Source organism: Pararge aegeria, chromosome 9 (assembly GCF_905163445.1).
Source record: "Pararge aegeria chromosome 9, ilParAegt1.1, whole genome shotgun sequence".
Lineage (NCBI taxonomy): Eukaryota > Metazoa > Arthropoda > Insecta > Lepidoptera > Nymphalidae > Pararge > Pararge aegeria.
Genome location: NC_053188.1, coordinates 12,332,864 through 12,454,759, shown reverse-complemented (window position 1 = coordinate 12,454,759; position 121,896 = coordinate 12,332,864). Strand labels below are relative to the sequence as shown.

Sequence of the window (121,896 nt, the reverse complement as noted above, 5' to 3'; positions counted from 1 at the left end):
GACTACCTGAGCAATATATACACGTGGCCTTTTCTTTGATGACATCACATGATTCTCCAGTGTGCGGCTGTGCACACCTGTAACACCTAGGTTTAGATCTGCACTGGGCTTTGATATGGCCGAAACGGCAGCAGTTCAGACACTGGATTGTTGGGTATTTGTATGGTTCTACTGGGAGAGAGGTGTAAAATGAGAAAATTTTAGATGGAAGCATCTGACCCCTAAAAGTGACTACCACCGACTGGGTGGGAAGCCATTCTATTGTTCCTTCATTTGACGATTTTCTGTTCAAACGGCGGGCTTTCAGAACTGCACCACAACCAGCAGGTAGTTCTAACGACTCCACAAACTCCTCCATAGACCAGTCTACAGGGACACCTCGCACTAGACCCATCCTTGTTATATTGTAGGTTGGGATTTTAGCCTGATATTTCGTAAGGGGCAGAATTGGGCTAATTATAAATGTGTTAGCAGCTTGAGCAGAAGAAAATTCGACGCTAATCTTGTTACGGCCAACGTTTTTAACACCATCACTTACAATATTGGTGAACTTGTTTTTATGCATAAATTGACCGAATTTAAGTGCTCTGATAGACGTACCCGCAGATGGATCTGAGATTTCCCTTGAGACATGGACTATGAAGGGGCCTTTGTCATCCTTATCGTAACTTTCGGGGCCTTCTGCAAAGGAAGGATGCGTAAAAACAGTTTGGATCGACGGAACCGATTGTGATGACTCTGTTACAGTTTTTTTCTTGAATGTTACGCTAGCGGACTTTTCAGTGTCCACTGGGCGTTTTCTTGATGTTTGGCTAGACGCGCGAGGTGCATCCTCATTCGTGAAGATTCGAGACCCGTCAGGGTCTGGAGGCTCCGGAGGAGTATCTAGCTCCATCCCTATTAATATAAACACTCACCACCACCAAAACGGTTGTTAAAAAAAAAAAACACAAAAATCGGCTACTTTTCACTAAAAACAACACCGAAAATCACTACACGTGTGTCGACCAAGGCCAACGCTGCGAAGTCAATTCAATTCTTGTTTATGGCTTTTGAATCAAAGTCAGCTGAAATTTACATTTGACATTGACGTTACTAGCTTGGTTTTTTCCTTAACGGGCTTTACGGCTTGGGGCTCTAGTCTTTTCAATCTTAGCATATTAAAATTATTATTTTTATTAGAATTCTCAAATTCTGATTAACGAAAATTAGTGAAATCACTGTATGCACACTGTAATACCTGACCGGAAAATAGAACACCTTGCCATATTGGGGATAAAAATTGAACATTTTTTATTCCTATACTCTGTCAAATGTATTGCCATGCAAATATGAACAGGTTTCTTATTTTGCTGGTCAAGCTTTAAACAAAACCGCCGTAGATATTATGTGATCGAGTTCTCAAATAATATCAATTTCATTTTAATACTCGATAATAATCTAGGAACAATTGAGGATTTTATTGATAAACTTGATAGAAACCTATTTCATTACCATAGTGGTAAGAATATTCGATTGCGGGTTGTCCTATACTGGGTTGTTTCCTGGATTTTTCGTAAATAATCTCTCATAGAAGATGGGGATATAAAATTTAAACCCTTCCAATGCGGGTTTACGGACTGGAAATTAAATTTCAAATAAAAAAACCCCTATGGTTGAATAGGGGATGAAAATTTATTTGCAAAATCGTTGTGGAAGGTATAACCTCAAGGAATAGAACGCGAAAGAAGCAAAACGGTCGGTACGGGTAGGTATATCGTGTAGATTAAAGTGACTTACAGAAATTTAGGGAAGGAGTCACGGATAACTGTTAGTTACACATTATAATGTTATGAAACTTTATTGTGACAGAGTTCTCTTTAACCAGGTGTGTGCAGTTTATACATGAATTATAAACCTACTGCCTATCCACCCTAAAGAATTACATAACCCGTAATGGTGAATGGTTGTCAATTTTGTACAATCCTGTGCACACTACTGACATCAACTTTGTAGGTCACGCCTACTAGAGACGATTGAATACAGTGCGAAGTAGCTACGTACCTATCGGTAAATTGAGATGGAAAGAATAAGGTATATAGGTAGCTAGATAGGTGTGTGTAAACATATCCTTGTAGTGCGGTTTCTCGAGTATTGTTTGGTTTCAAAATGCAGTCCAGGCGATGAGCTCTGCGGTATTTTTCTGAATTCAGACACCTGTATTAGTGAACGAAACCATTGACGTCATAGGGTGTAGACGCATGCGCTATCGCCATTTTCTACATCGCATTTAGAAAGGGGGTGAGACAACGCGGTTCGCTCTATTACACTGTGGACGTTCGCTGCAAGACCAGAACTTTCAGCATAGTGAACGCGGGAAAAGGTAAGTTGATACAATTAACAACATTTTTATTTATTAAACCTTTTTACTTGCCGACGTTCGAAATATATCTATTTTACATACAGAATCCTGTCTTGAATCGGTGACGTAGGTAGGTACATTACATTGAATAGAACGCAGAATTATTAAGTCCATATTGTAGTTATGCCGGGAGTTAAATTAAATTAGCAGTCACTTTCGCGAAAGCGAATTTATTGTGCCAACTTAACAGAAGATTTTTTTAACGTAATTTAATAAATTTGATAACACAAAATCATCAACACATAGTTATCGGTTAATTTAATTAATATTCAAGCTCAAGAATGTGACTAATCTTAAATGAAGTTTGGGATAACTTAGAAGTAGGTTTTTACCTATTACAACTATTGAGGTCGTTTTCTCGGGGTTTGGGCAGCAGCGTATTCTGAGTACTACTTACTACCATCTACTGCGATCACCAAACCGTCTTCTCAGCGTGGTGATTAAGGGCAAATTCTCCCGCCCGGAGAGGCCTTTAGTCTAGCAGTGGACTTTTGTTAGGGTAGTTTAAAAGGTATCTACGAATATACCTACCTGGAAACTGTATCTTTTGTCTTAATCTCTCCTTAATGAAGCTCAAGCCAAATATTAACTTGAAGTAAGTAGATGAAAGATACGGATAAAATTGATAGCAGGAATCGTCAACCAAATAAATAATACGAGTTATCGGGTGACTTAATTTTATTTTGGCTCAAGAATGTGCCCAATCTAAAATTAAGTTCTGACTATTTAGTAGAAGGTATCTACATAAGCAATTAGTCCCATATACCTACCGTAAAACAGTCAAGGTATATTGTAGTTCAAGCCAAGTACCAACTTAAGTGAATAACATAGGCTAGATCTCACCTTAACTCTTCTATTTAGAGATTTGGGTTTTACGGCACGGATTTGCTAGAAAATAACGTCATGAAACTGCTTGCTTTGCTTTACTACTTCCTTTGGCGTCTACATTTTCTACTACCAACTTTGAGCCCATGCGTTCTAAAATCGTCTGATATTAAGTTATTCCTTTTATTCCAACATAAGACGGTATCTAATAGCTCACTTTTACATTTCAAAACTGGCTTCAAAACCCGGGGCAACATATGGGCTACTTTTTATCCCGATAAATAATAAGCTTCTCCCGGAAAATTTGAGATGAAAATTTTTATCAATTTTACTTCATAGCTCCGTTAAATTTGAACCGATTTTAATAATTCTTTTAATGAAAGTGTATACTATCAATCATGTATTGTATAATTTTAATGAAGATTTGATAAATATTGTCGGAGATAAGGACATAATTCTTCACAGATAACAGCGAGTCGCAAGGCATATGGGACAACGATCGAATGCATGCGTACCATCCTACTAATATTATAAATGCAAAAGTTTGTGAGAATGGGTGTGTGTGTATATTTTACTATGGTTTTCTGTAAATTGGTTGAAATATAACGATGTTTTCTAAATATGTCATACCGACTTAGAGTTTTACTGGCGTACGCAGCGAAAATGATTGATGATACATAAAAAAAATGGTCTACATCTTTAAAGTAATCGTGATTATCTACAAAAGAATCCACGAGGCTATATGTCTAACTGTTATGGTTAAGTCACAATAACGGCTTTTTTATAATTTTTCTTCCTAAACACGGGTATAATCGTAAGATTTTGACATTCCTATCATGATATTAATCCTTATCCAAATAAATAGTTTAAAAAATATAATTTTTGATTATATACCTGCAAATTCCTTTTTAAGTTATTCAAATTGAACCTATCGCTTAGAAGTTGCGACGGGTATAGAAACGCAAAAAGCACGAAAAATGCAGCGGACCGCCCGGCCGCGAATAACATAGTTTGGAAATAAAACTGGACCTGGTAAATAGCGTGCAAATCGGTTCTAGGTTAACGACGATAAAGTCAAACATAGGTAACATATACCTACTACAAAATGTTATTTTGAGACAGCCAAATAAATGCTTTTATCGTCTGTAGGTACTGCTACAGACTGCGATATACGTGGCCGAAGCTAGTTCAGTACCGTATAGTGATATTTCATTTTCCAAAAATTTGCGTGTTTAAATTAAGATTACTAAACTGCGGGAGAAAACACCTCATTACTTTACCACGGATGGTAAAGTACTTCAACAAGAGAAGCCGGAATAGCTTCTCATCTCATACTTTACTATTTTTTTGTGTTGGTGTTTTCGTTGTGTCTTTTTTTTGTTTTTTATTTATTTCACGGCCATGGATTCAATTCCTTTAAGGCCTTTCAAAAATATTACATTTTAGCGTAAATTAATTTCGTCTCCTGCACGGAAGACAAAGATCATTGACCTGACCATTGATACAGCCTATTCAGTCGTATCTTTTTTTATAGACAATCTACGTGGGCCGATGATGTAGGCACATAAACTAACTTTTCAGTTTAATTTATTTTTTAATTAAAATTTAAAATAATTATTGGTTACCGGAATAATAAAAATAGCTAGGAAAAGAAGAGTAGAAATTAATTTCTATAGTTCGTTTAGGACAATTATTGGAAAATATTTCCAAATCACATAAAGAAAAGTTATGCATCATATTCCTTTACAATACTACGCAAAGGAAGTTTAAGTTATTTTGTAGTAGGTATATGTTACCTATGTTTACCCGGGATGAAAAGTAATATCCTGTCTGTGTTCGGGATGCGAGCTATGCCCGTGTCAAATTTGATGCAGCATTTGAGCCGAATATATGTAACAAACAAATAAACTAACCAAATAAAACACACACACATCTTTAAAACCCGGTTTTAGACCGATTATATTAAAGGCTATTAAATAAGTAGGTATGTACAATTCAAAATATTACATACTTGTTTTTTCTAAAACGTGGGGACTAACTTCGGTGAACCAAAAGTTATTAAAATTTAATTAACATTTCCGTATGAAATTACTTTGTTTACCTACGTAATATAAATTTAACGCGTGGGAATCGTTCAATTTATATATAGGAAAGCCAATTAATAAAATTAATTAGTTGTTTTACAACGTGCCTCGATCGAGGCAACAATATTTGTGTTCAGTAATTATAATTTACCTCTCTGAGATGAAACAGAGTGGACAGGATAAAGACGCTGTGCACTGGGCCCTAAAATTAATTAATTCTAACCAAATACATTTTGACAGGGGGTGAATTAAGGGACTGAAAGGGTTTAAGATTTAAGTCGTATATAAATATAAAAGGTTAACTAAAGCGTTACAGTAATGTTATGGTATTCGAATTTTTCATTAAGAACGTGACTTCACTGGATCGATTTGCCGCTTTGCCGATTGAAAATGCCCTCCGCGTACTTTTCCATTTCTACATCTTTATTCAAATTCAAATTTCAAATTCACATTCAAAATTTTTCAAAATTTATTTATTTCAAGTAGGCCTAATTAATAAGCACTTATGAAACGTCAAGACTGTTTGTAGTGACTCTACCACCGGTTCGGAAGGCAGATTCCACTGAGAAGAGCCGGCAAGAAACTCAGCGGATGCTCTTTTCCAACATCATTTTAAAGTTTAACAATCTTTAGAATTTTTCTGTTTTGTGAGAGATGGGAGCGGAGTGGCCTGCTTCCAAGCAGCCTTGTCGTTTAGGAATTCATCAATCATGTAGTAACCACGATTTATTAAATGTGTTTTAATATATTGCTTAAACTTAGGTAAAGGTAGATCTAATATTACCTTCGGTATCATGTTATAAAAGCATATACCCATCCCCACAAAGGATTTCTGTACTTTTGCAGACGATATGCAGATATCGCTAATTTATGTCCGTTTCTAGTTAGTCGACTGTTTATATCGACTTTTTGTTTATAATTACTCATGTTTTGTTTAATAAAGATAATATTATTATAAATATATTGCGAGGCTACTGTAAGTATACCTATTTCTTTAAATTTGGTACGAAGGGATTCGCGTGATCTAAGTTTATATATCGATCGCACAGCTCTTTTCTGTATTATAAATATAGTTTCTATATCAGCAGCTCTGCCCCATAACAAGATCCCATACGACATTACACTATGAAAGTACGCAAAATAAACAAGCCTAGCAGTTTCAACATCTGTTAACTGTCTAATTTTCTGAAGGCATAAGCAGCTGAGCTGAGCTTACCCGCTAGTGTCTCGATATGGGCACCCCACTGTAGCTTACAATCCAAGGTAACTCCTAGGAAAACTGTGTCTGTTAATATCATAACTGTTTAATATCTACAATCTACATATGTTAGTAGTTAGTGATAATTTTATTATTATTTTCTATCGACAAAATTTTACTTAATCGTGTGCAACACAACCATTTTGCTAGATATATGGTAAAGCTCATTATAATCTAATAATGTGCATTAGGTAATCATTATGAAAATTAAGTTTAATTTGCTATTGCTTAATTGTTAAGAACTTAATAATTTCCGCGTTCTTTGACCGCGTCTATGACGGTCTTTTACAAATCCCCTGGGAACCGATAGTTTTCCTGGAAAAAAAGAGCATATGTTACTCTCCGTCTTTTAGAAAACAAAGGAAAATAGAATAGAAAATATTTATTAAAAAAACTCAATACGATAAATCTTTGGAATCCTAACCCCCGTATCTTAGAGGCCAGTGCATTCTCAAACATTCATCAATTCATCATTCATCAATCATTGAGATAATATCTAGTGCACTTTAACAATAGCATGACTAAAATCCGTGCGTGTATGTGTATGTGTCTTTGAACACTCTATGCCAAAAATCAAGGTGATTGGGCGGAATAATCTAGTTAGGGTGTGAAGCAAGGACAAACAAACACCGTTTCGTGTTTAGAATATTAATACCGCTATCTATTAGACACTTACACAATGCAAACTAACCATGATGTTATGATGGTTACACTTTCTACCTTTTTATCGCAACGCTCTTCGCACGCTCAGGTTGCCTTTAAAAGATCACTGTTAGTGATAAGGCCGCCTTTGCACCCTAGCACTAAATACTATTGCTGTTTTCCTTGTGTTTTTCCTATTGTGTTGTGTTGCAATAATGTTTCTCTATTCTATTCTATAATATATATGACTCTGACTGTTAGATAATATACAAATAAACCGCAATAAAATAATATTGCAATTATAAATTGAGATATCAACTATCTATCTTTTGAGTTTGAACAAAACACACGTTTAAAAAAAGTTAAAATCGGTTCAGTAGTTTGTCAAGATGTCCGGTTGTAGGAATGGAGTTCATACCGGACAAACCTACAACCGGACATCTTGACAAACTACTGAACCGATTTTAACTTTTTTTAAACGTGTGTTAAAATCGGTTCAGTAGTTTGTCAAGATGTCCGGTTGTAGGTTTGTCCGGTATGAACTCCATTCCTACAACCGGACATCTTGACAAACTACTGAACCGATTTTAACTTTTTTTAAACGTGTGTTTTGTTCAAACTCAAAAGATAGATAGTTGATATCTCAATTTATAATTGCAATATTATTTTATTGCGGTTTATTTGTTTATTATCTATCTTGACACTGGAATTAATATTTGATAGATGTTTATTTTCTCTACTGGTATGTTGTGTATATAAGGCCATAACCCTGACTCTATCCTACTGAGATTAGGAGCAAATCTGTTTCTATTCCTAAGGGGTTAATATTCGATTAATGTGAAGGTAAACAAGAAACATCTTAACTCAGCATTATATAAACTAATCTTGCTAGGTTATTACAGCCAAGTCTGTAATTAGAACTGACAAAATAAATAACATCCTTTCTCTGTTGACGATTGGCTCGACGCGGTAAAATATATTACGAGTAACTTAACAAGTTTTAATAACAAGTTTCGTTCGGTAGGAAAATCTCTCGGGTCGCATTAAAAAATAATTTAAAATTAAAAACTGATTAGTTGTGAATCTTTTAATAATTGTGTCACAGTTAGTTATTGTTTACTCCTTCTCTTCATTTTCCGCATGGAAGCATCCATGCTGGTTGTACACGTGTTCGCCTACTACAGCCATATAAGCTCGTTCCAGTAGCTTAGCAGGCCGCACAGGTTCCAGGAATGATGGTGGGATCCAAAGTAGACCTAGGTTCCAGGAATAATGCTAGGGATCCCAAGTAGATTTCTTCTGGACATTACAGCAACCTGAGCTTTAGTTTTCAATCTACTTCAATGCAGGCTCTACACACTTAGGTTACCTCAGTAGATTGTTACTTAGTGTCTGGTTCAGATTACGGAATATTTCCTTAGGCAGTGATAGATTAGTGGTTAGGACATTGGCTTCACTTTCGGGGGGCTGAGTTCGAATCCCAACACGCACCTCTAACTTTTAATCTGCAAGATATGTGCATTTTAATCTTTTAAATATCACTTGCTGTAACGGTGAAGGAAAACGTCGTGATGCATAAACGTCCTGCATGCCTGAGAGTTCTTCAGAATGTTCTTAAAGGCGTGTGAAGTCCTCCAATTCGCATTGGCCAGCTTGGTGGACTACGGCCTAGACCCTTCTCATTTTCAGAGGAGACCCGTGCCCTGTAATGTGCCGTTAATGGGTTGATATAATGGTGATTCCTAATATAAAAAAAGAATAACAATGTTATATAAAAATAGTAGTATCAAAGCTAAATGAAAATAAACGGCAAGTTCCCATTGGCGCTAACTTTAACATCGGAAGAGCTTCCAACGTTTTCTTTTGCTTCAATGTTGTTATTTTATCTATCTAGTCTAAAGTAGGTTACGGTTAACGTCGCTAATGCGGTCTTTTAAAGAAACTTTCAAACAAAGTAAACTCAATACGTTTAACGTTCTAATATCAATATCGGTACTTCGATATTCGTATTTTCATATTATTTTTTTAAAGTTATTTAACTATGGTAACAACTATAAAAATCTGTGAGGTCCACTAGCGGCTTTGCAACTCCTTGAGTTATATAACTTTGCCTCTTCTATCGATCCCCTCTCTCATAGAATACTGTGAAAATACGTGCAAGCTTCTCAAACTCTTAATTTTTAAATACTTACACAGTTATTAAACGTATTGTTTGATAAATAAATAATTAATATCTGATTTTCACCGCTCGCACCGCTCCTTCTAACAGAGTACACACTCTGAGCTTTTTGATAAGAGGTTAGCGATCACGTTTCTGAACAAAAAATAACTGAGAAACGCACTGCTCAAAAATTCTGGTCTTTTAGAACGCTGACTATCCGAGGTTTCGGTGAACAGTGCCGTGCACAGGGTTTTTGACCAGGGTATGCATATGGTATATGCAGGTACATGGCATAAAATGGAAAAATTCCCCTCCAATACGACTTATATCAAATGATTTGGGTTTGCAGTGCTTTTGTGCATGTATGAAGTGCACGCCGCTGTTGGCGACTTACTTCTTTCTTGAAATTAGACCTACGTTACTGTTGAATCTATTATATTGGTTAAGCGCTTTTATCTGTAGTGTAGTACCGACTTTATTATGATTATATGTCTCTGAAACGAACATGTTTCAGAACAATCTCCGAGTGCACAGAGATTGAAATTTCCTTTCTGTAGCAAGGAAATCGAAGAGATGAATGACATTGGAACATTCTTGCTACAAGGCACCGGTTGTCGGCCGGAGATTGCCTGCTGCTTAATAGAGATTGAAGTTGTACATTAATCTTATTTTATAGTCCACGTTGTATTTAAGCGGACTCGAACTAGCTAGCGCAGAATATATAGATTCACCCTTTTACCGAGGGCTATAAATAATTGCGATTTCGACTTTGTATTTCGGTTATTTTGCATTTAACTTCGAGAGTTTATTTATGGATATAAAGCAACATTCTATATTAAGAGTATATATCTTTATACAATGTTAGAAAATTGAGAGCATTTTTACGGAGAGTCGGCAGTAAAAAAAACCAAAATCAAAACAAAGCAGACAGAATTTTCGTGTTGATTGTTTTGTTCATGTTTGACGAAGAAATATTATGCCAATCTTACTAAAATTGTGGAATTGAAAATTAATATTGTGGAATAAGGGCAGAAAAATAAATGAAAAATGTAGAGCAAGATTCGAAGATCGAATATTGCCGCAGAACGCGTCAGTTTGAGTTTGTTTTACGTGGTAAATACTATTATATTTAATATGCTGGCGATTGCGAAAAAATTTGGATGACATCATCAGAACGTGATACGCATTTTAGTACGGTTAGACCAGTTCTGACCGGTCTAAAATGAGTTTAAAAATTAAACTCGTTCAAGTATTCTGTTCTATCTTATGTTCGAGACACAATTATAGCCCAGTGTTAATTATTAATACACAACTTTTTCAACTGTCAATTATAAACAAACAACAATTTATTATCAAAGATATAAACTGACTTTGGCTTCTAGCCTTTTTAATTGAAACTACTTTACCAATGAGACGATCTAAAACTACCAGATCATTTCTCATTTGACATATTCTAAGCAAGTACATACATCCATGACCGCAAGGCACGTGTGATACGAGAAACGCTTTTCGTTGGTCTTGTTATGCGATGCGCTTATTCGCTTTTTCAATTAGCTTCTATAAGCCGATTGAAAAAGTAGAATAACGTAGGAACGTACTTTGTCTTGGATTAAAGTCCACTAATCTCCTTGACGCTCGGAATGAACAAGCTTTTTAAAAACAAATCTGCCTGAGACTAAGTGGCTTATAAGATTACTGTACAGGTACTCTCATTAATATCACTAATTTTAGTAGACTACTTAAATGTCATATTTTTTATCGACGTAAAAAAAAAGGTACTTAATTTGATTGTAGGTTTTTTGGTATATTTGTTACTTGATTACTCCGCCGATTTGGTGAAGATATTTAGGAGGGATCTTGGGGAAATCTAGGAAGCTCTTCAAATATTAATATAGGCAAACCGGTACGCAGACAGACACGTTTTAAAAACTTAGGCAAGCACTGAGACTAACTTGTATAACTAACTGACTGACTGATAGACCATTTACAGCCCAAACGGCTGAAAGTAGAAATTTGAAATGAGTTAATATTTTTTGAGTCCTCTAGAAGAGTACTACGTGTATTTTAAAGTCTTCGGCTAGAAGAATTGTATGAGAGTCTGTAATTTTAAACGTTATATAGTTATTTGAGCTTTTGGTTGAAAAAAAATATATATGTTAATAGGCTTTATTGACCACAACTGTTATTGGCGCAACAATTATAAAAAGAAGAGAAAAAAATAAAACAAACAATTAAAATAATCGTTATCATCACCGAAGTTCTATGTTGCAGCACCATGACAGTAGGTACCTGCCAAAGAATACTAAAATGCTGATTAAGCTGAAATAAGAAACACTTTTTTCACTGTAGTATTTCAATACTACCAAATCAGGTTAAATAGAGACGAAGTTGAAAGTTTGTGTAAGAGTCCTTCAATAGTCAAAGTTATTTAAACAGATTTTATAAAATTCAACCCCGAAGAGTGAAAAAGGGGATAAAAGTTTGTAGAAAATTATTTAAACACAATATCTAATTTCTATCTATAAATAAGATATTATGACTTTTGTATGTACAGCGGGAGAATTTCTTATCCTAACGGGATACCAGAAATTTTACTTATACGGAGTGGCTGACATTCTTTAGTCTGAAATATAGTAAATACAAGTAGCTCCTTCGCTCGCCGGTATCTAGATTTTTCATTCTGGAAAAGGGCTCTAGAGGGCGGCGTGCATAAACAGGAATGCTTTACATAATTTTATTCGCGCATGGTATAGGGTATCTTATCTCTTTTAGGCGAAACCTAATGCAAGCTTATACATCGACACATACCCTGTATTTTAGTGTTTAAACTTGCTACTAACTACCAACTTATTTTAAAAATTGTTGTTTTGTAAATCCAGTGTATTCAACTAACTTACTGACTAGGTACAATCTTTTATTTATTGACATGACTGAACTAAAATAAATATGACCGGATTTATCGTATCAAATTTTGGCGTAAGTAATATGGTACGAGTTTGGATGCTTTTGACGACCTAATACCCATAAATCGTCGCCTTTTTATGGATTCTTTTTATCTTTATATATGTAAGCTCATTATTATTGGCCCAGATACACCTATTTCAAAGTTGATGCCATGCTGAGTTAATTAATCATGGCTTCACTTGTTAAATCTTTGACACAAATTTGAACGCGTAGAGAAAATTTTGGTATGGTGATCACGCACAGGACAATGCAGCATCAATGACTCTAAGCGATATTAAACTCGTCGCAGGGAGAGGTACTCTTATGAGTACAGAAAGCATATGACGGGAAAATTTACACTATCTTCAAAAACGTACTATGTCCACGGTACACCTGTGAGCGTTAAGACGATGATGTATTTTTGACATGACATTATTTACATGATGATGAGAGGTATTAGACTACGACTAGGATTACTCCATAGATCATCATCGTCGTCATCATCCACCCATTACGACCAATTACAGGGTATGGGTCGTGCTCTCAGAATGAGAAGGGTTTAGGCCGTAATCCACCACGCTGGCCTAGTGCGGATTGGTAGACTTAACACACCCTTGAAAATATTACTAGATACTGAGATATGTATCCTGGCAAAACATATAAAAGTCCCGAGAAACACTACTAACTCAATGAATTTTGCTACGCACACGTACACTACCAAGGTGACAGCCGTAACAAGGACCTAGACGCTATGATTCAAAATGTATGTCTGCTCTACATTATTCAAAGAATGTTTTTGCCCGAAAGTCAAGCTTTTTACAAATAAAAGTAGAAGAGACGATCGCAAAGAACCGACTTAATAATTCACTGGGGCAATGTTAAATATGAATCTAAAACCAAGCCTTTCTATGACAAAAGAAATCAAGAAAGTAAATGCAACTACCTAACCTTAACCAAGTAAATAATACCTTCATAATCCATTTCACTACGTTATTCATAGAAAAGGCTAGGCTCTAGTTTTAGACCAGTCACCAGCAAAATGAGATTAATTAGGAGATATTTGTCCCAACAGAATTACACTTTTTTTTTTTAGTTTTAATATGCAGGCTTGTATTTTAGCCATATACGATAAAAAATTGATTTTCTTAAAATAGATAACTCGTTAAAGAATGTTTAAAAATATTTTAAACTAAATATAGAAGTTTCGAGAATAGAGAAAAAAATTGCATTGCTGGCCATCAACTAGTAAGAGCTCTTCATCTCTACTTTAAGCAAGGCTGTAAGAGTAGCGATCTATTCTTCCCTCGTCCGCTATGTGGTTATTGTCATAATAAAACGTAAAGTTTCCACTTAGCAATCTGAAGTGGAACGAAACGAGCGCTGGAAATTATAACAATGAGAATGGGAAAATAAAAAATAAAACTACATAGAAAACTTTTTTCACTGTGGCCTAAAAATACGAGGTTACATAATGAAATGTTGTAGGCAACATATTAAAAATATATGTACTTTTTGACATAGTCATAGTTCATACGATTTGTAAACTTCTAATTTTGTTTACCGTAGACACTGTAAAAAGGTCAGATGTTTTAAGGATATCATTCTGAAAGTCTAGCCCTTGACTGCAATCTTATCTGATAGTAAGTTATGATGCAGTCTAAGATGGTGGCGGGCTTACCTGTTAGGTAGTAGGTATGCCAGTTATATTTAAACCATGCCCCTTATTGGTTTCTACGCAAAATCGTACCGGAACGCTAAATCGCATAGTGGCACGTCTTTGTCGATAGTTATAACTAGCCACGACCGAAGCCTCAGTTATATGTGAGGACCAGAGTTTAATCAAAAAAATTAGATAGGCGCTTGTGTAAATAATTTCCTATGCCAACATTGTTTTCACAAAGAGAGAGCTACAGGTTCCTAAGACAGTTTTCCTGTATGGTATAACCTAATAAAATGTCCGTACTGTCCCAGTTCATAAAAACACTGCATAACGGTTAACCTACTATTATGATACCCTCATCAATGTCATTTGATAAAAGAAGGTCATTATTCAGGTTCCGAAGTGTTAGTCTCACGTTTTTATTTAAGTATGTAATCATAATAAACTAATAATACATTATCTTTATTAGGAATAAATCTAATATAAATATCAGGGTTTCTTATAATTCTGAAGAAAGATATATGAAGCTTTTGCGCTTTTATTTTCTCCTTGCATGTACCCGTAGCTTTAGGTGAATGCGAAGACCTATTAAGGGTCGGTTCTCATTTAGCCTTAAGTCCGTTTAATTTGCTTGATCCTCTCTCTGTATTTGTTTTAATAAAAATAGCTACACAATTATGTGTGAGAGATTTGCCAGTTCAAGACGCAAGTTGAAAATGATAGAGCGTAAGTGTACACGTCTGTAAAATCAAAATATTACTAAGCCATATGTAGTTAACTTATAACTAACTTAAAAATTTAAACATGTAATTCAATTTCGCCAAGAAACTTTCTGTTTTTTACGCACTCAAATGCCAGGTTGATCTTGATTCCTGGAGCAAATAATAAATAGGCCACCTGTCGCCAGATGAGGCTATTCAATGCACAGCGTTACTGACTGTAACGTATTTAAAAACCTAAATAATATAGATATGATAAAACAAAAGATATGTGCAGCTGAGAATTGTTTGTGAATATTTCACTATGCAAGGATTGTCACGCAATAATTGCGTACAAGCAGAAACCATTGCAAAAGTATACCGGGACACGGAACAGAGGTGTTTTACCCGGCGAGGGTGGGGTGAACTGGGTCACCAGAGCGCCAGCATTGGATGTTACCGCAGAATCTAGAGCAAATTATACAAGCTATTAGGTGCACGCCAACTTGTTGATATGTTGATATTTATAACTTTAAATGTATTTCAATATTTACTGAAAGAAGAATGAATGATTTATTTATTTCTCCACATTACCTATAAGTATAAGTACAATATAATGTTGCTTACGGGCTATTTTGTTACACAGTTATTATGCTTGAACTAGTTAAAACCTGTGTCTCAAGCCACCAGGCCCTTTTCCCAGGGTAAAATATACAAGGATTAATATAATATAGTTTAAGTAATGTTATAATTAAAGTTATTCGATAATATTTAAATTTAAGTAAGAATAACTTTATGTTCAATATATTAAATAATAATAAAAAAAGGTAACTTACAATTTTTTGAATTCGTTTATTTTCGTGCGTGTACTTAACCAATTATAGATACTTTTCTTTTAAAATTTTCCACACTGAAGAATGAATATAAATAATAATATAAATTAGTTTTTAAAATAACCTTACGGTAGTCCTGTGTGTGAAATGAATCGTGACAATGACAAATGAAAAAAGACTCATGCTACATGACGCTCCGCTTTAATCTTGTACACAATAAAATACTTAAATAATTGTTAGTTTGTAAACGTTCACTTGACAAGTGAACGTTTACAAACTAACAATTATAGCTGATATTTAGGGCTGTGGCTTTTTCAGTTTTAACTGTTAACTACTGGCCCACCAACTCGCATTGGGGCAGCGTGGTGGGCTTATGCTACAATCTCCTATGAGACAGGAGGCCTGTGCCCAGCAAAGGGGAGTTATAATGTTTATGACTGTCTTCTTTTTGGTAGCTTGGTAACGTAGTCAATTACATGGATAGCCTTTATATTTCAAAAGAGTCTTTAAATTATTTAAAAAATGTTTGTAATCGGATATTTGTAGACAAAATATTTTATTTTGTGTTGCTTACACGTGTTAACAAATTATTTTGCTTACGGTCTATCAAATAGTCATTTATTTTATTACTGGAGCGATCGTTGGCATAAATTTCCCATCCGCTGTACGTGAAATGAATTTTCATACAATTTATTTTCATTTTGCCTCTCAATTTTTTTATTTAAATTAAGATTTGCTGTCTAGATAGGAAACATGGTCGACTGACTATTTCCAATTACATTTCAATCTTCTGGAGATTTCCATTATATTTGTGGTGCAATTTAAACAGATATCCGCAAAAGAAATTGTTCATTTTTTTTTTTTTTTTTACAAACCCTTCACGAAATCTCACCCGGTGGTAAGTGATGGTGTATAGCAGTATGAAGTATGGCAGTTATATTTAACCCATACCTCTAATCGGTTTCTAGGCGACATCGGCACTTCTTTGTCGGAAGGGTGGTACTGGCCACGGCCGAAGCGAAAATACAGAAATTATAAATTCCCATGTAGAAAATCGAACCACCTCCTCACTCACCGATACGCCATGAAGTTCGTCCAAATTGTAGAGTCAATCGGCCGCTTCATTTTCATCGTGCCCATAGTTTACACGACCACATTAATACAATAAAAAACTTTATTGCTTTACTCAATTGTTAGTTCTAGGAAGCTTCACCAGATATGTTTAGAGCAAGTTTATCGCAAATGGCTACAAAGGCAGCGTTATGACTTGCTCTAATGACAAAGCTCAGTGCTGATTTTAGTTTGCTCCATTTTAAGTAATGGTATATAACTTTTTAATTTACAGTGTGTAGTGCTATTTGTCTAATCAAAAATTTAACACGGTTTGCTTGTTTCAGATGGTGATAGCTACTAAAATGGCTTCAAAGCTGCTATTAACTTTGTTACTTGCCTGTGCAGCTAACGTGCTCTCAGCGCCATTCGCTCAGAATACGGGTAAGTGTTTCGATTTGTATTTTATCTTTCGATAAGAAAAGGATTCTCTCAAATCTGAAATCTATCTCAAGGGGTGAAATGAGGTTTCAAAAGTGTTATCGAAGCAACAGGCTAAAATTGCTGGATGGCTTAAGGCTAAGATTTAATAAAATCTGCATCACGCTTCCTCCTGTTTCCAACTTTAGTTAATAACCATCCAAGATTGGTTCCACAAAAGAACAACATCATCGAGTTGCCGCTTTGACATCAAAAAATTATATTTTCGTTTGGTTTGCTCGACCTTGATGATGGCAATAATCTATTGCGTTTCATATTGCACGGGGATACGAAACACATCAAGTAAGCCGATTTTTATACTAGCGCTAGCAGCGAAGATAATAAATAATAGTATATTACTGCGACAAAACATATATCAAGTTGATGATATTTTTATGAAAAATATAGTCAAATATTTATAAAATGCAGATAAACGGCCATAAACTGATAAATATTCATGTGTTAAACATGAATATTTTTCAGTTTATGGCCATTTACAAACATTTTACAAACATTTTCCAGTAGTGGGAATCGAACCCACAGCCTTGGGCTCAGAAAACAGGGTCGCGGCCCACTGCGCTGATTTCCGCAGCGAGCAGAACAAAAATTTTTTTGGAAAAAATTTAAAGAAATATTGTATTTTGTGGAAATACCAATTTATATAACTACCAAAAAGTTTTTAAGTAAAAAATACACCCAATTGAGAACCCCCACCTTTTCATAAATCGGTTAAAAGTACCATATTATAGCCGGAGTTAATTGATAATATATACCCGGATATATTGCAAGAAATGTACAGGATTTATCGAAAATAATCTCTATTCGTAGCACGTAGCATGCGGACGTCTACGACGTAGACTACGTTATTTATTTTTATTATATGAAAATGCAATTTAGAGTCTGCTGGAACAAAGTATGGCTGTTTCTTTGGCATAGTGGTTAGGATGCATGACTATGGATCACGATCGTTTGATTCCCGTACCAGGTAAAAAGGTTTTTTGCGTTAAGAAGCTATCAGTATCTGCCTTGAGTCACGGAATTTTGCTTTGCCTATCTACGCTCGTCTCGAAGATCATTTTAAAACCTTCTGGTTAATATCATTATCATGTAATAATAATTGCTAAAATCCGCATTACAGCTTTGTGAGTCTATGTGCGATATACTCTCTCCTAAGAGATATAAAAAAAACTAATAATATCAGACTGTGCCATAGAGAAGGATGTTCGGGTGTGTTTAGTTAAAAGCGGGCTAATGGGGGTTGGCGGGCTAGTTTTATACTATTTATAGTAAATTATATTGCTAAACCATCCGTCGCTCGACGCCGTAACAATTTGTAGGTACATGCCGCAAAAATGTTGATTAATCTCGGTGTTAAAGTAGGTCACCGGAACCGGTTTTTTTCATTTTGTGTCGCTGAACTAGCATTTTACGCCGCAAAATTGAAACTGTTGAACTTAATAGATTCTACGTAAAAACTCATAATGTGGTTTGTTATTTGTATAAACTCAATTGCTTTCCGTTTTTCGACGCACGTATGCAGTCCAGATATTTTTAATAGCAATATTATTCCTTAGTAGCGTATTTAATTAATGAAATCTTAATTAGTTACCGTCATAACCATAGATTTACTAACTACCATCCGATTGACGTGCACTGCTGGACATAGGTATTTTGTAGGGAGTTCCAAAATCCTCGGTCCTGAGCCGCCCGTTTCCAGCGACCCCCTGCAACTCGCTTGATGTCATCCGTCCACCTCGTTGTAGGTTTACCAACGCTGCGTTTACCGGTGCGTGCTCGCCATTACAGCAACTTGGTGCCCGAACGTCCATCGGTTCTTAAGCAATGTGCCCGCCCTTTGCCACTTTAGCTTCGTGACTCTTTGAACTATGTCACTAATCTGGTTTTTCTACGAATCTCCTCAGCTTTAATTTGATCACGGAGCTCTCTCCGTCGCCCGCTGAGAGACCGTAAAATTTCTCATGAGATATATATAGTTAGCGATACATAGTTAGCGACTAAAACTCGCTGGCTACAAATTGGTCACATCATGCCTAATTGATAGTTTTATTTTGGCATATTTTATTGGTAGAACAAGTTAAATAAGTGCTAACGTGGTGCTAACACAGCTTAAATTGAAATTTCAGTTAGCTCCGTTGATGTAGCGCGATCTTTTTCCCCACCTTATCAATACCAACCCTATAGCTATGAATTTTCAATCGGACTCTTGGATCTCCAAATCCAGGACCTCTTGTTCCATATGCCAACATGTGAACCATTAGACTAACGAGGCAGTCAGAGTCATTACTTTGTACTCATATATTTCATTTTTATTGATATCACACGCCAATAAAATAGTTTACATTATTACTCCGTCGTTATTATAAGTAATAGTAGTTGTTTTCTAAACCATTATTAAAAAAGGCGTTACTTAACATGTCCAGAAAAAGATGATTAAAACTAATTCTCTCATTTTTATTCAAACGCCGTACTTGGAAAAGACTTTCTGAAATAAACGAAAGATCTATTTAAAAATGTTTGAGAACAAACTGCAAAGTTTAGAGTAGGTACAGTCCACCAACCCGATAACTTTGAGAGTGATGGCCAATAAGAAGTCCAGCAGTACAACATTCTTAAATCCAGATCTAATTTTTTCACGGCATTAAGGCGATGTAATACTAGCTTCATGTACGAATACATTGACTTGCCAGTGATAGGTTCAATTCTGATCAATTCCACCATTCACAAGTGCAGCACGCCAGAGGCATTGCACAGCAGCGTGTAGGTCCCGTTATCCAAAAGAGATCACAATACCATTGATGCTGAAGGACTTCAGACCCATCTCGCTGCTGAGCCAACCAAGAACGAAGTTGTTCTCAAGAGTCATTACGCATCATCTCGCTAATTCTAAGGTTCGACAACTTTCAGCCTTCCGAACAAGAAGGTTTCAGATAAGGTTTTAGTACCATATACATACGTAAGGTTATACAGAAGTTCAAAAAGTATAACCGGCCGCTTTGCTTAGAGTTTATGGGTGAGAAAATCACTGGCTTGCCTATTTGTACATTCATGGGCACTCGGGTGGGCAGCGTTCGGGAAACTGGGTTCATCTTTTCGTCCAAAATCCCTCAGTGCAGTCTTCGAACAGTCCGTGTTGGTGTTTCTGGGCTATGAAGTCTCAGTTTAGAAAAGAGCAACTGCTGAGTTTCTTGCCGGTTTCTCTTCGGTAGAATCTGCCTTCTGAACCGGTGGTAGAGTCACTACAAACAGACATACTTGACGTTTCAGTGCTTATGTTAGACCTACTTGAAATAAATGAATTTTGATTTTTTTTTTTTAGTTTTCATGTCCGGGATGCAAGCTACCTCTTTGCCAAATTCTGTAAATTTCAATTCTTTGCTAAGCGGCACCTAGGTTAAAATAGTAGGTTGTCCTTAATTATTTTTACGGGCGTCGGGATAGACCCTAAGTAAAGAGTGACTTTAGATTAAATTCCGGGCGATCTTAAATGTTGCGAGGGGGTTAGGGACAAGAACAAGTTTAAGACAGAATTATCACTACGTTTAAAACTCTACTTTTAAAGATTTACTTTACATTTCTTCTTTTGTCTTGAGACAATAATAATAAATCGTTTAGCATAGTTTGATAATTTTATGTTAATAATTTCCAGTGGAGATATTTTTATTTAAAATGCAACAATTACTCCAAATTTCAAACTCAACCGTTAATTAATTCAACTTCAATTTCAGCTTTATCAATTTATTATATATAAATTTCCAAATACAAGAAATACAAATACATAATACAGTTGGCTTAGTTTTTTAAAACTTTCCGAAATCTGTTGGGTAGATTATGTAACTTTAATAACGGTATATTCCATTCCGTCCTACCCAATTTCCACAACTCCCGCCCACACCATTTTTATGGAAATAACTCGCGTTGTGTAACGACCGACGCTGTTTTATTTTAAGGCCATTACGTTGTGCTCTTGACATTGAGGAGCTTTGCACTTTGCCATTTTATTCTATGTAAGCAGAAATTTGTTTACATGGCTACATGTATACCATTTGTACATTTCGCTAAAAACAACAATGAATTATAATTAGGTACTGTTTTTTTCTTGTTTGTATTATAAATATTATTAAGCAAGCAGGTAGGTAGTAGTAAAGCTTGTGATAGAGCACACCCGGGGACATTGATTTAAGATGTTACTTATAAGCTCACCCTCATTAGTCATTATTTTTTTGCTTCTGAGTCATTTTTCTTTTTGTTGTAGGCTTACGTACTTTGTATGATATAATAATATTTGGTAACTGCTTCTTGTGTACAACCTAACCCTAAAGTTTAAGTATTATTTTTTCCCTTTCCTTTGTTGGGCTGCCTGGCAGAGATAGGCAGAGCATGTACATAGGCAGCCTTATCGCTCTTTAGCGATAGCCCATTGTACCTATATTTTATTAGGTGTAGTTTTTGTTTATAATTTCATTTCTGTTAGGTGTACAATAAAGTGTATTTTCATTTTTTTTTCATTTCATAAGCTCACTGCCCGGGGACTTACTACTGCCATGCTTGTTTCTGCTGGCACGAAGCATTGCTGTGTTACGATTTGAAGTGCGTGGTTGATGCTGCTTTTTCCGCAGCTCCAGTGTCTTGGTACCTAATGTACCCTTATGTACTACGAGCTATGTGTCCTGCCTGTTACCAAATTCTTTACTTTGTATTTAATACCAAAGTATTCCAGTATTATTCCATAAATACTTTTTACAAATGTAACTCACAATTCTTTATTCGATTACTTGGTTTATTCTCCTTTTCTTGACGATTTGAAGATGAAAAAGAACTCACTGAGTTAACAATACCAAGCAGATGGTAAGAGGAAAACTATCGTCTATAAACAGGGCAACATTGAGTAGTGCATGCAAGGAATACGTCCTGCAACGTGCCTTTAAGTGTCCATCAAACCGAGGCGTAGCTTAGATGTTAAGTTATGTGCCTGTAATTACACAAACGTGTCATATTAATGAGGGTGTGGCCGCTAGCACATTAAAACAATATTTACTTACCCTATTGCATACGAGTCAAACATATTTTAGTACAATTCACTAATATTTGGTGCTGGTACTAGGTCGCACTTTATCGGATTATTTGAAGTATTCTATGATAGAGAATGAAAAGGATAAAACGTGAGGTAAAACTGTAGTATAAGTCTCAGAGGCGGTCATTTGCTTGAAATTATCAAATGATTGAACGTTTAAATTGATGGGGAATTATAACTTCCTTAGGTATATTATTTTCTCAGTCGATTATAAAATGCATTGCTATCTTTAATATTTATCATTAATATTATTAAACTTAACGGATTGTTTGTAAATCTGGTACTAACAGTCAGATTGAATAAATATTTCCTTCTTCCTTAATGTGGTTACCGAAGCCGCATTTATTGAGGAGGGTAGGGTTGCGCTGCAACCAATCGTAAGTACGGGTTAAACCGCAGGGCACAGCTTATTTCTAAATATAATTTGAATCTAGGGATTCAACAAGATAATTTATTATAATTATAAATAAATAAATAAATATACTACGACAATACACACATCGCCATCTAGCCCCAAAGTAAGCGTAGCTTGTGTTATGTGTACTAAGTTAGCTAATGAATATTTTTTAATGAATACACATAAATACTTATAATATACAGATAAACACCCAGACACTGAAAAACATTCATGTTCATCACACAAACATTTTTAAGTTGTGGAAATCGAACCCACGACCTTAGACTCAGAAAGCAGGGCAGCTGCCCACTGCGTCACTCGGCCGTCAAATTCGTTTGTTGATATTGGAAGATTAAAATCCCCTTATCTATTTTATGACAGGAATCGTAGCCGTACGCTTTATCATATTCATTCACATAAAAAAAATTAATCGTACCAATTCAAGTTACGCTTTGAGTTTATTCTATTAGGTGCACTAAAGCATGTAATAAGTCCAATTTAGAGGTTTAAACCTTTGAAAGCGTATTCTCGATTATGGGATGAAGGTGTAACGTTATTATGCATAGAAATCAAAATAAAATTGTACTTTAGTGTGAATAAGACGGACGCCGTAGATTGTTCGTGATTTTTTGTATAGTTTTTTATGTATTAGTATTTATTGAAATGTTTTTTTGTATAAATAACAAATCTGGAAGTATAATACCAAAGGAGGCTTTATCGTTTAGTAGCTATCCCTGCCAGGAAACCTCAGGATTAGGACAACATGAGCGAGAACGAACATGTGGTGTAAAATTATTATAATCCTACATTCAAGTAGTTAAAGACTAGTACATAAAAAAAATGCACAAATAAGAATAATGTAATAAATAAATTTAAAATTTTAAACTCTTATACGGCCATACGGCATTTTGACGCCCGATTGGCGCAGTGGGCAGCGACCCTGCTTTCTGAGTCCAAGGCCGTGGCTTCGATTCCCGCTGCTGGAAAATGTTTGTGTGATGAGCAGAATTGTTTTTCAGTGTCTGGGTGTTTATATGTATTTTCTAAGTATTTATGTATATATAATTCATAAAAATATTCACTTAATTTGGGGCTAGGTGGCGACGTGTGTATTGTCGTAGTATATTTATTATTATATATACTCAATCAACCCATAATTACTTCAGAACTTATTATCTTTTATAAATTAACTTTTTAGGGGGATAATCATTATAATCTCAAACACAAAAAGCACTGGTGGACATAGCTCTAGGTTAATAGACTTTACAGGTACAGTAAACATAAAATAACTTTAATAATTCATTATTTAACATCACTACAAGCTATTCTGATAATTCAGTTTTTATTACTACAATATACTTCGGGTAGTAAGAAATGCCGTATAAAAATTCTCAAGAGTTTAGTTACAGCCAATTTCAATTACTTTGATTGCAGTTTATTTTATAGGAGAAGTCATGATAGCCAAGTGCGTAAGAATTGGCTTCCCATTCGGGAGTACAAAGTGCCAGTCTCTAATTTTTTGGATTTATGTGCGTTTTAAAAAATTTAATACCACTAGCTTTTACAGTGGAAAAATAACATTCCGAGGTTGGAGGTTTCTTCACAATGCTTTCTATTTTCTTGCCTGAGAGTTCTACATAGTGTTCTCAAAGGCATGTGAATTCGACCACCTCACTTGGCTAGCGTATTGGAAGGCGGCCTCAATCTTCTTATTCTAAAAGGAAATCTATGCATTGTAGTGTGCCGGTAAAGGTTTGATAATAATGATGATTATGGTGAATTTAATGAAATAAACTGGTTGGAGACTCTTCAATTATTATACTAAGTTATTAACGTTAAACTATCAGTAGTGTACAAAGTAGATTCTATCATGACGTCCTTCTGTTTATTCTCATAATTTACTTAGTGGAACACCTCGATGTATAATTTAAACCACGGCTTAAACCGAGTGCAAGTTTGTGTTTACTTTGTTTGTGCGTGATATGCTTGTTATAATATTACATAGGTATCTATGTACGAGCTCGTACTTTTACTAGGTCGCTGTGCAGTGCAATTTCCACACTCTCTGCGGTAAATATAGAAGTACCTATATATTACCTAAATTTATTTGTTACTCATAAGAAGACTTTGTCTCTTTGCTTTTATGAACGCGTTAATCGATGGAGCTACCTGTCAGTGAAAAAAAAAAAACTTGCATTTGAAAATCTAATTCTTGGGGAAGGAAAACCCAGCTAATATTCTATGCAGATGAAAAACTTATAAATCCGAATATTGATACATAATAGAAGTCTTTTTTTGTCTTCAACTTTGAAGTTGCAAAAAATCTTCAAAAACCTGACAAAGATCGTGTTTTGTTTTCCATTTATTGTGTGAATAACCTTTTTTTTTAATGCTATGACAACACCCAATGCCATATTAAATAGGTAAGTTCATATCATTTGTGCGGCTGACCACACTTGTGTAAGCAAAATGTATTTAGGTACTATGTAGCAGACTCGAAAGGGTCAATTTAGTTAATCTCCAAAAGCTCGTAATTGTTGACTACAACATTAGTTTCTAAACATTCGCTGTTTGGTAAGGTTTTCGCTTCTGTTGGTAATGGACACCGCAATGAAAATAAAGATGAATTGTTTGAGTTCTATGTACAAAATATTTCGGGCTTTGTTACCACGCCCTAAGCTACAACAAAGCTTTTCAAAGTTTTGTTTGTTTTCACCTACCTCTGTATACAACGTGTAACCACGTTACGAAATAATGTTCAAGTATACTTTATAAGGAATCACCCAGCAAAAATATTAAATCAAAAGAAGCATTAAAACCAATTCAAGCATTCTAAGTGTTTACTTCTGACAACTCTATTGGAGATACAAGACCGACACGTGCATAGTACCTACGCTACTTGACGCGTACTTTGTAAAGTGACACGGCAAGTTGCATTTGATTTCTTTCATTAAAAACTATGGCGTTAGAATATATCGTTTACTTAAAAACTAGCTTTTGAGTAACGTTTACTCAGTAACGGAACTTCTGTTTCACAGATAAGTCTCAGAGACAATAATGTACCTCTAAAGCCTGTGAAGTATTTTTTCGGTTTTCATTTACTTCTTTTATATTTTTGTTTGTTTTCACCTCTCTAGGGTATATTTACATATATATTTATATATATAGTATATGACGGCCGAGTGGCGCAGTGGGCAGCGACCCTGCTTTCTGAGTCCAAGGCCGTGGGTTCGATTCCCACAACTGGAGAGTGTTTGTGTGATTAACATGAATATTTTTCAGTGTCTGGATGTTTATCTGTATATTATAAGTATTTATGTGTATTATATTCATAAAAAAAATATTCATCACCTATCTCAGTACCCATAACACAAGCTACGCTTACTTTGGGGCTAGATGGCGATGTGTATATTGTCGTAGTATATTTATTTATTTATTTAATAGTGTACGTAGGCATATATATATTTAATAAAGGGACCCCTGCCATTGCCAGACGGGTGATCAGTCCTCTGTAAGGACCATTCCACCCTATTCTCCATGTTTGAGACACAGGTTTCATCCCCCCTAAAACTTACTCTTTGAAATTAGCTATTAAATATACGTTACCGAATCTTAAACAAGCGAACACCGATCGATGGTAAGCTTTAATGGGCTCACATACATATAATTGTTCGAACAGCCTCGGCTTTGAACCATATGCAGTTAAAAAGATACGTCATATTGACGTAGAAACAGACACAGATGTAGAAACTTTCAGGCTTGTAAATTTTAGTTACTTATTCAATTTAATTTGAGCATTTTATTATGAGGTAATGCTGCTGATATTGATTTTGTTTGCGTACCGCAGAAGAGGGCTGTTATTGTAAATATATAACTCATATAATAGTGTTTAATTACTAATATAAAAGTTTTTAATTACTAAAAGATATAACTATACTAATAGGTCATTGGACAATTACTTTTTATCACATACGAGATCTCGTAAAAACGTCAAGATTATAAAATGAAAATAAAACAGCCTGTCGTAAAGTGGATAAGGGAATTCTGTAGTCCAATGTGATTATACGGTGGAAGGGACAAAAAGGTTATGCGTAAGGCCTCGACATTTAGAAGGTACGATATTATCAAACGGGTGGGGCAAAACTTGACAACAAAAGACCAAAAGGAATACTGATGCATAAAGGCTGAATTTAAGGTTGGAAAATATTTAACTACAATCATTCCTGATGGAAAGCTATGTTAAGTCATAGGGACACTGTTCTTTTGCCTAGGTATTCGGAAATAAGAATTGCTTTATAGTAAGAGTAATTCTTATTTTATTTCAAGCGTCTCATAAGCTCGTTTTGCAATAAAAAATACTCAGTTAGCAATACAATTTACTTTCTATGTTTTTACTAAAAACTAAACAAACATATTTGACTTAATTACCTTCTTTTACCTAGCCTGCCTCAACGCACCCGTATTAAAGCAAAATCTTAACCCATTACATAACCCAATACCTACTGATCACAGCCTACCCTATTTGTAAGGAATATCCATGACACATGCTCACCGCCGCATCAAATACCTGAAACATTAAAATACCTTTCATAACCCCGTTGGGTCCAGTGGTAAAAACAATAAAAGTTTTACACAATAAGAAATTTAAAAAATATCAAGCAATTTTTGAATAAAAAACTTTTTGTTACTGCGACGTTTATCGGTGGGTTACCTTACGTCAGTATGAAAGTCGTCCAACAAGTGAGGAAATAATCGAAACTTTTGTAATAACCTTTTTGTGATAAAAACTTTGGTCTTGCCCAAGAATTGTTATTTTACAAAGAGAAATGTTCAAAAGACTTTTTAAATTATCCGAAATAAGCCACGAGTCAAGGAAGCCTTTTAATATGTTTCCTCCAAATTATTTTAAAAGTCATGTAAAGCTGAACGTCATTAATTAGTTAGTTATCATACTTGTCGGAGAAATACATTTCTGAAAATTAGGTTTTTCGAATACGAATTGAGAGATGAGTCTCGTTTTATGAGTTGCATTTGAAAGTTAAAATGTTCAAACACTCCGTGTTAATCACTTAACTAACAAGACGTCAGTTTACTAACGATCAGCGTGGCTAATGAATTTAGATTAATGAAATTAATCTTGGCGCTATCGAATATCATCAGATAGATATATTTAATAACCCTCATTCATTGCGTTGCCATGACGATGCGTATACTGTGTATACTCCTTCAATATTTGATCTACCCACCTGCACTCTGTTGCCTTAGTACAAGATTCACTCGCTCGCAATGGAAGAATCGTTTTCGAGTATGAAAATATTTGAACATCGGAGTAAAATGGTTCTAATTGGCATTGTGTTAAAGGTCAAATAATAAATAAAAAATAATAAATAAATATACTACGACAATACAAACATCGACATCTAGCCTCAAAGTAAGCGTAGCTTGTGTTATAGGTACTAAGATAACTGATGAATATTTTTATGAATAACATACATAAATACATAAAATATACATATAAACACCGAAAAATGTTCATGCTCATCACAACGACATTTTCCAGTAGTGGCAATCGAACCCACGGCCTTGGGCTCAGAAAGCAGGATCGCTGCTAACTGCGCCAATCGGCAGTCGAAATGTTTGTACAATCCTTTAGCTCGGGCTTTCGACAAAACGTTTGTAAAACAAAAATCAGCAGTACGCGATGTGCTCTAAATCGGGTGAAATTAGATTCATTTTACCTTGAAGATACAGAATTAATATTCTAAAACGAGTCCTCGATTGCGAGCGATCTTGTGCTTAGGCTACTGATCAAAGGCTTAACGATTCACTGAGTAACCACACTTCATCGCACCGATAAGATAGTCACTTTTTAGGTACATTCTTTTTAATACATTCTTATGGAGGCATTCTGCGATGTTTATTTTGAATACACTATTGTTTTCGTAATTAAAAAGCGAAATTATTTTAATAACATTTAAAATAATTTCTCATAAATATTTTTAATAATAAATAAATAAATATATTGCGACAGTACACACTTCGCGATCTAGCCCCAAAGTAACCGTAACGTACGTTATGCTACGAAGATAACTGGTGAACGTTTTATGAACAATAAACACTTATAATATACAGATAAATACCCAGACACTGAAAAACATTCATCTTCATAACACAACCTTTTCCAGTTGTGAGAATCGAACCCACAGCCTCGGTTGTTGTAAATGTAATATGTAAATGTATCTTTGTATCTTTGTAATTCATGGTTTTCATATCTATACTTAATTTTTTTGTTGGTTTGTTTGTTTGAACGCGGTATACTTTGAAACTAAGGATCTGTTAAATCTTTTTTGCATTCGATAGGAAGAAGAAGAATTCTTAGTTACTTAGGATGGTTACAAGCTATTTATTATGACGTTCCTTACAAGCCGACCAAACGAAGTAATAGCGCGACCGAGTTTTGCCTCTATTCTAGGTATAATGAGATCGCTAACTAGGGTAACATACCTACTGTATATTCTTTTCCTACAATATCTATAGCAACTGAAGCTAAATATTTTCGCGTGGGTAGGTGAAACTTATTTGTTCTACATATTTACATGTTACAAATAAATGAATGAATATCGATGAAATTTGAATTCTAATGAAATTGCAGCTATTCATTTTTGTGTTTAAAGGTTAGAATTACTATCCTGAAATGATATAAGGTGGCAATGGTAAGCGACGGTACCGTCAAAGATCGAAGTAAGTAAGAAGTAAGGAAGTATAGAAGTTATATTAACACCCATGGGCGTACCCAGCTTCTGGTCTAGGGGGGGCAAGTGACATTTTTTTTGATCAGATCGTCCACGGCTGTTTTGTATAAAGTTTTTAGAGGGCCCTCTATAATCTATACTGAAGCCGAAACTTAATTTATTTTCATTTTTGTCTGTCTGTCGGTATCTTGGCCGCCATACACTTTTAAAGAGAGTTAATTTTTTGAGAGATTTCCAAGAGCAGGGGCGGGCAGCCGCCCTGGGTACGCCCATGTTGATACCCATACTCCTAATCAGTATCTACGCGCATCGTACCGAAAAGCTAAATCACTTGGCTGCATGTCTTTGTCAGTAGGTAACTGGCCACGGCCACGGCAAAGGACAGACCAAAAAGAGAAATTTCAGAAATTAAAAATTCCCCAATGGAACCAGGGCAGTCCCACTTTTTGGACTTCCCACCTACCAAAGCAGCAAGCGCTGACCACTGCGGCAGGGAGGTCATCATCGTAGGGCAAAGCATATGGCCCAACCAATGGCAAGTGATCGACAAGCCTCAAGCGCACACATATAGTGTGTATCCTGGAGATAGAGGTAGGATACTTTTTATACCAACGGTCCCCGTTGGATTTAAAAAATAGGAAAAAAATATGGACAAAATAGTGGGCAACAGCTACAATGATATAATGTGCAACAAAATAGTTATCCATGAAAAGCACGAAACTATCAGTAGTAACTAGAACCAACCGTCTATTTTTAAATTAACTATACAAAAAAAAAATATAGAAATTGTTCCGTAACTAACCATACTAAACTTCCAAGTTCCTCGTTATTTTATATTTATTGAATCTACTCGCTTGTACTCGTTTATTTAATTTGAACTCACTTCGACTTGACATTTAGAAATAACGAACTTGCCCTCAGTGTACTTGAATTCTTACAGAACCTTCCTAGCTATAAACGACTACTAAGTAATATTATTAATATAAAACTATTAAATTATAACATTAATAGGAAAGAAGAAATACAGTATCAGCGAACAGTGTACACAGGCAATTCCGCGAGTAGACCGTATAGCAGATAAGAAAAAAAAAACTTTGTGTTTGGTTAAGATTTTTGATTCTTGAAGAGCAAAATCGTGGTTTGAACGTGTAAATATTTAAAGCTGCTAAACAAGCTTGACAATATTAAGAAAAGTTGTTTGTCATTTTCGCAGTAATCTTTTCATAAAACTTCGTGGTAATAATCCCTTTGTAAATTTGCCTTATGTTGAAGACCACTTAAGGTTTTAATATAAATGAATTCTGATTATCCGCGATAGTATTTCAAAATTAAAATTCTTTTATAACAAGTCCAACTTTTATGTAGCTTTGAAACGACAAGTGTGACAGACAACAGTCTGACAGACAACAGTCTGACAGACAAAAGTCTGACAGACAACAGTCTGTTGTTATAATTATACTACTGGTTTACAAGATAGATACATTTTAGCCGGTTCGGACGGATATCATTATCACATATTTTAGTAAGTGGATGGGTGATGATATACGCAGTCAGGATACGCCGTTCTAATACGATAAATAAATAAATATACAACGACAATTCACACATAACCATCTAGCTCCAAAGTAAGCGTATCTTGTATAATGAGTTCTTAGATGACTGATGAATATTTTAATACTTATAATAAACATATAAACACCGAGACACTGGTAAAAAATCATGTTTATCACACCAACATATTCCAGTTGTGGGAATCGAACCCACGGCCTTGGAGTCAGAGAGCAGGGTCGCTGCCCGCTGCGCCGATCTGCCGTCACATACCTACGCGATATGGCGTGTTTAATGTCCACGCTTACACAGAGTATGATTGAATATTATATAAATTATTACCCAAAACACCTCCTTTCAATATAGATTACATTATTTCTTTTGATACCTATCCGTATTGAATTGGGGAAAAAATTTGCCATTTTGTGATGTCAGCCATCTTGGATTTGAAATTTGTTATAGTGTATAGTATTTTATTAGTCAAACCCTATTTGATAACAATTTAAGGGAGTTTTTAGACCTATTTTCATCAAACATAGATAAGAAAACTCCTAATTCACCTTTCGAACAAAAAACAGAATCAAAATCGGTTTAACCGTTCTTGAGCTACGATGCCACAGACAGACACACACACACACATTCACACGTTTTTAAACTGTCGTTTTTGCGTCGGGGATTGAAAAATTTGATAAGCGACAAATTAAACATATCTGCACATGGCTATAATAGCAGTTTGAGTATATGCGGAGTATTGCTGGTAAAAATAATAAATAAAAATATTTACTTAGTATGTATATAATTATTTTAAGCATAACACGTTTCTGCTACTAAATTTGACGTGTCTAGAATTACGCGCTACTGCAGGGTTCTTTGAAAAAACGGCGTAATGTTAATGACTTATGAATATTCAGTGAATTATAATTGCGGGAGGTCCCGAAAGACGGACGATTATAAAATTATTAAGTCATAACAGATAGGTGCTAGAGAAGATATAACCTTTGCCACCATTTTGTCATTAATACAGACTTTTGTCACTTCGTATCATCGTATAAAGCCAGTCTAAGAACAATGAACAATACATATTCATAGTTCTTAGTAGCTAGTTCGCCGCCTTTGTCTGTGTGAAACATTGATTTAACACTACGGTACACGCGCATCTAAAACGTTCACGAGTGCTCGCGTGGGCTTCTTAAATAAACTTAAATTTAAATATACTAAAAGATAATCGTTTATTTTTTAAATAAAACACTTTTTTTTTAATAAAAATGACATTTCATAAGTAAACTGAAATGAAACAAAATACCTTCTCTTTCTTAAACTTAAAATGATTCACAAAACTTCAGACCTCTCAAAATCGCACAATTTTTATACTTATTTGAGATCAATCAAGTTTTGTTTATAAGTAAAAAGTTTATTAAACGTAAGCTTATAGAAAATACCTATTTTAGTAAAAGCACTTGTTAACGATAAAAAAGCTTGGGTATGAATGTTGGATCTAACCATGATGCTTCTTAAATAGTTTTTAATGACAATGTGAGATGGTCATAACAAAAATACAAGGCTAACTTTGTTGTGGGCTTTTTCTTAGACGCGCCCTGCGTTTGGGATTTGGAGCCCTCGTATTCTTGGTTTAAGTTTACGAATGTAGTTATCGCCATCATCTCAATTCTACATTTACATAATTTCTATGTGCCTCTTTAAATAATAAAAAAAAACATTTCACCTATTAAGTATTAATGCCTTAACATAAATTATAAACCCCTTAGTTTATGTTACCAAGTTTACAATCGTAACGCCGAAATTAGGTTTATCCTCTTTGTATAGAGTTGTCAAGATCAACGAACAAACGTAAAGGACGTTTGAATGTCGTATTAAATGATAAATTCATGCTATCCGCCGCAATCATATTATATTACTTATAAAAATCTACGTGTGGCTTTGTTATTTTTTGAATCAAAACACACTTTAGACACTTCAATTTAATTTTATTTGATACTGATTCAAATTAAATAATTCGACACAAATGTGTGACCAAAAAGATGATTTTTCTTTCTTTTCTTACTTTCTTTAAAAATAGATTTAGGTAAAGCAACTTTGATAAACTACATTTTAAAGGAGCTGCTTATAAGTTTTCTTTTAACTGTATTTAAAAATACAAAATATATATCCTGTTTCGGGAGGGTAAGTGACATCGGTCTTTGTGGCTATCAGGTGATTACACTCTGTGTAAAATAGGGATGGTTTTGTTGGAACATGGAAGGGTTGCGAGGTGGCTTTGTTAATTATGTAGCGACCCTTTTGCGTTTGGATGGCTACGTACCGTAAATGATGTCGGTGCCGTGTAATGCTTCATGCACTATTGTGCAGTGGCGGAACTACCCGAGGGCAACGCAGTGCCCCTAAGTTAAAGAGTCTTTAATTTCGAAAAACAACGTTCGAAAAAGGTATAGCATAATGCAAGTTGAATAAACTATTTTTGACTTTAAACTGTTGGCTCCCTGACCATAGAACCTCGGAGGCTTTGACCTTGGCTGTTTACCACCCTGCCGACAAAGTAGAGCCGCCGTGATTTAGCTTTCCGGTACCATGTGGCAAAGAAACTCCTTCCAGGTTAACGCGCCCTCATCTTAGTCTGCAACATCACTTAACACCAGTAGGCTTAGTACAAGATTTGCTCGTTTGCAGTCGAGGAGTCGCTTTCGAGTATCAAACTCTGTATCGTCAAAGTAAAATGTACGTAGTGTTGCTTGTTTTAGCGTTGCAAATCCAGTACTTTTGTTTTTTGTTTAATAAACTGTTTTTTGTCTTGTCAAAAGTCGTGCTAAAGAACTGTATGCAAATTTGAGCTTTAGCGTAATGCTAATAAGATCTTTTTTATTTCGATGTTCGAGTATTTCCATACTCGAAAGCGACGCTCGAGTGCGAGCGAGCAAATCTCGTACTAAGGCTACAGGTGAGATTGCAGTCAACTTTCCCCCCCGATGTCGTTCCCCCCCGATGTCGTCGAGCCCTGGGGCTCTTCTCATGGCGAGCTTTCGCGCTCGCCCCACTCCCCCGGTGACGCCGTAGCAACTCCTCAGGTGGTTATCGGCAAGTGTGCTTCCGAAAAATTAAAATGAAATGCAGTCAACTTCTAGTGGAATACAAAAAATAGTTATAGGACGAGCCGATGGAAGGATAGGGGGACAGCCAAGTTTATTAATAATCATATCAACCGATAGACGTCCACTGCTGGGCATACGACTTTTGTAGGGAGTTCCAAATTCCACGGTTCTGTGCCGCTTGGATCCAGAGGCCTTGGGGGTCGACCAACGCTGCGCTTACCAGTTCGGGGCTGCCATTCCAGCACCTTGGGACCCCAAAGTCCATCCTTTCTCCGAACTATGTGCCCGGCCCATTGTCACGTCATCTTCGCGACTCGTTGAGCTATGTCGGTAACTCTGTTTCCTCTACGAATCTCCACATTACTGATCGCGTAGAGATACTCAGAGCATGAGTATCTCCATCGCCCGCTGAGTTTATTAATAGAGTTCGCAAACTACGATCGCGGAATCCTTAAAAGTTTAAGATTAAAAGTAAGTTAGTAATGTAGAGACACTGTGTAAAAACGATTTCGTAGTTATTTTATAAATCCATATTTCGGATCAACGACCAAGGTCAAAGTCGAAACAAATTGTGACACGTAAATAATGGTCTCCCAGGAATAACCAATAAGCCACGCTGCCTTTTCCGATTTATTAAATTTATCCATACTACTTGTAATATTATAAATGCGAAAGTTTTGATGGAGTGAAGTTCGTAACTCAATCACACTGAAAAGGCTGGACCGATCTGGGTAAAATATAGCACAGAGATAGACGTCTGGAATAACACAAAGGTTACTTTTTATACCAGCAAAATCTACGGTTCCCGTGGGATAATTTATTTTATACCTACATATAAGCTAGCCATCAATATCAACTATTTACAATATAAATAATTGTTAAAATGTAAATAGTTGATGTTGGAAACGAGCGACTTCTGAGGTTCTTGCCAGCTTCTTCTCGGTAGAATCTGCCTTCCGAACCGTCGGTAGAGTCACTACAAACAGACAGACTTGACGTTTCAAAGACGTAGAAAAGTGCTTATGTATAGTTGAAAAGGAAGGGTTCCTTGCAATATTTGGCTTTGCTTCAATCCCCATGCCTAGGAGTGTCGGTTAAGCCCGGTTGTTTTCACTCATGCGTTATCAACCCGCCTACGGCCAACAGTATTATTAGGCTAAGGCTTATCCCGATTATTATCAATAACTTGTGATAACAATCTAAAGAGCCCACCAAGCCGCATAGGAGTAGCATAGTGGATCTATGCTCTAAAACTGTTTCCTCTATGAGAGAGTATGCCTGTGTCCACTGGGACGCTGATAGCCTACGGATCTTGATGATGATGAAGAAAAGAACAAAGATTTTTATTATTACACAAAAAACATTAGATACAGGAAATAGTTTAGAAACTCATTATTTAACTAATAGCTAAGTATGGAATTTAGAGAGAACATGTGTTTGGACCCTTGTCTTCTGAATTTGTGTGATCTGTATCTCGGTGAATAGAAACCGGTATATTTTAAAGCTTTTATAAAAACATGCTGGAGTACGAAAGTTATTTTACGTAATATTCACTTCAAATTTCGCTAATGTACAAAGGCAACGCCCACTCTATGAAGGTATGGTATGTTGGACATTCTCACCGTTCGTCAGTTAATTCCAGCCAAAATACTAAAGCGCGCTAGCTCGTCTACACAAGCATTCCAACAACATACATAAGTTTGGATTTTATCTGTGTACTTACGAAACATTTAAGGATGACAAATTAAAACCTACTCTTTCAAAGTACTATGGAAAATGTAATTTTATTTTGTTTGTAACGAAGGTGGTTGCCGCGACTTTATCTGCCCATTTTTCGACTCTTTTCATAGATCTCAAACTACTTACTTCAATTTTCAACTTTAGTATATGTTATATATTATGTTGATACTTTTAAATATGGGTACGAAACACATATTTAAAATTTTCGTAATTAGTTAGATGTACGGTTGCTGTAAATTTTTATGTTTCGTATGGCTTATTAGTTAATTGGTGTATCTGTTATTTTCGTTGTATCGATTTCAAGTACCTAATAAATCAACTGTTTGGGCCTTAATAAATAAAATAAATAAAGTTTCACTAACCTGAAGCTTGTTTTCTGGAAAGAAAAAAATGCGCCCGGAAAAGTTCTTATTGTCATGTGAATATGGATAAGAAATTCTACGCAGACGAAGTTGCTTATAACTAGTCATAAATAATCTACAGTTTAGATAGTTTCGACATCCCAATTGCAATATTCAAACGCCAATTATAGAAAATGGCATATGCTAAATACCATGCGTATCTAGTCTATTCTACGAATATCTCAACTGAATCCTTTTCTTGTCGGCATATCAACGAAAGGAAACACGGTAGGTAAAAATGTTGTGTAATATAGAACTCGAGGAGGTAATTCAGCAGGATTTCCTCTTTCAAGTCGCGGAGTATCCCCGTATTACTTGAGTTTTATCATCCATGTACAACTTTTATTTAAGAGTATGTAAGATACGGTCTGCTTTTTTTTAAATAGTACTTTTTCGGAAGTGATATCTATTTAGATAAACATGGAAAAACCGAACTTAATGTTGAAATTACCAGAAAGAAAACTTTGGAACCAAAAACTGTGTATGTTTTTGCGATTCCACCGCCATACACAGCATTAATCTTTTTAGGCCGTTTCTGAACTAGTGGTGCCACGATGGAACTCATACTCGTAATTAACGCGATATTCCAAGTGTCCCATTTCGTAAACTGAGTGACGCAAAGTAAAAACCATAAGAGGAAAAATAAATGAATTAGAGGTTACAGAAGTAGTAGCTGTAATAATTTGAAATTGGAATTCCAAACAAAAAAAGGAGATATTTGAGATCAAAGTGCCGGCACCACAAAAAGCCAATTTCATATGTGAGGACCTAATATAAAACTTGGTGCAAATCGTTAAGCCGTTTCCGAGATACACGAAATTTGTCAATTTGAAAAAAATCTTTATAATTTTAGAGGGCAAATAGTTTTGATCGATTTTTGTGTAAAAACTAAAGAACATAGGTTGCCGATACAAAAAAACTGAAATATTCCAAAAATTGCGTTTACTGTAGTTAAAAATATCAAAAGGGTTGTTTATTTTAAAAGGACTTCAATTTTTTTTTATTTTGCTAAAGTCATTAGCATTGATTGGTCAATATTTACCGTTCAAATTTATGTAAGAGATAGGCAATAAATATATCACTCTCATATCTGCGATACCATATTCAAATAAATATCGGGTTGTGAGTGAAACCGCATGACACAGCTAGTGATGTTGCATATTCTGAAAAGACAGAAGAATGCACGGATTAACGGATAAATGGAAGGATGGAACCTTGAATAATAAATACAACCAGCTTATTAGGTTTACCGCCTCGAAAGTTTTTAACCCTGTATCCTTTTCATATTGTGTAGAGCTGAAGTTTTTAGTCTGCAAAGCAGGATTTCCTCCCATCCGCTTTGAGTGCCTTTGTTTGCAGCGGTCGATACTGAAGTATGATCTTCCGTGTGTACTTGGGCGTACTACTTTAACAAGAATTAAATGTAAACATAAACTCATTCTTTATATTATTAGTTTCCAAAGTTTACTACCTAATACCACAGCGTAAAGAAGAAAGAGGTTCAACAGTTCGACGCCATTGATCTCGTAATAAATGCCAACATCAACTTCCTCACAGCGTTGCAACAGTAGATACATAGAGACTATGTAGGTCCCTAACTACTGAAGCCAGAAAGGGTTTTTCCTCGCTCCGAACTTACCGCGTGATTACACTGTCTGTACGGTTATTGCCGGACCTTTGTATGAATATCATTATGCTAGTTCCACATATAAGCGCGTTCAAACAAACAAACATCATCAGCTTTATTATTAGTATCTAAACATAGATTATCGTAGAATGTTGTTGAGAAAATTATTGTTGCGTAAACGGTGGACTTCTACACTGCTATAATTGTGGCCGTTTAAATTTAACGAGAGTTTAGAGAGTTGCATGGATGGCCACCGACTACGTCTATTTTTATAGGTCTTAGTTTTTGGTCTTAGTCAGGTCACGTCGGGTTTTAGTTTTGAACTTTTAGGCATAAAACCTAACTGTAACTAAGAAACGTTTAACACGTTTTACAAACTGAATTTTCATAACAATCAGGCGACAATGCCTCTCAAACAACAGGTCTAATATTGCACAACCACTCGCCAAGTTTTAATTAAATAGCGAAAACTTCATGTTCAATAACAAACATTTGCTGCTTTACTCAAACTTCTATTGAATCTGTCTGAGAAAGCGTTTGTGCTCTAAATTGGTGGAAACGTGTCCGTGTTGTTATTGACCTTTTTTATATGTGCAAGTATTGAGGTACAAAAGAGTGAGAGTGCAGTAATATGGGATTGTTTACGGGGAAAATAAAATTGGGCTATCCAATTAAAAATTCCGCTTGTGTTCAGTTAATAAAGTCTATTAATCAATGAGAATGAAATTTGTTTATCGTCTATTCATTGTTGATCAATACTAGGTACTTGTCAAACACAAAGAGGTAACGTAAATGAATTAATTGGCTTTCTATTAATACCTTGTAGTGAATTTTCTATATTGAATTTGAGATAACGTCATTGAGCCTAAACCAGCGTGACAAAGAAGAAACGATTGCCATCCATTTTATAAAAATCGGCGACAAGAATGAAAAGTTAGTCAGACCCCTTTGGAATCCGTTACTAGTGTTTGCATTCTCATTGGCTGTTAATATAAAAACTGTTATTATTTTTACAAAACTTCCAAGAGTAATAACATTTAATGAAAAACAAGCTGAATACTCGAACGCTCTGTGTAAAAAGCTCATAAAAAGTCATAATATTTTAACGACACGTGACACGATGTAAAACGTGTTTGGAATATTGTTGGAATTTGACCGTAGGCATTTATAATATTTGGCGACAAGAAACGTGACTCACAAAGCCAGACTCGTAGCATGTTTTTTCACGCGAAAAATACCAAGTTTTTTTTTTTAGGTGTTATTATAATACAATATAAATTTATACCAAAACTCTAAGAAATCTTCTCTATAATGTGGAAAGATCAGATTATCTCGGTGGCTAAAAAACTAGTAAGTACTCACAATCATCTACTCCTACTCCATCCCTTTTTATGGCGCTGAGACTCACTATACATTCTATTATTCTCGTCGTAGCAATTCGACGACTTATCAGAATTTGGTTTTAAATTCAATGTGTTGATTCGGCTTTACATAAATATTTAATTTGAAAAAGGCAGGTTTCCTTCTTTCCTTTTCAAACAAACTTAGTTGTAGTAGAAAATAAAATATTATAGGACATATAAATCACATAAAACGTGACCCAGGAACAAACATAATAACACAAGACTATTAATGGCGCGTTTGGAACTTTCATAGCTTTAATTTTAAGTTAACGAATGTTGTTATTGCCATCATTGTACAAATTGAAGTAGATATATTTCTAACAATATACACAATATCAAAATCTCTTGTCCATAGAATATTAACTGCGTTATGTTAAAGATCCTCCTCGTAGTTAGATGGTATTAAGGTGAGATGGAGAATATTGTTCCTGGGCGTACCCACTCCTCGAAATATATCTTGTAGAAAATCCTGCATCGTGCCTGAACCATCATTTGATTATTAACGTATTATGGACGTTAGTAGTTATGGCGATTGCTCTCGTATTTTGTTGACATTAAGCAAACATCGGTTGTTTACTGATATTGTATGTGAAAGTGCCATAAAAGTTCGGCTCTTGGAAGATTGGGATGTGCACAAACACGATCGTCTATGTAAACACACTCAGCCGTCGTTGTTGTTGCGCACTTATGTAAAGAACGTGGGTGACCCAAATTAAAAACTTGGGTTAGTTGGTGATATTCATCATAGTCCAGCCTACGCCAAGAGTTTCATAAATAATAAATATACTACGACAATACACACATCGCCATCTAGCCCCAAAGTAAGCGTAGCTTGTGTTATGGGTACTACGATGACTGATGAATATTTTTATAAATAATATACATAAAATACTTATAATATACAGATAAACACCCAGACACTGAAAAACATTCATGTTCATCACACAAACATATTCCAGTCGTGGGAATCGAACCCACGGCCTTTGACTCAGAAAGCAGGGTCGCTGCAAACTGCGCCAATGGGCCGAATATAATATTAATTATACAATACAGGCTAATTATGCCTTTTAATGCGTTACTGTTGAAAAGTCCTCCTTTTTCACAGAAGATATGCATTTCTAGTTTATACCAACTACATTGCCCCAGTTATGACCGAGGGCTAAACGTGCTCTCCGACGCACGGCGATTGACAACCCCAATTACTTAACTCAATACTGGTAGCTTCTGCAGATATCTCAAAAACACCAAAAACCAGCAACTAACTTTTCTTTGTCCTTTATTGTAAGTATAGACGAAAAATCAACCGAGTAAAATCCACTTCTCGTAGAAGAGACAGATTGTACTGATGACGTCCTTCATTATGATGACATTAATCACGGTCATATTTACCAGTGCATTGGGCTTTAAATTACTACTTTTCTAGATCAATAGAGCTACGTAGTAGTAGTTAGAATTCTGTATGGTAGTTTAAATTACACTAGGTTACCTTATAAAGACTACGAAAATAAGATTTCCTTCCAACTTTACTTTGAAAGGATATTTTTTCTTAAATAAAATGTGAATATATTTGACAAATTATTTTCGACGTTTCATAACTATCAGGCGTTCACAAATTAATTTAATTTTGTACTAAGTAACAAGAAATTTAAAGGTCTTCTTCGTTAAAGCATTCCAAGGTTTGTAACCTGACCATGGCACACTTATTTTTTGTGTGGGTGTTAGTATAAATCCTATACGCATTGCTACCGTACCGTAACATGTAAAATATAGCCTGTCATGTACCTACGTCCTCTTCTATAATATACTCTGCGCTGGTTTTGTACACACTGTTTAGCCTTGCAAAATAATATTACCTAAATAAATAGAAGCTATTCCTGTTGGAAAACAAACTAGAAATATAAAATCACAGCACGTACTGTGTGATTATTCGATGAAGACACCACTCACAATTTTTAAAATTATATTTGTCTTTGTTTCAGGTCGAGAGGGGGGCGACAATAAGCCTGTGAGTATAATATAGATATAGGCTTGGTATAAAATAACCAAATTATTTTTTTTTCTACCACAATACACACATCGCCATCTAGCCCCAAAGTAAGCGTAGCTTGAGTTATGGGTACTAAGATCACTGAAGAATATTTAATGAATAATATATACATCAATACTTATAATATACATACAAACAGCCAGACACTGAAAAACAGTAATGTTCATCACACAAACATTTTCCAGTTGTGGGAATCGGACCCACAACCTTGGACTCAGAAAGTAGGGTCGCTGCCCACTGCGCCAATCAGCCGTCATAATATATCATATTCCTCAGAAGTTTATTCGAGTAGAAGTAGAACTTTTTGGTCCAGAACTTTTCCGCGGAAGACTAACGCCATGCTTATTTATTCAATTCATCACTGAGTTCCGGCATAGTTGCAGGTGTAATTACAGCAACCATTTAATTTACGTTTTGTCTAATTTTTGTTAAATGGTATTTATAACTTACTTTGAAGTGACGTGCCATCCATTATAAATTTAAAGATTATGCTATAGACACTATGTATACGACTAAATTATTAATGATTGGTATTACCAGAAACATTGAACTCAAATATCTGGTAAAGAAATAAATTTTCACGGTGGTATCAGTCCACTGCTGGACTAATGGTTTCTCCCAACGAGAGGGTTTGCCCGTAATCACCTCGCTGGGCAGACGAATGATTATAGAAGATGACAGTATTATAATATTAAGGATTACTTAAACAATAAAAAACCTTAGTTGTGAATTGCTCTAAGCTTTACAGCTTAATATAAATTTACTGTAAAATGGTAATAAAAAAAAAATTACCCGGCTAAGTTTGTTGTGGGCTCTTCTTAGACCAGGGACCAGGCGTTTGGAACCCTCGTAGCTTAAGGTTTAAGTTGGCAAACAAAGTTATCACCATCCCCTTACAATTATGTAAACAAATATGTATGAACGCCGAACTGCCTGTGATAGGCCTACATGAATAAAGAAATTTTGAATTTGAATTTTAATTATACAGGTATTAGGTCATAATAATTATCGCCTACAATTTTTAACCACCTCTAGGTGTTTTTGATTGATGACTTCATTCCTTGAAATTGCAGAAAGTAGGTCAATTTCATCTTTCAACACTGTTAAAAGTGCTGAAAAGCATTTCTTGGAAAAGGGGTTAATCGAATCAGCATATTTTATTTGCGTTATTATGTTTTATTTATTTTCTTCACTGGATGTCGCAAGGTACTTTTCCTCATTTTACATATACATTATTTTATAGTTAGCGTGCTCATTATTTATATGTTTGGCCAATTTTAGTTTATAATATAGTAAATAAGATAATTGTTATTGTTGTAGCTATGGATTTTTATCTGAATTAAACTTTATTATTATTATTATTATTATTAAAATCACGTTAGACTTAATACAACTGAATTTTATTATTTGTTTTAGGATGTTCCGGTCGAGGAACTGGAAAATCTAAAAATGGGTAAGTGAGAACCAAAAACGAAATACTAAGGTGCAATTATATTCTGAAATACTATTTTAACTACAACACATAACGTTCGCAAAAAAGAGGTTGAAAAGATCCTTCATAGAAAATTGTAAGATATGTGAACCGTGATAGCCCTTATGTGAAGTTTATCGATAAAGTGAACTTTCGATAAATCCGAAATTTGAAATTCATTTATTTTAAGTAGGTGTACAAGCACTTTTGAAACGTCTGGTAAGTATGTTTGTAGTTAAAAATAAATTAAAAAAACATAACGACCCAAAGTGTTTCGTGAAACCATCGATATATTATCCAATAAGTAACTATTTAACTTAAATATTACAATAACTTTTGGGCTGTCTAACAAATGGAAAATTGCTGAAAGAAATGTGTCAATGCTAATAAGTAAGCACTAAACTAATTTCGTATAACGTGATCTGGAATTTCAAGAGAAACAGAATTCTTACGATCCTTTATTAGAATTCTGTGAACTCGCAAGTAATTTAATTAGATAAATCAAATTACTTACGAGTTTCTATTACTTACGAATTATTGTGAAGTGGTACCTTAACAATTTCGTACTTATTTAACAGCGAATTCGAAAATTTAATTATTGTATTGATAATACCGCGACTTCGTCCGCATCTGTTTTTGATTTTAAAGCTACATTAAAATCAAAAACAGATGCGGTTTAAGTTTTAAGTTGAGTATTCTTGTATTGTAATAAAAATCGGGTGTAGTTTTCAAAAAATTTTTTCTTGTTGAGTTTGGTTTAGGTATACATAGTCCTTAATTTTTTTTAGGCTCGCGATAACTTTTACATTATATGTCCGGTTGGAAAAAATTAAAAAGTATTTGACTGCTATATAAATACCCTTGATGATAAAACTATTTATTTAAATAAGAATTTTACTGCGATACTAATATACCTCTTTTATTTCTACCGACGATCTAATAAATAAATAAATAAATAAATATACTACGACAATACACACATCGCCATCTATCCCCAAAATAAGCGTACAAATATACATTATACATAAATACTTATAATGTACAGATAAATACCCAGATACTGAAAAACATTCATGTTCATCACATAAACATTTTCCAGTTGTGGGAATCCACGGCCTCGGACTCAGAAAGCAGGATCGCTGCCCACTGCGCCAGTCGGCCGTCAGTAATAAAATTTAAGAACACAAAACCTGCTATTGCGACTTAACTTCGATATTTTATAGTTATTTCCTCGCGAACTTTTTTGGGGATACTTATGAGTTCTTTAATTATGTAATAAATATTTCTTATGTGCCATAAATAGTTTTCTAAGCGCACACCAAATAATGATATTTATAGGAAGAATTGTGCTACTTTGGGTTAAATTATTACAATCATCTTCTTCATAAAATAGTAGCTTAATCTAAATTATAGTTTATGTTACTTCGTTATAGTTTAGCTTTCTTTTAGCGAAGAAATGGTTAAAATCGTCGGTCCAGTAGGTACTTTCGAAGCATTCTAGTAACAAACAAACAAAAAAATCTATCCTCTTTATTAGTATTAACCACAGTTGTTACATTATAGTTATTAGTAGTAATTTGGCTATAATTCAAAATGTATTAATGATAATGTAATAATAAAGAATAACTAAAAATATAATGCATAATTTGAATTGTATATTTTCTATTAGCGGAGAGCTACACGGTTGCAGGCATTAGTGAATAGATAAAAATACCTGATGAGAATGGAGTCCAATACCTGTCATCTAAGTGCGATTACATGGAGATTCTTTCCATACAATATGATTCGAAATTAACTTTCACGCGATCGAATACGTAATCTTTGGTAAAAATCCCACCTAGTCACCCTGGTTATTGGCGGTTGTATTATATCGTGTTGATCAAATAGTAAAATAAGTCCAATCTGAAGTCGCAACATGGCGTTTTACGCACTAAAAGACAAAGTTAACTTTTGGACGAATTCCCTGGCGCAGTGGTGAATACTGTGGTCTTAACCACAAAAGTGTGAAGTCCCAGGCAATTAAGCGTGTTAGTACGATTCTGCGAAGAAACTGATTATGGGCATAGGTTTAGTTTAGTCCGCTACCATCTTAGATTGCATCATCACTTTCAACCCTATGAGATTGCAGTCAAGGCCGTAAGCAGATGTATTCAGTTCATCGGAGTACATCCACATTTTCCATAAAAAGTTAGTTATTTATTTTTTTAATTTTTATCTCAATAGATAGTTGTAGCGCACAGTATTCAAGCTAAAATTATTAAAAAAAAATATTTACTTTTATGTTGGCATAACATTAATTTAAGAAGTCTTTTTTGTTTAAATCTGTCTTGTTTTTTACAAGTAACCCGTTTCGAATGTACAGGCATGATGTTATGTTGTATGTTTTCGTAAACAATATATTTATGCGATAATTGCGGTTGATTTGTTGTCATTTTTTGAAGATTACCGTTGTCTGTCCGAAACTCTTCATCAGATCTTTAAGATATTTACCATTTCAGAAATAAACAAAAAGAACTACGACCAAAAAAAAAATATTTTGGAAACCGTCTTTAAATTATGGATTTTTAGAAACAAGGTCCCGCTAGCTAATGTCAGTTTTAGTACATGGTGCACTTCTGCAACAATACACCTGGTGATCATTGGACAAGTTGTTGTTTTGAGATTGCAGTCCCTTCAAGTATGTCGCAATTAAGAAATAGAAACTCAGCGCGCTACGCTGAAGTGTACTAAACCCAATAAAACCACAGGAGAGTAGTAGTATCTAAGCTACACAAGGCACTCCATTTATACCGAAAAAGGAGTCGAGGGAGGTCGTACGCTACAAAGGCACATTAACAGGCTGTTACTGTAACACTTAAAAAGCTCTTGAAAGCACTAAAGCTCATTGCTCTACATCTATGCGTTTAGAAACTAGGAGTCTTCTATATTTAAATACGTCATAAAAATAGTTTTATGATAATACCTACTAATTTAGAAGAACAGTAAAAATAACAACCTTCCATTAAATTTCAAAATTTGAAAATATTGTTTTTGACAGGATATTAAAGCAGTAATGCTTTAATTAGAGTGTAGCTTATATAAAATGTACATCTTTATATATATATATATATTTCTTGTGTGCGTGTGTATGTCACTGAACTCCTCCTAGGCGGCCGGATTTGAATGAATTTTTTGGTATACGCTTGGGTGCCACCCTGGATGGTTTAGATTCACAAATTAGCCCAACACATGGCGCTGGGGTCCGCTTGTCTTATATATATATTTATTTGTGCACCAAGTATAATGCTATACTTAACACTTGATGGTTGTCTAGAAGAGATCACTAGTAATAACGCTACTATTACAGCCATTAAGTTTAAGTATGAGTTGTTTCTTTTGTTGTGTAATATAGAATTTTATTATATGCTTTTATTACACTACACACTATTTAAAATTTATAAAACAATCCAGTACCCAAGCAACTGGCAGTCGGGGCTCAAGAGTAAGGACACGTCACAATACGCGCCGTTTCAAGGTCTACTTTTTAAACACTTAATAGTGGCAATTTTGTTCTAAACACATTTCTAAACTAAATTTACAGGTTTATTAACCTGTAAATTTAGTTTAGAAATGTGTTAGTTAGTTTAGAAATAACCGTTAAGTTTGGAATGTTGTGATCAACTGAATTGGCACTATATGATAATTTTAATTTCCCGGTATTTTTCTAAATCTTACCTTAGGCTAGGCAATTTTACTAAATTTGTTAATTTAAAAACGATGTTTTCAAAATAGTTTCTGATCGGGTTAGTAAGTGGACATAGATATTTGACATTATAATTCCAGACCATATGCTTTCGAGACGAGCATAATTTATGCTTTGAGTAAGGCATGCGCTTGATTTGTGGGCCATCAAAGCTTACCTTACTATTGAGTGAGATTATTAGTTTTCTAGTTTCAATAGTAGGCAATCCTGCCCCGTAGGGCTAATTTGCCCTTCAGAAAGTAATCTTACTTGTTTATAGAGAAGAGTCTTTTGATCTCGTCTCCTACTTATCTCTCGAGATTGGTAGGTAACTAATAACAAACGCCGCTTACTTTGCGGAAACTATTGTCTTAGGAAACAATTTAGTAATAACACAACATTATAATTACAATACTCGTCGCATCCAAATGCATAGTGTATGTTCCACAAACTAGATTTGTAATGATAACACATCATCTTTTTCTAATAAAACTTTATATCACCATTGGGTGATTTTTTTATTACAACACTCGTCGCATCCAAATGCATAGTGTATGTTCCACAAACTAGATTTGTAATGATAACACATCATCTTTTTCCAATAAAACTTTATATCACCATTGGGTGATTTTTTTATTCAAGTTATCACAAACTTTAAAGATTACCATAGCAGACCAATGGTCATCATCATCATCATCATTATATCAACCCATTACAGAGCACGGGTTTCCTCTCACAATGAGAACGGGTTAAGGCCGTACAATGGTCCAGTGTAGATCGATGGAAGGTTATACATATCGCTAAAGTTATCTCAGCTATGTCAACCCGCAAAGTATATCTAATTATTGCTCGGGCATATTAGTTAGCCTAGCCTCAGAGCATTATTAGTTTTACTGTTCCTACAGTATGAACTGTTCTAAAAGTGTGGAAATTATTTGCGAAATTAGGAATATTACATCGTATATTTCGCGACAAATATTTTAGTAAATCACAAGGACGTATTTTATGAATCACTTATTAAACGAAAATATGATTTTTAGTTAAAATAGAATAGTCTTGTTTAAATTTGTAATGTAGGGGATTTTACAAAACTCAAGAAGACTTTCTATCTGGAATTTTAACAGCAGCAATGTTATGTTTAAAGCTAAGGATGCTATAAATATTAATGAGTGATTCTAGTAGAGTCAAGAGTGCCTGGCAATCCTGTTTTCATTATTATGCACTTCATGATATAAAATATCGGTATTTTCTTCTACTACGAAACGACGACATACTCGCATTATTATTAATGCCAAGGTTGCTTGGAAGCATCCGGCTCCACTTTCATCTCTCACAAGATAGAAAAATAAATTTTAAAATGTAAAATGTAAATTGTTGATATTGGAAAAGAGCAACTGCTGAGTTTCTTGCCGGCTTTTTCTCGGTAGAATCTGCCTTCCAAACCGGTGGTAGAGTCACTACACACAGACTGACATTTCAAAAGTCCTTGTATTAGGCCTACTTGAAATAAAAAAATTTAGAATTTTGATTTTTTTCAATTAGGATTTTTTTTTTGTAAAGGATTTACTTAGTAGTATATAGTAGGTATAAGGCTTTAAAAGTACCCAAAATGTTTGCCCAAACATTATATATATTTAATATAGGCTCGATTTGGTAATGCTAAAAAAACCAGACCCGAACGAACATTGGAACTAAATGGTGCCCAATCATAATCTAAGCTCTTTAGGTATATCTGAGACCTGAGCCCAGAACTATGTATGACATTAGGCTAATAATGATGACGACATCAATTACAATAAAGAGTAAGTAAATAACAATCTAAAAGTGACGTACATTTAAAAGCAACTTCATTTATATTACAATATGGCAATATGACCATATAACAAATAAAATACAAAAAACGCCTAAGCTATTTAAACCTAAGTTTGTTTTCTAGTGTAGTATTTTTTAATATGTGTTACTTTACATCAGGTGATTCACTTATTCGTTGACCCGCTATTCATATATTAAAAAAAAATAGATAACCTATATCAAAATCGAATCAGACAATCTAAATTCACCATTTTGGTTGTGTATTTTTCTTTATTACTTCTATTTTTTGTTTAACAGAAGAAGCAAGTAAAGAGACGGTTCCTGGTATGGAAACTGAGCACATGGAATACCACAGACTTGGTAAGTGAAGTCAAAAACTGTATATAGGTATGATATTTTATATAATTGATTCACCCACCTGCATTTATAGTCAAGTAATTCCTTTTACGCCTTTGTTGCCGTACTACAACTACTATTGTATTTATATTTCAGTAATTTATTTTATCTGTGGTGTAAAATAAAAGTGTACCTTTTATTAATTCATTTATTCAAAACTGTCTTTGTAAAATTATTGAAACGATGAAAGCGACACAGGAAAATAGACTTAAAATTCTACCCCTTAAAGTCCTGCATTTTGCACTACTATATTTTTACCATCGTTCTACGTACTTTTAGAGCTATATATAAAAATGTAGACAAAGACAGCTTTATTTTTATGTAAATAAGTCCCTATTTATTCTGATGATACAGCGTTTCTATTAACGCGATCATCATATGAACCCGTGCCCTGTAGAGGGCCGATAGGTCTCCTCCCACAGTGAGAAGGGTTTAGGCCGGAGTCCACCACGCGTTTCTATACTATAAGCAAACTCTCAAATCGCATACTAATAAGGGTACGGTTTGTGATTCGATGTTCAGATCTCATCAAATAATACACGATCCTGGCGCTGGTCCCTGGTCCTGGTGAATCTTAATTGGCTCGCACAAAGCTCGCTGTACAAAGCTGTACCTATCGCTTAGAGATTTAGCGTTTAGTACGATGCAGCTACGTAAATTCGTTAGTGACTAGGGCTAAATTAATTGCCTTTCAAGTTAGCAGTTAGCATGCGTTAACTAACTTGCAATATCAAGTAATGTCGAGCTTACTTGCAAACTAACTTGCAACTAAATTGTCACTTAATAAGAGAAAACTCTTTTTATTTCGATAAGTATCAACAATGCTTACTAATCTGTACCAATATTATAGATCCGAAAGTTTGTAAGGATAAATGGATGAATGTACGTTACTCTTTCACGCAAAAACTTCTGGATTTGGAGTTTGGTTAAACTTTACAGTAATAAATGAATGAACGAATACATTTTTATTGTACACCACATAAGATAAAAACTTTACACAATGCATACAATTTTGCAAAACAAGTAATATAGGTTGGAGATCAGAATAAAACGTAAGTTGGACAAAATATGACAATATTTTGTCCAACTTGCATAAATGGGTGGCAGGGCAGTGTTCGACGTGAGAAATCCAACGTAGGCAAAGTTGCGGGCATCCACTAGTTCTATATATGCGAAAGATTTGTTTTTCAATCAAGCCGGAACTGAACGGATATGGGTAAAATTTCGCACAGAGATAGACTAAAGCCTGAAATTGTAAATAGGCAAAATTTTCCTCGGAAAAATGTACGGAAGTCTTTTAACATACAGGCACATCCATATTTCGTATAACTGATGTGTAGGACGTAAGTAGGACGGAAGCTGTACTTCCGTAGTAGCACACTTTCGAATAAAGTGGGTCGTAACATGTTCAGATGGTATTCAGGTTATTTCATATCTTTTGTTGTTGTAGTCTGAAAAAAATACTTTTACTTGAAATGGCTAAGAACTTAATAAAATTAGGCGTTAATAAACCCGATTCATCATTATAATTGGCTACCCACTAGCTGTTGTCCGCGTTTATTTGTTTTTTTTACATTTGATACAGATTGACACTTTTGATAGTAAAATAACGTGCAGAGATATGCGGTTTAATGATACGGGCACTTATGTTCTATATTTCTGACCAACAAATAAAAAAACTATTACAAACAAATAACAACGTTGTTGGCTCAGAATAAAGTTTCCCTTAAGATAGCTGGCATCGATAAAACAGTCCCATCCAATTAAATAAATGATAAGCTAATGAAACTTATAAAATTGACGCATGGTTGCCGGTCATACTACCCGTAGCAAGCGCGTAGCACGTAGCTCCAAGTGTAGCATTTCTAACTGAAACGAATAACTTATTATTGCTATCAGACTTGTTAGTTTTACCTCCACAAAAATCTGACTACCAGAAAATAGTTATTAATTTTCCGTAATAATCAAAAATCTCGTCTATCAAAAATGGTCTAAACATAAAAAGGGAATAGAATAGAATAGAAAAATTTTATTGCAACACAACACAATAGGAAAAATACAAGGAAAGGGAGTTTATCTTCGACTTGGCTTGTGTCGGAAAATTATTTTCAATAAACAGCTTTATTCAAAAGGCGCATTGGCTTTTTTGAAATAAATTGTTGGTATATTTTGCATTTAGGTACAGTTTGTACAATAAGTTCATTCCATAATACATAAAATCTGAGTTGGAGTTTTCAAAATACGTGCTTAAACTATTTTATTTTTACATTGGCTTAACAGACATATTATTGAAAACATGTTTTATTTAAGAAGCATTGTACAAACCGCAACGTAGTCATTATGTTCTCCAGTGATGGTCACTGGAGAACGTAATGACTACGTAAATGTGCCGAAATTTTAGGAAATCTAGTCTGTGATCTAAAATTCTGTTACGTACTTTAAGGTTTTGAACGGTAACTTTAACAGACTTCAAAAAAAGGAGGAAGTTTTACAACAGTCTATACCCCTGCAAATAACGTATCCTGGTATTTATTGGCATCTGTATTTTTTATTTCTATTTCGACTGTGAATTCAACAATAATAACGACAAAAAAATATATTATGCGTCTATAACAGCTATTCAGTTCCAAATTAATAAAGATTTAAATCATTATCACAGATTCTGTAAAATCAAATGGCGACATGGTATCTCGGCTGGAACAGCACGCTTCAGCAGATGCAAATGGAGACGAGAAGCCCCGTGTTCACGCTAAGACGCAGATCGACGTACCTGCAGAAGGTGTGCATAAGGTGCTAGTGCAAGAAGACGGACACGTAAGCGTGCTAGATGCCACCGTACCCACTACGCCAGCCCCTGAAGAGCAAACTACTAAAGTAAGTTTTACTAAGGAAGGAGGTTTTTTTTTCGCGAAGTCTTTTAACTATTGTTTTTTTCCAGCTTCTTTGCTTCAGTAGTTAGAATAAGCTGTCAGTCCAGAGCCCGATCTCTTTCAGGTCTTTCACCCATTTTCGACCTGAAGAAGAATTTTCGAAACAAGGGGGTCGAAAATGGTTGAACTGAAAATAGGATAAACCTAAAATCATGAATTTTCAGTAAATAAAATTATATTAATTTCAATTTAATATAATTAGAACTATAAGTTTAAGCATCATAACGAATCATAAATATAATATAATCTTAATTTTGTCACTCACTCACTGACTGACTGACCAATCGTCAAAACTCTAAGGCACTTCTAGCTAACATAGAGGCTTCAAATCGCATTAAATAATTTAATTTAATATGCTAGTTTATTATGTATTTTGAGATGATTTGAAATGATGATTTGAATCTATTTTATTTGGAACAGGTGAGATTTTAATACTGATATGGTCACAATAAGATGTTGTTAGATTAGCTAATTACTTAAAAACTTGAGAGAGAAGTTAAGTAGAGGCTGAATAAAGCAACCAACTTGGTATTACATGGATCTCACACTCTTTTAAGGTGGGAGAACGAGAGTTGCGACTTGGTGGACGAGACTTGGTAATTTTTTACAAGTATTGTTTTGATAGCATACTTTTTATCTATAACTTACCACGGAAACACGATATTCTACGAGACGAGTTCAGCTAGTTTTTCATAAAAATAAACTTCAACTTTTTATTTTTCTTTTAGATTTTCCATGGCGCAGCGCGTTTAGTACAACCCGGTTTGGGAACGAGCAATCCACAAAATGGACATACTGCTGTACGCAGAGCTTTCAATGCAGATATCTCCAAAGAAATGAAACATAACGTAAATATGAATACATCATTATGTATATTTTAAACTTAAAAAACTGTTACCTGAATGACTGAATAAACGCAGAAACATACTTAATACATGAATGGCTGTATAAACGCAGAAACATACTAAATATTTCTTATTGCTTGCATTCATTGCACATTATTTATCATCATAAAGCAGTTATAGACAAGTAGCATAGTGGAGCAAGAGTGATAAGTTATAGGTCTTGCCTTTCTAACGTTACAAAATCAAACTTTTCGTTCAAGTATGCAGGTGTTTTAGGATTAAATAACAGTACAGTAGAGAAAGGACATGCATATCTCGGCGACGGCGAATAGGGAGCCACTTGAGCTTTTGTCGAAATTCAGATACGTGGTCATACTTGCGTAGGCCAAATATGAACCGAATAGCAAGATTTTGGAGACGCTCAAGTTTGTTCAGCTGTATACTAAGTTGTATACGAATTATTCCCAATACCAACAGTCTTCAACCATCAGCCGGGAAATCCGATTGAAATTGTATTGCATCTATGAACTCAATTAGAATTCGACAACCTTTTGTAAGTCAGCTATTAAATATGTTTCCTTATATGTACAATCGCTCCTCGATTTGAGGTGGCTTCGTAGAAATATTCGAGCTCACACGACTTATTGTTTTGTACACTCGTTAATGTTACGTATGATGCACGTGTTGACACCATTTTCATGAGACAGATGTCAACGCTTTTATACTCTCGACAAAAATAATTTTCTCTTCTTATTAAGAACAGTAGTCCGCATTTTTTTTTACAATCCATGATCTATTCATCAACCTATTACCGGCCCACTACAGGGCATAGGCTCTCAGAATGAGAAGGTTTTAAGACGTAGTCCACCACGTTGGCTAAGAGCAAATTGGTGAACTTCACATATCTTTGAGAACATTATGGATTACTTTCAGGCATGCAGTTTTTTCTTAATTCGATGCTTTCTTCAACATTAAAGCAAGTGATATTTAATTCTTAAAACGCACTGCTTACATAAGTTAGCTGTGCGTGCCGGGCTTCGAACTCGGGCTTCGGAAGTAAAGCTGAAGTCCTACCCACAAGGCTATCACCGCTTCGCGATCCTTGTTACCTAGTACAAAATATTTTCTCTATTATGTAGCATCGTCGCAAGACTGACCACCCGAACATTGGAAGGACCACACCTAACCACACCAAATTACATTCGTGTCATTGTTTATTGCGTTGTGAATTAGTATTTTCATACATTCGCACCGTGCGATGTTATGTACGCCTTTACTGTTATGAAACTGTGTAAACACTGCACGAACCTAACTAAACGATTTATTCACTTTCAATTTTATTTCCTCACTATTATGAATTCAACCGATTGTCCATTGTTACACATAGGTCGTTTGTATAGAGTTTCAAAATTCAAAAGGGTCGCTTGTTTCCAGCGGCTCCTCGCGACTCTTCCGGATATTCTTTACTCGCCGCTACCATAACAGCTGCCAGAGGTAGGAATAGCGTGGTTGCCGGGAACTAGGGGCTGTGGCTTTCTTTTCTCTATACATACAATTATTTGCGCGATAATGACCACGCAGGGTTGGTCATCGCAGACTGATCTCACCGGCGTCACTTCTGCCCGACACCAGTATGTGCCATTTGCATAAACTACCAGATTCAAAGTGGTTACACCGCCACTTGTCGGTTGCCAGAGCCTTGTCGGTTATAAAGGGCGCACCTCGACGCAGGTGAGGATGGCAATTTGGAGGCTAACTGGTTCTAGCCTCCCACTAACACAATATTTTATTTTAAAATTCACAAAATGCCAGCATTCCCAGTTAGGTAATGAAGGTAATCTCAGTTTTATCTTCGATTTCGCTAAAAATAGAACTACGTAATAGAACTAAAGTGAATGTTGTCGTTAACTGGCTTTATGAGTGTTCCAGACTGAGTTAAGTCATAAAACGCAAAGCTCATCTCTCACAAAAGGTATGAGGGAACATTTTGTGAGGGACCGTAAAATTTCCTTCACGTGCACAGGACCGTGTCCAGAATTGATATGAAAAAAATGTCCTCTATATACGTTCAATCGCTAGCGAAAATTATTTTCACAAACATTTTTATTTATAAGTCAATATTACGTAACACTCATACAACAAATCTTACATTCTATTTGGTCTCTTTGCTCCCAGGTGAGTAGGGTTTATTGCGGTGCAGCCGTACGTTGGTATTTATAATGCTCTAATGTCCTCTTGCGTACGAGAGACTAAGCCTGTTTCAAACATGGGACATTTAATGTCCCATTGCTGGAAACTGAGGAAGGCTGAGAAATGGAATGACGAAACCAAGATTAGCGTTCGATGCTTCCACTGACATTCGAGATCATATTATTTCGAGGGAGATTTTATTTACGCCCAGTTCGCAATTTTAAGGAGTTGTTTGATCAAAGCTGAATATTTTTAAAGTGGTTCTTCGCTTTACGGTGGGTTCACATTTTTTCTAGTCGCAAAGCGCATATCCCTCCGCAAAGACGTTCGAAATCACGTCGACCTCTCCTTACCGACGATACATGATCAATTTTTGTATCTAGCCGTTTAAACCGGACACTATTTACAGAAATAAATTTAATTTAATGTAATGTTATTAAGTGAATAACCTTAAAACTTACAAACCCTATTTACTGTCTGACATGCTTGTGCGAGTTTGAATGTGAAAATATTAACTAAATATAAAGGTGCATAAATTGTGCAAAGTATGCAATAAGAAATTAAGCAATAATAATATTCTCAGATGGATCATTACGCTGCATACGCTGGTGTGCAGTATTCTCCACTCGACATGGCAGAGTACGTATTTTGGACCGGAGACGAACGTGGAGTAACTACTGCTATTGAAGATTTCCTCCAAGAGGGAATGGTAATATTACTAACTCATCAAACATTTACATTTTAGGCTTAGATAATTCGTTAATGTATTAATTTTAACTTTTTAGATGTCTAAAGAAGAGGCCATTGCGTTCCTTCAAGAGATCAAGTTTAATATTGATTATCTCCGCGCCCATTATTCACAAAATTTGAAAACAGCCGAGGAATACGCGCAACAGGAAAAACTGAGGAACTTCATTATGGAACAAAATTCTAAGGTAGGTTTTACTTAATACCGAAAAGCTTGAAGTTACTTTTGTTTATTTCTTGATATATTGCTGTACTTCATCACTTATAGCCTAGGTTTGTTTATTCCTTGATATATTGCTGTACATCATCACTTTTAGCCTAGGATTGTTTATTTGTTGATATATTTCTGTATCTGATCACTTTTAGCCAAGTTTTTTTTATTCCTTGATATATTGCTGTACATCATCACTTTTAGCCTAGGTTTGTTTATTTCTTGATTTATTGCTGTGCCTCATCACTTTTAGCCTGGGTTTGTTTATTCCTTGATATATTGCTGTACATCATCACATTGAGGTCCCCATTTTCTAACGACGTGGGTCTTATCAACGGTCACGGGGGCGTTCGGACTAAACTTTAGTCCGAAACTTGTCCAAACGTTGACCTAAGCTCAGCTAAGGTTCCAGCCCTTACAGGAGGCGCCCTTGGGTAGACGTCTTCCTGTCCTCCCCGATGTGGTTGATCCCTGGGACTCAACTCCTGGCTAGCTTTTGCGCTCATCCCCATTCCCTGGTGACGCAGTTAGAACCCTCCAGGGCATAACACATGGCATTAGTTTTTTTTTCATGGATCGTAAACCCATATGTTAGGATTTACGATCCATAAAAAAAAACTAATAATAATTGTCTTTCTTAGCGCCTTGAGCGCTTTTTGGGTGAACAAAAATCATGGAACTCGCGTCACCGAACGCTTTCCATGAGTGATCCTGTATGTATCTGTGCAAAGATTTAGTTTACACTTCTATCGTTTTTTAATATTCCCAAAAATGCCCCGCATGGTTTTGTATTTACTTATATTATGTACCTACGTACTGTGGAGAATAATTCCTTTAATGTAACATTAATTCGTTGCACAGCCATTATTTACGGCAAAGCTAAAATGAAGTATAGGAACAGAGTAGGTGTCGTGATAAATCAAATGTATTATAATTTTGCTCGGCCGCTCAGCGACCCGAAGTAATGCGTACCTAGTGCGATGCTCGAAGTTGACGAGACGTTAATAACTTGTGAGTTATAGTTACATGGAAGCCTTGTTAAATAGACACTACCAGTAGAAAACAAATGTATGGTTTTGGTATAAAGAATATAACATTGTATTGAAAAATTGGAGTAAATATAATACAATTTTTTGAAGCTTTTATGAATACATAATGACCTACTGTTGCAATAGAAGTTTTTGTAATATTTTTGAGAGTTAAAGTTAGGTGTGACTGTATAAATACCCCACTTCCACTTACAAATTGGATTTAAAACCAAAATTCTCCTTTAACTAAAAAGAGGAAAACCGCAAGTCAATACGTTTTCTTAAATTTTAGTTAGCGTTCCATTACTCGGGCTTGGAACTTTTTAAAATATGAAACAATGCACTATGGCAATTTTGAGTTTGATATTTTTGTTCGATGCTAAATAATCTTCAATCCGTTTTTTTACCTTAATTTTTTTTTATTTACAGGAATACCAGTACCGCCCGGTTAACTTGCAATCGTTCCCATTCGGAGGCAATCCGGATATAATTCGTTCGATCACCGGCAAGAGTTGGGACATGAGCAACAACCTTGCAGCCATGCCGACGCTACCCGTCTCCAATGACCTTCGACCTGAACCCGTCAAGCGCACTTATGACCCTATGCTCCAGACTAACATTATTAGTAAGTTATTAAAAGACTCAAGAGACAGTTTACATCTAGATGCCATAATCTAAGATTTCTAGTGCCTATTTAACTATCATAGGAAATATTAACACGCTTTTCAATAAATGATAAAAATACTTGTCTAATGATTTCACAGTGATTAATGTCCCAAACTTAGTTTTACTGAAAAACATTCTAAAGCCTACTGCTAGCTACTATTTCTGTTTTGAGAATTCATTTAATTTACTCTAATAAAATGCTTAAATATCAGCCATATAACCTTATCGTAAAAGAATATCGATAAATAATCACAAAACCGTATCGCTAGTTTAACACGATATTTTGTACTGAATAGAACATAAATTCAATAAAAAGTTTATATTAAAAAATAGTATGTACTTTAAGGAATCCATTTCTATAGTTTAAATGATAATGCCCTTATTTAATGAAACCAAAAAATAATAATTAACATCACGCTAAATTACAATATATATTCAAAGCGCATCGAGGCCCCGGGCTCGGTAGAGTGTGCGCGCTCGACAGGGTAAGATCTGTATCAAATTTGGACCCGCACCAGATAAACGTAAATATAAACATAAATAAATGTGTTTTGATCGTATTACTTTTAAATAAGTGAGTAATTATCTAAATTAATAAAATAAAAGTTTGGAGGAAGAGCGATGTCTTGATGTGTTGTCGATGAAGATGAAGATCTGAAACCAGCGCGATAATCGGAACTGAATATTTATTAACTTATAATTTGAAAAGCCGCCGCAGCTCATTCTTAAAAGCGGGCTTCGGCTACTTCAAAGAATCGGCACGACTCATACGTTAAGTTGCGAAGATGACTTATTATTTTGTTTTCCATTTTTTTCATTACTGTAAAAAAGAATGAGGTCAGACCAGAATGTGCAGCAAATATGTTTTAAATAGCATTATATTTATTATTATCTTTTCTATTTAAAGGTACCTCGGATTACGACCGGGATGGCCCGATTATCAGCGAAGAGGAGTATGAAGAGATGATGGAGAAACTTCGTGCGGCTGACACTTTGTATACGGAGTACACTTTAGAGGAGATCATTTATCAGCTCGCTAAGGTAAGCTTAGCATCACACGCTTTGAACAAGTTAGTTGTTGAATGGAATGTATTGGGGGTGAAATTTGGATTGGTAAAATTTACCTATCATTGTGTGAAGTTGTGCGTTGAGGAATTCGCTGGGAACCTCTAGTGTGCTAGACCACTTTGATAATTAGACGGGTTTAGGCCGTAGTCCACCACGCTGGCCAAGTTCGGATTGGTAGACTTCACACACCTTTGAGAACATTATGGAGAACTCTCAGGCATGCAGGTTTCCTCGTTTTCTTTCACCCTTTAGGCAAGTGATATAGTTTTATTTATTTATTTATTTATATTCTTATTCTAACACTGTTTATATACTTATTCTAAACCTAATGCGATAGATTAGCTTTTTTTTTAAAAATAATCTTAACATTATAATATTTAATTACCTATTCCTGTAACAAATAACCCACATTGCGATCCTTGTGAATTCACTCAGAGCGCAACAATACAAATCACATTGCTCTGATATGACATTGAGGATGCGGAGGGAGCGCGTCATTGGTGCCTCTTTTAATAAATTTGTCCGCCCAATCGGTACTTCCAGCAGTGACGGACGTCGCCTCCGCCTCACATACCCCTCGGGGACACACAACCTTACTTGTATTAGCACGTCCGGATTGTGTGTCCTACCTCGCATTACCTCTACAATATAAGCCACGAGTGTAAATTCCCTCCGTTTTCCCTCGTGCAAATATAGTGTAATAATTTAGGACGTACACAACTCCGAAAAGTTAAAGGTGCCGGAGATCGGTCTCGGTCCTCTCGAAATCGAAGCCGAAGCCTTACCCATTAGGCCAGGGGTTCTCAACCTTCTGTACTGTTTGATCGTTTTTGTACAACGGCGTCACGGCTTGTGCCACACTTTGAAAAATTGTGTGAACCACCAAACTCAGCCAGCCGGGGTACTTTAATTTCTTTGTTAGAATTTAATATTTAATATGGTTTTATATTCAATATTTTTTGCACCTATCTGCCTAACTAACAAGTACTTAATATGGTTGGGAACCCCGGCATTGGGCTATCACAGCCTAATAGACTTGATGTTTAAATATATTTTTTTCTAAACACACACGTCACTTACAATTGTATTAAGTACAATATATGAGTGTCGATCACGAGTTCAAAAAAGTTGTTGTTTACTCATTTTATGTATTTAAATTTAAGGAGGGTAGTTTTGACTTATAATCCTCAACAAATACTTTCGTTTAGATGATGTTTTCTCAATCTCTGGCCCGTGAACCGACATCGGCGCGCGCTGCCACTCAGCGATTCATGTCGTTCCTGGAACTAGAGGCCGAACGCGGACAGCTGTCAAGGACCATACAGAAGAAAGTACTCGGTAAGTTCTTCATCGTCGAACACTGTCAGAATTGCGTGACGTCATCGCGTCAAAGCTGAAAGTAAACTTTCATCCTCAGATAAATAAGCATCGATCACTTGATCGATATATTTAACGATAGAATAAGTTACGAAGTCAAATAAAGTTATCCTTATTAGTCCTTACTGGTATTACTAAGTTTGTTTGTTTGAGCAACCAGTCAACTTTTGGCTTCCAAGGAAAAAAACGGTTCCCACTGGATTTGTACGAAACCGTATAATATACGCGGGCAACATTATTCATTACTTCGCTTGTAGACGCTTGGGAAGCGAATTGCGGTATTAGTCTAGCGCGGCCTTAAATCAATTATCTTTTTAGACGTGATGATGGCAGCTCTCACTGACACCATAAGCGACCACCCGGAATTGTTGCAGACAAGAGATGGCATCGCTCTCAATCCATCCAACAGGTAATTTAACTCTGATTATCAATTAGGTTTAGCATAAGCAAGCACAGCCATTTACGCCAAAGACATTTGGCAACCTTCCTGGCGCATTGTTGAACGCAGTGGTTTCCATTGGTTGCGTATTTCCTTCGACACCCTTTGCTCCCTCGTTTCTAATACGCACCGCAAATATCGAATGCCCTTCCGGCTTTAGCTTTCCCGGCTGCTATATGGCCTAGAAGCGCGTAGGTCTTGCTCTCCTACATGAATAAAGGAAAACCTACTAACGTAAACCGTGGAATTTCGGGTTAAATTTTATCATCATTATAATCCGCTGGGCAGAGGACCCCTATCCAATAGGGGATAAAATCGCCAGTGCGAGTCTTAAATACTTAAGGCTTTTATTAACTCTTACATTGTCTATTCTCAAGTATTTTATAACTCGGACAGGACATTTTCTTCATTTTATATCATCTGCATACCCTGTGCATACCCTCTATGCACGCCACTGCACATAGGACAGACTCTTTTAGAGCATAGACCCACCACGCCTCTCCAATGCAGGTTAAATATTCTAATATTGATATACCTATTCCATTGTATGGTCACATATCACATGATTATAATAAAAATAACTCTTCTTAGACCAGTGCGCGTTTGGAACCCTCCTAGCTTTAGTTTTAAGTTCACGAATGCAGTTTTCACCATCACTAACATTAGTGTAACATGTTAAATGTATGAACGCTTCATAAGTTCCTGTAATAAGGTCTAGGTACATGATTTTTTTTTCATTTATCGAACACGCAATTAAAGAATTAAATAACTAAACTCGTCACGAGATAACAAGATTTGACATCAATTATTGCTCTAACTTCATATAGCTTAATATAAATTTACTGTGCGATGTGATAACAAATAAAATTACCCGGCTAAGTTTGTTGTGGGCTCTTCTTAGACCAGGGCGCGTTTGGAACCCTTGTAGCTTTAGGTTTAAGTTGGCGAAGAAGTTATCACCATCCCCTTACAATTATGTAAACATATATGTATGAACGCTTCATAATTGCCTGTGATAGGCCTACATGAACAAAGAAATTTCGAATTTGAATTAGTTAAGTCTTTTACATAAATCAAGATACACACACATGCACATGCATTAAAACCCACGAAGTCACAAACACATACTCACTTATTCATGGACACATACTGTTATCGTAACTGATTGTTTTGTAGATATCGAAATTCAACCTATTACTTAATCGTGACAGTTAAGTTCTGTAATCCAGAGTTGGCCTTATTTTAGTATTAAGTTAAACACATAGCCAAAATAATTTGTTAAGCTTTTGGACAGAGAATTAAGAACATACAGAAACCGTGTACACGACTAATATTGAAGCATCCAAAACCACCCCTCTTTAGTAGTGTTTCTCGAACTGGCGGTTAGTTACTTCACTCCATTTAGCAATAAACAGTAATAATTTTTTAGTGTGTCAATATACGTTTTATTATTATTGTTTTATTGTAATTTCGATTTCTCGTCTCTCATGTATACGTATTCCTATCTAGAAGAGATATCCTGGAAGAGATCACTTTTAGTGATAAAGACGCCTTTAGCCTCTATTTTTTTATGTATGTGTTTATTTTAGCTACGCAATAAAGATGTTTAAATAAATCAAAAAAATAATTTTACCTCTAATGTTCTATATATACCCTTTGCTATAAAATACGGAATATGGGAAACCAATGTGAATACCCCCCGCGCACGTCTCACTGTTTCTGGACACAATGCACTGTATGTAATAAAGACTGAATGAGGGTTCTGGACGTTCTTAATTCTGTGCTGTTGGATTACTAATAAACATATAAATAAATTACAGAATGATGCGCCAGTACATGGATACAAGTGCACTAGAACCCAGCGTGTCACGAGCCATTCTCGCCGCCTACAAGGACGAACTCCTGAAAGGTCCACCTCTGCACAAATTCTCCTACGAAAGAAACTAAATATTTACCGGCGACACATGATATTTACTCTCCTGCCATTTCATTTCGATATGCGCGTTAATTTCCGCTGATTCCTTAAAATAAATACATAAAATTAGGAAATGCCAAAACGTAGTACATAAGATTGATTTGAGGTTTGGAAGGAATTTGTAAACTATAGTTTTTCAGAAATTGCTTTTACAACGCGATACGGAATAGCGAAATACTGTTGACGGGTGCATAAGTATATTTCATAAGGAGTCACTCTGTAAAAATATTAAATCAAACGAAGCATATTTTTCCATTCAAACTAATTCCAAACATTTTAAGTGTTTACTTATGGCAACTATTGAAGATAAAAGACCGACAAGTGCATAGTACCTACGCTACGCGACGCGTACCTAATAAAGTGACAGAAGTCACTTGAATATACTTTTGCATGTGATATTAGGACTGTATCTGATTTCTTTCAGTAAAAACTATGGCAATGGTCTACTCAAAAACTATTAGCGTTTCGTTTTCACAGCAAAGACTCAGAGACAGTACATAATATACATCTAAAGCCATACATGTGATGTATTATTTCGGTTTTAATTTACACGTTGTATACTTAACTAATGTATAACCTAGTCATGAAAGTTTTCTATTTTATTAACTCATTTATATATTAATTATCTAGCGATACTTAATGTTGTGTAAACACATCAGTAGCCTTAGTACAAGATTTGCTCGTTCGCAATGGAGTAGTCGTCCGAGTATGGGAATACTTTCGCATCGGAGTAAATGAATCTTATTTGCAAAAAGCTCAAATTTGCCTACAATTCTTTAGCTCGGGCTTTTGACAGAACATTTGAATCAGAATTAGAGGATTTGAGACTCCTTAACATGTGTAATTAGGTCCCTTTTACTTTGACGATAAATAGTTTAATATGCGAAAACGACTCCGAGCTAATCTTTTCTGCAGCCTTAGTACCTACAGGCTATAGAAACAAAGTGAGGACTTTAGTAAACAGCGACCACCCCAAAAAGCTTAATAAAATTTACAAAATGACTGGTCTTTCAAATGCGTTATGTAAAAGGTAATTTCTAAAAAACAGTATAGATTAATAGGGTAGTTAAATGGGTTTAAATATTAAGTAAAATTTTAATAAAAAAGTTATGTTACTTTAATTAAAATCCGACGGTAGACTCCACGAAAAGCGCCTATGCAAAATGGCAGAAAAGGGATGACGCAAGACATGACGTCAAAGCTTATGGTGTAGTTGATAACGATGAAAAGAGTTGTTGAAGTTGATTGTTGTAAAGGCAGAGACATTTACTCATCGCTATGTTTACTGATTGGCTTATTATTACAACTTTTGCAATCTCTCAAAAGCGAGTCACATATTAAATATCAACTGTTATTTAAATTAAAATTTAGGTTAACTAGATTTGATTGCTATTTTCCCAGAAAGTTTTATTTTTGTTGTAGATACCCATTTTGGATTTGCGTATAAAATTTTGTACAAAATTAGATGTGGTGATGGGACTACCCTATTAAGATGAATCTAGTTAGAATATGGCAATGATAAGAATATATCGCCGAATATAGTTTGGTATTAATATTCATCTAATATTTACCTGCATATCTTATATGTTGCTTGTAGTAGAGGTGTATAAGTAGGTACTTTTAGATTTTAGTGACGAAACATACGAAGATTATCTGGCGCGGCACGGTTTGTACGCAGTACGCAAACACATTGCGCGTGTGAATTTTTTTACCCACATTTACTTATTCGATAGTTTGAAATAAACTACGATTTGTATGAAATCGTAAGAGCGCCATCTAGCGACAATACTAGGAAACAGTATTGTCACTAGATGGCGGCTTATAAGCAACCTCACCGCACGTAAAATATTTCGAGAAATAATAATTACCGTAAGTAATAAACATCATTACGCCGAGCGTAATAATGATATAACGCCGGGCTTAGATATCTATGTATGTCTCGCACGTATGTATATTTCCCATACGTAAAGCCGGTTTTATATTCTAATAGTTTTCGCTTTCCAAATCAAATTTTTGCTACCCTCTGAAATATTTATGGGGAATCAATTGGTTTCTTTAAAAAAAAAGTAGAGGAAAAATATACGTAGATACCCTACCTAGATAGAAAAATTCAAAAACATATTAACTTGTAGTTTTAATATGGTACGATAATTTTTGGAGCTTTGTGTAGTGCATTTATTTATTTTTACTATTTAAATATCCATTACATTTTAAATAAAGGTAAGTCTTTTGTGGTACACATATATTTTCTTTGTAACTAAACTTATGTAAAACATTTTATACCTTTCTGAATATACCTACCTTAGCTGAGTAAATGTTTACAGTATATACCTAAGTAAATTTATATTAACAACAACAAAAATATAGTTTTGTCTATCCGTGTAGGTACACCTTTTAGATGCTCATCTGTAAGTATCTTTAGTTTATAAGTAATAAGTTTAAGCTATTAATACTAGCTAGCTAGTATATACTAAATTATAAAACAATATTATAAATTATTCCGTTATAATGTCTAGTCACACTTAAAACATATTTTTCTACATAATCTTCAAATACTGTGATGTACTTAAAACAGTCGGGAAAATGTTTATTTTCCAGCCATATAAAAAATTCGATTACTTTTTCATTTTTATTAAAAAACCATTATAATAAAAATGAAAAAGTAATCGATGAAAAGTGCATATCAAAAATAATAAAAAAAACATATCACAATATTTCGGTAGTAATTTGCTATAAACTTGACAAAGTAAACCTTAGTGATACACCGCACAGCATAAATCGATGGGTCTAAATCAATATCTAGTTTTTTGTAAACTGTCTAAAGTATATAATAACCATCTAAAATATATAAAAACGCACAATAAAAAGAGATATCCTTTGTGAATGTACGTTTCTATATATTATGAAATACTTGTCATTTGTTCAAGAGTTTCTTTTATAACGAACAATACGAAAAATTACCATACCTGCTGAGAGTGAAAAGGGGTTGAAGGGGTGACGAAAAGAGGGTAAACGCTTGTTTATATGTCGCTGTGGATATTAAAGTGCATGTAGCGCTTGTACACTTTGGTAGCATTCGCTAAGATAACCTACGTAAGAATGGACAGCCAAAACAGAAAACGGACACTGTAGTGTCTTTGATGAGGACTCAGTTTTAAATACATGCCAAACAGTTAGGAAACGAAAACGTTTTCCCAACCTTAAATATAACCATGGAGGTAACAGAGTGGGTATTTCATTTTACACAGGAGTGTTATAAGAATGGGGTGAATACGAAGTTAAAGATCCTGAAGGGTTAGAGTATTCGAAGCACATTTTTAAATTGAGTCCCTGTTTGCAGTAGAACATCAGATTATTTCATTTAGCGTGATAGCTAAAAGTACATCACAGTATATAAATTTCAATCTTTATAAAAAAAAAACATCTATCGATATCTAATATAACTTGAATAAGACTTAGATAAATCTATTAGAAACTAAAAATATATCTGCAAGACTAAAATATGCGTCTTTGTTAGAATTGATGCTAAGGAAGCTGCGTAAATTTATTATATTTATATTATTCTTTGAAACATATTATAAATTTTAAATAAAAAAGTATTAATGTGATCAGTGTTTTATTTACATCGTATTTTAATACCCACATCTATAAAGATAAATAAATAAATATAAATATTTTATAATAATTATATTATATAACAAGAATAGTTAAATAATAGAAATATTGTTAATTTTACATGTTTATTTATAAAAAGCTAATTTAAAGACTAGAAAGTGGTGGAAATGCATTTTGTTTGCTTACAACTACTTTTTTATGTTGATATGAAATATATCCTTTGATTTTCCCCTGAAATATCAAATTTGCAACAATACACTGTGTTTCGTCTGAATCAACATCTTCTTGCCCCATCATTTGTAAAGCTGCTTGAAAGCTCGCTATATCAATTTGATGATTGTTTTCCACAAGATATACTTTTCTAAATAAATTTCTATATGCTATAATTTTTAATTTCTCAACAATCAAGTAAATTCCAGCACTGATGAAAAATGATTCATGCTCCTCCATGATCCTATCGATTCCTCTTAAATCCCCATTTTTAACCACCGATATTAAGTCCAAGAACTGCAACAGGTCATACTTCTCCAACAAATCTTCTGTTGGCATATATCCCAGTAACATTTTAACTGGTATTAAATATGTCAAAATAAGTCTTTTATTTTTGTGACTTCTTCTATGGCATTTCAGAAATGCGAATGACAAAAAGTCATCTGCTGCACTGTATTCAGAATCAAACATTGCTTTCCGACCAACAAAATATCTGTATGTTATTTGCTGGGCCAATGGGAATTGATGCCAGAGAGGTGAGGAGTCAATAGCTCTAATCAGTGGTTTGCACAAATGTAATTTGTTGATTCGAAAATAGACCTTAAGAAGTTGGTTCACAAGGTATAACATACCCAGTCTTTTTGTATCTTCATCGGATGTTCGATTGTCAGCAGCACAAACTCTGAAGCACGAGAGTAGACTCTCAGCAGCCTTTTCAAGAATTTTGCCATCGCTTTGTGCTGAAAAAATAAATGTGGGCTAGTAAATATTCAAACCCATTACATCTCATTCGTAGGAGAGTATAGTATAGATTTTCTGTGATAAGAAAGATTTAGAGATGCATATAGGTATGCACTGTAGTCATTTAAAGAGTGCTAGTTGTATTGCACTCAAAGGGTTCAGTACCTAAGTGATATATGAAACACTACATAAATACTATTAAGATTGAGTAAAAGAACTAATAAAAAACTTGCATGCTCCGTGTTACTCTTTTTTCCAATTATTATGGAGGTGGGACATCTGCTTTGTACTTCATTTATTAGTACTAGCTGACCCAACACCCAATCGGTTATTACCAGAAAACACAAATAAAATGACATTTTCTAAAAATGAATCCTAGCTAGATTGATTTATCACTCCCAAAACCCCCCTGTATACTAAATTTCATGAATGAAAATCGTTGGAGCTGATTTCGAGATTCCAATTATATATATACAAGAATTGCTTGTTTAAGATATAAGATAAAAAAGTGTCATTGTAAAAATAATATAAACCTTGAAGTTTCTGACAAAGGACAGTTTAGTATCAGTGTCTCTTTCACACAAATAATGACAGGTTCTGTTTCCATGTTTCTTGAAGCATCCTACTTCCTTGGACCACCACCATGTTATTTTATAGATGGGCAGTGGTTCTACATTTTTCTTTTAATACAAGTTATGAGGAAAAATCAGGGTGATAAATATTTTTTATTTGTTTTTTTGTTTCCAACAGGCTATGAAACTACTGGACTGATTAACTATCTAAACGATTGATGATACATAAAACTATGTATCACATATTAGAGTATGAATTATTACCTAAAAAGTCAAGTTTCAAAAGCAGCTTTTGTGTTCTAAAATTTTATTAGTTTGCATGTAAAAACAAAAGTGGATTACATTAGTATTGCAGTATTAATTCTTATTCAAATAAAAAGTTTTATCAAAATGAATATTAATATAGAAGTACAATTATACTGTTTATTTTATTCCAATCTGTCAGTAACTGTAGAAGTTATTGCAAGTTAAAAAAATTTAAGAACTACACCAAGAAAACTAGGTTTAAAAAACTTGGGATAAGAATACACAACTTCACAATATGCTTTAAAAAAAAAATACAGACAAAGTTGCAGACAACAGCTAGTGATACATAATTGCAAATAATTTTAATGTTGCCAGCAAGCACTACGAAAACTATTCTTTCTTAGAATGTTGTTTAGTCATTCTATTGAAAAAGGAACATATTTAAATTGTTAAAATAATCTCAACATAAACCTTACCTGTCAATGCTTCTGCTTTCTGTGCAACAAGCCTCAGCTCTAAACATACAGTGTACATGAGAGGCAAACACCAGTTCTGCTCCTTTTGATTCTGTAGTATCTTAACAATGGCCACAACACATTGGCTCTGATGACTATACGCTTCTAAATATCCTTTTTCATGGAGGGCCTGGAATTAGATCCATAATTATATTTTAATTCATTAATAGTATACATACATATCATAAATGACAATGAAGAGGTTTTCTAAACATTGAAGTGTGAAAGGCAGTCTAATGTTAAAGCAACCTCTCTCAGGCAAACTATGGGTGACATTGAGGCGAGAAAAATTAGTGATAAACAATTTTACAATTGCTATACAGTCTTGGATTTGATTCCCAGCAAAGTTGTACTGTAATTCTGTATAGTAATTTTCTGTATCAGGTGATGTTAGGAATTTAATTCTGGCAACTATAACATATTATAATAATAATCCTTAAAGCCCATACTGAGGAAAGTGAAGAGTTTTAGCTGTAAATTGTGCCCTGTAAGAGTATAAAGCATTTGCACGGTATAAAGAGATACCATAGAACGACTTTCATAATATGGTAAATGCGGTCATCATCTAGACAGTGTTCATTGAGAGAGTGTATACAAAGTACCTTTACAAGACCAGTGGGGATTCTTTCTCGCCTTCACAAAAAGTCCAATATTGCTCGATCTACACCGCTTCGTCAGACCTCAGTATACTTACTCTGTGGTATTAGGCTAACACTACTTTAGTTAATTGGTAAACCAATGTAAAAAGGAATACAAATAGCAAGTGCCAAAGTGCCATAGGATTGAAAAAAATCATAATCACCTTCACACACAGCAAGTGGCAAATAATCACTTCGTCAAGAGGTGCTACACAATTGCCTTCGACTAACGAGGCAATATCACTTGAGCGGAGGTTCTTGTTGGCAACGTGAGAATCCCTGAGAGATAAAAGCCGTGAAAGCTCCTCTCCTTCAAAAAGTCTATACATCCTTTCCACAGTCTGGATATAATTATTAAGACTGCCGGTCGACATTTTAATAATTTATACGAACTAAGAACTTCTACTCAAAATGTTTAACCAAGAACGAAGATTATTAAATCCACAATTTAATATTAACGATAAACAAGGTGTATTCACATGGTGTTCACTCTAAAAACCCTTGATTATTATGTTATATACTACAAAAATCAATAAATTGATTATAAATCTTAAAACGGCAGTCGCGGCCCAACTGGCAACTCCTTCCTGCTTTATCGGAGAAATTAGTAATTAATCTGTGGTCCAAATCGTGACCAATCGTGTTTTAACTTTTTGCCTCGAACCCAGAGCTTTTACAGCTCTGAGAAGCAATAAAAAAATACGAAATCTGACTGACAAACTGTCACGTTGCTGTGCTGGGAAATAGTATGTAGTACAGAACAATCTGTATTCTGTGGCTGTTGCTGTTGAATAAGAATTGAGTTTTTGTCGAAAACATGGAGGAAAGTGTTGCTCTAGACTCATCTCAACAAAAGAAATTTGTTAAATCTGTAAAAGGAATAAAGAAGTTACTCAAGGTATGTTACTGGCTTAGTACACAATAGAAGCAAAAATATAATTAAATTTAAGGTTATATTTACACATTTTAATTTTGTTGTAGAAAAGTGATAAAACACCTGGAGATCCTAAACCTGAAGTAGTAAATGAAAAACGTAATAAAGTTAAAAAAGGTAGAAAAGCTATAAGGCGAAAAAGTCGTGGTTTAGTGTATTTGTCCCACATTCCTCATGGCTTTTATGAGGTTAGTATATTTTTTGTAGATATTCTACCATCGGCAGCTTAATTACGGTCCCACCTTTCTCATCTTAAGAGGGGAAGCAGATGAATTATTATAATTGAATACAGCCCTAATTGTTAACTATTTTTTATGTTAATTTTAGCAACAAATGACTGAATATTTTAAACAGTTTGGAGTAGTAACTAATGCTAGAGTGATAAGATCAAGGCGCACTGGCAACTCTAAGGGATTTGCCTTCGTTGAGTTCAGAGAGCCTGCTGTTGCTGAAATTGTGGCAGAAACAATGAATAACTATCTTATGGGGAAAAGATTAATAAAAGGTAATCTGTAATAAAAGTATAATATGATTTAAAAAAAATGGCATTTAAATTTAAAGTTATTATAGATGTGCCGAATAGTGGTTTCACCGAATATCTAATTAGCAAACATTGTTTGGTTTAACTTTTACCAAACTTTATATCCAACTGATATATACATTTTTTTATTGCTTAAACAGCTTCTCACAGACCCAAATGTAAAGTATGTACCTGAATTTAACAACCCAAATTTCAAAAGTTGTTTGCCAATCCTATGCCCTATTCTTTAAAACAGAGTAGCTATATACCCTTATACCCTTTTGTGCCTCTGTTAAAGACCTTGGCATACATTTGGATCAAGATTTATCATGGTCCACTCATGTCAAAGAGCTAAGTAGGAGAATGTTTGCAACCATGAGCTCACTATGATGTCAAAGATCTTTTCTGCTGATCCCTACCAAAGTTACATTGGCACATTCTGGCCTTCTCACTATTCTAGATTATGCGGGCATAAGCTATCTGAATCTGACCAACTGAGCAAACTTAAGGATCTCCAAAATGCACAAGTATGACCACATATCTGAATTTCGTCTTGAAGGAATAGTTAAACTTTGTATCCTGATACTGAGCATGCCATTCCACAAGACTAAGTTTTATGAGCTTTCCTTCATACTATCCAATTGTGGAACGTATGACAGGCTAAATTAATATATTCAAAAACACGGTTAAATCCTATTATCTTGCAATAAAAGCATTAGCTTTTTTAATATATATATACCTATTTATGTGTATATTTATATTTTTTTCTTCTCTGCAATTTATAGCTTATGAAAATATATATTAGTTTATTATTTTTATATTTATTTTGTACATATATATAAAAAAAAATATTTGTGTAATTTTTGTTTATATAGAATAATTATTTATTATTGATTATAAATAACTATAATGTATTTTTTTCAGCTGTATATATCTCACCTAATAAGCAAAAAGTACATGCTTTGAGAAAAAAATGGAATACTCTAAAGAATCCTTCAAGTGATGAAAGATTAATGTTCAGAAAGGTACATATTTATGGTTACAAATTATATTTTTATAGTTAAAAACTATAACAGATATATTATGATAGTTTCTCTGTTTGATTAATTTATTCTAAATAAATATTTTTAGCTACACAATGCAGATAAAAATGAGGCACAGGAGTTAAAAATAGCACGAAAGCTATTATCAAAGTGAGTTTATTTTCTATTTTATAAAATAACAATAAAACAAAAAAATAATATATACTCGCATATTATAATGGCAGGAGTGTATTTCTATACTTCTGATGTAGATATATATATTAATTAAAAATACAAAATCTAATTTAGTAGATGATGAAGTCAATATAAATGGTATGATAGCTGTAACCTACAGTACCGGTACTTTTAAATTTCAGTTTGTCAAAAACTAAGCAGAAATTAAGTAATCTTGGTATTGACTATGATTTCTTCAAGCCAGTTGATGTTCCAGAAGCTTTGATTGATAAGGTGGATGATGTTATAGCACAAACAGATAAGAAAGAGGTGAAAAATGAATCAAATGAGTTTAAGTCAAATGACACATTAAAAGCAGCAGTTAAAACTGAATCAGAAGATACAAATGGTAATCTGAAGACCAAAAAAACAAAGAAAAAGCAGCTTAAGCAAAATCAAACAGAGAAAAGCAATAAAGCAAACCCAAATGAAGCTTTCATTAAAAAAGCCAATCTAAAAATTGAAAAAGGAAAGCTGGAAGACAAAAATAAACCAACCGAAAAGGATGAGAACAATCAGATTAAAAAAACAAATATCATGGAAAAGAAATTAAAAAAGAAAGCAGGTGTACCTGAGAATTTTATAAACATCAAGGAATCTGTTGATAGTGATAGTAGCATTGATTTTGATTCTGATGAATTCGAGAAGATGATAGAAGAGGAAAATAATGATGACTTATCTAGTAATGAGAATAGTGAACCAGAAGATGAGAAAATAAAAAAAATAATCAAAATTCAGCCTAAACAGTAAGTTGTTGATTAGTGTGGTAATTAAGGATAAATGATTATTAGTATTTTATCTATATTTTTTGATACATTTGCAATTTAAATGAATAAAATATGCTATAGCTTGCAAAATTAAGGCAGCCAAAGCCTTGCATTAAGATGTTAGTCCCAAAACCCACATTTAACCCATTCATCAGGCCTCAAAAAGGCAGACCCAAACTTGGATACATATAAAGCAGAATAGTTGCTCAACAGTCTATAACACCAAATATTGATCTGCGCAATATATAACTAAAATATTGTTTTTTTTTAGGAATGCTAAGGGTGCACAAAATAAGGGAAAAGCCAAACCATATTTACAAGCTCCAAAGAAACAAGACAAAGAAAATGCAAATGTAAAAAGTCAGTCTCTTGTAAAAAGAAGTAACCCAGAAAGTATGTTGATTGTTTAAGTCAATAATTCATTTATTCTTAGATGTTTCATGAAAATCCAGCCATTAGGGTACTTTAGTCAGCTTGAGCTCTGTCAGAACTCTGGCTGTTTCTTTTCTTCCAAGCAATCCCAGGCATATGGCTCTTAAGAAAGGTGTATGGTGCTGGGGGATGGCTTCACAACATTTGCCAGTTATTTGATATGATGATAATATTGTGACAAAATTTATAAATAAAAACTTATTTCAGATGCACCAGTAACCACTAAGAAGGCAAAATTTGGGAAGCAAATAAGCAAAAAGCCACTCAATAAAGTGATCAAGAGACGAAAATAAGTTAAATCTTTATTTATGTGATTGTTTTATTTTGAAATCATTAAAGAAAAAGATTCCAACGCAATTTACTTCATTTCTTTATAATATATTCATCTATAATTTACACTGTACATTGTCGTACCGACAACCTTATTTCATCATCATCTTCCTCATCATGAGAATAATTTATGTTTAGGAAATTAAAAAAGAATGAGTATTTCATTTTATGATTATTTATTAGATTAAGAGCTTTAGACAGTCAACTTCCTGAGGCTTGCTGCTCCTGATAAGCCCCCAATTGTTACAATACATGTAAGAATCATAGTCCACAACATTTTCCAGAAAACTTATTTGTGGCACAGATTATATATACACCTTTTGATTGAATTATTTAAAAAAAAAAAACTTAAAAAAACCTACTGCCACTTTCCATTAGAAAGTCCTCATCTACCCGAGACTACCGAGAGTGTAATACCCTAATTAAGTATTTCATCATTATTGACCCTTTACCAGCCCACTACAGGGTATGGGTCTCCTCTCAGAATGAGAAGGGTTTAGTATGTTATCAAATTCTTCTGAGAACATAATTAACTCGGCGTGCAGGTTTCCTCAAAATTGTATTCCTTCACTGACTTAGTGGTCAGGCCTTCAAAACTTATTCAGTTACTTTAATTTTACTACTACAGGTCTTTCATCTTCTTCATCTGTATCTAAGCCTGTGAAATCCCATTGTAGCTTATCAGTTAAATTATCTTTGAATCTTTCAATCATAGTTAAAAGTCTCCCATCCACTTTGCTAATAAATGCTGTGCGGAAAAATTCTCGTAATTTTTTATACACTAAATTCTTGTTCATTACTATATCAGCAAGGAAGTCTTCGGGCATCTCTTCTATCTGAACCTCAATTGTTTTAACAAAATGAAAGTAAACGCTTCTATATTTGTGGATTGCTTCATCACAGGAACAGAACAAAATCACCAAGTTCTTCCAGTGTTCCAACGCATCAAGGGATTGCCCAACCAGGAAACATAAGTATGAAAACTGCAGTTCACCGATCATGTGAAGGGGCCTGAAATTATTAATGTCAATATTTACTTTACATAACTAGTTTCTTAGGAAACTTGTAGAAACTAATACATACTCATCATGTTTTGCAACTATCAGCTCTAGGGTATATGACTGATCTAAATAATGTTTAGTAATTTCTTCTGGAGTGGCCCCTGTGGGGTACTTGTCCCGGGGTATTTCAGTAAACCGCATTGAAGCCCCTGCAAATTGTGGTATACATCATACTATTTAATGTTTTATTCACACATTTGTCATGTAATCATAAATTTTCTACATGATATGCTAATGAGTAGGTCATGTAGGGAATTGATTGTCATTGACTCACAATAGTTAGTTGACATCACACCTCATAAAAGTTTACTGATTGGCAATGTAACTTAAGATGTGACTGATGTATGTGATTGTACTTTTATATATGTTATCTTATGGAGTTGCCGTAGACAGATGACTGTATGACTTAAAGGAAATAAAAAGTCTTTAAATCTGAAGGTAATTTACAACCCTTATAGTCTAACAAGCATATCTGACTGAGTAGCACATTATCAAAATAAATGAAATCAAATTGGAATGTCAGTTTGCCTTTCCCTGGCTATTCTTGGACATTCCACTTGAAAAAAATGGCAGACGACCTTTAGGTGCAATTATAAAATCACAAATAAAATAGTTTACCAGGAGCAGGTTTTAAATCCGGAAGCATTGAATTTTCTTTTTCTTCCTGTGTTATTCTTTTAACTCTTTTGACATCAGATTTGCCTGGACTGCAATCCTCTTTGGTTTCTTTAGAAGTATCACATTCTTGAGATTTAGGCAATTTAACTCCTCTTGGCCGCTCTTTGTCACTCATTGAGAGCAGCTCAACAGATGCTCTAATAATACCACTTTCTGGTGACAGTTTCTCTGCTAGCTCAGCTGTAAGATATTATGATGATTAATTTTAGCAAGTAATTAACAAAAAAATTATGATTAAGTATTCTAATTCTCAATGCAAAATGTGCAAAAAAATGCAATATGCAGGATTGAATCTATTACAAGTGTTCTTGTAAAATTCCTTTTTTTGCTTTAGATATTTATTAGTTATTAATACCTGTTATTTGTGAAGTTAGAAATGTCCATTTCTGCCAAATCTCATAAGGGTATGGTGCTAAATGTCTATCCAAATTAAGCAAGTTGTCTTTTAGACGCTGGATGCTTTCATCACTTATTTCATCTTTGCTTATATCTTCCAAGTTTTTATCCCAAATTTTGACAAGAAATTCTTTTTTTCTAAAGTAATGCATGAACCCTGACCTGGAAAGCATGTTCAAATAGTAAGTAAATTTAGATACATTATTAAATATTAGTTATTAACAAAATAATAAACAGTTATAATTTATCATATTGGTTTAGGCATTAGTATATCCAGAATGTGTCCTGATTTTTCTTTTAAGAACATTCCAGTGTCAGCCCAGTGTTAAGAAATTAGCATAATCTAATTTGTGCCACTGTGAGCATGTTAAGCTGTTGGTTAACATCTCTTAATAGCAAGGGAAAATAATCGGTGATACCCTCATTGGAGCAGCATGGAGGATCAAAGCTCTATAGCACTGACCTTCTTCCCTTATGAGAAAGCCGGGCTGTGCCGCACATTGGGGCTGAGGAAGATGACACATTTCAAAGGTTATAAGACGGCGAGAAATTTTAAATAATAAGATTACCTTGGTGAAACATCGCCGGTGCTTTGACTCACAGCTGAATAATGTACATAATGTAGACCCGGCGGGATCATTTTTATTCCTCGAAAGTCTTCGTCTGTGTTCCAACATTGCATATCAATACCAAATTGGGTCTCTTGAGGTACCCCGAGGAATACAAACGTTGCCCCTTCAAGGAAAAGTTTTTTAGCGACGTCTTGGTCCATTTTAACTACGATTCAATGACCTGTATATTATTATGTTTACATTTCTGAATAATTCTGACTTTACAAACGTTGCTAAAGCCCTTTGTTATGATCAGTTTTTTTTTTTTTAACTTAGTGTCGGCCATGGATTAAAGTCATTAAGGCCTTGTTTTTTTTAAAATTTTCCTTAAGCACAGATTATGAGATTAATGATTACTGATTAGGTATAACTACATTACGGCTCTATATCGGGGAAATTACGTATGATTGTCAACTTTTTTAGTACAATATTAATTTATTGGGGAAAACAAAGTAGGAGAAAGATTATTAATTTAGTAAGCAACGCAAGTTTTATTTAATCTATTATCAAAAAATTGCGTCATGTATCTGCAGTCAGTCTGGCATCAGTCATCAGTTAGTCTAGCATTAGCCGTTAGTTAGTGTCGTCTGTCATTAGTCAGCCTATCACATGTCGTCAATCAGTCTGCCGTCTTTCATCTTATATCAGTCAGTCTGACATCAGTCAGCTTATCGACTGTCTTTAGTCAGTCTGTTAACTGTCATGGGTGATTCCGTCGTCAGTCTAACTGTCATGGCCAGTCCGTGGTCAGTCAGTCAGTCGTCAGTCAGTCTGTCGGCAGTCAGTTTGTTGTCTGTCGTCAGTCAGTTCGTTGTCGGTCGTCAGTCAGTCTGACGTCAATCAGTCTATCGTATGTCTTCTTTTCTTCTTATGATTTATGGCTTTTCGTAGTGCCAAAACAGCACAATGTACTTTACCAGTGACAAGTAGTCTGGAAAAGTATGGAGGGTAGAGGTAAGGAGAGTCATCTGTGTATATGAAAAAGTGTCGTCAAAATGTATTAAATTAGGATGGCGCCACATTTGCATCAGGGTAACTCTTAAAAGAAGCGCCAAATATAAATATTGTTAGAGTAGGCTTGAAAAATAAACAAGGAAGTATGGAGATACAAGGAAGTAAGGTTATATTTACCACAATATTTTGTACAACGTAAGTTGTTGAAATTCTCAATAATTAACTACTTTAGTCGATAATGACATTAAATTTTTTAACTCGGCATACTTCAATTCATCTACGATTGCTACATTCATACCATACCCTGTGCATCCACCAGCGCCATTGTGGAGGATTTTTGAACTGTTATTTAGCGCATACACTGGACACTTTTTCATCTTTTCTCCCATATAAGATGACTCTCCTTACCTCTACCCTCCATATGGAAAAGGCAGGAATTAGAGTTGTCAGTAATGAAAAAAAAAATGTCTACTTCATAACTTGGTCCTGCATACTGTAGTTGTTAGTGAAATGAACTAAGTACGCATGAATTTAACAATCATTTGAAATTGAAATAAAATTAAAAATTGAAAACCACAAAATAAAAAATCATAGTTTTAATTTGTTAATTTTAATAACTTTACATATTTAATTAACATACCGACTATACACTGTCATTAAAACACACTCGACATTTAAGGGACGAGGAATTTTAGAAGGAAGTATATACTACAGATTGAAGGGCAATTTCGGGCAGGGAAAAAAGGATATGTAACGCTGATCCTTCGTCCAGGCCACAATCACACAGAGAATGAGACAGAGAGTCACACTGAGGATATAAGCATGCCAAATCCGTAGTCGACTGATAGTTCACGTGACCCAGCGAACTCAGTTTTTATGAATAAAGAACCAAGGTTTTCGGGGGATAGTAGGCTTGCTGTCGTATGTCATTTGTCAATCTGTCATCTGTTGTAGAAAAAAGGCTGAAATTGGTTTTCTTATTTTATTTTTAGGTATCTTTTGCTGTATTTTAGCCAGGTTCTAGAAGGTTGGTTGAAGGTATTGCTTTACATTAACCAATGTTTATATGCCCTATCAAAGAAAAACTAAAATACAAATATTCTGTTTGCAAGTATGACTGCTAAATAAGCAGCTTGCCATTTCTCAATGTTTAAACAATTTTATCCTATCCCATTAATAATGCGAAAGTTTGTAGGGATGAATGTCTGAATGTGAATTACAGTTTAGTCTAAAAATTAATTCGTTCGTTCTATATCTATATACTTATTTCCTCACGATAGATATGTCAACTCGGGAACACATCCCATTCTCACACTCAAACTATGTACGCACGAGCAAAGCGAGGGCGTACAAATATCTCGAGTGAGAATGGGGAGTTTTCCGTCTCGTTAACAATATACCTACTATAAATCGGATAGGGATACTATATTTACCACATATTTTTCATAATGGTAATTGTAGACCCGACTCCACGTTTTTTAAGCACGCTATTTAATCATATTGCTCCACATATTTTCGTAGTTTGCCACTCAGTATGCGTGGGCCCTTAGATGTGGATAAATTTTACCTACAGTTGAGACCTACAGCGATATTTCCACCAAAATCCGTCTGGAAATTTCGAGTTGCCCTCAAGTGGTTAACACAAGCCTGCTGTTAACTACGGCACCTGATTTTTTGTTTTAGTGCAGATTTTTTTGCCTAATTATTTCCCAACAGGTGACGAATTCCCGTCTCGAGTACCACTACAGCGAGACGGTAGCGGCAATCAAAAAATAGAGTTTTAGTTATCGCTTGCAATTACGTACCTACCTGCATAGGGGTTTCGCGAGTTACCCCCATGCTTAGCTGAATCGCATTGAAAAGAAATCGTGCGATACTATCATAACGCATATGTATATAAACTATGTAGTACCTATTTTAAATTCGATCAAACACGAAAAAATGTTATAGTTTATCAATGTACCTATATACTTCTTACCAAACTACTAAAATCTGTGAAAGCCTGGGTCGCACTACTATCTGGAGTTGCGTTTTAAATAATTAAACATCACTTACTTAACAGTAAAGGAATACATTGTGCAGAAATGAAGCAACTCGGCAAGCCTGTGAGCTTTTACGATATTCCCGAAGGCCTGGGAAGTCTACCAATCTGCACTAGGCCAGCGTTGTGGAGGAGACCCTTGCCTTGTAATGGGCCGATAATTGGCTGATATGATGATGACCATGACCACCGATAGTAGCATATTAAATCAATGTATTACCATATCGTATGGCATCTGTTGACACAGTTAACGCTGCCTATATCTGTCTGTTCTCGGGATATACTTAGTCTAGAAAAACCCTCATATACGGTATATGAGAGTTTTTTTTATTGTATATGATATACCATATAATTTACGATGTAAATTTGTATTTGCCGATCCCGCGAACAATTCCTACCGGGATTCTTTGTTTTCATCGGTATAAGGATGTAAATTCCCTAAGGATTGCAATATATGTGACTAGAGTTAAAAATTCCCAGGCAACTTTTATTGATACATATATAACTACCTATTAATGGAAGCTTTTATTTTGTTTTATCTGTGTTTGCTCCGATAGCTGGCAGTCTGTAATCAATTATTGCATGTAAAATTTGACCTTCTTCCCGGTTTTAATACAATATTATAGAGATATGGGGCTGATCTGATGATGGAGCCGGAATGTGGCAATTAAACTTTAAATTTGATAAAACAACGAAACCCAATCGAATTTGGTTAATAGTAATGAAGTTAATCAACTATTTAATAAATTAATCAACCGTAATCTTTCAACTATTTACTTAAAATTATCCTAAATCTAATTTCTTTCCTAACTTTTTGGTTATTTTTTGTAACAGACAAAATTTAAGAAATTAAAAGAAAACTCTTTACGATGACCAACCTGTTTAATAGCATTAAAATTAACAAAAAATAAATAAATTGGTAAGACTTAACTTCTTCTTATTTCTGTTTAGAACTTAACAAGAATTCTCGGTGTTCGGTTTTACCCTAACAAGTTGCGTTGCAGTTCTCAGAGACACTCTTAGGACAACTTTTAATAGTGTTTATTTCTAGAAAGATTGAGATCTGCCGTCAGAGTAAGTATATATATATATATTTTTTTTACCGTGGTTAGCGGATATGTTATTTTCATTATTTCAAGAAGAAATCAATACTTTGCGGAATTCCATTATATTGGTACAATTTACATATAGCATCTGCGATTTTAGTAGTACGTTCCTACTTCCGCCATGCTTATTTCTGCCGGCAAGCAACATTGCTGTGTTCTGGTCTGAACGGCGTGGTTGCCGTTGTAACTTCAGGCTTAACACCTAAGGCTCAGGTTGATTGACACAGGGCGGTACTTTGAAGGACGCTTTGAAGTACGTGTTCCTTGCATGCTCTACGACGCGTCGCGTTGTTCTGTTTATAGGCAAAGGTTTCATCAGGTTCGCGACCATCAATTATTGGCCCATCAATTATTATATACTAGTTGCCCCGCACAACTTTGTATGCGCCAAATCGGTTATTTCCCGTTCCAATTGTATTTCCAAACACGAAAAATCTAAAAAACCTAGAAACTGTTTGCAGCGCCATCTACCGAGTCCAGTTTGATATCCAATCTATACACGAACCCTATTTATACACAAGTTTATATGTATAAAAATCTACCGGCACTTACCGGGTCCAACGAAACCAAAATTCGATTAAGTGCTTTCAAAGTTTATTAGAGACTAGCACCGTGACACGTTATTAGGTTTATTAAATTTACGTATTAACGTATTATTAGGTTTATTAAACTGTAAGTAACTGTTAACTGGCATTTTCTTGACGTTTCAAAAGTAAATTTTGAATTTAAACTGTAGCTGTGCCTTACGGTTTCACTACGGGATGCAACTTTCACAATCTTCCTCAATAAATCTAAATAATAAGTAAAAAGATTTTTCAATTAACTGATACAGTAGGTACTACGGATAGTGAAGATAAAGATGCTACTTCTTTCAACGTATTTCAATCTGTGTGAATAGTATATCTATTTCTTGAAGTTGCTCTGAATATAACTGTGATTACTCGTACCATTATAGCGCCAATAAGCCAGTTCGGCCATTTAGAGAATTCGTTTCTGAAAGTTCGAGATTAATTAATGATGTTATTTTAAATTGAAGTTGAAAATATTTTTATTTTCTATTTGTTTGTTTTGCGGTGGTTACGAAGACGTTTTAGATTTTATTTAGTTTCATATAGTTTATTTAAGGTTATATTTATTACACAAATTTACTTGTGATTGTTATTTACTTTCAATAAATAAAGTGCTAAATCTAGCGATCCGCAATGACAGGTGAAATACCGAATGACGTCACGTCTATATATACATAATTTTGTACCACTTGAACTTCGAAAATAGCTTCCAAAACAAGTGTTTTGTGATTACAAACTATCCGTTGCTCAGTTTTGTGTTATCAATATTATCGTAACGTTATAAATACCAAAATCAATAATCTTTAGTTTTGGAACAAGGACTTTCTATTTTTTTTCCTTTATTGCTATGCTCTAATTTGCCTATGACATCACGAGTACGGCCAAGACACGGCGAACGATTTCGCGGTTTTTTTTTTTATATTTACAATTTGCAATTTATATCAACAAAACCTTTAATTACTGCAAAAATAAGATATTTTTAGGATATAAAAGATACTTCATGCTTATTGTTTAACGGGCGGCGTTTGCGTTACATTTTAAAATCCTTTGGTATTCTCGAGTTATTGTTTATTTTATAGCCGTGGAGAAAATAGAATTTGTCCTCAATACAACCGGATTGCAAAGCGGATAGAGGTTTCAAACCAAAGCAAACATTCAATTTTCCAATCTAGTTTTAGAGAGGAGTTGTTGCGGACACGGTCGCAAAAATGAATGTGGTGTAAACTACAGAACTACCTGGCTTTTGTCAAGTCCACAAATTTTATATCCCGATATCAACTATGTCGAAGTAACATGAGCATAACTGTATGGGTTACCAAGCCTAATTGACTTGTTGGTTTATTTTTTAGCCATGTTTTTAGTCTAATCACCACTAGATCAAATCCAGGTGTGGTGTGTGGTGGTGGTGTGTGATGTGGGTCGGGCGGACAATCTCTTTGGTCCCTCGTGACTGAGGATCGTGATCACTGGGCGGACAATACCTGCTTTGATATAGTAAATTGACAAAGTCAACCCTGGGCCTCCCAGGTTGTAATCACTAACATATTATGTGATAATAATAAAAATTAAAGTCCAAAGGGTCCAATCTCAAAATGCTATGAGAGATGAGATCTGTCTTTGCCCAGCAGTGGGATACTATTATGATGACGACGATGTTTACAAAAATGCCAAGAGTTTTGTTCAGGTACACGTTCAAGTTGTGCCGCCATATCAGAATGCAGTTGTCACCACTCATCATATTCCAGCGGGTGCTGTACCTACGAGGCAACTCGGGGAATATAACAGAGAACGGGCAGCAGCGTGCTCTGTGCTACTACTACTATCTGCCATCACCAACCCAGCATGGTGATAAACGTCAAACCCTCCGTTGGGGGAGGCTTTTAGCTGCACAAAAAGCCTCCCGTCCAAAGTGGACTGTTATGCGCTATTGATGATGACGCGTCTTAATTATCTAAAACTCCAGACACAAGTTTTATTTTTTATAAGTAGAATACTTATAGAAAATTAAACTTGTCTTTAAAAATTAATTAACTATTCTTAATCTGTATTGCGAGTTGCGACAGGGAAGACAACTAATTTCTGCTAAACTGAAGACAATGCTAATTCTTAAATTAGAACAGTTAGTTAAATAAATTACTTATTCCAAAACACCTAGATGTGGGTTGAATGTAAATGGAGTCTGAAATAAAGAAACTGGATCAAGTTAATTAGTAAGAACGTTCGTTGGCGACTAATTGCATTTTTTCTGATGGAGGTTTTATAGAACACAAAATTCGAAGAGACTAGTATTGTTAGGTACCTCGAACTCGAATTAATTTTAAATTACCGCCTAAGTGTGTTGGGAATTATAGATGTTTAGTTTTGATTTGATGAAATAAAACGTGTACTTAAATATATCGCAAATATACCTCTTCAGGTAGGAGGAATTTAAAGAAGACGAGGAGTTTCTCAATACGAAATTTTTTTGTGTGTACCTACGTTATTGCGATATTTAATGTGTGTTTTTAAATCATAAGGTAAGTATCCTAAGGTTAGTCCCGTATACTCGTAAATTATAAAAATATATTGTAAGTTTCATGTAAAAACCTAATCCCTGGGATTAAAAAGTTTGGACTCGTGGTCATTTTTTTTTTATAGTAATAATTGGCGAACCAAGCATATGGCCCATCGTCACTGAAAAACCATTGCCTATAAACAGAATAACACTCCGCAGGGTATGCAAAGCACACGTCTTACAAATTTCTACCCTGTGTCCGTCAACCCGAGGCGCAGGTGTTAAGCTACATGTGGCTGTAATACCGATAATCACGCCCTTCAGACTGGAAAACAGCAATGCTATTTGATGGCAGAAATAAGCATGAGGGTAATTCCCCGGACGAGCTGTGTTACAAAAAGCTTTACTACTGCACAAAACCTTAGGACTTCGAAATCTTTGCGGTGCGTGTTAGAAGATGTGATAAAAATAAAATCATCAAAGGAGCTGTTGGCTTCTAGTCGAAAGTTGTCCTTGAACCTTTGTATCCATTCCATTGAAAGCTCCTAGTCTAATTCGGGGAAATATCCAAGATATCGTACCAACACATTTTTTTTCTTAATTCTGTAGCTAACCAACAAATAGATTATGCATCTAGAGACTTATTATAATCTAAAATCGTCGTGTCGAATTTGAAAGTGTTTAGTAATGTGTAAATTAAATAATTCTGTTAAAGCACATTTTTTACAGCGTAACAATAACATCAATATTTAAAAAGCGTCCGTCTAAAAACGGATGAAGTTAAAATAATTCTTACCGAAAACCAACAGCGAATATTCCACGCAATCCCCTTTGGTTAAATAAAATGTTTTTCAGTAGTTAAAATAAACTATTATGCTATATAGTGTTTCATTTATTCGGATATTCCAATAACGCTAACGAGAACAACGTGCAACAGTGCATATCATACGAAATGATATTACGAATGCGAAAGTATACTCGTTTCGAAGACTGCAAGGAGGCAGCTCTCACTATCGTCTATTCAGTTCCTAGTTCCTACCCCGCTCTGACGCATAAACGTTGTAGCCGTCTGTGGTAATTTCTTCGACCTCGCTGACGCTCTGGTGAGCGCAATGGCTTTATCAGTGTGAGGTCCACCATCCTGGTGGACCAATGGTAATAAATTGCGCAATGGTTTAATGATTTGATAAAACCATTGCGCACTTAAAATGGCCCTAACCGTCAACCTGACATCATTTACAACTAAGTGAGGTTGCAATTTAAGGTCTTACTTGTAGTGGAATAAAAAAATGGATCCTTTAAATGCCAAATTTCTTTTAGTATAGGAATTACTGGTATTTCTGGCAGTAACCTATATTAGCCGGGAGATTTAGACGGCCGCGTCATTAAAGATCGTGACCATGCAGACTGTCATATACCTCATAAACCTGAAGCCGCAAATCACATGAAGAAGGGCGTTCGTTGGTTTGTTGCTATTTTCTGCAAAGGCTCGGCAACAGAGCTACCCATTGAGAGGATTGAAAAGAAATTGTTTATAGGCCAAAGTATAACGTAGGATACATTATTTACTTAAAAGTTCAGTTTGGGAGATAGGTATAAGAACAAATTTCTTTAAATTAAAATGGTTGAACTAATTTCGATGAAATTAGATATTAAGACATCTTCTCCTTCATCGAAAAAGTGCCGGGCTAAAAAGGATTACTAGTAAAAGATATTCCTTTTATTACTATTATATCACATTGTCACTCAAAACTTTAGAGCAAATCCAGTTAGAGCAGTAAATAACTGTAGTTCGCCTTGGACTTGTAATTTTCGGATTTAGCTTATACCTCTTGCATTGTTGCGCGATCGTAGCTGCAATAAAACTACATAGTTTAAAACTGCATTGGAAAATTGAACGTTTGTTTTAGTTCGAAACCTGTAGCCACATTTCAATTCTGCGGATTGTGGACAAATTCAATTTTCTCCGCGCCAATACCAGGAACAATAACTGGAGGAGTGGCTGCGGATTAAGGCAGAAGAAATCAGAAATAAGCTCTCTGGCGAGAGCACATCGGTGTGCGTTGTCATAATATGATAGGTCCTAGTACTACGACCTCAAAATTTAATTCCTAGTGTAGAATGTTATTAATTTAAAGTTTTTTTATAACTGGTTGTCTGGCACTTAAATGAAGTAATCCATGATGAAAATCCAATAATGGGGTATAGATTAGAGCCTGAAAGCCAAGAACATGCCTTTTGCTTTGAAGGTAATTATAATAGGAAGTAGATGCCGGGACGGCGCAGCGTTCCAAACCTTGACTAGAGCGGCTGCAATTAGGTTTGTATCAGAAACATGGATAAAGCTAAGGATGAAAATGTTTTACGCTAGTTTATTAAATGTCAACCATCCAAGAATGCTTCCGCTTTGTTATAAACACGAAAGCACCGGAGCCACACAGGTCGACGTGATGTTCTTGCATAGAGATAATTAACTTGCTGGAGAGTGATATAGGTAATATTTATTCACGGAAAAATACGTGAGCCCTGTAGAATATACTTAAAGCGCAGTTCTGATATGCGAAGGTTATTTGTTGATTGATTTTTATGTTTCCTTCTTTCACACAACAACTTTCGCATTTATAGTCAGAGGACAAATAATTGATCAATATGAAAATATGGCTTGGAATCGTATTTTGGTTGAAAGTCGTTTTCATATTCAACCGACTTAAAAAAAGGAGGAAGTTCTTAATTCGACTATATGTTTCTGTGATTGCCTTTATATCTTTATAATGCTGTGATAAGCAACGTAAAAGGCAGTGATTAATATGGATTTAGATGGATGAATAGATAGAGGGATAATTCGTAGACAAGGTTTGAAAGGTGTTCACGTAAATTATTATATGACTACCAAATTTTTTAAGTAGGCGCGTACGCAACAAGCAACGATCGTAGAACCGTATCAATTGTATTTTAAGTTAATTTTGTATTATGTAATGTAATTAGTTCTAACACTATATTTTTATAAGTAAGTCTCAATACCGAACTGTTTACAATATTCATATTTAATTAATTCTTTTTCGATGGCAAGATACTACAGGAATTACCTCTTCTACCGTCGTAACCGTTTTCTGCACTTACTTTTGATTAAAAAACAAGTTTTATTCTTAATATTTTTCACTAGATAGTTTCCATATCGCTCAGGGATTTTGCGACACATGCAGTGTCTATAAAATAACATACAGGGAATATATTTTCTTGAATATTTGTGGCAGTTCTGTTCGGAGAGTTTTAGTTTGGACGCATATATCGCGACCCCTTGAGAATTTCTATCCTTAAATTTCCGATGAAAACAAAGAATCCCGGAATACAGAGATTCGTGAGAGCGGAATGGAATTTACATGCTAATTTCCCAGGTGTATATCGCGAGGCTCTATTTGTCAGCGATATCGTAAATGAAATACCGAAATGGTAAAATTTTCTTCCATTATAGGTATGTCATTTAATTAGATAAGTGCAAGTTTGAAATATTTTTCGGGTGGATAATTATGTCTATGCATTAATGTCATAGTATAGTTTTTAAAGGAGTGGATCGAAAGAGCCAAGGACAGGGAAATCTGGACCAAACTGGAGGAGGCATATACCCAAGAAGGGGTTCCTACCCAAGAAGAGGTATAATATGTTTAGTTTAAGAAGCGAATAATGTGCATCACTTATACGTGAAATTTTATACATAACTAGCGGACCTTTAAAAGTGTGTCAACTTTAAAAAGTAGTCGTATCTTCACACGCTCTCAAAAAGGATATTTTTTGCAGTTTTTGCAACATTTCTCATTAATAATGGTAGCCATTGGTCGTAGCGTGATATTATATAGCCTTAATTGATACTACCAATCCAAAAAAAATCGAAATCGATACAGCATTTTCTGAGATTAGCGCGGTCAACCAAACAAACTCAAAAGCTTGATAATATTTCAACTATGCCTGTCTAAAAAAAACACGTCAATCTAAAACTGTTGTGCGGATTTTGAAAGACAAATGCGGAAAAAATAGCGATGCTATCCTTTATGATATTACGGCTTTTCCGGGATAAAAATAAGCCTATGATCTATTCCAGGATACGCATGCATTCGATCGTTGTCCCATATGCCTTGTTTTGTCCATAAATTAGTTATCAGATATAACTAATTTATATCATCTGCGTAAAGTGTAGAACTTCTTTGCTGGGTTGAGTATACGCTTTTACAACATGATTCCTAAGGTAATTCTAGACCTACCGATGCATGGATAGGTGAGCCCGTTGATTTTTATATATATAGAAGATAGATAGATATACAGAAATGTAATACTAAGGTGATGGGAAATAAAAAGGCTTTATTATTATTATTGAAAAGGGGTCACAATAGTTGTTCTTTCCAGGCATGGGCAGAAGAAATTATATACCCGGGGAAAGGATAAAAATGTATCTTCTCCCACAGCCCAATCAACTCTCAGAGCACTGGCGCACAAGCGGAAATAATAGACACGTAATATATGTGTAATAATAAACGAGGTTATACTTCTCATATTCTCTGTTACCGTGTTTTAGCAGTTGGACACGTTTATTACATCCCTTTTCAGGGGATATAATCGGGTGACATAATTTTTGTGTGCTGCCTGTGATAGCCCTGCTGGAGGCTTTAAAAAAAGGATGTGCGTTTGATATATATTTTTGTTTACGTATTTATATTGTCCATTTTCTATATTCAATCTGTCCGTAATCTTTAGATTTATTACTGAAGCGGTGATAGCGCATTGGGAGGAGCTCAACTTCACTTTCGGGGGGCCGAGTTCGAATCCCTGCACGCACCTCTAACTTTTCTAAGTTATGTGCGTTTTAAGTAATTAAAGTAACACTTGCTTCAACGGTGAAGGAAAACATCGTGGGGAATCCTGCATGCCAGAGAGTTCTACATAATGTTCTCAAAGGTGTGTGGAGTCCACCAATCCGCACTGGACCAGCATGGTGGATTACGGTTTTTATCTCTTCTCATTGTGAGAGGAAACCCGTGCTCTGTGCTGGGCCGGTAATGGGTTGATGTGATTACTCGGTAACTTTGCTATTGTCAAAAAATGTCCATATAACTTATAACAAAAAAAATTTTGTTAAGCAACTTATCAGCAGATGAAGTCTGAATCGATTAAGATGATTATTTTGCATTTGTAAGCAGGTACATCATTTTATATTATTGGTATTGTCGATAACGATTACTGATTGACTTCACCAGGGCCATAGTTAAAACAGGTATTGAAATGTAAAACCTTAAGTCGGCGTTGTGCAGTTATGTCGAGATTACAAAGGCGATGCGCAGTGGACTGATCGACTGGAGTTGTGCAATTACAGTTTTTCTTCTACTGCTAATTGAAACGTTGCTACCTTTTAAATTTTGTTTAACGCCAGGAACAGCAACGATTTCTTCAGCGATTCTTCTTTCGGAAGAAATTTGACATCTCCAGGTTCCATTTATGGGAAATAAATGATGAAGGGATCTAGTTCCCCGGAAGTCAGAAGCTTCATGCATCAAAATAAGGCAGGACCGATTTTTATCTTTGTGCCTTTGCAACTCTGCTGCCTTGTGGAGTCTGTACACTATATCTATATATATATATATATATATATATATATACATATATATATAGATATAGTGTACAGACTCTACAGGCTACATATATATATATATATATATATATACAGTTAAGGTTAGATATAATACTTAAGGTAAGATAATACTTAAATAGGTCATGTATGAGAATTAATAAAGACGGGTGACGAAAGGTAAAATTAAACCTGATAATCCTTAAAAATTCAGTCTGTCGTTGAGCAGTTATGTCGAGATTACAAAGGCGCTGTGAACAGATTGACTAGAGCGGATGCAATTACAGCCGTTACCTACAGTAGAGCTGGACAAATGCGAGCTATTGTCAGAGGCGGGGAACGAGGCAATTTACGCAGCGTTCCGAGAATTCAATTTTGTTTAAATTCATTACTTTGTATTTGCTAGTTTAACTGAGAACAGTTTTTATTAAAGTTGTAAAATTAAACAGCGCGCATTTGTATTATCAATTTGTGTCTCACCTAATTCGTGACTTTAAAAAATAAAAAGGTATATGGTGTGATATACCTTTTTAAAAAATTTTTTGTTCATATATCCTATTTACATTTATTTGACGGGTTACCCTTAAGCGATAGAGCAGCTTATTAACTACTATATTCTATTAAGTAAATATATGAAAATAAAGCACATGATGATGATGAATTTGATATTTAGGTTCTGGAATGGTTCCCTCGCACCGGTGAACAGCGTAAGTAGACCCGAAGAGGTAGAGTCGCTGGTCCGTCGCGGCACAACACATAATATGTCCAGCAGTGGATCTTCATTGGCAAACATTATTATGATGATGATACATCTTTATGCATCGCTTTATTTTCTCTAACTTGCCTAGTGCAAGTTAAAATAATTATTGAAACAAATAAATATTATGGCGCTGCGCAACACGGTCACGAAAACGGGGCACCATTAAACCGCTCGCATTTTGACGTGTGAGTCAGACTCGCCGGTTTAACACTAACGGCCGTTTTATTGACGTAGCACAACGTCAGATTACTTATGCAGTGAGTGTTATGTCACACTACCAATGCGTCTTTCAAATGGCACGTTTATTAAAGAGAAGCTTAGAGGAACGGAGACGCTTTTCTGCGTTGCGTTATTTTCTGGGATATCGATGATACAGAGGTGGAAACTCGTTCGGCGTTTTGCATGATGCTGGTGAAGGGAAAACGAGATAAAATAGTTTCTGAGTAGTTAAAGCGAAGTAAATTCTATAAAAAATTAAACCGTAAATTTTTAAAGCCAAGTATTTTAGCTGTTTTAGATCGCCCATCTGCTTGTTCCGTCTGTTTGTAAAAAAAAATTAAAAGAAACAAAAAGCCTGACTAAATCTATATCTGCCCTCTTTATTAAATTCATTGACCAACTGAAAACTTTAATAAAAGATTTTATTTTTATGATGTGGGGATTTCTCATAGATGCCACTTATTCAGAGGTAGCCAGATTTTATTTTAAGGTAAGAGAAGAAGGGATTATTCATTTTCCTATAGGGAACAAATAAAGAATTAAAAAGAAAAAAGATTTTAATTTGAATATTTTTTTTTGGCTTTGGTTATTTTTACACTTATTGTTTTAACGCAATCTTAATGAATTTTGTTTTTTTTTATTTTAACGTACCCAGTGTTGCTCTCGCGACAAAGACGAATCAATTGACATCGCTCACATAAAAATACGACAAGCGGTTTAGGCTCTAGGGCGTGCCATGCGTACATACATACATACATGGAAAAACCTAGCCCTCCTTTTGCAGTCGGTTAAAAAATTATCTATCTACATGAGTTGACTCAAATCTATCCAAACGGTATTATTTCATGCTCACGATGCTCACGATCGGCAGAGATATCATGGGTGACTGATACAACGAAGAGAAAGACACATTAGGATGGTCAATTAGTTTTAAGAATAACTTTGCACGGTTCTAGAAGTCCCACCTCCGATTATTGCCTCGAATATATTGACGCGGACGCCTCGCTTTGAAAGGGCTAATCAATTTACTTCGGGCAATTTTAAACTCCGCTAGCCTGTGAGTGTGACCCATTTACGCAAATTTTTGAAAGGCTAAAAGTTACAGCTTTCTACTCTTTCGATTCACTTTTCTATTGGTCTTTCCATTATAGCAACCCGAAACTAAGATTAAATGGATTAATGGACTATAACAATATAAATATTTGATGCAAAAATAAACTCGTTGTGTAGTTTACTAGGCTACACAAAATTGCAAATTCATTCAAGGGCAATTGTATAATATTTTATAACAAAATAACCAAATAAAATCTTTAAGATGTCTCTCAATACGTTCAAAGTTTATATAAAACGTAAGCTTACAGAAAAATCCTATTATAATATTAAGGAGTACTTAAGCGATAAAAAAAGCTTGGGTGTGAATTGCTCTAGCTTCGTAGCTAAATAAATTTACTGTGAGATGAAAAAAAAAAAACCCGGCTAAGTATCTTGTGGGCTCTTCTTAGACCAGGGCGCGTTTGGAACCCTCGTAGCTTTAGGTTTAAGTTGGCGAACCAAGTTATGACCATCCCCTTACAATTATGTAAACATGTATGTATGAACGCTTCATAAGTGCCTGTGATAGGCCTACGTGAATAAAGAAATTTTGAATTTTGAAAAAAATACTAGTTCTTTAAATGATGTAAGTAGAAGAGCTTTTAGAGACAGAGCTCGGCCAGGGTAGTATTACCGTCATTCTTATTTCTGCTGTCAAGCAGCATTGTGACGCTGTTTTCTGGTCTGAAGGGTGTGGTTGCCGGTGTCACAGGCCGCTGTGATATGGCGATAATCATTGAAACTTTGTGTATTGAACTGTGTGTTGGAAAATATAATCAACACCATGTTTAGCTTATTAGAAATTAATTATACATAGACATTTTAACATAGACACTAGCGTGGCCAATAATGAAAAAAAATGGTTCTGTTTCTAGACTTTTCTAGGAACAATGAATAATTTTTTTCCCAAGCTGTAACAAGAATCCAGAGCCTTAAAAAATTATAGCAGGTTTTTCGCCCAAGATACTATAAATACTAATCGTTTCCCGGCAATAAATTTGATAATTCCCACTTCTCAGTTCATGAAGTGACTTTGAAGTAGATTTAAAGCCATAACAATATAGCCAATCTCCAATATATTACCGGATTTCAAAAGGAAAAAAACCTAAAAACTAACGAAAAATATAAAGAGATATATCTAAAAATATATAAGTGATAGGCTGTATATTTTCTTCGTTGCCATCGATATGCAAGAATTAAGTTCAACACCCCATTCTCACCCTCAAACTATGTACGTCCTCGCTACGCTCGTGCGTTCACGGTAGAATCTTGTGTGAGAATGGAGTGTTTTCCATCTCGTTTAACAATCTAAACAAACTAGAAGGTTCTTTAGATACAAAGGAAACATCTTCTGTGAATATACACTTAACTAAATTATAAACAGAAATTTTCATAAAACAATGACACCATTCCTGGATGCTCCCGGTTTCAGTGATGGTCGAAACAGGCTCACTGGCAAGGAAATAATGAGCACGAAGAGAGAAAATATAAATTAATGTTAAATTGGAGATGTGCGAGTCGGGTTTTCACTACAATTGCACAGATTTTTGTTGATATAATAATCGAAAACATGAATATGACAAAAATGTTTTTATTGTATACTAGTTGACTCGCGCAACTTTCAAAATATATTAAATGTACAGAAATCTTCCAGTTACAGTTCTATTATAAGTATAGATTTATTATGACTTTAATATAAAAATACAAAGTAGTAGTTAGTAAGTTATGGATGGCTATGTTGCTGCATAGCGCGTGTTACGGTAAATTATTAAGAAGCGTTTTAACGTACCAGTTGCTACGTTAAAACGCTTAATAATAATTTACAACAGAGTTAGTTTATACTTAGTAACGTACTTTTGGTATGCTATTTAGGATTTAAGTTATCATGTTTTTGATTTGTATACCATAGATACCCTATAAACGAAATTTCTCAAAAGGTAGGTAATAACAAGTCCTACTAATATTATAATACGAAAGGTTAAGTACGTAAGTAAAAATTACTGAACTGTTTTTGATAAAACTTGGAAGTAATAGGTATGGATTTAACATCAGAATACCAGAAAATCTATAATTGATAAAGATGAAAATCGACCAAAATATGACAAGTTTCAAGTAAGTCTGAAAAATCTGGCATCTAAAAGCCATCTTGGCGTTCGCTGCTCGTTAGAGCTAGAGTCAAACTATATATGGTGGGAGTTTTGTTCTTAATTAAACGGTTTTAATAAAAAAATCTATAACCTTTTTATGGTAATCTATAATGCGTTATTTGCGAAGGTGTTTTTATAAACACCAAACAACACAAAAATAAATGCTTAACATCACAAGTTCTTGTTATTGAACGAAATTGCTCTTGATTATTCGTTTTTAATGAATGATTTAGATGAAATTATAGTTTTAAAAATAACTCCGCAACTTTTGTACTCAGTTTTGTACTTGAAATAAAGCGGATGAAGCCGCGGAGCGCAAGTCGTTTACATTTTTATTTAATTTTTATGAAGTTTATGGATTATCAAATATAATATAAATCCTATTGTCCTTTCAACCTTGTCATTTTTTAATGACAAGGTTGCTTGGAAGCATCCGGCTCCGCTTTCAGCTCTCACAAGATAGAAAAATGAATGTTAAAATGCAAAATGTAAATTGTTGATGTTGGAAAAGAGCAACTGCTGAGTTTCTTGCCGGCTTCTTCTCGGTAGAATCTGCCTTACGAACCGGTGGTAGAATCACTACAAACAGACAGACTTGACGTTTCAAAAGTGCTTATATTAGGCCTACTTGAAATAAATGAATTATGAATTTTGAATTTTTTGAATTATTCATATTATTCTGTAAAAATATAAATCAACTTTAATGCAAATTTTCTAAAATATTCATGCTGTAATTGTATGAAAATCAAGTAGTAAATAAATTCACTCGAAAAAGACACAAACAGCCGGCACGAATGAGGATGGTTTTTCGGATCCCTACTTTATCCATAATTCATGGGTCCTCCCTTAAGGAATAGACAGTTGGAAGTCGCCGAGATCACTGGTAGAACTTCAATTGTATAGGGAATAATTCACAGTTACAGAACAGCGATACTTTTACCAGTCAGTGCCTGTTCTCAGATTTATTAGACTCTTATTCTTTGCGAAAATCTCAAAAACATGCTTAGAGTTGTACGCTGCCTTAAAAATACAAATCCAGTTAAATAATTAAGGCATATTGTTACTGTTATACTGAGACATCAAATTTTAAAGAGGATTCTCAAATCGTAAATATTGAAAATAGAAAAGCTAGAAAATAAATTCGTTTTAAAAACGAAAGGGAAGAATTTTTTTTATTTAAAAACAAGTTTTCTAACAACACTTTTTCCTGCAATCTAAACTTGTACTCTATCAACTTACTAGAAAAACACAATGAAGAAATAAAAAATTACAGTTCAAAGCACCTCTCAAGCATCAGTTTGACACATGCTTCCACGAAAGCCCACTTTCTCACAACAATCCAATGCAAGGAGTTACCTAGCTACGTTAACTATATAATATCATATTTGGAAAATTGGCATCTTTTATCTAAACTGCGACGCGGGTGGAAAACACTAGTACGGCTGCATTGGTGGCTAGTTATGAAAAAAAAATAGTAGTAACCGCCACTCATATATTACTTTGATTTTTTTAAGGATAAAATAAAAACCTTTATGCGGTATTGGACAGATTCTGGACTCGTAATAAACTACTTTACTAAGAACGCCTCCGACAAAACATCATTTCAAACTTATTTAACGATCTATGCTATACTTACTCCTCCTGAACTACAACTACAAGCTACAAGCTCTTGCTAGTTATTGCTTAATTCTGATATACATAATATTGAGATGACGTCTAGCATGATTCACCCTCTCAAATCTGTCTTCGCCCGGGGTGAAAATAAATCTTGCAAGATACAAGGAGCCAGCCCGGTAACTAAAAATCAACATTGCTACAGCGACCCCTGTTTGTCCATTAGCTTGCCGCGAACAAAACAAACACGACGATTCGTTGCCAAAGATTCCATTGTTACAAACGTTTTGTCACTTTTTATTTTTCTTACTTATTTGTTGTTGGTAATAGCAAATATTTCGCAATTATTATATTTTAAATATTAAGTACATCTGACTATCGATATTCTCCAAGGAACTCAATAGCATTTATAAATTTCCAATTATATCCTGTCAATTAGACGTTAAAATATATATTTTTTTTATTTGTGTAATTTTTGTTTAGGTATTCGTATGTAGGTGTATAATAATTGTACACCCTATTTTTGGTCTCGCTCTTGTGGTCCTAATCCTAAGGTTGCCTGGCAAAGATGCTATGCGATAAGGCTTTTGTAATCTACAGTCTTTGTGCCTCTCTCTAATCTTCGTGTTATTTTTTTTTTGTTTGTATCTTTGCCTCCTGCACAGCATGGGCAGGAGACAAATATCTTCCCGGGGAAAGGATAAAAACGTATCTTCTCCCACAGCTTTATTAACTCTCAGGGCACTTGCGTACCAGTGGAAATAATATCCAAAAAATTTATGTTTAATAATAAACGGGGGTAAACTTCTCCTATTCCGCGTTCCCTATAGCAGGTGGAGACGTTAATTATGTCCCCTGTCAGGTGATATTATTTTTGTTATAATCGGGTGATATTATTTTTGTCTCCTGCCTCTGCTAGCCCTACTGGTGTACAATAAAAGTGTATTTATTCATTCATTTATTCATACACTTTCTACACGCAATGTTTCGGAAATAAAACATCTCAGAGGGTTTTTTTGGATTTTGTAAATTATTATATATTTATGAATACTCTATGGTTTGCAATTCATACATGCAGGTCGAGTGAGAAAGAGACGCTATCATACACTGAAGTGAGATAGCAATAATATTCGGATGAAAAAATTTCTTTACTTTCAAAATTACTCTTTATAAGCACTTTTATAACGTCTTGTAGTAGCCATTGTCAGATTAAACATTGTGACAGTTAATTTTAAATATGTACCTGAAAAAGTAAGAACAATAATTAAAAGTATAGAAGCAATAAGGAAATTATTCTAACTACACAAAATATTTAAATTTGCGCTGGTGACAGGTTTTGGTCGTGGCTAGTTATTACCCTACCGATAAAGACGTGCCGAAACCGATTAGGGGTATGACCATACCAATACCATACCTCCTAACAGGTTAGCCCGCTACCATCTTAGACTGCATCATCACTTACCACCAGTTGAGATTGCGGTGAAGGGCTTAGTTGTAGTGGAATCCCTATCCCTATCCCTATCCCTATCCCTACTTCCCTACTATCCCTATCCCGATCCCTACTAATATTATAAATGTCAATGTAAGTTTGTTTGTTACGCTTTCACGCAAAAACTACTTAACCGATCCTCATGAAACTTTGTACACATATTTTTGAAAGTGTTAGAAGTAATATAGGATACTTTTTATCCCGACATTAAGCTCGGTTCCTTTGGGAGAGGGGATGAAAATGTTTGACGATTTTATAGCATAACTCCGACAAATTATAACCGATTTAAATAATTATTTTGGTACTATAGAGGTTATAATATGTGTTTAATTTTGCCCAAACTGTGGTTGGAGATAGAGGACAGAACTCCTCAGCGGACAGCAGCAAACCCCTCATATATGGCTTAGCGATATTGAATACTTTAAAATTTTTAGATCTACAACTAAATTTAATGCCACATCAAAAACAAAATCGAACGCAGACGAAGTCGCGTCAAAATCAAAAACATATTATAACCTCTATAGTACAAAAATAGTTATTTAAATCGGTTATGGCTTTTGTCTGTGCCAACTGGGCACAAAGTACTTCGCCGATGTCTTGTAGATGGAGAAGGCAAGAAGGAGATTACAACGCATACTATTAGTTTTATTACTTAGTTTAATTTTTTTATTTATTAATATATATGTATAAAAACAAGGTTTACTATGCCCCACAAATATTTTAATAGATTCAGTTAAAAAGTCCTAATTTGACCATGGTGTGGTTGAGTATATGACTAGTTATAACTGTATTTAGGCTATCACATACCGCGGACTAGTGGCATGAACAGAATCCATATTTTAAATATTGTAATGTACTGATAAAGTGCACCGTTAAAACACATCACTTATTTCTTAGAACTTAATATCAAAAAATTTATTTGATCTGTGAAAATAATGGAAAGTTAATTTTGAAATTAAAACTCGTTTATATCAGCCGTCAGGTGAGTAGTGTCAGCCTCAGCGTCAGCTCGTTGACGCTGAGTTATAATAAATGTCAAAATATAATATTTTGACATTTATTATAACTATTTTTTTTCTGATGTGCTGTTGTGGTTTTATAACAGTGTTTATGTGTTTTATTTTATAAACTTTTTGAACTGGGTATTATCATCATATTTTTGTGTATACATTGTTCGTTCGATTGTCGATGTTCAGAACTTTAACTCATTATGATGGCGTTTTAAAAAATGATAAAGCAATATCCTGCCAATATCAATATGTTTAAACAACGGCAATCAGTTTTTATAGATGATGAAATGATTATTCTTAGTGATAAAATTGAAAAGACATATAGACTTACTCCTTTCATAGTTACTTTCTGTAATTGTTAAATTATTTATAGTATTGAACAATAGAAGCAGGTTTCTGTGCTTAGTTGGGTGAAATTGCAAGCTGTCCGTCAGTATGTATGCGGGTCTGGTAAAGCTTTTAAGCTAACAACCTTAACAAGATACAGATTCCAATGCCAGGAGTTCGTAAGAGAACGATGCGAAGGCATCAAAGGGTATTTCCAGAGTTGATCTTTAAACATCTGTTTTTTGTTATCTAATTACGTGAAGTATACGTTTAGTATATATAATAATGCTCTACCGTATCAGGACCCTTGACACAATAATAATAAAAACTAAAATAAACTCTCTCTCACACTCAACTTTTTTATTCAAAATAATGAGCGAAATTAATATAATAATAATAAATAAATATACTACGACAATACACACATCGCAATCTAGCCCCAAAGTAAGCGTAACTTGTGTTATAGGTACTGAGATAGCTGATGAATATTTTTTTTATGAATATAATACACATAAACTGTGTTAGTATCTACAACTGTTGGTTTTCCAATTAAAGAAAAAATAAAATAAAATAAAATAAATACTTATAATATACAGATAAACACCCAGACACTGAAAGACATTCATGTTCATCACACAAACATTTTCCAGTTGTGGGAATCGAACCCACGGCCTTGGACTCAGAAAGCAGGGTCGCTGCCCACTGCGCCACTCGGCCGTCGCATATTTAGAGAATAGAACCCCTGACCTTATCAAGAGTTTATATCCTACTTCTCTACAAGAGACTTGCTAGGAAAACATGAATCGCGAATCGACAGGAAGTCATTGGACACAAAATGGCACAAGACTGGACAGTGGAAATTAAACTTGTGTCCAGCTGTAGACGTCCATTGGTAACAATTATGAAGATAATATCATATAGTAAATTGAAAACAATTAAATAGCACATATTCCTACAAACCATTCGGTTATTTTCAGGCACTAGAAGCATATCCGACATCGATATACGTCGCCTCATCGAATTGGGTCTTCATATAATCAGATTTAAAATGTCCAACGTCACGAGGCGAGATAAAATAAAATTGCTCTCGATGCTGAAATCTGCTGTCAAGTACTGCTGCGAAAAGTTCGAGGTGTCCACTTGGCCGATCGCCATATCAATAGATTTACCCCACTATTGTATTAGGACGGGTCGTTTAAGACAGGTATTTTGGCAACTAAACATTTGTGAGAATTATTTATCCAAAAATTATCCATTAGAATTGAAGCTGCCATTTATATATAACTCGCTTTTTTCATCTATATATCTTAATATTTTATTGAAGTTTAAGTTTTCGGTCATAGTTACATTATTGATATTTAAAGAATTGGTACATTTGAAATCAACAGTTGTACTTTTTATGGATATACGTATAAAAAAAGCCTAAACCTTATAATTTTTGGCCAAATCTGATAAACTGTGAGTATGACTTTTTTCAGGGCCCTAATGAACAGCACCACTTAGCACGGGATAATATTGTTGAAATAACATCAAAAGTAAGATATCGTGAGAGTTGTACCAATGAGAGAATATATATAGATGACCAAAACGTATTAAGGAATGTTAAGGAAGGAATTGAAGTTACTTTGAGCAATGGAAGTATCAGCTTAATATGTACTAAAGTTATTGATTTTCAAACAGTCTTATGCAAAGTTATAAAAGAAGGTGAATTGGGCAACCTTGAATATGTTTGCTTTCGTGGAGTACTACGCGAAGTACCTGTAGAATTAAGCAAAGCTGATTTGGAGCTAATAGAATTTGCTAAAGAATTTAATGTAAGCTTTGTATCATTTATTAATTAACTACCAAAATTATAGAAGTTTTCAGTTCGTTGTACGTTCGTCAACTTGTGAACACAGATTATTCCATCTATCATTTCGAATTCAAAATCTCTCACATAACTAGTTTAATTGTAAGTAATTTATATTTCATTTATGCCCTTCTTCAAAATCATTTTAAAACAAAATTTCTTATATTCTTTTACTACTATTTTGTAACAATGGTAATAGATTAACAATGTACGTTTACAATTATATGCTAGGTGTAGGCATAAATATTACCTATACCTATAAACGAAATGACATGAGGTCTCAATATGTAGATCCTATTAAAGTAGCACTTGCTTTAAACATACGACGAAATATTTGATTATTTATGTTATAAAATAAACAACTAAGTACGCAAATAATGCCCCGTTTATGGTATAGGCTTAACTCGTGTTTCTGAGATTATGCAAAGTGAGGATTGTTGAAGTCTACGTATAATCTCATAAAAAAACTGAATAATCTATAAGAAGCTATCAGAGTATGCAGCTATCAAATATTACCCATTCAATTCACTACTCTAGACGAACGCATGCACAATAGGTACTAACTTTTGTCTCCACACAAGTTTCATCACTCACTCAAACTCCTTTAAAACTGCTTTGTATAAAAGTCTGTATACTAGACAACGAACGTGCACATTATGCATCTTGGGGAGACTTCTATGGAGGTAATCTATCTCGAATCGTCTACGTAACAACTGTCACAGTCTATTTTCATAGTTTTAGTATAGTACATAAGACAAGCGAAAGGTAATAAAGGTAGTAGAGTATTTTTGAAATGAACCTTAAATAACATACTGAAGCTGTTGTTATTGGTGAATATGTTGTTGGTGTGAATTGATAGGTGACCTTAATGCACTTTCAACTGGATCCACGAGAGTTAAGTAAGCTACTTTTTTATTTATTTAATTTAATATTATTTTAGCTTGATATCATAACAATAAAAGTTGTTCATAGTCCAATCACCTTAAGAAAAGTAAGAGATTTGTATGCGGGCACAGAAGCACCACTGTTGATCAGCACCATTTGTGACCAAGTAGGGCTAGAAAATGTTGATGCTATTTTAAATGTAAGTATATTTCATTTATTCATAGGCTTTAACTAACCGTCTTAATAAAGCAGAAATAATCAAATGATTGAAAACTTTCAGGAATCTGACGGCATTATATTAGCCGGAGAATTTCTTGCATTTTATATAACAGACATGAATAAAATGTACGCAATACAGTTACAAATTGGTGCGAAATGCCGAAGGGTAAAAAATGTATTATTATATTATGGTTATTTTTAAATCGGACTTGTTGTTGCTGAACACGTTTAATACATTCGAATTTAGCGCTAGCTAAAAAGTAGCGTTAGTTAAAAGATTCATATTTGTTTGTCCTCAGATAGGAAAACCATTTTTTATATCTGGCAATATTCTCCAAAGAACTTTACTTTATATCACTTTATATCACTCGGTGATTTATCAGATATTACTAATGCGGTTTCACATCGGGCGGGATTTGTTGTACAAAATTATCACGATGCTGATCATTTGATTCAAGCTGTGAAGATACTTGACTCTATGTGTCGATCAGTTGAATCTAGAGCCAGGGATATAGAATTTTGGCAAGCAACCAGCGAAGAACCTATTTCATATTTTGTTTTTATGCTAGTTCTTTAACTTTGTAGTATATTTTTAATTATGTTTGATGTTTAACAGATAATAATGCCCGTTAACGCAGCAGAAGCCTGTGTACTAGGCTGTGCCATGGCTGCAAGACAAATGAGAGCGTTAGTAATCATTCTACCAACTGTGAGTGGTAAAACAGCAGTACAGCTCACACATGTTGCAACGGATAAAATTATATTAACAATCAGTTCTAGTCAAACTGTAGCAAGAAAATTGCAATTGTATTATGGTATAATTCCTGTAATATATGATAGTAAGTGTACAGTTTAAAATATTGCACTTTGTTACTTGTTATTATTAGGACTTTGGAATAAAACAAATATATAAGTTGATACGGGATCATAAAAACTTCGTAGCTTTTTATAACTCCACAATCGTATCGTATATAGATATTCTGTGAACCGTACGCCTTGTTATGATTGAAATATTTGTTTTGAAATCACTATGCTGGCTTAGACTAATGTATATTTTTTATAGTATTTAAAAAAAAAACATACTAATTGTAGAGAAGGCAAAAAAAGATTGGCAGGATGAAATGACAGTGCGTATTAAATTTGCGGTATCGTATGGCGTAAAGCATAAATTGTTAAAATATGGGAGTACGTATGTTGCTCTGAGAAAATCAGATCCAAAGAGCTCATATGCTGATACTGTAAATATTTGGACAGCAACTATTGAAGATGAAGATAAGTAAGTATAAATTTGTGTAAAATTGTTAGTCATCATTAAATCTAGTATTCAATGATGACGAAAATTTTCAATATTATAAATGAGCTTTTTTATGCTGTAAGTTAATCTATTTATGCAACCACAATTGGTTTTGCTAAAATATTAAAATTTTAGCAAAACCAAGATTCAAGATTCATCACTATTTCACTAGACCATCGGGATATCCTGAGATGTTTAATCCGCAATTCTAGTTATTACTACTTATCTACCGAAATCGGTTCCGAAGTGAAAGGTATATTTTTAAGATTTGTGTGCTAGTCATAGTAGTTCTTACTTCTTTTCATAACAAAAATGATTGTCATGCTTTTTTATCATAGTATACGTAATATCTTCTTCACCGTTAATCTCACAATATTTTATTAGATTTCTCACGATATAGTACTTACCTCAAGTATATAACTTTCAGTACCTGTCCATATTTTTATCACCATCATATAGCACCATCTTGAAGTTTGTAGTCCAGTTGGAGCAACCTTGAATCAGGACAATTGATTTACACCCTCGAATAAATTCATTATTTATACTCCAGAAAGCAAGCGAAGATAAGTTATTTCTTACTTTTAAACTGTTTCGAAAATGTTTTGTAGTCTTAGTCCTTTATAGAAATTTTATTTTATATTTATTATTGTGATGCGTTTTAATTTTAGATAATCTTAATTTATATTTTAGATTAATAAACGTACCTATTAATGATATGGTATTTTTTTATTATAGAAGAAATATAATCCTTTGGTGCTGCTGTAAACGTTTTAGATTATTTATAATAAAATATATTCATTCATGACTTACCAATAGAGCTCAGAGATGGTTTCTTCCACCATCATTCACTATACAATAAAAGAAAAATTTATATTAAAATGCGAATGTGACCTTGTTTTTTCGTTTTAAGCTTACATGCCGTAAATTTATTCATATATACTCGTATCTTGTATAATGACGATAATCATTTTATACTTTTATCCTGGGAATACTAACATACGCCTACGTGAGGTTTATTTAGTTGGCGAGCCACAGCTATTATAACATTATAATATTTCGCGTATCTCGGAAACGGTTTTACCAATTTGGATCGAGTTTTGTAATTATATATTTGCTTCTAATAGAAATATGCAAATTTATACCGTCTGTCCCAGTAACATTATGGTCTGTTCAATGCACTGATCTCTAGCTATAGTAAAATAGAGGTCAGTAGTCCAATGCCTCAGTTCACACGAAGAAGTTAAGAAAAAATAGACAAGGAAACTAATATTTTTTGACATAATATTCTTCTTTTGATTTATGGCTTTTCGTAGTGCCAAAATAGCAATTTATTTTAATAGGTGATACGAATTTAGAGAAAATCATAATTTTATATCATTAGTTTTTATTTTTGAAATATTTAAAATGAAACAGAAGTTTCCTTAGTTGATCTGGTTCTATATTTTGAGATCTACTATAATGTCAGAAAAGAAACCCGAAACGATAGAGTTTGCTGATGTGGATTTCAGCAAGCCGGATATATTAAAGAGTCCGCAGAATAGATACCGAAGATGCCCAGTCTTTGTAACTTTAGGTTATTCTTATGACTTTCTTATGATTTTCCTCAGATTAGAGTAGTTTCGATTATTAACTGTAATAAATGAACTATTAACTATAATAAAATGATCAAGTATAACCGGATTTGAAGGAGCACGTTCAGGATATTATCACTGAATTCCGTTAGAAAAATTGTTATATAATAGTCAGTGTTGGTTTCGCCACAACTCTTACTGGAGCAGCATGGAAGGTCTTATGCTTTGGATATGGATTTATTGGAGCACATACATTTGGACAGCAGATGTTTGCAGTGGGCAGTGACCCTGCCTTCTGAGTACAAGGCCGTGTGTTCGATTCCGATAACTGGAATTTTTTTATGTGATGAACATGAATGTTTCTCAGTGTCTGGGTGTTTATCTGTATTTTATAAGTATTTATGTATATTATTCTTAAAAAATATTCTTGCAGCATGATCAGAAATGAGGAGATCCGTAGAAGAACTAGAGTTTTTGACATATCTCAGCGAGTCGCTAAGCTGAAGTGGCAATGGGCAGGGCGCATAGCTCGGAGAACCGATTGACGCCATTCCAGCACCTAAAGACCCAATCTTTAGGTGCTGGAATGGCGACCCTGCACCGGTAAAGGCAGCGTAGGTCGGCACCCAATGTGGTGGGCAGACGACATCAGGCGAGTCGTTGGGAGCCGCTGGAGGCAAGCGGACGAGGACCGTGGATTGTGGAACTCCCTACAAAAGTCCTAGCAGAAGACGTCTATTGGTTGAATTGATGATGATGACTCGTTGAATAATGTTAATGTTTGTTTTCAGTATTAATGTTGATTAGGTTGAAATTAAATTTTTATAATTTTCCAGCTGATTCCCAAATAAGTGTGGTTGACATACAAAGAATGCTTGAAGCTGGGATGAACATAGCTAGATTCAAATTATCAAGCAGCACCAGAGGAGAAAAAATGCGCCTGCTTAGTAAAATCGAAAAAGCAGCTGTTTTCTGTTGCGAGAAATACGACGTTAATAACTGGCCAATCGCTTCATGCCTTACACTGAAAACTTGCATAGCAAAAACAGGCCTATTGGAGAATGTATGTTAGTTTAAAATATTAAAGTTTGAAACACATAGAACACCGAGAGGAAACTGGCAAATGTTCGAGTTTAGGAAACGTTAAATATTGTACAAAACATTACATACCGCAATGAATGCCTTCATGAGCATAGTCTATAGATTAGCGCAGTGGGCAGCGACCCTGTGTTCTGTGTCCAAGGCCGTGGGTTCGATTCCCACAACTAAAAAATGTTTATGTGATGAACGTGAATATTTTTCATGGTTTATACATATACACACTGAAAAACATTATGTTATTTTAAGTATTTGTGTATATTATTACTTATAAAAAATGTTCATCAGTCATCTACGTACTCATAACACAAGCTACGCTTACTTTGGGGCTAGAAGGCGGTGTTTGTATTATCATAGTATATTTATGTTTATTGAAAAGTAAAATTGTTAATTCTGTTCTTAGTATAGAGACTATAGGTACTCTGACTTCGAAAGATCTCTATTAGGTACACCAGGTGGTGGACTGAATAGAGATCTCCATCACCACACCTCCACGTATCCAGACATCCACAAATATTATGACATAACACTTAGACGAATGCCTTATAGAACGCTATGGCCTATATCATAGACAAAGAGTACCATACAAACATAACGGATAAATTACTAACCCAACCCCGCATTGGAGCCGAGTGGTGGGTCTATACTCTAAACCCGTCTCTCCCTTGAGAAACGAGGCCTGTGTCCTGCATTCGGATCTTAATAGTCTGCGGATGATGATGATCATGGACAGATTATAGGTCAGGACATTGTAATCTGAATGTGGTAGCCCCACCTGATCCTCGCACGGATAAGCTTGTAATTTTTAAAACCCGCCTGTGATTTCAGAATGAAGATTTTATAATCCTGGAGACTAACACTGAAGTAATTTTATTTTACGATATCCTGCTACTTAACAAATGCAATAAAAACAAGATTTTTGTTGATTATCCTTTAATGGCTTATGACATTAAAGTAGGAACAGAGATTTGTATTGCCGAAGATGAAATAAATTTAACATGTATAAGCATAGTTGATGAGAGTTCTATAAAATGTGTTGTTACAAAGGGTGGTAAGTTAACGAGTATGAGCGTTGTATGCGCCAGGAACACAAAACGTTCAGCACCATTGGTGACCAAAAAAGACTTCGAGATGGTGCAACTAGCTTTAGATCATCAGGTAAATATTTTAGATGTTTTACCTTTTGTAAGTAAATTCAAAAATGTTTTATTCATGTAGACCTTATCACAGGCACTTATGAAGCGTGCATATATTTAAATTATAATTCAAATTCAAAAATATTTTATTCATGTAGACGTTATTACAGGTACTTATGAAGCGTTCATACATTTAACATGTTACACTAATGTTAGTGATGGTGATAACTGCATTCGTTAGCTTAAAACTAAACCTAGGAGGGTTCAAAACTCCCCCTCGTCTAAGGAGAGCCCTCAACAAACTTAGCCAGGTTTTTTTTTGTTATCACCATCTCACAGTCTAGTTAATGTTATGAAGTTAGAGCAATTCATACCCTAGTTTTTTTATCATACATATAATCCTTAATATTATAATAGGATTTTCCTAAAAGCTTACGTTTTATATAAACTTTAAACTTATTGAGAGACATCTCAAGGATTTCATCTGGTAATTTGTTATAAAATAATATACAATTACCCTTAAATGAATTTCTAATTTTATGCAGCCTATTAAACTGCACTACAAGTTTATTTTTACTTTTAATATTTATATTATTACAGTCCACTTTCTTTTTAAATTTTGTTATATTTTTATGTACATAAGTACATTAAATTTTTAAATAAGTATTTAAGCTTGTCTGGAGAAAATTGCTTTTATGTAAAATTGAATTTAAATTCGGTTTAGCCACTGTCTAGTGTCAGAAAGATGCGGGTTAGTATATAATTAATTATACAAAATATTGTATTATAATAAGTAATTTGTAGTATCCATGAAGGTTGATGGAATTACCCGATGTAACTATAAAACTCGTTTAAGACGGAGGGACATGGGCCGATTTACATGAGACGTTAAATCCTGATTTAATTTAACTGTTGTCATTTCTGAAGAGGCTATAACTTTTCTCCTTATATGCATTGTTGTAGAGTTCTATACTTTGTTGATCAAATAATCTCGTTTGAGCGTCTTAAATTGCATAGATTCTCGTTTCTCCATCTCAACCTGGATCACTCTCATATCACTCTGTCTAACCATCGCCGCAGTAGACCTGAATGTGTGATTCGTTGGCACATTATTATAAAAACGTTTACTTATAGATAGATACGATATTAATTAGCTATACCAGGCATCCTGATACAGTAAAAATAATTAAGAAATACATTACATCGAAACAAGTCAAAAAACCAATAATATTGTGCGGTATAAGTTGTGAAGAAGGTCTAGAAAATATTGATGATATAATTAAGGTAAAAAGTAAAATTTAACTTTTGATTTAAGCTTTTGATAATTATTTTTCTAAATACAACAACTTCATCCCCAAAAAAATATTAGGAAAGCGATGGAATAGTATTGTCGAGACAGTATTTACCATATGAAATGATTTCATCTAAACAATACCGAATGCCGCAAATTCAAAAATGGATTGCTGGAAAATGCTTACAAGTAAGAATAAGAAAATAAGTAAATAATAATTATTATAAATTTTCACGGTTTTTTTTTTAAATTTTGGTTTTTTTTTTTCTATTAAGGCTGGTAAATCTTTACATATTTCTGGAGGGGTTTTCACTATTGCTCTCAAAACTGGTTGTTTTAGTAACCATGAAATATCAGATGTTACAAACGCAATAATCGATGGAGTAAGCGGCTTCATTCTCGAAGAATCTTATAATCCGGATAATATAATAGAAGTTCTGCATGGTATAAATGAGTTGTGTTATACTATTGAACCATTAGTTACCAGCAAGATATGCTACAAGAGGATAATTGACGAGGTATGCTGCAGATTTTACCAGCAGTTTGCGATTTGCTAAAACTGTTTTTAGCAAATCGCAAATTTTAGGTCGTAACCCCGGAAACCCCTTGTTTTTCCAATGACTCCTACAAATAGTCAGAAAAAATAAAGCAAATTGCAAATTGGATGGAAGGGCGAATCGGTGGGCGGACCTCATCACGTCACGTCGCTGGGAGACGCTGGACACAAGCGGCCCGGAGTCGTGGACTTTGGAACTCCCTACAAACGTCCAGCAGTGGACGTCAATCGGTTCCATTGATGATGATGATGATACTAAAATCTGGTCATCACGGGATCATACGATTTAATTAATTTTTGTTTTGTTTTGTCTCCTAATAATTGATTTAGTTAAATTTTTTGTTGTAATTTAGCTTTAAATATATATACTTTTAAAGGTATATATATTTAAAGCTAAATTACATACTGACTAATAATAAATTGTAAATAATTTATAAGAATGACTTTTTACATTTTAATGCATGCTGTGATAACCTGCAAATAGTTGAACATTTACTATGTGACTCATTCCAAAATAAAAAAGCAAGTTTTAATGTATCTACTGTTGGTTGTCCATTGTAAATAAATAAATAAATAACGATCTTACAAGGTCTTTCTAGAAATCCTGCAAAACCCTTAATTTTGGCATTTGATCGTTTATTAATGAAAAATATATCTAAGAGCATGAAAACTAAACTACGCGACTACGAAATTATGAAACTCAAGTTGAGTTGAAGAAAGCTATAGTGGAGGCTTCGTTCCGCTATACTTTTTACCGCTACATAATTTCGTGGTCGATATTCGTTGTTCTGGAAACAATCGGCATTATTTAGTCATTTTGCTAATTCTAGTTTAGTGAAATGATATTTCACTGTAAATGTCGTAGTTTTTTGTTATATAACGAGATTTGGTTTTAATGTAATAGTATTCATAACTAATTGAAGAGAATCGTTTATACTACACAGTTTAAGATGCCAATAAATGCAGCAGAAGCTACGGCAATATCTTGCGTTACTATAGCAAACCAGACCAACGCTCGGGTGATCATCATTCCCACAGTTAGCGGCAAAACGCTCAGATGCCTTAACTGGATGAGACCATCCTCGCTCATCATCACAGTTAGCACCAACGTCCAGGTCACGCGACGTCTTATAGCATATAGAAGTATAATGCCTCTTTTGTATACTGGTTAGTAAGTATTTTAAGTATAAAATGTTATTAATGACTCCTGTTCCAAATTTTGTTAGCTGGTCGATGTTAGAAAATTCTTCTAAAAAGCGCACCTGCAATCTTAGTTTAGTAGATTCGCTATAAATCCCTCTTTGTAATGATAAAGATGGATGTTTTTGGTGGACCTCCAACGCGGTGGACAGATGACATCGAACTAGTAACATGGAGCCGAAATGGAACTAAGCGGCACAAGACCGTGGTTTGCCTACCGAAGACCTATCTCCATCAGTGGTCTTCTATTGGTTGACGTAATGATGAATCGTTAAACTATTAAACCTGTGTTTGAGTAGCGGTGTAAGTCAGTATTCTTAAACTCTCTCACCTATAAGAGAAGAGTGTTCAGCAGTGGAATATTAAAATGCTGATGATGGTGACACCTTTATCGCATAAATTAATTTATCAAAAATATCATTTGTGATTGACTGGCAAGCAGCTTGCAACTACATAAGCGAAGTTTTGTAATACTGCAGTAATACCTGAAGAAAGTTTATTTGTTGTTTGATTTGAAAGGTTATCAACATAGTAACTGGCAGCTTAACGTTGAAGCACGTATTTTCTTTGCTCTCGAATATGCAGTGAAACGAAGTTGGCTAGTATACGGTGATACTTATATAACTTTGCAACGATGTTCAGACTCCAGTGCTTTCTGTGACATGGTCCGAATTTGGAAAGTTAGCATAAGCAAGAAGGCCTTAGTTGAGTGAGTGAAACTACAAAAAAATATTCTTCAAAGTATTAATGGTTTTAATTTAAGAAGACGATATTTTTGTATTTTATTTTTCTAAAAAGAAACTCATGAACAAAAAGAAACTAGGACTCTGTCGTGTTTATTAAGTTCGGTGTTTTAATTATGTGTATATTACTTTATTTTTGAAGACGTTGATTTTTTTTCTTCCACTTTTTTATACATTATTTTTAGTCCTTACTTACCAGGTTTTAAATAGGTATAAGAAAATACGTATAATAATTCTAGCTTTGAATTGATAGACTTTTTTTAGTTTTGGGTATCCTTGCCTATGAGCGAACGGTTTGACGGCATATTTTTTTTAAACAATATTCATAGTAATAAGCTATTTTTGTTCATACATATTCTGAAATATCATAGAATAAACTTTATAAGAACTCGGTACAACCTACAGAATAATAAAGTTTAAATGCCTATTAAAAATATTAACCCTACTTATACCTACCACGTTATTCTACCTTAGTGTGTCACTTCTATAAATTATCTCCGATAATTTTGTTTTCATTTTTTTCAGATGTGGAGAATATAAAGAAGAGAATAATTTATAGATAAACATAACACCTTAATAATTATAAATTTGATACAGAAGTTTATTTGCTATGAATACAGTTTCCTTTAAGTTCCAATAAACCTGAATATTGGGCATAGACGAATATGTAATTTTTATTTCGTTATAAAAGAGTTCATTCTCCCATTTTGGAACTCCTTTAAAATTTAATTTGGATCTTATGAAGAGTTTCGGACATTCAATTGCATCGCATAACATTATGTCCGTACCCTCGACAAGGTTACGCAGATGTATACAGTATGTCGGGGTAGACTCACATTTCAACTTTATAGTAGAAGCTAGTTGTAGCACATAGTATTAAAGCTTGATTTGTTGTAAAATATATTTACTTTTAATTGGCATTAGGAAATGTATTTAAAAAGTCGCTAAAAACTATATTATTTTAAGTATACATTACTCTACAGTTTCTCGTATTTTACTTGACAGACAGGTGACAGATTATCATTTTATTCAATCATACAGATTGTCATTTAATATAATCAGCTTTAAAAACTTCCAAATTTTATTATTGTTTTATAAGGCCGAATTTATTTGGGTTTATACTAATTTTGAGAATGGTGTGGCCAACAGCTTTTGATAAGAAGCTAGACGAAGTAAGACATTTAATTCAATTATTTATTTATACAGTCAAATTCAAATAGTAATAAATGCAATGCATTTATTTTGTTTACTAGTTGATAATGAGTAATGTGCGTAGGTGGAATTAGCGAATCGAAATATTAGTGCGCTGGCTGGAATAGACTATCATATTCTTATGCCACTACACCTTAATTGAATAGAAATTTAAAAATATAGTCTCATGAGCCACCCCTAATAACGGGTCACAAGAATCGTATGTACTGTTTATTTAGTAATTAAGTAAACATTATACCTATTAAGTTGTTCAACTAGCCCGAGCTCTTATTGACGATTAAAGTTGAGAATTTTGAAATTTCTCCATTATTGATTTCAAATGATGATCCAGGACTTCGTACCTATTATAAAACTGAAATTTTCTTCCATTTTTCATCACTATCATCACATCAACCCCCTACTAACCCACTACAGAGCACGGGTCTCCTCCCACAGTGAGAAGGGGTTGAGGCCGTGATCCACCACGCTGGCCCAGTGCGGATTATTGGACTACACACACAGGCATGCAGGTTTCCTCACGATTTTTTCCTTTACCGTTAAAGCAAGTGATATTTCAATTATTTAAAACGAACATAACTTAAAAAAATTAGATGTATGGTATATGGAGAGCTGGTATTTGAACTCGCCCCCCAGAAAGTGAAGCACGAAATCGTGCTCAATGCGCTATCACCGCTTCTTTGATTGCTTTATTGAACATCCCAGGCAATTATGTATAGGGGAGGTTTAATTACGTTTTTATGCGCTTTCAAAGTTTGATGCAATGGAACTTCCCGGGCAGCAGCTGGAAGCTGCCCAGGCGCATACGCCTTTAGACCACGTATTACACCTCGACATCAAGTCACCAGCAGCCTGTCAAAGACAAACTGCAATAATGGCTACAATGGGTAAGGATTATTTATAAACCATTTAATGATTTATGCATAAGATAACCTCTCGTTAAGAAGAACGTTTAAATGAAATAGTGCGCTTATTGCTGAAGTGGTCGCTATATTACCTAACTATGTACATCCTAAGCTCAGAAACATCAGCTTGGTGGAAGATTTTTCTACTGTTACGGTCGAGCGCATTCCGGCATCGTATCAAAGGGTCATCTCCAACTTACGGTACACCGTCTACGAGTGGCCTACTAGACGTCCACGAGTTGCTAATGAGTGGACAACTTGTCGTTAACCAGCCTGCAGCGGTTAACGACAATTCGACATCGGCTTTCACTCTTAGTCCAATCACGTAAACTTACGGTCGACACAGTGTCGAAAAATCGGGAACGCATTCTCGCCAAGTGGTTAGCGGGCTGTGGTGCGGGTTGTGGTTAAATTGTTGTGGATTATTGCCATCATCTTTATGACGCACGACATTAAGCTTAATTTTCCACGCTCTAATTTGATTGTAGCTGAGTGTACCGAGTCGATATGGTATGCGAAGGCCTTTAAAACTGATCTAACTGTTACTAAAACCTATTGTCTCTTTGATTGATATTTAAATGCTTAAAACCGCACATAACATTAAAAATAGGTGCTTGCCGGGATTTGAACTCGGCCTCCCGAAAGTAAAGCCTAACACCACGCAATAGCAATCATATAGCAATATCTTACGGGTATTTTCTTTTTAGGAAAATCCACATATGATGTTGAAGTTATTGAGAAAATGATAGCAGCCGGAATGAATATTGCCCTACTAAATCTTTCATTCGGGCCTTTAGAGGAGCACGTGGAAACTATCAAGTTACTTCGACAGGCAGCCAAGAACTATAGTGCAAGGATTGGTAAAAATTATCCTTTGGCTATCGCTGCACGACTACCCGGAAAAAAAATCAGAACTGGCTATATTTCTGACGTACGTGTATATAAATGACTACTGGTCCCCCGACTACCGATAAGTTTCCCATATCCTAGATAATATACCCCAACAGAAAGCGTGTTTTCACTTGTCAGCCTTCTTCAAGAAGAAGTTTTTAAATCAAGCTGATATCTCTAGAGTTCAGCGCCTCAAATAAACCTTTACGTAACCTTCTTCGGGCTAGAGTTTTTATGCATCACTCAAACATGACATTTACTATTTTGTTTGTCAACCTATATACCAATTTTCATCGATGTGACTTCACTTACGTATCAATTTTCATTACCAACCCGTTTGCCCAGCGTTAAGATTATGGGCAACATATCTTGTTGATAAAGGCGTTTAGACCAGCTGATATAGGCTGTCAAAGATAATTAATTTTAAAGAATTAAAGTAATAAGCTTGTAGCCTTCCTGATCCGACTGGTAGTTCCGGAGATTTGTGCGTTCAATGAAAAGAGAAACTATTCAGCTTTATTATCAGTTAGATATCTTTTTTTTTCATGTCTTCTCAGATGCGGTTGGATTACCTCACGTCAGTAATAAAGATCTTGAAACTTAATTTAATTTAAAATACGTTTTAAAATTTAACGCGCCGTGTCTAATAAAAAAGGTACTATGAAATATTTTAGTAACAACTGGAACCCGTCTAAAAGTAGCTTATTTATGTGCACTGTAACTTATAAAAGAGGTACTAAAAAGTGAAACAAATAAAACTGTTTTATTTGCAGACTTATGGTGATTCTGTGGAACTTATAGCAGGTGAATCCGTCCGGCTAACAACGGATGAAACATATAAAGAAAGATGTTCCACTTATACAGTTTACGTTGATTATATGCACTTTGCCGAACAGATTAGCAAAGGCGACTATATATTAATAGACAATGAGTCTTTATTACTCAAAGTTGAAATTATATCCTCAACAACTTTGACGTGCGTTATCGAGAGAGGTGGACATCTAGGGTCTTTTAAAGATGTTTTCGTCCCAAACGTCACTTTTGACATGCCGAATTATACAGATACTGATAAAGTATTCATTGATATGGCCGTTCGTCACCAAGTACGTATCCAATATATAAACAAATAAATAAATAAATATACAACGACAATACACACATCGCCATCTAGCCCCAAAGTAAGCGTAGCTTGTGTTAAGGGTATTAAGATGCCTGATGAATATTTTTTATATACTTAATTTATATACTACGACAATACACATAAATACTTAGAATATACATACAAACACCCAGACACGGAAAAACATTCATGCTCATCCCACAATCATTTTCCTGTAGTGGGAATCGAACCCACGGCCTTAGACTCAGAAAGCAGGGTCGCTGCAAACTGCGCCAATCGGCGTCAATATAGTTAGAGGTAAGGAGCACCATCTGTGTCAGATGTAGTTGGAGGCAAACTGATCCATCTACGCAACGAATTATTTAGGTAACTGGACTTTTAATCTCATATGATCATCGTATGCAACGCACACATCTTCCCTCCACACAACGTCGACCTGTAATGTCCAGATCGGCATGGGAAGGTGGAAAGGATGCTCGTAGGCTCTCTGTTGTGTGACCAGTGTGTTTGTAGAACTTGCACATATTATCACGTTATAATCAAATAGTTTCATGAAAATTTACAACAGCGTCTGATGTCAACTTACGTTACATAAACGGGAAAAGTGTGCATACCAAATTTCCCGCGTTGTATTGCTTACGTTACGTACGTGAGATTAGCCTGTTTTTAGCTTAGGGTGGACCCTTGGTAACGAGTTTCCAAAAAATGCTAGAGTTGGATAAAAAATGAAACAAGGAAAGAAAAAGTTCAGATACCATAACATCATCATCCGCAAGCCTCTACTATAATAGGAGAGATGGTTTAGGAGCACAAACCCACCACACTGCTCCTATCGGGGTTAATGGGCTTTCAGGAATATATTCATAAGTTGGTTATAATAACCGAGACTGACAGCTTAATGTGCTGTCCGAGGCACGGTGGTTGACACCGCCAATCTCCTAACTTCGGGTACATGAAATGGTACTAAGAAATCTTCAACAGGAAATACACAAATCAAATCAAATCAAATCAAATCGTTTATTTGCATATTGGTATTACATTGTTGGTAGGTACACAAAACATAGGGACAAACAATCCGCCTTAGATGGCATGCAAAAAATATATATGATCGTACAATAATTATACAATAATAATACTATCTTAAATCAATCGATATTATTAAAATAAGAATAAAATTTAAGAGTGATATCAAAAGTACAAATATTATTATTCATGTCAAATTATAATCACTGTAAATGTCAAACCTATAATATACACAATAAATAAAGACTTCATAGTTATTGGCCCAACCCGGGATTCGATCCCAGAACCTCGGGATCCGTTGTTAAACATGTATTATTATTATTTGGTCTAGTGGTAAGTATGACCATATATTATATCTTGTTATGAAATGAAATAAAATTGATTTAATGTGCTACATTGTCGCGTAAGCACAATCTTGCCCTGTGATGACAGATGTAGGTGTTGAGCAATTAATCAAGTAATTAAAAATGTATACATGTCAGACAAAAATAATATTAATATAGTTATGCTTGAACCAGAGAAAGTTCGCAAAATCTCTTTTAGCGAGACATCCCTTAATTGCAAAGAAGTCCTTAAATATAATAAAATTACTTAATCAAATAAAGTGTCCATTCTCTTCAGTTGGACATTCTTGTCGCGTCTTTCGTAAACTCGAGTAATGGCATTACCGAGCTCAGGTACTTAATGGGAGAGAAAGGAAAGAAAATAGCTATTGTCGCTAACATCCAAACTATTGAAGGCTTTCGTAACTTCGATGACATTATGTCGGTAAGTGTTAGCGTAGAATGCAATATAGTGCCACATTCTTACTTCAGACTGTTTCGGACTGTTTTTTTTATATAACTATTGTATACAATATATTGTTAGTTTCGCCTTTGTCTGTGCAATAAGATGTATAACTTATATTTTTATTTAAATGATTATTACCTGCACTTGGGGGGAAATTTATATTTTTTGTGTGTATATAACTATGAATTAACTTTAGACGTACAAAAATGAGCACCGTTTGGGTGCAGTCAAACAATGCAAACCGCATCCTGATGAAGTTGCCAAAATAATGTAGCGCGTGGGGCATGTTTGATGAGATATGCGTTTGTGATATCTTCGCTATTATACGTACTCGAGTAGCAACTTTCTGGGATCGATTATGTAACACGAAGAACACTATGCTTGTGTTTATGTGATTACATTTACATAACCGACTCATCGCGCGACTCGAGGCCTGCACGTCATTAAGATGACCAGTGTTGCTGTATCCAGTCTAATACTAAATAACTGGCGCTGTATCCTCCGGAGCGCAAATAAAAAGTAGAGCTTTAAGACTATTCTAGTTAGTACTGAGTACAATATCTTACTTAGAAAATAAGTACAATGTCTTACCAACCATATAAAATAACGTACTTTTTTATTTTTTTTAATAAATAAACTTTTTGCATTCTCAGGAGCAAGTGTAAAGTTTAGTCCATATCTAAGTTGCAGCGCTTAATTATTAATGAATTTTATTTACAGATTGCCAATGGCATAATGATTACTAGACAGGAGTTAGGATCAGACATCACACCGAAGAAATTAGTAATAGCTCAGAAGAATATGATTGCAAGAGCTAATAAAGTAAATTATTACAGTAATTAGTATATTAATGCGCAGATCACACATATAACGTCTGGCGTTAACGTGATGTCTTGCCATTCCATTAAAAAAAATACAGAGTATTTGAAAATAGGGATATTTTAGAAGGCATCAATTGGCTGGATGAGACGTCCGATCTACTACAAAAGTACAATAATAGATGTGCGTACGAAAAGTGTTTGTTTGTTTGTTTTTTTGTCCTACAATGCAACACGCCCCAACTTAGCTACCAGTAGACTTGACTTTTGGCATAAAGTTACTCAAAAAGACGGAGAGTAGCATAGGCTTCTTTAAATGGTCTAATAAATCTCTAATAAAACAAACTGTTGCCCCGTGGCAACAGTTTGTGAAAACCTTGATTAACTCGAAGAAGGCAAGCAACAGTTAGATTTTTATCAAAGCGCCAAACGTCATATCTGTTTGGCTTACGCCTTAGCCATAAATCTCTAATACCCGTTATAACTTCACCTAGGAAACTCTTTAATCGGATGCCTATTGATTTAAGTGATGTGTAGAGATAAAAATATGTTTTACCGACTCTTAGATGATGACTATCGTCTTTAGGCGCCATCTAAAGTTACGACAACGATTCGGTGGCGCGTAATATTTTGGGAACTCGTAAACTGACACTTGACAAATGAAAAACATATTATTAACCATAAATTCATATAAAAAAATATTAAAATATGATAATACGAACAAAAAATACCACACCGCAAGAAACATAGACAAATTAGGTTAAAAGAGTTACTTAGTGAGAATCGATTGGTGAAAGGTAAATACGCCTACGAATCTTTGATTAGGATCTTCGTTAGTAAAAACGGGCATTACAATTATTCTTAAAGACCTTTGTGTATATATGACAGTCATACTAACTACTACTCAGTTTGGGTATGGCCAATATCGTCGTTTGTGTGGCCTTTTACTTTGTTAGTTATACATTCGTGAGATACTAGATTAAAAATCTTTCAGGCCAATGTTCCTGTGTGCGTAAGCGCACACCTCCTAAGCAGTATGCGGTACAATGAAATTCCGTTGAGAGCGGAACTCCTCGACGTAGCAAACAGTGTTCTTGATGGTGCCGACGTCTTAGTACTCTCCGCTGAGACAGCAATCGGTCGTTATCCGATCACTACAGTTCAGTGCATGGCCACTGCATGTAAGGAAGCTGAGGCGTGCGTTTGGACCAAACAACTGTTTTCTGATCTCATCGATAAGGTAATAGCTATTTAAGAGGTAATAGCTATATAAAAGACGGCCTTGATGAAACGAGCTGTTTCATCAAGGCCGTCTTTTTGTAGTCACTTTACCCCTGGTTCCAAAAGCAGATTCCACCGAGACGTAACTGACAAGAAAGAAGCTCATTTTTATCATTAGCTTTTAATCAAAGTCAAAGTAAAAAATATCTTTATTCAAGTAGGCCCATAGGTGGCACTTTTGATGCGTACATAAGAACTACACGGTAGTGAGATGATCGCGATAACCACATTCGTATACTTAAAACTAAAGCTACTAGGGTTCCAAACGCGTCGTTAGCCAGGTGTTTTTTTTGTTATCACATAAAATATCAAATGTAATAATTTTACAATCAATTGACGGCCGTCTGGCGCAGTGGGCAGCGACCCTGCTTTCCGAGACCATTGCCGTGTGGTCGATTCCCACAACTGGAACATGTTTGGGTGATGAACATGGATGTTTTTTTTTGTATCTGGGTGTTTATCTGTATATTATAAGGATTTATGTATATTATTAGTACCCATAACACAACCTACGCTTACTTAGGGGTTAGATGGCGATGTGTGTCTTGTCGTAGTATATTTATTTATTATTTATTTATTTATTTAATTCTCTATATTTTGATAGTTAAAAAGCGGGACCAATGTGTTTCCAAGCAACCTTTTCTTGAAATAATTCATCGACTGTAGACATCTAATACTACATCTAATACAATAGTAGGTCTAAAATTACTTTAAGAATCATGTTATAAAAACATATATCAACTCATTTGTATATATTTACAATGTAATAATTGGATAAATATAAAACGACAATACATCACACATACATAGCACACGTACACATCACCACCCAGCCCCAAACTCGTAAGCGTAGCTTGTGTTATGGGTACTAAGATAGGTGATGAATATTTTCGGTTAGTTGTAGTAATATATGCAGAACTGCATTATTTCAATCTTGAAGACTATAGAAACTAGAAAAAAAATAATGCAAGCAGAACACTGCTTTGCCTATTCATTGTCGTGGCAATCCATTAATTATCTTTCTTTACGTATAGACACCTTTGCCCTGTGATCAAACCACTGGAACCGCAATAGCAGCGGTTATGGCTGCGCAACGTTCTATGGCAGCCGCAATAATAGCTGTAACCACATCAGGCAAATCAGCTCATGTTTTGTCCAAGTATAAACCCCGCTGTCCTATAATTGGCGTCACCAGATACTCGATTATTGCTAAGCAGTTGCATCTGTGGAGAGGAGTTATTCCATTAGTTTATGAAGGTGAGTAGAATAATTTTTTCGTCTTTGAAGGATAGGTTTTGTAGTAGTAGAGACTTTTGTGATAGAACTCGTCCGGGGAAGTACTATCGCCATGCATATTTCTGTCGCTATGCAGCATTGTTGCAATGCTGTGCTCCGGTCTGAAGGTTGTGGTTGCCGCTACAATTACAGGCACATAAAACTTACTCCATACATAGTGGCATGCTGCACGATGTGCTCTTTGCAGGCCATGGTTTTCCACTTACCATTAGATGGGCCATCCGCTTGGTTCATCAATTATTAATATAAAAAAAGCACTTGATCGCTAAACACACAAATGGTTTGACAATACAAGATTGACTAGACTAGGCTTGGCTCCTACTAAGGTTGCAAAAAGTAAAAAAACTTTTCGAACGCTGAGAATATGAGAGTCGATAATGATGAGAATAAAAACCGCACCTCTAACTTTTTAGTTAGTTACTAACCTCTAAGTTATGTGCGTTTAAAGTAATTGAAATACCACTTGCTTCAACGGTAAAGGAAAACATCGTGAGGAAACGTGTATACCTGAGAGTTCTCCATAATGACCTTAAAGGCGTCTGAAGTCCACCATTCTGCAGTAAGCTAGTGTGGTGGACTACGGCCTAAACTCTACTTTATTATGGAAGGAAACCCGTGCCCTGTAGTGGGTGATGAATCATGATGATGATGATTAGTAATAATAAACGGCGCTGACGGCTATTATTCGTATACTCATTGAGAGTACCGGCGCGGAAGCAAAGCTGAGCCGAACTACCACAGGCGTTGCGGGACGTGCGGACTGCGGGGAGTGCATTCTTTAGCTGACTCACTATGATGTAATCATTCTACATTGAATTCTGTTTGGACTCTATAGCCACTACTTATTATCTGTTCAGCTGAACCAGCTATGGATTGGCAAACGGATGTCAATAATCGCGTGAGCTTCTGTATATTCTGGGCCATGGAGCAAGGTTTCGTAAGAATTGGCGATCCTTTAGTAGTTATATCGGGATGGAGACAAGGGTCGGGATTTACCAACACCATGAGAATCATTTACGCACCTGCGGACTCCGCGAGATAAAATATTTTATGCTCCTTTGAAGACATAGACTAAATGGAAGACGAAGACGCCTTAAATACAGTATTTTATTTTTAGTATTTAATTGAAATTTATAACTTTGTGAGATATTTTTTTTTCATTAATTAAATGTTATTTCAATAAATCTTGTATTTTTCTTTAACTAGTCTGGACTGGTTGTTGTTGTGCAAGTTTACATTAAATCTGCTTCTATGCCTGGTCAAATTCTAGACTCTGGTCCTGTGCATGCCACAGCCAGCTCCGGAAAATATTCCGATAATCTACACCTAAAGGGTGAAATGGGGGTTAAATAACGGCATGAAAGTCCCAAGTTTTCAAAGTTAAGGACATATTATATGTACTCAAGATCGTACGCGGACAAAGTCACTGGCAATCCACTCGTAATAAATGTAATCAGAAATGAAAATATTGGCAGAATAACGAAATTAATTACATAATGTAGTATCTCAAAGTAACTCAATGAATTAATAATGAATTAAAGTAAAACTGCATTTATGTAATTTACAAATAACTTTTTTTTTATTACACTTATTAGTTAGCTCTTGTCTGTAATCTGACCTGTTGGTAAGCGGAGATGCAGTCTAAGATAGGCTAACCTGCTAGGGAGTATAGTAGTCATACTTATACCTTTAATCGGTTACTACGCGACTTCGTACCGGTGCATAATCGCTTGGCGGCACTAAAAATCGTTACTACTATACCTACTGTTAACCAGATTTCACACCACTGAACAGACGGGCAGTACATTGCTCTAGGAATTTTTTACCCTACTGCATGCCAGTTATCTTACTTTTAATTCTTAAAAAGTCGGTTGTTTTTAGTAAAAAATTTTAAGTGATGTATATATGCATTCGATTGCATTTATTTATCGAATTTCAGTTTCAAATTTGCCGCGTATATTTTTACGCACGCATTAAATATTCTTTGCGCTTGTAGCCTTCATCATCCGTAGCCTAATAACATATGAGTGACTGTGCCACTACAAATAAAGGCCTGCTTTCTGTTAGACGAGAGGAATTTAGAGCTTCGTCCAACGCGACCCCAATACAGGATGTCGAGCTTTAACGATTATTCTGGAACTGATGGATTAACATCGTCTTCGAAACATGGGGGCCTCAGAGAACCCGTTAAGCCATGCAAAGAGGACAATGCCAATAATTTAATAATTTTTGAACTCTGGGTTGATACAGAGAATTGCTTGACAGAGAAATCTACTAGTAAATTGAATTAGTTAGGCCAGGTGATCAACATTTTTTAAGTTTCGACGTATCCAAATTGTTGCTTCACGTGCTTTCGTATTCCAAATCAACCGATATTTAACGATCAAATACCAAATAGTGCGATTCGGAATGGCACGAAATGTTCAGGTGACGGAATGGCGGTGATCAGCATCAAAGGGTTAACTCTGCTTGCTGGTCGACGAGGCAATTTGCAGAGCTCTCTGAGGTGCTCAAATTGAATTTATGTAACCTCGCCTTCGCCCCAGCCACATACAGTTATCACGGGCAGTCATTTATAAAATAAATTAATAAATTTACTGATACGAGTTAATTTGCTTGTAAGTATATTAATTTGTTTTCCTTTTTAGTAATAAATAAATCCATATATTAAAGTTCTGATCCAAGGTGATCATTTATTTGAAGTAAATTTTTTTGAATTTCCTAAAAATCTAAGACCGTTTAAATGTGAATTAAAATGAATAATTTGAATTTATATCTCTACTAGCGGACCCCAGCGCCATCTGTCGGGCTGATTTGTGAATATAAACCATCCCGGGTGTCACCCAAAGGCATACCAAAAATTCATTCCAACCGGTTAGTACGAGTTCATTGACATACACACGCACACAAGAAATATATATATAAAGATAGTTAGTAAAAGTTGGAACTTCGAGCAGTTCGCAGTAGTGTAATATTGCTTAATAAATGAGCAGAAAAACTAGATCAGCCTAATTATAAATTAAGCGTTCAGGTACAAGGTCCTCTGCTTTGAGATCTCACATAAAAATTATATGAATACGAGGATCGTTAATTTTATTTGTCATCAGCTAAGCCGAAGGACGATTTTTATTTGATAGGGCGTGATTGACATATATACGAGTACCTCTCACCAAATCACAGCTCATGTCACACAAAATCCATAAAATATTCCCTCAAGTCTCCGTACAAGATTGAAGTGCACCTACACTTCAATGCACTCCAATTAACCTATTATATATAAATTACCCTTCAAAACATCCTATTGACACCTGCTCATCCTGATAACGTCGAAAAATAGAATAAATAAAATAATGAATAAATAAATATACTACGACAATACACACATCGCCATCTAGCCCCAAAGTAAGCGTAGCTTGTGTTATGGGTACTAAGATGACTGATGAATAGTTTTATGAATAATATATTAAAAACATAAATACTTTGAATTCGCATCACACAAACATTTTTCAGTAGTGGGAATCGAACCCACGGCCTTGGGCTCAGAAGGCTGCAAACTGCGCCAATCGGCCGTCAATAATTCGGATTCGGAATGTAGATTGTCCGTTAAACTTAACGCTCCAAAAAAATCTACCACAATATGATAAAGTACGTTAACGATAGAAATACTTAAGTATGAACAAACAGTTATAATAAGTACATTTGATCGTAGATCTTTTGAGTTTCTTAGTGGGATTCCAAGACA

General features: G+C 34.8%; 5 protein-coding genes and 1 pseudogene across 6 annotated transcripts; 4 read left to right on the top strand and 2 right to left on the bottom strand.

Moving 5' to 3' along the window:
- The first annotated feature begins 1,867 nt into the window (after window positions 1-1,867).
- On the top strand, window positions 1,868-62,273 carry LOC120626586. Its single transcript, XM_039894139.1, has 14 exons — window positions 1,868-2,362; window positions 16,903-16,999; window positions 41,079-41,104; window positions 42,563-42,599; window positions 48,448-48,510; window positions 51,206-51,420; window positions 52,205-52,324; window positions 55,095-55,220; window positions 55,297-55,446; window positions 56,927-57,122; window positions 58,071-58,204; window positions 59,440-59,569; window positions 59,927-60,017; window positions 61,868-62,273. The coding sequence occupies exons 2-14, from the start codon at window positions 16,903-16,905 to the stop codon at window positions 61,992-61,994; spliced, it is 1,512 nt and encodes a 503-aa protein (XP_039750073.1). The 5' UTR covers window positions 1,868-2,362; the 3' UTR covers window positions 61,995-62,273.
- A 3,475-nt stretch (window positions 62,274-65,748) lies between these two features.
- On the bottom strand, window positions 65,749-69,136 carry LOC120626204 (PCI domain-containing protein 2 homolog). Its single transcript, XM_039893589.1, has 3 exons — window positions 68,724-69,136; window positions 67,883-68,051; window positions 65,749-66,587 (listed from the first exon to the last, which is right to left on the bottom strand). Exons 1-3 carry the CDS (start codon window positions 68,931-68,933, stop codon window positions 65,782-65,784), a joined length of 1,185 nt encoding a protein of 394 aa, XP_039749523.1. The 5' UTR covers window positions 68,934-69,136; the 3' UTR covers window positions 65,749-65,781.
- Window positions 69,137-69,274: 138 nt separating this feature from the next.
- LOC120626201 (MKI67 FHA domain-interacting nucleolar phosphoprotein-like) lies at window positions 69,275-72,829 on the top strand. The gene is made up of 8 exons (XM_039893587.1): window positions 69,275-69,457; window positions 69,541-69,681; window positions 69,821-69,998; window positions 70,938-71,038; window positions 71,145-71,206; window positions 71,413-72,015; window positions 72,308-72,429; window positions 72,676-72,829. Exons 1-8 carry the CDS (start codon window positions 69,377-69,379, stop codon window positions 72,759-72,761), a joined length of 1,374 nt encoding a protein of 457 aa, XP_039749521.1. The 5' UTR covers window positions 69,275-69,376; the 3' UTR covers window positions 72,762-72,829.
- A 128-nt stretch (window positions 72,830-72,957) lies between these two features.
- Window positions 72,958-75,816, bottom strand: LOC120626202 (protein AAR2 homolog). The gene is made up of 5 exons (XM_039893588.1): window positions 75,503-75,816; window positions 74,893-75,095; window positions 74,478-74,717; window positions 73,882-74,008; window positions 72,958-73,809 (listed from the first exon to the last, which is right to left on the bottom strand). Exons 1-5 carry the CDS (start codon window positions 75,703-75,705, stop codon window positions 73,404-73,406), a joined length of 1,179 nt encoding a protein of 392 aa, XP_039749522.1. The 5' UTR covers window positions 75,706-75,816; the 3' UTR covers window positions 72,958-73,403.
- Window positions 75,817-96,901: 21,085 nt separating this feature from the next.
- Window positions 96,902-108,051, top strand: LOC120626478 (annotated as a pseudogene).
- Window positions 108,052-109,380: 1,329 nt separating this feature from the next.
- Window positions 109,381-119,247, top strand: LOC120626366 (pyruvate kinase-like). Of its 2 annotated transcripts, none has more exons than XM_039893871.1 (9): window positions 109,381-109,489; window positions 110,786-110,918; window positions 111,644-111,867; window positions 112,601-112,930; window positions 114,592-114,738; window positions 115,480-115,581; window positions 116,572-116,817; window positions 117,893-118,115; window positions 119,012-119,247. In XM_039893871.1, the coding sequence occupies exons 2-9, from the start codon at window positions 110,795-110,797 to the stop codon at window positions 119,194-119,196; spliced, it is 1,581 nt and encodes a 526-aa protein (XP_039749805.1). In that variant the 5' UTR covers window positions 109,381-109,489; window positions 110,786-110,794; the 3' UTR covers window positions 119,197-119,247. The 2 variants fall into 2 exon arrangements, with proteins under 2 accessions (XP_039749805.1, XP_039749803.1); XM_039893869.1 differs by lacking the exon at window positions 109,381-109,489 and adding an exon at window positions 109,888-109,994.
- Window positions 119,248-121,896: the final 2,649 nt, after the last annotated feature.

Excerpts from the sequence above, each read along its gene's own strand:
- LOC120626202 (XM_039893588.1), bottom strand. The coding sequence starts at position 75,705 with ATGGACCAAGACGTCGCTAAAAAACTTTTCCTTGAAGGGGCAACGTTT. Across the intron at positions 74,718-74,892 it reads TCTAACTTCACAAATAACAG|CTGAGCTAGCAGAGAAACTG; the intron begins GTATTAATAACT and ends AATATCTTACAG. Across the intron at positions 74,009-74,477 it reads GGATTTAAAACCTGCTCCTG|GGGCTTCAATGCGGTTTACT; the intron begins GTAAACTATTTT and ends CACAATTTGCAG.
- LOC120626201 (XM_039893587.1), top strand. The coding sequence starts at position 69,377 with ATGGAGGAAAGTGTTGCTCTAGACTCATCTCAACAAAAGAAATTTGTT. Across the intron at positions 69,458-69,540 it reads GAATAAAGAAGTTACTCAAG|AAAAGTGATAAAACACCTGG; the intron begins GTATGTTACTGG and ends ATTTTGTTGTAG. Across the intron at positions 71,039-71,144 it reads AAAGATTAATGTTCAGAAAG|CTACACAATGCAGATAAAAA; the intron begins GTACATATTTAT and ends AAATATTTTTAG.
- LOC120626586 (XM_039894139.1), top strand. The coding sequence starts at position 16,903 with ATGGTGATAGCTACTAAAATGGCTTCAAAGCTGCTATTAACTTTGTTA. Across the intron at positions 52,325-55,094 it reads CCAAAGAAATGAAACATAAC|ATGGATCATTACGCTGCATA; the intron begins GTAAATATGAAT and ends TAATATTCTCAG. Across the intron at positions 55,221-55,296 it reads ATTTCCTCCAAGAGGGAATG|ATGTCTAAAGAAGAGGCCAT; the intron begins GTAATATTACTA and ends TTAACTTTTTAG.
- LOC120626204 (XM_039893589.1), bottom strand. The coding sequence starts at position 68,933 with ATGTCGACCGGCAGTCTTAATAATTATATCCAGACTGTGGAAAGGATG. Across the intron at positions 68,052-68,723 it reads GCCACTTGCTGTGTGTGAAG|GCCCTCCATGAAAAAGGATA; the intron begins GTGATTATGATT and ends ATCTAATTCCAG. Across the intron at positions 66,588-67,882 it reads GAAAGCAGAAGCATTGACAG|CACAAAGCGATGGCAAAATT; the intron begins GTAAGGTTTATG and ends TTATTTTTTCAG.
- LOC120626366 (XM_039893869.1), top strand. The coding sequence starts at position 109,956 with ATGGTGTGGCCAACAGCTTTTGATAAGAAGCTAGACGAA. Across the intron at positions 110,919-111,643 it reads TGCAATAATGGCTACAATGG|GAAAATCCACATATGATGTT; the intron begins GTAAGGATTATT and ends TTTTCTTTTTAG. Across the intron at positions 112,931-114,591 it reads ATATGGCCGTTCGTCACCAA|TTGGACATTCTTGTCGCGTC; the intron begins GTACGTATCCAA and ends CATTCTCTTCAG.